Below are 144,179 nucleotides of genomic sequence, written 5' to 3'. Positions count from 1 at the left end.
TTTTTTTTTTACATATTTTACTTCACGTTAGTGGTAAAATTTCTTCGATATGACTTGCGTTTATTTATGAAAAAAATGGAAATATGGCGAACATTTTTAAAATTTTGCAACTTTCAAACTTTTAATTTTTATGCCCTTAAATCAGAGAGATATGTCACAAAAAAACTTAAAGATAATATTTTCCACATGTCTACTTTACATCAGCACAATTTTGGAACCAAAATTTTCTTTTTGTTAGGAAGTTATAAGGGTTAAAAGTTGATCAGCAATTTCTCATTTTTACAACAAAATTTAAAAAAAACATTTTTGTTTAGGGACCACATCACAGTTGAAGTCACTTTGAGAGGTCAATATGACAGAAAATACCCAAAATTGACACCATTCTAAAAACTGCACCCCTCAAGGTGCTCAAAACCACATTCAAGAAGTTTATTAACCCTTTACGTGCTTCACAGGAACTGAAGAAATAAGGAAGGAAAAAATTAATATTTAACTTTTTTTTGCAAAAAATGTACTTCAGAACCAATTTTTTTATTTTCACAAGTGTAAAAATTGAAAATGAACCACAAAATTTGTTGTGCAAATTTTTCTGAATACGCTGATACCCCGTATGTGGGGGTAAAACATTGTTTGGACGCAAGGAATTGAGATGGAACGGAAGAAGCACCATTTGACTTTTTCAGTGCAGAATTGTCTGGAATTGAGATCGGACGCCATGTTGCGTTTGGAGAGCCCTCATGTGCCTAGACAGTAGAAACCCCCAACAATTGACACCATTTTGGAAAATAGACCCCCAAGGATCTTATCTAGATGTGTGGTGAGCACTTTGAACCCTCAAGTGCTTCACAGAAGTTTATAACGCTGAGCCGTGAAAATAAAAAATATCATTTTTTTCCTCAAAAATGATTTTTAGCCCACTATTTTTTATTTTCACAAGGGTAACAGGAGAAATTAGACCCCCAAAGTTTGTCCTGAGTACGCTGATACCCTATATGTGGTGGGAACCACTTTTTGGGTGCATTGGAGAGCTCAGAAGGGAAGGAGCGCCGTTTTGGAATGCAGACTTTGATGAAATGGTCTGCGGGCATCATGTTACGTTTGCAGAGTCCCGATGTGCCTAAACAGTAGAAACTCTGCAAAAGTAACACCATTTTGGAAACTACAGTAGACCCCCCCAAGGAGCTTATCTAGATTTGTGGTGAGCACTTTGAACCCCCAAGTGCTTCACAGAAGTTTATAACGCAGAGCCGTGAAAATAAAAAATCATTTTTTCCAAAAAAATGATTTTTTAGCTCCCAATTTTTTTTTATTTTCCCAAGGGTTAACAGGAGAAATTAGACCCAAAAAGTTAGTGTTCTATTTGTTCTGAGTATGCTGTTTCCCCATATGTTGGCTTAAACCACTGATTGGGCACACGTCTGGGCTCGGAAGGGAAGGAGCACCATTTGACTTTTTGGTCGCAAAATTGGCTGGAATCAATGGTGGCGCCATGTCGCATTTGGAGACCCCCTGATGTTCCTTAATAGTGGAAACCCCTCAATTACAGCTCCTACCCTATCTCCAACACATCCCTAACCCTAATCCCAACCCTAACTCTAATCCTAATCCTAACCCTAATCCTAACCCTAACCCTAATTCCAACCCTAACCCTAAACCTAATTCCAACCCTAACCCTAATTCCAACCCTAACCCTAACGGAAAAATGAAAATAAATATATTTTCTCTATTTCATTATATTTCCCTAACTAAGGAGGTGATGAAGGGGGTAATTACTAATTATTTTATGTTGAACATTGTGATAGGGTTTATCACAGTGATCAAAATGAATGAATGAAATCTGCCGGCCGGCAGATCTCGGCGGGCGCACTCAGCATGCGCCCGCCATTTTCTTCCCACAAGAAGATGGTGGCGCACATGGAGAGGAAGAACGCAGGCTGAGGACCACCGGGAGGTACTGGGGGGATCGGGGACCCTATTTCACTCTCCTCTGATGTGCGATCACATCAGAAGAGAGCGAAATTAAATGGCACATCAGACTTTTTTTTGCGGTCGCCGTTATACGGTTAATAACAGCGATCGCAAAAGCGGGGTCAGTAAAAAACGACCCGAATAATGTTCTCTGGGGTGTTGGCTATCCCCAGCAGCTGAGACCCTGGAGAAAATCTGCCACTTTTTCCACAGCGCTGTTAATTAACAACACTGTGGTTTGAGTACCTCTAACTACCGCAGTTAAAAGGCATATCGGCGGTCATTAAGGGAGTAAATCAGAGAGTTATGTCAATAAATAAATAACATTTCCCACATGTTTACTTTATATCAGTTCTCATTTTTTCAACAAAATTTACAAAGCCATTTTTTAGGGACCATGTTAGATTTGAAGGGACTTTGAGGGGTTTATATCAGGGAAAATACCCAAAAGTGACATCATTCTAAAAACGGCACCCCTCAAGGTGCTCAAAACCACATTCAAGAAGTTTATTAGCCTTTCCCACTGGAATTTTTAGAATGTGAAAGGAAAAAATGAACATTTAACTTTTTTCACAATTTTACTTTAGACCCTTTTTTTATTTTCACAAGGGTAGGAGGAAAAAATGGACAACAAAAATGGTTGAGCAATTTCCCCTGAGCATGCCGATACCCCATATATGGAGAAAGCCACTGTTTGGGCTCATAGCAGGGCTTGGAAGGAAAGGAGCGCCATTTGCAAAATTTGGTGGAATAATTAGTGAATGCAATGTTGCGTTTTGTGAACCCCTGATATGCCTGAACAGTGGGAACCCACCAAAAGTGAAATCATTTTGGAAATTAGACCCCTCAGGTAACTATATACACAAACCAAGGAGGCAGTATTTAGACTGACTCCAGAAGAAGAGAACCATGGATAAATGACAAATAAATTTATTTAATCGATTAAAATACATAAAATGCTACCTATATTCATTACAAACAAACATACCCCAGAGGAGCAGCACAGTAGGGACACAAAAAACCTTGAAAGATGTTCATACAATTAACTTAAGCACACCATATAAAGAATGGAATAATAAATAAGTCAATTTGCTAGTGAAAAGAGGATCCAAAAATACAATTAGCCAAAGGCATTAAATAGTTATAGTGCCCTCTTTCCTTATATAGCCCACTGTTAATGTAACTATACCACCAATATATATTATAAATGACTGCAGTACCAATGGTCTAGAGAGGTGTACTTACTAATCAGAAAGGAAGGTGATAGAGGCCCGTAGTGCTGTCCCCGCGCCCCAACGTGCGTTTCGCCCGCTTGCTTCTTCCGGGGGCGTCAGGTAACTAATCTAGATGTGTTGTGAACACCTTGAACCTCCAAGTGCTTCACAGAAGTTTATAACACTGAGCCATGAAAATGGAAAAAAAACATTTTTCCTAGATAAATGTTTTTTAGGCCCAATTTTTGCATTTTCATAAGGGTAACAGGAGAAATTGCACCCTACAATTTGTTGTGCAATTTCTCCTTAGTACACCAATACCCCTTATATGGGGAAAAATTACTGTTTGGTTGCATGGCATAGCTTGGAAGGGAAGGAGCGCCATTTGTCTCTTTTAAAAAAAAATTTGATTGAATACTTAGTAGACTCCATGTTGCATATGGAGTGCTCCTGATGTGATAAAGCAGTGGAAACCCCTCACAGGTTACACCATTTTGGAAACTAGACCACCCAGGGACTTATATATTTGTGTGGTTAACACCTTGAAATGAAAGGTGCTTCACAGACGTTTTAAACATTGAGCCGTTAAAATAAGAAAATCAAATTTTTTCCACAACAATGTTTTTTTAGCTCCAAATTTTGAATTTTCATAAGGGAAACAGGAGAAATTGTACCTTAAAATTTGTTGTACAATTTTGCCTGAGTATGCCGATACCCAATATGTGGAGAAAAAACACTGTTTGGGAGCATAGCACAGCTTAGAAGTGTCATTTGACTTTTTGAAAGCAAAGCAAAATTTGCTGAAATAATTAGCGGATGCCCTGTCGTGTTTGGAGAGCCCCTGATGTTCCTAAACAATGAAAGTACACCACAGGTGACCCCATTTTGGAAACTAAATCCCTTAAGCAATGTGTCTAGATGTGTGGCGAGCATCTTTTCTTTTCAATGGCTTTTTTATTGAGTGTGGCGAGCATCTTAAACTCCCAGGTGCTTCACAAAAGCTTATAACGCAGAGCCATAAAAAAAAAAATCATTATTTAATCATTATTATTTTGGCCCCATTTTTTATTTTCACAAGGGTAACAGGAGAAAATGGATCCAAAAATTTGTTGTGCTATTTCTCCTGAGTACTCCCATACCCCATATGTGGTCGAAAACTACTTTTGAGGCACAGTACAAAGCTTAGAAGAGAAGAAGCACCATATTGGAGTTCAGATTTTTCTGGACTGCTTTGAGGATGTCATGTCAAATTGGCAGAGGCAATGAGGTACCAGAACTGCAGAACTCCCCATTAGAGACACTATTTTACAAACTATACCTCTCAATGAATTCATCTAGGAGTGTACTGATCATATTGACACCACAGGTGGGTTTCAGAATTTTATACCATTGGGCAGTGAAGAAAGAAATAATTACATTTTTACCACCAAAATTTTGTTTTAGCCCCATATTTTACATTTTCACAATGGGAAATGGGTAAAAATGGCACAAAAGTTTGTCTCACTTTTGGCTAAATGTACAAATATACTATACTGTATATGGCTGTACAGTACTGCTTTGCCACACAGCAAGACCCATGAGAGATGGAATACTTTTTTCCAAGAATACTGTAGTTAGCGAACTCCATAAAGAAGGCCCCTAAATGCTAGAAGAGCAGAATTCGCCCCTCAAGTGACTCCATTTTGGAAATGATGCCCCTTTGGGAATTTTTCTACAGGTGTAGTGATGATTTTGAATCCATGGATGTTTTCCAGAAACAAGCAGCATTGAATTTTGCGGAGTGAAAATTGCAAACTGACGATGTAGTGACTAATGCACAGTAGGAACCAGTACGTTGTAGTGACCAGTAAGTTTTATCCAGCTCATGCTTTTGGAGACATGCACCCAGAAATTAGGCTCTACTGTGAGCACTTACTATGGGGTTTCCAGGCAAATCTGCGAGTGATGTGATTCAGATGAAACCCCCAAGGGATCCATTCACTATAATGAAGCAGCATAGTTACCTCTGTTTTTTTTTTCAGAAGAGCACAAAACTGTAGCGGATCTCGTTTTTATGCACACCTAAAAAGATGGACACCGCTGGATCATAGGCCAGTCGTTTTCCACATTGTCTCCATCTGTTTCATATAGGGAATATTCCACTGGGGGTTCCATCTGAATCACATATTTCAGAGATTTACACAGAAACCCTGGTGTAAGCGTTCAGAGTAGAGTGCAGGATAAATATGTGCCGAGCCTTGCTGTAATCTTTGAGAGGTAGAATGAACAAATCAACAGCAGGTGAAGAGTTGGTTTTATTATTTTTTTTACACCGTTCCTTGTGCGGTTTAACTGATTAGCTGACTTTATTTTCAGGTTGATGTGATTACAGCAACACCTGATTTATACAGGATTTTCTAGTTTGGCTCCTGTGACACATTTAAAGACGCTTTTCTTGCATTGACATATTTTGAGAGCTATAATCTTTACACATTTTGGCCGACATAGTCATGTGAGGGCTTGATTTGTGTGGAATGAGTTGAAGTTTTTACTGGTACCATTTTCGGACAAGTGACATTTTTTGATCGCTTTCTTTTCTGATTTTTCAAAGGCAGAATGAACAAAAACCAGCAATTCAGAAATTGTTTCTTTTGGATATTTTTATGCCGTTTTGCGTGAGATAAAATTGAAAATGCAGCTTTATTCTTTGGGTCAGTACGATTACAGCGATACCACATTTATTTTTTTATGCTTTGGCGCTTTTACACAATAAAAACTACAGTTGTGGTCAAAAGTATTGACACCCCTGCAATTCTGTCAGATAATACTCAGTTTCTTCCTGAAAATGATTGCAAACACAAATTCTTTGGTATTATTATCTTCATTTAATTTGTCTTAAATGAAAAAACACAAAAGAGAGTGAAGCAAAAAGCAAAACATTGATCATTTCACACAAAATTCCAAAAATGGGCCTAACAAAAGTATTGGCACCCTCAGCCTAATACTTGGTTGCACAACCTTTAGCCAAAATAACTGCGACCAACTGCTTCCGGTAACCATCAATGAGTTTCTTACAATGCTCTGCTGGAATTTTAGACCATTCTTCTTTGGCAAACTGCTCCAGGTCCCTGATATTTGAAGGGTGCCTTCTCCAAACTGCCATTTTTAGATCTCTCCACAGGTGTTCTATGGGATTCAGGTCTGGACTCATTGCTGGCCACCTTAGAAGTCTCCAGTGCTTTCTCTCAAACCATTTTCTAGTGCTTTTTGAAGTGTGTTTTGGGTCATTGTCTTGCTGGAAGACCCATGACCTCTGAGGGAGACCCAGCTTTCTCACACTGGGCCCTACATTATGCTTCAAAATTTGTTGGTAGTCTTCGGACTTCATAATGTCATGCACACAGTCAAGCAGTCCAGTGCCAGAGGCAGCAAAGCAACCCCAAAACATCAGGGAACCTCCACCATGTTTGACTGTAGGGACCGTGTTCTTTTTTTTAATGCCTCTTTTTTTCTCCTGTAAACTCTATGTTGATGCCTTTGCCCAAAAAGCTCTACTTTTGTCTCATCTGACCAGAGAAGATTCTTCCAAAACGTTTTAGGCTTTTTCAGGTAAGTTTTGGCAAACTCCAGCCTGGCTTTTTTTATGTCTCGGGGTAAGAAGTGGGGTCTTCCTGGGTCTCCTACCATACAGTCCCTTTTCATTCAGACGCTGACGGATAGTACGGGTTGACACTGTTGTACCCTCGGACTGCAGGCCAGCTTGAACTTGTTTGGATGTTAGTCGAGGTTCTTTATCCAACATCCGCACAATCTTGCGTTGAAATCTCTTGCCAATTTTTCTTTTCCGTCCACATCTAGGGAGGTTCTTGGGCTTTAAAGTGCCATGGGCTTTAAACTTCTTGATGACACTGCACACGGTAGACACAGGAACATTCAGGTCTTTGGAGATGGACTTGTAGCCTTGAGATTGCTCCTGCTTCCTCACAATTTGGTTTCTCAAGTCCTTAGACAGCTCTTTGGTCTTCTTTCTTTTCTCCATGCTCAATGTGGTACGCACAAGGAAACAGGACAGAGGTTGAGTCAACTTTAATCCATGTCAACTGGCTGCAAGTGTGATTTAGTTATTGCCAACACCTGTAAGTGCCACAGAAAAGTTACAGGTGCTGATAATTACACAAATTAGAGAAGCATCACATGATTTTTCAAACAGTGCCAATACTTTTGTCCACCCTCTTTTTATGTTTGGTGTGGAATTATATCCAATTTGGCTTTAGGACAATTCTTTTTGTGTTTTTTCATTTAAGACAAATTAAATGAAGATAATAATACCAAAGAATTTGTGTTTGCAATCATTTTCAGGAAGAAACTGAGTATTATCTGACAGAATTGCAGGGGTGTCAATACTTTTGGCCACAACTGTATATATTTCTGAGAGTTATAACTTTTTTATTTTTCTGCTGATGGTGGCTTGTTTTTTGTGGGACAAGATGACGTTATCAGCTATACTATTATTATTTAACCTTCAGCTTTTTTATTGCATTTTATTGCGATGATACCAAATATGTGTACTTTTGTTTTTTATTTATTTTTTAATGCGTACAATATAAATATTTTTTTATTATTTTGTGCTTTTTGTTTTAAATATATTTTTACAATTTTTTTTCACGTTTTTTAAGCTTTCTTACTTTGTCCCACTATGTGACTTTCACTTTTTCCCAGTCTGATCGCTTGTAAAGCATAGAAAAGAAAAAGCTTCGCTAAGCTCTGCAAACTGTATGCACTGCACTGACATACAAACTTACTACACCATGCTCTTACCATGGTGTAAGCAAGTTTGCAAGTTCTGGTGACTCGAATGTCACCATGAAGACATTGGGTCAACATGGCAACAATCGGCCCCTCGTGATAGAATCACAGGGGTGCCGATAGGAGAGCAGAGGGGGCTCCTTCTGCTTGTCTGCTAAATACTGCAATTGATATCGATCATAGTATTTAGGGGTTAAAGTGTGGAGAGCGGTGCAGGCATCGCTCTTGCACTGAGTGCTAGGTGTCAGCTGTCAGAATCAGATGACACTCAGCAGCGATCGAGAACACACAGCCCCTGTGCACGCAAGATTGCCATGACTTATACATACATCAAAGGTCGGTAAGTACCAGGTGACCTGGATGTATGAATAAGTCAAAGCATACAGAACTCTTTAGGCCACATGGCATTCTGCAATGTCTATATAATTAGTTAGTATTTAGACCATACTTGTGGTAGATAGACCAGATATACACATAAAATAGATATCATTTCTGCCAGTGTGACCTATTTGCTGTATGTGCATATTTATAATAATAATAATAATCTTTATTTATATAGCACCAACATATTCCGCAGCGCTTTACAGTTTAACAGTTTCAAAACACAAGCCATAAGTAACAACGTTAACAATACAATAATTAAAGCAAAATAAGATGAAATAAGATGACCCTGCTCGTGAGAGCTTACAATCTACAATGAGGTGAGGGAGATACAAAGTACAGGTGTGTATTTACAATGGTGTATTTACAATGATGGTCCAGCCATCTTGAGGGAGTGAAGGATGGATGGATATAGTGAATGGGCTACACACGCACACTTACACATAGAATGACTTTGATTAGTGAACGTGATAAGCCACTCTGAACAAATGTGTTTTGAGGGAGCGCCTAAAACTATGCAAATTGTGGTTAGTCCTAATTTCTTGGGGTAGAGCATTCCAGAGGATAGGAGCAGCACTGGAGAAGTCTTGGAGTCGGGAGTGGGAGGTACGGATTAGTGCAGAGGTTAGTCGAAAGTCGTTTGCAGAGCGCAACGATCGGCTAGGCCGATAGACAGAAATGAGGGAGGAGATGTGGGGGGGTGCCGCACCATGGAGAGCTTTGTGGGTGAGAACAAGTACTTTGAATTGGATCCTATAATGAATGGCCAGTGTAATGACTGACGATGAGAGGACACGTCCGAGTACCGATTAGCCAGATAGACAACCCTGGCTGCTGCATTAAGTATGGACTGGAGAGGGGATAGTCGAGTGACGGGGAGGCCAATTAATAGAGCGTTGCAGTAATCCAAGCAGGAGTGGATCAATGCTACAGTGAGGGTTTCTGTTGTTTCCATGGTGAGAAAAGGGCAGATTCTAGAGATGTTCTTTAGGTGTAAGCGGCAAGAGTGGGCAAGAGATTGTATATGGGATGTGAAGGAGAGATTGGTGTCCGAATTAGGGAGGTGTTACGGTTAGAGGAAAATAAAGATGTACCTGGAAGTGGACCCTCTGGGTCACGACCCCAGAGCCCCCGGGGGTGAGTGCCCAGGTGAGGACCACCCCCTATACAGGGAGTGTTAGGGACAGGCCACCAGGGGATAGAGCCGCAACAGCCGGAACCAAAGGGACGACTGAGGAAAATAGAAGGAAGGCACTAACGTGGATTGTAAGCGAGGCACCGGGTAATGCAGGGACCCAGTGGGGTACAGGACTGGAGAGCCAGGGGAGCACAGGACCGGAGGCTGAAAGGAAAGGAGCACAGATGAATAAGGAGAAGAACGGCAGGTAACCAAAACGGGAAGGAGAAACGCAGGGAGCCGGACAGAGGGAGGAAAGCCTCAGGGAGACTGGGAGGGCAGAGCACTGGAAAGAAAGACCGGGGAAGGCAGGCAGCGAACAGCACTAACAAACACAGACGGAGAACGAGGGGGGACCTGAGACAGTGAGCACCGCAGCAGACAGCATCACCGTATATGATAATCAGGCGTCTTACCTGAGCCGGCGCCGGGCATATGTAGCGGTGGGCGCCGCCATCTTGGGGGCGGAGCTGGCGCGTCACATGATTCAGGAGGCCGCGCGCTGTGTGCTGGTACCCGTCGCCGAGGGAGCCGGAGGCCAGGCGCGGGGATGCGCTGAAGAGCAGGAGCGCGCTGGACCGAGCGCACAGCAAGGTAAGCAGGAGCAGGGACTAGCGCCGTGACAGTACCCCCCTCTTTACACCCCCTCCTCCTAATGTTGGAGAGGAACCGTTTCATGATGCGGGGAGCATCAATATTCTCTTGAGGTTCCCATGATCTCTCCTCGGGACCGAAGCCCTTCCAATCAACCAAAAACAGAGTCTTTCCTCTCACAGTCTTACTAGCCAGAATATCTCGCACCTCAAAGGTGTTATCCGAACTACAAGGTTGGGAAGTTTGAGAAGGTGCAGAATGAAAGTGGTTAAATACGGCTGGTTTAAGGAGAGACACATGGAAGGTGTTGGGAATCTTTAACGAGGCGGGTAACCTCAACTTGTAAGCTACGTTGTTGACCCGACTTAAGACCTCAAAGGGACCAATGAAACGTGGACCCAGCTTGTAGGAAGGGATCTTCAACCTAATATGTCGGGAAGCTAACCAAACCTTATCACCAGGGCGATATGGGGAAACGTCTAGCCGTCTCTTGTCGGCATACCGTTTCATTCTGAGGCTGGCACTTTCAAGAGCCGCTTTGGTCTCCCTCCAAATCTGAGAGAAGTCTAAGGACAAGGAATCTGCTGCCGGCACACCCGAGGTGGGGGACACAGGAAGAGGAATGCCGGGATGTTGACCAAAAACCACAAAAAAGGGAGATTTGGAGGAGGCTTCGCTAGGGTGATTGTTGTAGGCGAATTCCGCCCAAGGAAGGAGAGAGACCCAGTCGTCCTGATGAGCATTGGAAAAATGTCGAAGGTAAGATGTTAAGGCTTGATTGACTCGCTCCACTTGACCATTCGACTGAGGGTGGTAGGCTGAGGAGAAATCCAATGTTATCTTCATCAATCCACAGAGAGCTCGCCAAAAACGGGAGGTAAACTGGACTCCTTGATCCGAGACAATATGTTGAGGAAAACCATGAAGGCGAAAAATGTGAAGCAAAAAGATCTTTGCCAACTCGGGAGCAGTAGGTAGACCAGGCAGGGCGATGAAGTGGGCCATTTTGGAAAAACGATCTATGACCACCAATATCACCGTACATCTAGACGAAGGAGGCAAGTCAGTGACGAAATCCATGGCAATATGAGTCCATGGGTTTGCAGGTACTGGTAATGGATGCAGGAGGCCCGCAGGAGCATGCCGGGGAACTTTGTTTCAGGCGCAAGAAGGACAGGAAGCAATGAAGTCTTGAACATCCTTGCGAAGCGAAGGCCACCAGTAATGGCGGGAGACAAGCGAGAGAGTCTTGTTAATTCCGGCATGTCCAGAGAATCTTGAAGAGTGACTCCAACGCAGAACCTTTAATCTATCCTCACTCCGAACGAAGGTCTTACCATCTGGTGGGGAAGCCAGGCCTACTGGAGCCACGGTAAGGATCTTGGCAGGGTCAATGAGATGATTTGGACCCTCCTCCTTGTCCACAGACATGAAGGACCGTGAAAGGGCGTCCGCCTTGACGTTCTTCTCCCCTGGTTGGAAGTGGAGTTCAAAGTCAAATCTTTCAAAAAAAAGTGACCATCTGGCTTGTCGAGGATTGAGCCTCTGGGCGGACTGAAGATAGGCCAAATTTTTGTGATCCGTAAAAATGATGAACGGATGGAGAGCTCCCTCGAGGAGATGGCGCCATTCTTCAAGTGCCATCTTTATGGCCAAGAGTTCCCAATCTCCCACAGCATAGTTACGTTCGGGAGCGGAGAACGCCTTAGAAAAGAATCCGCAGGTAAGAGTGCGGCCCGAGGAGGATTTTTGCAGGAGAACTGCTCCAGCTCCCACCGAGGATGCGTCCACCTCGAGGATAAACGGCCTGCTGGCATCCGGGCGATGAAGTATAGGAGACTTAGCGAATTCTTGTTTCAGGGCAGTGAAAGCAACCTCTGCTTCAGAGGGCCAATGATGGGGGTCGGCCCCTTTGCGGACCAGAGCTGAGATGGGTTTCGACAAGGATGAGAAATGAGGGATAAATTGTCTATAATAATTGGCAAAGCCCAAAAACCGCTGGATTGCCTTGACTCCGGAGGGACGTGGCCAATTGAGGACTGCCGAGACTTTCTCTGGATCCATCTCTAGTCCCGAGTTCGAAACGATGAAACCGAGAAAAGGCAATGACGTTTGTTCAAAGAGACATTTCTCCAATTTGGCAAAGAGATGGTTCTCTCTGAGCCGTAGAAGGACTTGGCGAACATCTCGGCGATGTGTGGCCAGATCAGGAGAGAACACCAGGATGTCGTCTAGGTAGACTACGACACAGGAGTAGAGGAGATCCCGAAAGACATCATTGATGAGTTCTTGGAATACGGCTGGTGCGTTGCAAAGCCCAAAGGGCATAACCAAATACTCGTAGTGTCCATCACGCGTGTTAAATGCAGTCTTCCACTCGTCCCCGGAACGTATGCGAACCAAGTTATAGGCCCCTCGAAGATCAAGCTTGGTGAATACCTTTGCCCTCTTCAAGCGATCAAAAAGTTCAGTGATAAGTGGCAATGGATACTTATTCTTCACCGTGATCCGATTCAAGCCACGATAATTGATGCACAGGCGCAGGGACCCATCTTTCTTCTTTGCAAAAAAGAAGCCTGCTCCTGCAGAGGACGAAGACTTCCGAATAAAGCCTCTAGCCAAGTTGTCCTGGATGTATTCAGACATGGCTTGGGTCTCTGCCAGAGAGAGGGGGTTAATCCTACCACGAGGTGGAATGGTACCGGGAACGAGCTCGATGGGGCAGTCGTAGGGACGGTGTGGAGGAAGAGTCTCAGCCTCTTTCTTGTCAAAAACATCCAAAAAATCATGGTACACCGGCGGCAATCCATGGGGAACAAGGGAAGGACGGGGATCACCAATGGGACGCACCGACAGCAGACACCAAGCCCGACAAGACTCCCCCCAGCGCAGAACGTTGCCATGATGCCAATCTAAGGTGGGCTCATGGAGCCGCAGCCAAGAAAGACCAAGCAGAATAGGGTGAGAAATACTTGCAAGAACGTGAAACGTAATCCTCTCTTTGTGCAGCGCCCCTACCTGCAAATCTACTTCATGAGTAACTAGAGTAACCGTCTCTAGCAGGGGCCGACCGTCTACGGAGGCGAGAACTTGTGGTATTTCCAAGGCCCTCACGGGGACAGAAAGCTTATTAACCTCCTCTAGCCTAATAAAATTCCCGGCGGCACCCAAGTCCACATAGGCCACCAGAGAAGCCCGCTTCCCACCAACATGCAAGAGGACAGACAGAGTGAGGGGAAGAGAGGTATCATCTACACCTAGGGAGGCCTCTCTTACCTGGCCTAGGCGGAGAAGTTTTCCGGACGTTCTGGACAAGTTCGGATGAGATGGGAACCGCTACCACAGTAGAAACACTGACCGTGGAGGCTCCTCTCCCTACGACGCTGGTCAGAGAGCTTCAGGCGATCCACCTGCATCGGTTCGGGTGTCGGTGGTGAAAGGAGACTCCTGGGTCGAGGACTGGGTGGCCTGCGGGCAGAAGAAAAAGGACGAGAAACCCTTCTCTCCCTAGCGCATTCTTGAAAGCGGAGGTCAATTCGCGTAGCTAAGGAAATTAAATCCTCCAGAGCTGTTGGGGTGTCACGACCTGCGAGCTCGTCCTTTATACGACCAGAGAGACCTCGCCAGAAAGCACCCACCAGGGCCTCATTATTCCAACCTAAGTCGGAAGAAAGAGTCCTAAACTGGATCGCATACTGGCCTACAGTTAAAGAACCTTGACATAGGTTAAATAGAGCCTCAGTGGTGGAGGCTAAACGGCCCAGTTCGTCAAAAACTCGACGAAACGTATCCAGAAAAACGGAAAGCTGCGTAACTACTGGATCGTCACGTTCCCAGAGCGGATTGACCCAAGCCAAAGCGTCCCCCTCCAGATGAGAAATGATGAAGGCCACTTTGGCTCGGTCGGTGGGATACTGCTGGGGCAGTAATTCAAAATGGAGGCGGCACTGATTTAAAAACCCCCGGCATAACTTGGCGTCTCCGCTATAACGAGGTGGCTTGGCCAACCGGGGACCAGGATGGGAACCCGCAGCTGGGGAAGCGAGCAACCGACCGTCCACCGATGCCATGTAGGTGAGGATATGTGACTGGGTGTCTCGCTGCTGCGCCAATTCCTGTTGCAAGCCAGCCAACTGGGCGGCGTTGCCGGGGTCAGAGGACTGGAGGGCGGACAGACGTGAGTCCATAGTTTTCATGAAGGACATCATGCGCGTCTGATTCTCCCGAAGGAAGACTAACTCCTTCTGAGCGGCCGAGGCTCCAGCGGGGTCCATGGCCTGATTATGCTGTTACGGTTAGAGGAAAATAAAGATGTACCTGGAAGTGGACCCTCTGGGTCACGACCCCAGAGCCCCAGGGGGCGAGTGCCCAGGTGAGGACCACCCCCTATACAGGGAGTGTTAGGGACAGGCCACCAGGGGATAGAGCCGCAACAGCTGGAACCAAAGGGACGACTGAGGAAAATAGAAGGAAGGCACTAACGTGGACTATAAGCGAGGCACCGGGTAATGCAGGGACCCAGTGTGGTACAGGACTGGAGAGCCAGGGGAGTACAGGACCGGAGGCTGAAAGGAAAGGAGCACAGATGAATAAGGAGAAGAACGGCAGGTAACCAAAACGGGAAGGAGAAACGCAGGGAGCCGGACAGAGGGAGGAAGGCCTCAGGGAGACTGGGAGGCGAGAGCACTGGAAAGAAAGACCGGGGAAGGCAGGCAGCGAACAGCACTAACAAACACAGACGGAGAACGAGGGGGGACCTGAGACAGTGAGCACCGCAGCAGACAGCGTCACCGTATATGATAATCAGGCATCTTACCTGAGCCGGCGCCGGGCATATGTAGCGGTGGGCGCCGCCATCTTGGGGGCGGAGCTGGCACGTCACATGATTCAGGAGGCCGCGCGCTGTGTGCTGGTACCCGTCGCCGAGGGAGCCGGAGGCCAGGCGCGGGGACGTGCTGAAGAGCAGGAGTGCGCCGGACCAAGGTTAGTAGATGGCGGGAGCAGAAGAAGTTCAGTTTTGGAGAGGTTGTATTTCAGATAGAGAGTGGACATGATATTGGAGACTGCGGACAGACAGTCACTGGTGTTCTGTAGAACAGAGGGGGTAAGGTTGGGAATGACGTGTGTAGTTGTGTGTCATCAGCATAAAGATGGTACTGAAAGCCCAATCTGCTGATGGTCTGTCCAATTGGGGCAGTGTAGACAGAGAAAAGAAGGGGGCCAAGGACTGAGCCATGAGGTACCCCGATAGCAAGAGGAAGAGGAGATGAAGTGGAGCCAGAGAACAAAACACTGAAGGAGCGGTCAGAGAGATAGGAAGAGAACCAGGAGAGAGCAGTGTCCTTAATGCCTAGTGACTGGAGCCTAGAGAGTAGGATATGGTGGTCAACAGTATCGAAAGCTGCAGATAGGTCAAGAAGAATGAGCAGAGAGTGGTCACCATTACGTTTTGCTGTCAGAAGGTCATTGGTCACTTTGCTGAGTGCAGTTTCAGTCGAATGTAGGGGGCGGAAGCCGGACTGTGAAGGGTCTAGAAGGGAGTGAGTGGAGAGGTAACGGGTAAAGCGGGAGTAAACTAGGCGCTCCAAAAGTTTAGAGATGAAGGGGAGATTGGAGACTGGTCTGTAGTTGTTTGTGCAGGATGGGTTGAGAGCGGGTTTCTTTAGTAATGGAGTAATGATGGTGTGTTTGAAGGAGGATGGGAAAATGCCCGAGGAGAGTGAGAGATTAAAGATTATAGTTAGGTGAGTTGTGACGACAGGAGAGAGAGACTGGAGGAGATGTGAGGGAATGGGGTCGGTAGTGCATGTATTCGGACGAGAAAAAGAGAGGAGTCTGGAGACTTCTTCTTCTGTGATGGGATCAAATGTGGAAAGTGAGCCAGGGGAGATGCAGGGATGGGAGTCACAGCACTTGGTGGTTGGGAGCAGATTTCCTGACGGATATTATCTATTTTTTCTGTAAAGTGGGAGGCCAGGTCATCAGCACAAATGTCTGTGATAGGGGCTTGTGCTTTTGGCATGAGGAGGGAGTGAAAAGTGTCAAAAAGTTTCTTGGGGTTGTTGGCTAGTGAGGAGAACAGGGTGGTGAAGTAGATCGGTTTGGCGAGGTGAAGGGCAGCGTTATAGGTTCTTAACATAAATTTGAGTGGATGAAGCATTCTGGTGTGCGAGTTTTTCGCCATAGGCATTCAGCACTCCTAGAGCATCGCTGGAGAAGTTGAGTTTGTGATGTGAGCTCGGGCTGTTTAACTCTGTGCTTGGAGGTTCTGAGGGTGAGGGGAGCTACTTGGTCAAGGGTGCTTCTAAGAGTGTCATTGTAGTGATGAACAGCCAGATTAGGACAGGAAAAAGAGGAGATTGGGGACAGTGATGAGTGTAGGGAGTCTGAAAGTGTCTGAGGGATAATGGCTTGTAGATTTCTGCCTGTGGTAGGTAGGAGTGAGCTGGGGTGGGCGAGGATTTGTGAGTGTGAAGGAGAGAATGTTGTGGTCAGAGAGTGGAAGCGGTGAGTTATTTAGGTGGGAGATTGAGCAGAGCCGGACAAAGACCAGATCAAGGGTGCTACCGTCCTTGTATGACTCAGAGGTTGAAGGCTGAGAGAGGCCTAGAGAGGTGGTTAGCGATAGAAGCTGGGATACAGATGTGGAAATAGGGCTGCTAATGGGGATGTTGAAGTCTCCCAGGATAAGGGTTGGAAGCTCTGAGGACATGAAGTGCGGCAGCCAGGCTGAAAAGTGGTCAAGGAAGTGGGTGGGTGAGCCTGTGGGCCGGTATATGACCGCTACTCTGAGGGAAAGGGGACGAAAGAGCCTGATGGTGTGGACCTCAAAAGAAGGGAATAAGAGTGATGGAACTGGGGGGATGACCTGGAAAGTGCATTGTGAGGACAGGAGTATGCCGACTCCACCACCATGTCTGTTTGTGGGTCTCGGGGAGTGGGAGAATTGTAAGCCATCATAGGAAATGGCAGCAGGAGAGGCAGTGTCAGAATCCTGAATCCAGGTTTCAGTGAGGACCAACAGATTAAGAGAGTTGTTCAGAAAGTAGTTGTGTAGGAAAGGAAGCTTGTTACAAGCAGACCGTGGATTCCAGAGGGCACAATTATTTTATCTTTCACCTTTCCTTGTACTTGATTATGTATAAACTTTTGCACTTTTCATAATATTGGGATATTTGTGTTAGGGTTCTTTCTTGTTGGTAAAATTAATTAGCGATTTATACCTGTATTTTACATTAGTCCTAGGATATGCCCTGTTTAAATTAGTACTTTGACAATTAGGTATGAAGGCGGGCATACATTGTGGCTCTCAGGAGATTTTCATGGTACTTGTTTGCTATGTTTTGCACAGGAATTTTTCCTCTTTTGGAGATGGACTTTAGGGCCAAAAAGAAAATTTGGCATGGACAAATTGATCAGGTATTTGGAGTTGGTGGGATGGATCTACAGCCATTGGTGAACCAAGCATGAGACAATCAGGTTCTAGAAATTAAAGAGATGCTCAGTAAATGAACAAAATTGTGGTGGAATCGCGCCTTCCTGGAAAAGTACAATTCCCGCAAATTAATCCCCAGAGGTCTGCGTGTATGTGTAATCCTTACATTTGTGGTGGAGGACACGGAGTTCATAACTCGGTGGGAGGAGGCATGTAGCAGATGCTTTACCTTGTTCATTCAGCTCATCGATCATAACACGAAGACGATTACCAGTTTCTACAGTTTCTATAAATCAATCGATGAAGCTCAAAAGATTTTGAGAACAACATGTCCTACTGACAAGATTACAATGTTTGAATCACAGATAGAAAAAAATCTAGATTTGTGTGTCAAGGAGATTCATTAAACCCATCCCACTAAAGTGTTAGGAGATCATAAAGACTTTGCATTAAAATCCGTATATCACTGATGGAAATCAAAGGTGCAGCCACATCACACCCAGCGGTTGCCCTCTTAGAGTTCAATATCATCAATGAGTGATTCTTCTGAGAAGTCCTCCTCTTCAGTTATGACATGTTCTGGATCTAGTCTTAAAAGCAATGAGGGACGCCAATTTCCACCCATACAAACGGCAGCAATTTAAATCAACGGATTCTAAGAGAAAGAATAATAAGGTAATAAATCTGAGTAATCATAAATTAACCAACTCCGACCTTGCATCATTATGCAAGGGATTATCTTTAGCCCCTAAATCTAGTTTTAATACATTAACGGCCATCAAAGACTTGCACCTGTTTGCTAGATGTTAACTATTTAAAACATATTTCTTTGACACTCATTTACATAGTTTTTTCCCTACAGAGGAGGAACAATAGCGCTACAAGAGCTGGAGGAGCTATCCATTGCACACAATAACAGTGAAGGAGTTAAGATCCCCTCCTCAATTAGGATGCAGTCGAAGAAGTTCCCTCACTTTTCATCTTGTCCAACCATAGACTTGTGTGTACAGGTTGTAACAAATTACTTCTTAAGCATACCATGATGCATCAAATGGGAAGGATAACCTGACCAGAGAAAAACGTGCACGATTTGACGTCCTGCAGAAATTTCCTAATGTAGTGCTGAAGCCAGCAAAATAAGCGGGGTAATACTGTCATTTGGCCCAAAACACTTTATGAAAAGGAGGCCTTTAAACAACGTAACAATAAGATCTGCTACAAATGTTTGACATATCCCTGTCATGCTTCATATCACAGCTGTTGAAGATCCATAACACCACTGTAGCCAACGGTGTGATTACTAGGGAACTGGCTTTGGCACTACAGATACAGGAACCAATGATCTCCACACTATATCTACTACCTAAAATGCACAAAAATCTGGAGACTCCTCCTGGACGTTCAATCAAATCAGGTGCAAGGAACGATCTTGAAAATGTCAACCACTGGATCAACTCCAAATTGCAGCCACTAGTGGAGAGCCTTCCCTCGTTTCTATTGGACATGGGAGAGCTCCTTAGGAGGTTTGATGGTCTCCAAATTGGTAAGGACATGCTGCTAGTTACAGGGGACATTGAATCCCTATTCACGAATATAAGGCATGCAGATGGGTTAACTGCAACAAAATACTACCTTTGCATGACTAGCCAGCCAAGTGAGATCATCTCGTTCATTATGGACCTGTTGGAATTTTTGTTGACATACAACTTCTTCACTTTCAACGTGACCTTCTAATAAGAGCGCCAAGGAATAGCCATGGGGGCCTCCTTTGACCTGGCCTATGCCAACCTGCACCTGAGGCTGTGGAAAAGGGACATCTGCCTGCCAGATCAGCAGCTGTCCATGGACCAGGTCCCCCTCTGGACGCGGTACATGGACGACATATTGCTGCTCTGGCAGGGATCGATTGAGCTGCTGCATGAGTTCATGGGGACACTCAATAGAATTGATAGGAACATCCACATGACGTACCAATGAAGGGTGGATGTTGTAGATTTTCTGGATGTCACCTTGAGGAATGATGAGAATGGTACCTTGCAAGCGAACATCTTTAGGAAGGATACATCTACCAACATGCTGCTACACTCCTCCTCTGCTCACCCCAAATCAATGATAAGATCAGTACCCATAGGACAATTTCTTTGTCTGCATAGAATCTACTCTAGTGATATTGATTTTGAACACCAGGAGAGTGACCAAATTCCTTGAAATGGGGAACAGCAGACAAATTATTATAAAAGGACCTACCATATGGCTAAGCACTTTAGGCGTCAGTCTCTATTATACACACGTGGTCAAAATTGTGGTACCACATTCGTGACAGAAATAACTTGAATCTGACCAATGTAATTAAAAATTAAAAATCTGTGAAAATGAACAAATGAAAGTCAGACATTGCTTTTCAACCATGCTTCCACAGAATTTTAAAAAAATATAACTCATGTAATAAGCCTGGACAGAAATGTTGGTACCCCTGAAAATAATGTGATAAAAGGGACATGTTAAATCAAGGTGTGTCTAATAATTAGCATCACAGGTGTCTACAATCTTGGAAACAGTGAATGGGCCTGTATAGAGGGCTACAGATACTCACTGTGCTGTTGGGTGACATGGTGTATATCACACTCAACATGGACCAGAGGAAGCGAAGGAAAGAGTTGTCTCTGGAGATTAGAAAGAAATCTATAGACAAAAATATTAAAGGTAACAGTTATAAGACCATCTCCAAGCAGCTTGATGTTGATTTGACTACAGTTGCACATATTATTCAGAAATTTAAGTTCCATGGGGCTGTAGCCAACCTCCCTGAACATGGCCACAGGAGGAAAATTAATGACAAATCAAAGAGACAGACAATATGTATGGTAACAAAAGAGTCCATAAAAACTTCTAAACAGAATAAAGCTTCAAACTTAAGGAACATCAGTGTCAGATCGCACCATCCGTCGTTATATGAGCCAAAATGGACTTCATGGGAGATGACCAAGAAAGGACACCATTGTTGAAAAAAAATCATAAAAAAGCCAGACTGGAATTTGTCAAACTACATGTTGACAAGCCACAAAGCTTCTGGAAGAATGCCCTGTGGACAGATGAGACAAAAATGGAACTTTTTGACAAGGCACATCAACTTTATGTTCATAGACGGAAAAATGAAGCATATCAAGAAAAGAACACTGACCCTTCTGTGAAACATGGAGGAGGCTCTGTTATGCTCTGAGGCTGCTTTGCTGCATTTGGCACAGGGTATCTAGAATCTGTGCAGGGTACAATAAAATCTCAAGACTGTCAAGGGATTCTAGAGAGATATGTGCTGCCTAGTGTCAGAAAGCTTGGTCTCAGTTGCAGGTCACAGATCTTGCAATAGGATAATGACCCAAAACACACAGCTAAAAACATCAATGAATGGCTAAGAGGAAAACATTGGACTATTCTGAAGTGGTCTTCTATGAGCCCTGAGCTAAATCCTACTGAGCATCTTTAGAAAGAGCTGAAACATGCTGTCTGGAAAAGGCAACCTTCAAACTTGAGACAACTAGAGCAGTTTGCTCTTGAGGAGTAGACCAAAATACCTGTTGAGAGGTGCAAAAGTCTCATTGACAGTTACAGGAATCGTTTGATTGTAATGATTGCCTCAAAAGGTTGTGCAACAAAATATTAAGTTAAGGGTACCATCATTTCTGTCCAGGTTAATTTCTTGATTTTTATTTTAACTCCTTGGAAGCATGTGCTAGGCGTCGGGATCCTCCCTCTGCACAGGATGGATCCCAGACATTGTCTTATCCTGCGATCTCCCATTCAGTTTTGACCGCAGTGGATGCTGCTCAGCAAAGAAATTGGTCTCAGTGTCTTGCTCAGACTCAGGCTGTGCGTGTGGTTACTGCTGCCTCTCCAGGTTCAGCTTTGGTAACTAACATTAGACAGCGGCGAGCAGTCATTCCTGAGACTAATTCCAGGATTTGCTCTACTGAGCATGCTCGTGAAGTGGCGACCTCTCATTGGTGGTCGGTTGTCACCTGCTCATGTCCCGCTCTGACTCTGGATTGGCCAACGAGCAAGGTCCTGTCAGACTGGACTTAATCGAGGAACGTATAAAAGGTCCTCTAGCGCCCGTGTCTGCGCGCTAAGATGACATATGTTTGGTGTGTTGGTGGAAACATTACCACCCTGTGTGTTCGTGTCCTGCTACTAGCTGTGAGAGCGTTTTTAGACAGGCAGTGTAGGGTGGGAACTCCCGCTTGAGCTTAGCACCTGCAACGGGCGAGTCATTCGAATGTGCATGCTATACAAACCATGTGACAGGGCAGGCTCAACCACCAGCTTTGTGGGGAGAAGTCAACTACCAACTACCGTCATTAATTCTATGCTCCTGTGACGTCTAACAGGGCATAACTTAGAGTGCTCTCCGTGTGCTGCTCTGTGGAGTAACAGAGTCTGGTACCTAGCACTCTATTCACACCGAGTGACGTTTAGCTCAATGTGATTATGGAGCTTGCTTACAGCTATGCTCCACCATTGTTTCCTAGCTGAGATTTCTCCATCACCGCAGGTTGGACTCCAGGTTGCAATCGCACCTTATCATAATTTAGATTTGGTGCGATCCACAAACCCTAACAGTATCTTAGCGCCAGAGTCTGGCTAGCAATGACGGACGAGCAGCATCTACTGTGGAATGTGAAGCAGCTGGAGAGCAGGTTCTCCGCGTTAGAGAGCGCAACTTCAGCTGTGGATTGATCTGCAGTAGCGTTACAGGCAGCCAGTGAAGCCGCTATCAAGGTTTCAGCTGCGACTCCTGTTCCACTTGTTCCACACCCCACTCACCAATAAGTTTTCTGGGGATAGTAAGACTTGCAGGGGATTCGTGACCCAATGCTCGATCCAGTTGGAGCTACTGGGATTCACGTTTCATGACTGAAAAGGCCAAGGTGGGTTTTGTGGTCTTTCTTTTGATGGACAGGGCGTTTGAGTGAGCTACGCCGTTATGGGAACGTAGGGAGCGCCTCTCATTTTTTGAGAGCTTTGAAATGGGTCTTTCTAGGGCCCCAGGTTACCCATGACACTGCACTCTAACTCCTGGCCTTGACGCAGGGCTCTTTCCCGACCAGCCACTTTGCTATCTGGTTTCGGATTTTAGCTTCCAAGCTGGAGTGGCCAGATAAGGTCTTGATCCCGCTGTTTTGGAGAGGTCTTGCAGACCACATTAAGGATGATCTGGCCACTAGGGAGATACCCACTACACTGGAGGAGTTAATATCTATAACCACTCATATAGACCTTCGGTATGCCGAACGAAGGTTGGAACGAGCCCAGTGTAGGCAAAGGATTCAGTTGGCACCAAATTTTACAAATCTTTTGAGGTCTCCGACTCTGACTAGTGTACTGAGGGAACCTCTGGAGGGTCATTGGGCAGAGAATAAATCCCGTTCCGTATGTCCTTCTCCAGTTAGTGTGGGTTCTGGGCAGGCTGGTCATGTCTCCACCAGGTGCCACAAGAGTCAGGGAGAATGTCCGCCTCTAGTAGTTATTGGAGAGGGCGCTCCAGATTCATCGGAGGTGTCCTCTAAATTAACATTTAAGGTGACATTGTCCTATGGGTCGTTCTCATGTCCTCCATCTTCGCCCAATGGCACGCAATACCTCTAGTGTTGCTCCGTAAGCCAGTTACAATCCGAGTGATGACTAGTTCAGCGCTACCCTATCAGATCACCCATCAAACCATTCCTCTTTCCCTTGAGTTTTCTCCTAGTCATCATGAGTCAATATCCCTGTTAGTCATCCCTGAGGGTATTGATGAGGTGTTGCTGGGTATGCTCTGGTTGCATCACCATTCACCCCATATTGATTGGGCTACTGGAAGAATACTGGGGTGGAGTATGGCATGCCAGGGACAGTGTCTCAAAACCCACGTTCAGGATGGGTCGTTTGAGGTTGCCGCAGATCTTACCTCTCTACCTAAACAGTATTGGCAGTATGCAGACGTGTTCTCTAAGAAAGCCGCGGAGACACTTCCTCCTGGGTTCTTCTTCATCCTAAAGAAGAAAGGGGAACTCCATCCATGCATAGATTATAGGGGTCTGAACACCATCACAATTAAGAACAAACATCCTCTGCCACTCATCTCCAAGCTGCAGACTGCCTGGTGCGAGGATATTTACGAAGCTAGATCTGCAAGGCGCCTATAATCTAATACACATTTGTGAGGGTGACGAATGGAAGATGGCGTTTAACACCCTGGATGGGCATTACGAATACCTGGTAATGCTATTTGGTCTCTGTAATGCTCCGACCGTCTTCCAGGATTTCATAAATGAAATATTGAGATGTTATATACATCCGTTGTCGTCTACTTGGATGAGTTTCTTATTTTTTCTCCCAACCTGGATGTACATCGTAGGGATGTTGCCAGAGTTTTTGAACTCTTGCGTGCCAACTCTCTCTATGCCAAACTGGAGAAATGTCTCTTTGAGCTGGAGTCCTTACCATTCTTTGGCTATATCATCTCAGCCAAGGGATTGGCCATGGATCCTGCCAATGTGAAATCTGTGTTCAACTGGCAGGAGCCACATTCCCTTAAAGTGGTGCAGCGCTTTATGGGATTTATTAATTACTACCGCCAGTTCATTCCCCATTTCTCTACCCTCACGGCTCCCTTGGTAGCTCTCACCAAGAAGGGAGCTAATGCTAAACTATGGTCAGAGGTCTCCATGGCTTTCACCTTCTTGAAGTCCCATTTTGCCAAGGTGCCCATTCTGCATCAGCCTGATGTGGAAAAGCCTTTCATTTTGGAGGTGGATGCCTCCTCCATTGGTGCTGGAGCAGTCCTGTATCAAAGGGATGCCCGGGTCGGAAACATCCTTGTTTCTTTTTCTCTAAGACCTTCTCACCAGCAGAGAGGAATTATTCCATTGGAGACAGGGCATTGCTGGCTATGAAGTTGGCCTTTTCTGAGAGGAGGCATTTTCTGGTGGGAGCTCGGCACCCCTTTAAGGTCTTCATGGATCAAAAGAACCTCCTCTACTTACGCTTTTATTTAATTCCATTGTGTCTACCGAGCATGGGGATGAGCCACGGCTTATCGTCCCTATGGAGAGTCTGCGGACATTGGCTCCCATTTCGCTTGAGTCGGTGCCTCCGGTCAAGACTCTTGTTCCACCAAACCTGCTGCCGGAGGTCCTCTCGTGGGCTCACATGTCCAAGGTGGGTGGGCACTTCGGGATCAAGAGGACTGATGAGCTTCTGGTGAGGTCTTATTGGCGGCCACAGATGGTGCGGGATGTTAGGAACTATATTCTGGCGTGTGTCTCCTGCGCCAAGAATCAGCCTTCTCAGCAGAGGCCCGCAGGCCTGTTACACCCTCTGCCGGTGGCAGATAGGCCCTGGGGGATGGTCGAGATGGACTTTATGGTGGGCTTGCCCAAGTCCCATAATAATACCGTTATTTAGGTAGTCACCGACCATTTCTCAAAAATGGTGCATCTGGTCCCTCTTCCACTTGTACCATCAGCACGGACCTTGGCTACGCTTTTTGTGAAGCACGTCTTTCGTCTTCATGGGATGCCTGATAAGATAGTCAGTGACCGGGGTCCCCATTTCGCTTCACGTTTCTGGAGAGAGCTTATCAGGATCCGGTCAGCACCAGCGGACTGCCGCGGCTGAGCCGGTAACTCACCCAAACTATGGGAGGGCCCGGGGTCCAATACTGCAGGGAAAGTTCAGACAACAGGACCTGCGACACTGAAAGTAGTTAACAGTACAAGGACCTACGATCATGTGACCACAGGGGGTGTGGCTTAGCGTCCTGCTGCAGGAGAGGACTATAGGGTTCTTTTACAGGAATCCTGGAGTAAAGGCTAGGGAAACTCAGGTCAGACAAACGGGGGTCAAATACGGAGAGGGCGGCGCGGTACCAGAGGGACAAGCAGAGAATAGTCCAAACGTAAGCAATGAATCATACACAGAGATAGCAACGCAGTACAAGGGAGGCAGTCAGAGAGTAGTCAGGTCCAAGGCAAAAAGAGTCATACACAGAGATAGCAAAGCAGTACAAAAGGAACAGGCAGAACTCGTAACAGGGACAGAGCCGGATCAAAACCAAGCAAGCATAAAGTATCACAGTCACAAAGCACACCAGGGTCACACACTTGGCCAAGGGTCTGAGTATAAGCGACGAGGAATGAGCCAACAATGAGGCTATAAAAAGCCTCCCAGAATCTGAGAGTGAGGCCGTCCACATTAACCTCTGAACTACCTAATCCCACAAGCTGAGCAAACCATGACAGAGCTCTGTCGGCTGCTCAGTATTGAGCTTAATCTCTCTTCTGCATACCATCCCGAGATGAACGGATTGGTCAAGAGGGCCAATTACACTCTGGTCACGTATCTACAGCATTTCGTCTCTGCCAGGCATTACGACTGGGTGTTCTTACTGCCATGGGCAGAGTTTGCTCTTAATAATGCGGTCGCCGACTCTACAGGGCAGACCCTGCTCCTCCTCAATTATGGCCAGCACCGCGTGTTCCCGTCCCCATGCTCATCTCGTCTTCCGATTCTATGGTGGTAGACTGTGCTGTGGAGGCTCGTGATATCTGGGACCACACACAGGATGCCATCAAGGCCTCTAAGGAGAGAAAGAGGGTCTATGCTGACATGCATCGCCTCCCCGCTCCTGTCTTTGCGTCCGGCGACTTAGTGTGGCTCTCAGCTCGTAATATCAAGCTGCGCATTGAGTCCACTAAGTTTGCTCCCCGCTATCTAGGTCTTTCAAAGTCCTTGAGCCAGTAAATCCTGTAGTAAATCGCCTGTGAAAAAAGAAGGTATCCAGCTCCGGAGATAAAATCCAAAATCTTTATTGAAACAAATTAAAAGGTAATAAGCTGCTTGATAACCAGTGTATACTGGAGGAAGGAATGTCCTAGATAACCTAGTTTACCACCTGTTTGGGAGTATTTTAACTTTTGCAAGACTGCTCATTGTGAAACTGAGGACTAAGAGCACTACACGTGTTCGAAACGCGTCCAGTTATCTAGGACATTCCTTCCTCCAGTATACACTGGTTATCAAGCAGCTTATTACCTTTTAACTTGTTTCAATAAAGATTTTGGATTTTATCTCCGGAGCTGGATACATTCTTTTTTCACAAGTACCTGACGTCAAGCAGAGACGCTTCCTTGCTCGGATAGAACTACTCATGTGCAGTGTGGACATCACTATAAGGGTGAGCTGAATCAACTTTTTTCTATTCAGTTTTCTGCTTTTTTTCGTGCTCCCCTTATCATAAATGACTTTAATAAACACAGTCGCTCAATAAATAAGCTGCTTTGTGACGTACATCAAGGACATTTAGTCATTTTGAATTGGGAAGGATGTCATTGATTTGGTTTTAACATCATTATTTTCATTTTAATGTTTTGTTTGCTCCAAGTATATTGTCTTTCCCAACCCCATCTGTTTTCCACATGGAGACAATGATTGATCCTTCTAGAAGAGAACGTGCTGCACAAGTATTCAGTTCAGTGAGCAAAAATGTAGACACTTCACCATATGTAGACATATTGAATACTATGCTTGCAATAGAGAAACTTTCTCTTAATGAGACACGCATCTGGTGGGACCAAGCCACGCTTGAAAATTATATCTCACGGAATATTATACCAAGAGGATTAAGAATACAGAAAATTCCAACCACGGTGTATAATGATGCCTTTGTGTCTGACTGGAACATTATATTATCTGAGTGCTCCAGAAAATTGATGGAGCTAATAGTTAAATATGAAAATGAAGAACTGTCTATTATTAAAACCAGTTTAAATAAGGATCTGTTGTCTCTAAAAACTGCTGTTACTGTGGAGGAATATGAAAATTTTCAAAAAGATCTGAAATCTAAGATACATTCCCTGGAAGAATCTATTATTTCTATAAAGAAAAAGAAATTTGGCAGGGATATATTTGATTACACGAACAATCAAGTTTATGAATGGGGCAGATGGGAAAGGCAACCTACTCCACCCAGATCGATATTAAAGAAACGCACTCGCACTTTTTTTTCTTCTGCACACCGGAATCAAGTGACTTTTTCTTCTTCAGACTTGGAATCGGATGTTTCTGTGGAGTCTTCCAACATCCCTGAAGTTAACACACATCATGTCAATTATGGTAATAAATCTCAAATGAGTTATTACCACAAACAGAAAAGGTCTAACAATGTGCCAGGAGAGGAGGTAGGAAACACCGCAAACATCCCATCTATATTCAAGAACAGACTGAGAAGTCAGTGCAAGACATCTCGTTAGACGTAATTAATTTATCATCTGATGTTCTATCTGAAACCAGAGTGTTATCTTTGGGGTTGAATTTTGCTCCAACAAACACAGATTTAAATATTTTTTCTATTTTAAAAGACATTAATAAATTTGTCAGGGACCTGACGGTGAAAAAACATTTTTTCACAGAAGAGAAAACACATGTCCCAACTCCGATTAGTGTCACTAATGAGTTTGCTGGAAAACGTTTTCTGGAACAAAATGGATTGTTAACCCTTATGGATCTGGACACTACCGACATGACTGCTAAAAATGACAATGTGATTTCCACCTTTAAGACAAGAAATCCTTTCTTTTATCCGGTACACACCAGAACTGATTCTATGGATCGTTTCCAGGACAATATTGAACGGGATTTGCGTAATCTCGCATCAGAGATTCTTTCTCGTTCTTATAAACATAATTTGTCAAAAGATGAACGAAATGCTTTAATCAAATTGAAAACAAATACCAATATCATTATTAAGATGTCGGATAAGGGCGGATCTGTAGTGGTTCTCAACAAATCTGATTATGCAAATGCTATCCATAACATGTTAGTAGATAGTGATATTTATTATTTTCTTGAATCAGACCCCTCAGCAGAATTTTCAAAAATGTGTAAATGTGTGATTGATGAGGGATTCAGTCAGGGTTTTTTCACTAAAAAACAAGTTGAGTATTTGCATGTATTAAATCTAGTCATTCCGATCTTGCATGCGTTACCAAAAAAGCACAAAAATATTTTTCCACCCCCCATGCATCCCATTGTATCGGGAATAGGATCCTTCAGTGAACATTTAGGAGAATGGCTTGACACAATTTTGCAGCCACTAGTTCAGAGAACTCCTGGTTACCTGAAGGATTCCAAGGATGTATTAAGTATGTTCAATGGGGTAATGTGGGACCCTGAATGGTCATGGTTAACTTGTGATGTGGTTGCCCTATATACGTCCATTCGTCCATTACGTCCATAGAATTGCTTTGCATGCCGTTCAGTTTCATTTGTATAAATATAGTTCATACAATGATGAGTTGCAGGTGTATATCATCTCAGTGCTTGCTTTTCTTTTATCTCACAATTTTTTCTTGTTTGACAAAAAAATTTTTCTCCAGAAAAGTGGAGTTTCAATGGGAGCTAAATTCTCCCCGTCGGTAGCGAATCTAGTTATGGCGTGGTGGGAAGAACAGTACATCTTTTGCACAGATAATCCATTTTTTACTAACATCAAATGGTATTCTAGGTACATTGATGACCTGATACTAGTGTGGCAAGGTGATTTAGTTTCTTTAGAGTTATTCCAATTTTACATCAATAATAATCCTTTCAATCTCAAATTTACCCATACATTTGATAAAAAAAGTATTAATTTTTTGGATTTGTGTTTGACTGTTATCCCTTTTAACACTATCAGCAGTTGCATGTATCGCAAAAAAACCGCAGGAAACACCATACTTCACGCACGCAGTTTCCACCCACCACATACGATTCAATCAATTCCAGTGGGTGAGGTTATCAGAGCAAAAAGAAATTGCAGTGACAATACAATTTTTGATAGTGAAAAAAGGAACATTGAAAAACGTCTCAAAAATAGAAAATATACTGATTGGACTGTAAATCGTGCTTTCAGTATAGTAGATAAAAAATCCAGAGCGGAACTCATTTCACCGACTGTTGAACCAAATTCCAAATGTCAGATTGAATCTAAAAGTAATAATACTAATTTTTGTTCAGAACAGCCGGTCCTGGTTCTTACATATAGTACTCATTTCAAATCAATTTCTGACATAGTGCATCGAAATCTAAATATTCTGAGAGATGACGATATTATGGATACTATATTGAAGGATGGTATTAGAACCATCCTGCACAACCTGCACAATAGACAAGTTGCACAATTTAGTGTTTATGCAATAGAACAGGTGCATGGTAATATACGTGGTGGAGATAGGGTAAAAAAATTGCGTGATAGGGAAGCATTTTGGATTTATTTATTAAACACCCGAGTACCTTTGGGCTTGAACTTAAAGAAGGAATTTATGTTGCACTATTGACTATTGTCTGTACCATCTATATATGACATGTACCGTCGTAACTTAAATGTTATGTGTTTTTTTTTTTTCTTCTCTGCCATGTTATCTGGGTGTTAACCTTTTCTTAGTGGAGCAATTATTTTCATTTGTTTACCACCTGTTTGGGGAGTATTTTAACTTTTGCAAGACTGCTCATTGTGAAACTGAGGACTAAGAGCACTACACGTGTTCAAAACGTGTCCAGTTTTCTAGGACATTCCTTCCTCCAGTACACACTGGTTATCAAGCAGCTTATTACCTTTTAATTTGTTTCAATAAAGATTTTGGATTTTATCTCCGGAGCTGGATACCTTCTTTTTTCACAAGTACCTGACGTCAAGCAGAGACGCTTCCTTGCTCGGATAGAACTACTCATGTGCGGTGTGGACATCACCATAAGGGTGAGCTGAATCAACTTTTTTCTATTCAGTATATCGCCTGTCCCTCCTGCCATGCCTGAATATTGCCAACACCTTTCTCATCTCCCTCTTGAAACCGATTCATATGTCTCAGTTTTCTTAGCCATCTGCCGAGGTGTCGGGTACATCCTCAGACAATTTTGAGGTGAATGTGATTGTCGGTTCCAAGGGGGTACGGGGGGCAAAAAAGTTTATTTGGTGCACTCGAAGGGTCATGGGATAGGACCTGGGAGCCGGTTGAGCACATTCGTGCTCCTCAGCTTAGTGTGGCCTTCGAGCGTGGCGAGGCTCATAGTGGGGGGAGCATTAAGCACCGGGATCCTCCCTCTGCACAGGATGGATCCCAATCCTTGTCTTCTCCTACGGTCTCCCATTCAGTTTTGACTGCAGTGGATGCTACTCAGCAACGACATTGGTCTCAGCATCTTGCTCAGACTCGGGCTGTGTGTGTTGTTACTGCTGTCTCTCCAGGTTCAGCTATGGTAACTAACATTTTACAGTGACGAGCAGTCATTCCTGAGACTAATTCCAGGATTTGCTCTACTGAGCATGCTCATGAGGTCGCTACATCTCATTGGTGGACGGTTGTCACCTGCTCAGGTCCTGCGCCGACTCTGGATTGGCTCATGAGCAAGGTCCTGTCAGACTGGACTTAATCGAGGAATGTATAAAAGGTCCTCTGGTGCGCGCATCGGCGCTCTAAGATAACGTGTGTTGGTGGAAGCATTACCACCCTGTGTGCACGTGTCCTGCTACTAGCTGTGAGAGAATTTTTAGACAGGCAGTGTAGGGTGGGAACTCCCACTTGAGCTTAGCACCTGCACTTGGTGATTCAGTTGCATGTGCAAGTTACACAAACCGTGAGACAGGGCAGGCTCAACCACCAGCTTTGTGGGGGGAAGTCATAGGGGCCCCAACTAGCGTCATTCCTTCTATGCTCCTGTGACATCTAACAGGGCATAACTTAAAGTGCTCTCTGTGTGTGTGCTGCTCTGTGGAGTAACAGAGTCTGGTACATAGCACTCTGTTCACACCGAGTGACAATTAACTCGGTGTGAACATATTGATGCCATTTTTCCCTGAGGAAGCCACCTCTTGTGTGGCGATACGTGTGGGATCTCATCCCACACACTGGCTCCCCTTATCCCTGGTGGCACTGCTAGCCTTTTTTTCATGTTTCTGGGACATACCATTGCCCTGATTCTTAGCTTCTCTGCACCTTAGTGTGTTTTTACACACTTATTCAGTCTTACCATCTCTTGGACATTTCTCTTCATTATAGAGTTGTGGCCAAAGGTATTGACACCCCTGCAATTCTGTCAGATAATACTCAGTTTCTTCCTGAAAATGATTGCAAACACAAATTCTTTGGTATTATTATCTTCATTTAATTTGTCTTAAATGAAAAAACACAAAAAGAATTGTCCTAAAGCCAAATTGGATATAATTCCACACCAAACATAAAAAAGAGGGTGGACAAAAGTATTGGCACTGTTCGAAAAATCATGTGATGCTTCTCTAATTTGTGTAATTAACAGCACCTGTAACCTACCTGTGGCACCTAACAGGTGTTGGCAATAACTAAATCACACTTGCAGCCAGTTGACATGGATTAAAGTTGACTCAACCTCTGTCCTGTGTCCTTGTGTGTACCACATTGAGCATGGAGAAAAGAAAGAAGACCAAAGAACTGTCTGAGGACTTGAGAAACCAACTTGTGAGGAAACTTGAGCAATCTCAAGGCTACAAGTCCATCTCCAAAGACCTGAATGTTCCTGTGTCTACCGTGCGCAGTGTCATTAAGAAGTTTAAAGCCCATGGCACTGTGGCTTAGCTCCCTAGATGTGGACGGAAAAGAAAAATTGACAAGAGATTTTAACGCAAGATTGTGCGGATGTTGGATAAAGAACCTCGACTAACATCGAAACAAGTTCAAGCTGCCCTGCAGTCCGAGGGTACAACAGTGTCAACCCGTACTATCCGTCGGTGTCTGAATGAAAAGGGACTGTATGGTAGGAGACCCAGGAAGACCCCACTTTTTACCCTGAGACATAAAAAAGCCGGGCTGGAGTTTGCCAAAACTTACCTGAAAAAGTCTAAAACGTTTTGGAAGAATGTTCTCTGGTCAGATGAGACAAAAGTAGAGCTTTTTGGGCAAAGGCATCAACATAGAGTTTACAGGAGAAAAAAAAGAGGAATTCAAAGAAAAGAACATGGTCCCTACAGTCAAACATGGCGGAGGTTCCCTGATGTTTTGGGGTTGCTTTGCTGCCTCTGGCACTGGACTGCTTGACCGTGTGCATGGCATTATGAAGTCTGAAGACTACCAACAAATTTTGCAGCATAATGTAGGGCCCAGTGTGAGAAAGCTGGGTCTCCCTCAGAGGTCATGGGTCTTTCAGCAGGACAATGACCCAAAACACACTTCAAAAAGCACTAGAAAATGGTTTGAGAGAAAGCACTGGAGACTTCTAAGGTGGCCAGCAATGAGTCCAGACCTGAATCCCATAGAACACCTGTGGAGAGATCTAAAAATGGCAGTTTGGAGAAGGCACCCTTCAAATATCAGGGACCTGGAGCAGTTTGCCAAAGAAGAATGGTCTAAAATTCCAGCAGAGGATTGTAAGAAACTCATTGATGGTTACCGGAAGCGGTTAGTCGCAGTTATTTTGGCTAAAGGTTGTGCAACCAAGTATTAGGCTGAGGGTGCCAATACTTTTGTCTGGCCCATTTTTGGAGTTTTGTGTGAAATGATCAATGTTTTGCTTTTTGCTTCATTCTCTTTTGTGTTTTTTTCATTTAAGACAAATTAAATGAAGATAATAATACCAAAGAACTTGTGTTTGCAATCATTTTCAGGAAGAAACTGAGTATTATCTGACAGAATTGCAGGGGTGTCAATACTTTTGGCCACAACTGTATGTCCTTCACATTCACATTTGACTCAGTGATAAAATTCCCCCCTTTGAGGGGTTACCATTGCTTCATATTAGCAACTGGATATTTTTTCTAAACAAATTTTTGATCACAAATGCTGTTGGACCCTCTTTTGGTATTGTATACTCATTGTTAAATTTTGTCATTAGTCACTTTCTATATATGCAAAAAAATTTTTTGCACATATTATATTTATATAAGTTTTTAGTGATACATGCTTATACATTTGTAGACATACATTTCTAAAGCCAATTATATTTATTCATTCAGCACCCTTTATGGGAGCCTGCTGTGGTTTGCCATTGCCTTTATACTGAGGTGTGGCATTTGGTCTTGAGTCTCTTTTGCACACAGATGCAATTTTAATTGTTTTTATACTATATGTGTTTTGTTCTGTCTTTGTATGTATTTTTTTGGTGAATAATAGAAATTCAAATTTTGTATTACACATATATTTGGTATATATATATTTCTTATGCAATTGAGGTGCTCCCTTTTATGGGTTTGACTTTTACTTGCTCTATTACATGTCTACTTGCATACCCTGGTGAGACCTCTTGCTCTTACATATAAATATACATTTATCTGGAGGTGCCCTCCATTTACAGTGTACACATTACCACGTGCTTCAACACATATACCACCCTCAGCACACATTTCACAACACATACACCAACCATGCCACATAAAAGTGGAAACACAAAAGTCGCCACTCAAAACTCGCCATGCTGTCCCAGAGCTGTTTAAAAGATGAAAAATGAGCTGTGATTGGTTGCCATCAGCAACAGTTTTCTTTGTAGACAGTTGTGGTAACTGAGGCCTATTATTCTTATCATTTCTATGGTGTTATCGTCCTTCTGTAAAGCTGGAAATAACACAATTTATTACCATGCCAACTGAGACCACCCTCTGACACAGACTGCAGGGGGAGCCCAGTATCACACAGGATAGGATTAGATACACGGCTCAGCAGTCAGTTGTTAGGCATCAGGTTCCTGCAGCTGCACAGCGGGAATCCAGAGCCTTGCATCCTGCGGTCTCCCATTCTTCTCAGACCACTCAGAAGCCGGCACAGCAATCTCGGCGTCGCAGGCGCTCTGCTCAGACCAGCTCTGTAGGACTGGTTGTTGTAGCCACCTCTGGGTCAGCAATAGCAGCGCAGGCTGCCCTGCAGCAAGCCACTCCAGTGGCTAAGTCCTCTCGTCACGCTACTGGGCATGCTCACGAGACGATCTCCCATTGGAGATTGGGAGTCACGTGCTCAGGTCCTTCTCCTGATCTGATTGGTCCATCCCAGAGATCTGGAAGGTCCCGCACGGCTATAAAAGGTCCGCATGGCCGCTCGGCCATGTGCTAGTATAGTCTCTAATTGCTACTGTGTGAATGATGATGGATGCATTTACCTGCAAATGACTAATTAAGATCCCCTGCCTCTGATATTACGTGTGTGGATAGGGACTTAGCCTTAGAGTCAGCACCATTCAGTGGCATGCTACAAGCCACAGTGCTAATCTCCACAGAGCTAGCGTCTGACAGTGCACGCTGTTACCAATGTCGATAGTTTGATCATCCGGCTAACAGGTGCCCGCAGCGCTCGAAAAAAAGAGCACATACCATGGTAGCAGGTGGGGGTCTACCTGATATGAAACCCTTTTCCCCCAAACCAGTATTCGGAGGGAAGTTAGATAGCTGTGCTTCCACCTGGGAGGTAGAGGTCATGGTGGACTCCGGGGCAGAAGGAAACTTCATGTCCTTGTTCTTCGCCCAAAAGCACGCTATTCCGCTGGTACTACTGCCCCATCCCATGACCATCAGGGTGGTTGACGGTGCACCTTTACCATCTCAGGTTACACACCAGACGGCACCTCTTGGTCTCTCAATCTCGCCCTCTCATCACGAGACGTTGTCCCTGTTCATTTTGCCAGATGGCATCGACCAGGTGCTTCTCCGTGTTCCGTGGCTCCGCTACCATTCCCCTCATATAGATTAGTCTTTGGGGAGCATACTGGGTTGGAGCAAGAGCTGTGAGGGAAGGTGCATGAGGGGCAGTGTCCAAGTAGCCTCCACAGAGGTGCCCGCGGACCTTTCCGCGCTTCCTACACACTACCGGCAGTACGCGGATGTTTTCTCCAAAAAGTCTACGTAGACGCTGCCGCCGGACCGTCCATACGATTGCCCGATAGACCTATTGAGATGCGCGGAACCTCCTAGAGGCCACGTATATCCTCTATCTCTCCCTGAGATGGAGGCTATGTCACAGTATATCCAGGAGAACCTGGCAAGAGGTTTTATCAGAACGTGCAGAAGAAGAGTGAAGAGTTGCGCCCCTGCATTGACTACAGAGGTCTCAATGCCATTACTGTAAAAAACAAATACCCTCTTCCTTTGATCTCTGAGTTGTTTGACAGGTTGAGAGGGGCCCGATTCTTTATGAAATTGGATCTACGGGGGGCGTACAACCTGATCCGCATACGCGAAGGAGACGATTGGAAGACAGCCTTTAATACCAGGGATGGCCACTATGAGTACCTGGTCATGCCCTTCGGCCTCTGTAGTGCGCCTGCTGTCTTCCAGGACTTCATAAATGACATCTTTCGCAATATGCTCTCTACCTCGGTGGTGGTCTATCTGGATGACATTCTCATCTTTTCTCCAGATTTGACCTCCCACCGGAGAGATGTCTCCAAGGTCTTCGACCGTTTGTGGTCGAATTCTCTCGTCGCCAAGCTGGAGAAGTGCCAGTTTGAGCAGGAGTCCTTGCCATTCCTGGGCTATATCATCTCGGCCCAGGGGTTGGCTATGGATCCTGCCAAATTGCAAGCGGTAATGGACTGGCAGGAGCCGCATTCTCTAAAAGCGGTGCAGCGCTTTTTGGGATTCGTTAACTATTACCGCCAGTTCATCCCCCACTTCTCCACAATGGTAGCTCCTTTGGTCGCTCTCACCAAGAAAGGAGCCAATCCTAAGGTTTGGTCAGAGCAAGTGTCCATGGCCTTTTCGTCTCTGAAAACCCATTTAGCTGTTGCTCCCATCCGCCACCATCTCAAAGAGGATAAACCCTTTATCCTAGAGGTAGAAGCCTCGTCCGTCAGTGCAGGAGCAGTCCTTTTCCAGAAGGATGCTCAAGGTCGGAAGCATCCCTGCTTCTTCTTCTCTAAGACCTTCTCACCGGCAGAGATAAACTACTCCATCGGGGACAGGGAGTTGCTGGCCATGAAATTGGCCTTTTCCGAGTGGAGACATCTCCTGGAGGGAGCCCAGTTTCCCTTCCAGGTGTACACTGACCATAAAAACCTGGTCTATTTGCAAACGCCCTGCGCTTGAACTCTCGTCAAGCTAGGTGGTCGCTCTTCTTCTCCCGCTTCCGCTTCACCTTGCACTACCTGCCTGGAGAGAAGAACGTCCGTGCGGATGCTCTCTCTCGCTCGGTGGTCTCAGCGGAGGAAGAGGAGGCTGAGCCTCGGCTAATTGTCCCCACGGAGAGCCTGAGGACCGTGGCTCCGGTCGCTCTTGAGGCAGTTCCGCCGGGCAAGACCTTTGTCCCTCCTCGCCTGCGGCCGGAGGTTCTCGCATGGGCACACGCATCCAGGGTGGGTGGTCACTTTGGCATTAAGCATACCACAGAACTCCTGCCAAGGTCTTCTTGGTGGCCGCACATGGCTCAGGACATTAAAGAGTACATTCAAGCATGAGTCTCTTGTGCTCGGAACATGTCCTCTTGGCAGAGGCCGGCTGAGTTACTGTATCCTTTGCCGGTGGCAGACAGACCCTGGGAGATGGTCAGCATGGACTTTGTGGTCAGCCTGCCCAAATCTGGTGGAAGCACGGTCATCTGGGTGGTCACCGATCATTTCTCTAAAATGGTGCATCTGGTGCCACTCACGCGGCTGCCTTCCGCTCGTGGTCTCGCCGCACTGTTCATAAAGCACGTATTTCGTTTGCATGGTATGCCAGACAAAATAGTCAGTGACCGAGGTCCCCAGTTTGCATCTCAATTTTGGAGGGAGCTCTGCAGTCTACTCAGTATCGAGCGCAATTTGTCCTCCGTATATCATCCCGAGACGAACGGGTTGGTTGAGAGAGCCAATCAAACTCTGGTCACATAAATGCGATATTTTGTCTCTGCCAGGCAGGATGACTGGGCATCCTTACTACCGTGGGCTGAATTTGCCCTGAATAACGCAGTGGCTGATTCCACTGGTCAGACGCAGTTGCTTCTCAATTACGGCCAGTATCCGCGCGTCCCTGTCCCGATGACAGTGTCTTCCACGGATTCCAGGGTGACAGACTAGGCAGTGGAGGCTCGCGACATTTGGGATCGCACCCAGGATGCTATTCGAGCCTCTAAAGAGAGAATGAGAGTGTCAGCCGACACACATCGGCGTCCCGCTCCAACTTTTGCCCCTGGCGACTTGGTGTGGCTCTCTGCATGTAATATCAAGCTGTGGGCCGAGTCCTCCAAGTTCGCTCTACGATACATGGGCCCCTTCAAGGTCCTCGAGCGCATCAGCTCAGTGGTCTACCATCTGGCTCTTCTACCACACTTGGCCATCTCTGACATCTTCCACGTGTCCCTTTTCAAGCCTATTCACAGGGCTCGGTTTTCCGAGTCATCTGCCGGGACATCAGACCTGTTCTCAGATGAGTTTGAGGTCAACGCCATTGTGGGATGCAGGATTGTGCGTGGCAAAAAATTTTATTTGGTGGACTGGAAGGGTCATGGTCTGGAGGCCCGGACCTGGGAACCAGTGGAGAACATCCACGCCCCGCTCCTGATCGCATCGTTTGAGCATGCCAAGGCTCAGAGGGGAGGGGGCCCTAGGAGGGGGGTAATGTTAGGTGTCGGGTTCCTGCAGCTGCACAGCGGGAATCCAGAGCCTTGCATCCTGCAGTCTCCCATTCTTCTCTGACCGCTCAGGAGCCTGCACAGCAATCTCAGCTTCGCAGGCACTCTGCTCAGACCAGCTCTGTAGGACTGGTTGTTGCTGCCACCTCTGGGTCAGCAATAGCAGCGCAGGCTGCCCTGCAGCAAGTCACAACAGTGGCTAAGTCCTCTCGTCACACTGCTGGACATGCTCACGAGACGATCTCCCATTGGAGATCGGGAGTCACGTGCTCAGGTCCCTCTCCTGATCTGATTGGTCCATCCCAGAGCTCTGGAAGGTCCCGCACGGCTATAAAACGTCCGCATGGCCGCTTAGTCATGCGCTAGTATAGTCTCTAATTGCTACTGTGTGAATGATGATGGATGCATGTACCTGCGAATGACTCATTAAGATCCCCTCCCTCTGATATTACGTGTGTGAATAGGGACTTAGCCTTAGAGTCTGCGCCAGTCAGTGGCGTGCTACAAGCCACAGTGCTCATCTCCACAGAGCTAGCGTCCGACAGTGCGCCCCACCTGGGCATTGTCGTATAGCGGCTGAGTCAGTTGCCGCGCTGCAGTCTGCAGCACTTGTGGGTGTCCGCGGTAGTGACGCCGCACGCACGGTAGGTCTAGATGGACACCGACCCTTTGCCTTGGGCCCGAGTCCTGTGACCATATACCGTGCGTGCACACCGCTGAGACCTGTGAGGTAAACAGGCTCGGCATTTATGTTTATGCCTTAAGGCGCCTCTGTGAATATAACAGAGTACGCCCAGTGCACACCGGGTGACGTTCAACCCGTGTGCAATATACCGCCATATTGTGCATCTGCCATTATATATCAGCGGTTTAACACCTCTGCATGGTGGACCCCGGGCGGCGAACGCACTTTCTATTATTTTATATTTAGTGAGTTCCGCCGTCCCTAGCATCAGTATCACACAGGAGAAGATTAGATACGCAGCTCAGCACACAGTATCACACAGAATAGTATTAGATACACTGCTCAGCAGACAGTATCACACAGAATAGGATTAGATACATGGCTCAGCAGTCAGTATCACACAGGATAGGATTAGATGCACGTTTTTTATGTGCAATATAATCATTATAATTTGTTATAACTAACCACAGTTGGTTACTATGCCCAGGCAACGCCGGGCTCTTCAACTAGTCTCTTATATATTCTGCAGGACTGGTATTTACCACTGACCATATGGTGGTAATATCAATGTTAGTCTTTATATAGAGATTATTTTCAGTAACAGTGCAGTCATCTGCTGATGTTCTCCTCCACTATTAGTGTGCGTCACCCAGTTGTAATCAAGGTTACCTGGTTGGGGGCCCACTGAGAAGTTTTGTCCCCCTTGAACCAAAACCCTAGCTACTCCTCTGGGTCATAACCATGGATACCTAAGGTCTTGCAATGCCTGCACATGAGGGAAGAGACATAGCGAATCAGGAGAACTATACTGCATTTCTAATATTATTATTATTACACCTACTACATATTGGGATGGGATGTTTAAGATGGGAATTCCCCCTTAAGCAAGTTAAAGATTAAATGATCTCTAAAATGGCTAAAGGTAAAGATTACATATTTCTTTGTACCATATATTAGGCAAAAAAAATATTGTGATTTTTTACATTTTAAAAATAGCAAAAAGGAAAATGGGCCGATGCAAAAGTTTGATCACCCTTGGAGATTTATGTACTCAGATAGCTTTGACCAAAGTTTCGTACCTTAATTAGCCTGTTAAGAGTTATTATGGCTTGTTCAATATCATCATTAGGAAAGGCAAGGAGATGAAAATTTCACAGCTTTATAAAAACCCATCATCCTCCGACCTTGTGCCAAAAAACAACAGCCATGGGTTCTTCTAAGCAGCGGCCTGGCCCTCTGCAAATGAAAATGATGGAGACCCACAAAGCAGGAGAAGCACTTGGCCCATGGACCACACAGGTATAACTCCCTATTGCTTCTTCATTACCTGCTTTATTTGCACATTGTCTGCGCATTGCCCGCTTTACTTATACACATCTGCCACATATTTCTCTGTTTATCATTACTATTTTCTTCTTTTGTGTGCACCATTTGCCATTATATACAGTATATATATACCATATGCACATATATACTCACTATATTCTCTTATATATATTCCCTTGGTGCATTTTTATCTGTCATATCTCCTTCCAGTTTTGTTCCACATATTGCCACAACTACACATATTCCCTAGGCAAAGATTTAATCATCTGTGCAATATATGGAAAATCCCTCTGAAGGATAATTTTCCTCCCTTCCCTCGGGCAGTGGGCATACATTTTTAATGAGTCTGTACCTAGCGGCTTAAATAGCTCATTGTGACATTTATAATTAGACCTATATGGTCAGACTCATTTTATTAACGTTTGGGCAGTTGTTATTTCTTTAATGTATGTTTATGCTTCTGTATTAATTATTGCCCCTTTTTTAAGTACGGACACATTTCTTGCTTGTAGTGCTACCATTTACCAGTGTAAAGGTATTTTTATCTTTACACCAATTGTTGCACATTTTTCCTTTTAGATCATAAGTTCGGCGTTCTATTTTTGGTTTCCATTAATCTTCCGAATAGTCTACCATTCATCCACTAAACAAATATATGTCATTTATTTCCACTTAGTGGTTAATCTGTATTCCTTTAAAAAATGATGGATAGTATTTGCTACGTTCATTATGTGTTTATTTGTTGTTTAATGTTATTTAATGTTATTTACACTACCGTTCAAAAGTTTGGGGTCACCCAGACAATTTTGTGTTTTCCATGAAAACTCATTAATCAAATGAGTTGCCAAATGAATTTAAAATCTAGTCCACACTTTGACAAGGTTCAAAAAATAGATTTTTATTTGAAATAATAATTTTCTCCTTCAAAATTTGGGTTCGTCAAAGAAAGCTCCCTTTGCAGCAATTACAGCATTGCAGACCTTTGGCATTCTTGCAGTTAATTTGCTGAGATAATCTGGAGAAATTTCACCCTATGCTTCCAGAAGCCCCTCCCACAAGCTGGTTTGGCTTGATGGGCACTTTTTGCGTACCTTATGGTCAAGCTGCTCCCACAACAGGTGAATGAGGTTGAGATCTGGTGACTGCGCTGGCCACGCCATTACAGATAGAATACCAGCTGCCTGCTTCTTCCCTAAATAGTTCTTGCATAATTTGGAGGTGTGCTTTGGGTCATTGTCCTGTTGTAGGATGAAATTGGCTCCAATCAAGCGCTATCCACAGGGTATGGCATGGCATTGCAAAATGGAGTGATAGCCTTCCTTATTCAAAATCCCTTTTACCCTGTACAAATCTCCCACTTTACCAGCACCAAAGCAACCCCAGGCCATCACATTACCGCCACCATGTTTGACAGATGGCGTCAGGCACTCTTCCAGCATCTTTTCAGTTGTTCTGCATCTCACAAATGTTCTTCTGTAGGATCCAAACACCTCAAACTTGGATTCATCTGTCCATTACACTTTTTTCAATCTTTATCTGTCCAATGTCTGTGTTCTTTTTCCCATATTAATCTTTTCCTTTTATTAGCCAGTCTCAGATATGGCTTTTTCTTTGCCATTCTGCCCTGAAAGCCAGCATCCCGGAATCGCCTCTTCACTACAGACGTTGACACTGGCATTTTGCGTGTACCATTTAATGAAGCTGCCAGTTGAGGACCTGTGAGGCATCGATTTCTCAAACTACAGACTCTAATGTACTTGTCTTGTTGCTCAGTTGTGCAGCGGAGCCTCCCAGTTTGTGCTCTCCTCTGAAGGGAGTAGTACACACCTGTTGTGAATTTGCTTTCTGGCCTCCCTCTGGTTATTACTGAAGGTAGTGGAGCTGGTCAGATTGACAGAGGGGTTGCGAGTACTCTTTCTGGGCTCCCCCTGGTGGTTACTGGAGGTAATGGAGCTGATCTGATTAACAGAGGCTTACCACCTGATAATGAGGACGACAATTGGAGATCTAGGGTTTCAGATTGGGATTTAAGACAGCCGACTCCCTCTATCCCTGCTGGTGATTTTCTTCTTGCCTCCTGAGGTCTGATGTTTCCAGCTTTGTCCCTGCATATTCAGCTAAGTGTTCATTTTCTATTCTGTTGCATTTGATCTGGTTTTGTCTATATCAGTTTTGTGCTGGTCAGCCAGCTCTGGCTGGGGCTGTGCTGAATCACCATCCATATGTTACTGCTTGTGCCAGTTTGTTTTTGTCCCTTATTAGATTGGCCTCTTTTTACTCTGCTTTCAGAATATACCAGACTGCTGATATAGTGGGTGAAGTCATGCGACTTCAGTATTTTTTGCATCAGACGTGTTGGACTTTTTGCAGGATTTTTTGCATGATTGCAGACAGCGTCTTTCCTTTCCTGTCCTGTCCCGTCAGTGTGGGCCCCATCATTTGCTCAATCTATTTTCCTGCCTTCATTTGTGTTTTCATCTTGCCTAACCAACAATATATGTTTGGGGGCTATCTATTCCTTTGGGGTCTGCTTCGGGGCAGTTTAGAATTCCCCTTTCTTGCTTTAGGCTTTTAGCTCTCCGGCTGTGCCGAAGAGTCTAGGATCATCGTAGGTGCGCTCCACGGCTACTGCTAGTTGTGTGGATAGATAGGATCAGGGGTCTGCAATCCGCTTAGTTACCAACCTCTCTGGTTTTCTGTGACTTAGCTTGGGCTTGCTCTTCTCCTCGGTGACCCAATCATAACACACACCGTTGTAGGAAATCTTCAGTTTCTTGGCAATTTCTTGCATGGAATAGCCTTTATTTCTAAGAACAAGAATAGACTGTCGAGTTTCACATGAAATTTTTTTTTTTCTGGCCATTTTGAGAGTTTAATGGAACCAACAAATGTAATGCTCCAGATTCTCAACTAACTCAAAGGAAGGTCAGGTTTATAGCTTCTCTAATCAGCCAAACTGTTTTCAGCTGTGCTAACATACTTGCTCAAGGGTTTTCAAGAGTATTCTAAACATCCATTAGCCTTCTTACACAGTTAGCAAACACAAAGTACCATAAGAACACTGGAGTGATAGTTATTGGAAATAGGCCTCTATACACCTATGAAGATATTGCATTCCAAACCAGACGTTTGCAGCTAGAATAGTCATTTACCACCTTAACAATGTATAGAGTGTATTTCTAAATCATTTAATGTTAGCTTCATTGGAAAAAACTATGCTTTTCTTTCAAAAATAAGGAAATTTCTAAGTGACCCCAAACTTTTGAACTGTAGTGTATGTTTATATGTTATTTAATAAATGAGGCTGCTGTTGCCATTATATCCAATGTCACGCAGTGTTTTTTATTTATAGTAAAGTGGGGGGTTTCAGTGGGCTATGTATAGAAGGCCATATAGCCATACATTCTGAAGTCAAGTAATGGCCCGGACTGTATCCCCCATAGGGGGATTAAGGGGAGGGCCGCATGGCTCAGGAGGTCTGCTATGCTGTATTTTGTGGTGGTAAGTGGTTAAGGTGAGGAATAGAATTTGGCATGAATTTATGGAGAGGACTGTAGGGTCAGGGGGATAATGTGTGATAATTTGATTGGCTAGTGGGAGGTATCACTGTGGGGCATACATAAGGTGAGGGTTAGTGGGGGTAGTTAAGTTGGGATAGTGTTAGCATACCTTGAAAATATGCTGTGCTACACATTTAGTCCTCTTAGTCGACCCCACCAGTTAATATTAAATATTATGAACCCAAAATAGGGATTTCAATTCACCCACACTGGCTGACCCGACCTTATATATCAGAAAATAAAGTGCTTTCAAATGCGTGATTAGTGCATAAATGACCGTGCATAGACTGTGACCAAAATTTGTTTTTATCCCTAATACTCTTGGATCCTTTTTGCTTGTATTAGCGTTGAAAGGTTTTGTGGCTTTAATTGTATCATAGAGTTATGGGATTTGATTATTAACTCCATAATTTATGGGAATTTCTTGGAAAGTTTAATATTACTACAGTACAAAAGTATTTCCAATTATAATGATGCCTCTAGCCAATACAGATCAGGCTACATTCCTAACTAGTTACAAACATATCACAGAAGCTAAACAATATTTGGATCTAAAAGCAAACTTTATATAGACTTCCTTTCATTTACAAAATATAATAAGGTGTCACATAACTCTTGACACACCACAGGCAATGTGCAATTATCGCTAATGCAAAGTGCCAAAGTGCCAGTAAAAATTACCATAGATGTCACTTTATGAGGTTATAACTCTGGAATGCTTTAACGGATCCCGTTGATTCTGAGTATGTTTTTTCATGACATATTTTACTTCATGTTAGGGGTAAAATTTCTTCTATATGACTTGTGTTTAGTTATGAAAAAAACGGAAATATGGCAAAAATTTTGAAAATTGAGCAATTTTCAAACTTTAAATTTTTATGTCCTTAAATCAGAGAGATATAGCATACAAATTTCTTAATAAATAACATTCCCACATATCTACTTTACATCAGGACAATTTTGGAAACAACTTTTTTTGTGTTAGGAAGTTATAAGTGTTAAAAGTTGAGCAGCAATTTCTCATTTTTACATAAAAATTTACAAAACCATTTTTTAGGGACCACATCATATTTAAAGTCATTTGTCATTTTGAGGGGTGTACATGACAGAAAATACCCAAAAGTGACACCATTCTAAAAACTAGATCCCTCAAGGTGCTCAAAACCACATTCAAGAAGTTTATTAACTTTTTATGTGCTTCTCAGGAACTGAAGCAATGTGGAAGGAAAAAATTAACATTTAAGGTTTTTTTTTTTGCAAAAAACTTACTTCAGAACCAATTTTTTTTATTTTCACAGGTATTAAAAGAGAAAATGAGCCAGAAAATTTGTTGTGCAAGTTCTACTGAATGCGCCGATACCCCATATGTGGGGTTGAATGTCATCCGCTCAATGCCGACTTTTATTCCCCATTGACTTGCATTGGGGTCGGGTTTCTGACGAAACTCCGACTTTTTTTGCCCTAGTCGGACCAGTTTCATCTGAAACAAATTTTGCTTCATGAAACCCGATTCGACCAAAGTCGCTCAACTCTAATTGTAAGTCATTGATTGAAGCTGTGGAGAAGTGTTGGTGTCACTCACCCTACATCTATCACTGCCATCTGATAATGATTCACTTCAAGAAAGGAGGTTGCTTTTTTAAAAACAGGCAATATGGCAGTGGCGACAGAAGTGTGGTGGCGGCGACTAAAATGTGGGATGCCATCATGGGAAGGCAATGACGGAAGCTGATGACGTCCTGTTTCAATAAGAATGATAAAAGCTGCTAGAAAGTGACGGAGGTGCCATACTTTTGTGACGTCCCATTTTGAGACCCCCCTGAAGCAAAATGTCACTGAAAATAAAAAAAGAGAGCACATATAGGAATTTTATAATAAATCAAATTTCAAAAGTGGTTAAGGCTTAAAGATAGATATTCATAAAGGGCATTATAGGTATCGGACAACCTATATAAGTCAGTGTGATAAAAAGTATTACTTGTAGATATTGATTTGCATGCATAATGTGTGGGTTACATAGCTGCTGCAGGTTTGGCATCAACTACTATATAAACACTGATATTGCGGAAGTAATTTTACTGAACTTATCAGTAATTACAGCTGTAGAAATAATAAGGAGGTGTGCTTAAACACAATAATGGGTGTTTATGCTAAACTATTGATATGTCATAGTATATATAAGAATCCTGGTCACTACATGAGAACATTCTTTGAGCTGCAAAGCAAAAGAAGTGAGATTAAACTTAAAACATGAAGTGTAAGGAGCCTCAAGATCACCGTGCAATAATTAATGAAGGAGAGGAGAATGAAATGGTGAGCTGTGAATTTTATGTAATATTTATTCTACACTTTACAGTATTAAATTATTATATAAATGTATTTATAATAATATCATAGTAATATATCAGTATTATATTAACAACAGTTTACATGACCCATCTCCCCTTGTAGTTGAAAGTTACTCATGTTACCTTAACTGTTATTGCTTATTTAATCGTCACACAAAGTGATAAAATTGAATTTAGAAAATGTAATTAAATATCATTCTATATTTATATATGAGGTATGCTAACATGTTTGTAGACTTTAGCTGCAGACATTATATCCACTATGTTAAATAAACCTTAAAGTGACTTTAAGCAAAACAACTCAATCACTTTGTGATTTACATCGAATGAACATGTCAGGGTGCCAATTATCGCAGGAATTAAATTATCAGTAATTATCTTTGCAACCAATTTTTAAGAGAGCTTTAATCAATGTGATACAGAATCTGTACAATAACATAAGTAATATATATAAGTATTAGCAGTGATGAGAAAAATGGAGGTTATCCATTTACCAGAGACTCAAATTAGTACAGTCCCCACACACATAGCAAAGTCTGCAAAATTCTTGTCTAAAGATGAACGGAGTATTCCGTAGAGGATTGCCTTTGAATCAAATTTCCTCAAATTTGCAGGTCTCCATGATATTGAACACTTTACGCTTTGATTTGCAAGCATTGCAAAAGAAATAATGAAATACAGTACCTCCACCATTTCATAAACTGCTGAAGACTAAAGCCCCCGTTACACACTGCGATATCGCTAGCAATATCGCTGTAAAGTCACCGATTTTGTGACGTTGCAGCGATATTGCTAGCGATATCGCTGCATGTGATACTTACCTCCGACCGGCTCCCCCGCTGGTAATCGCTGATCGCGCGAGAAGCTGCTGGACCATTCCTCGTCGGTCACTTCCTGCTGGGCTTCCTGTGGCGCCGATGAGCGACACGTGGAGCCGGGCGGGAGGACGCAGGATTGCCGCGTCTGACAGGTAAGTAGCGATCCCCGTCCCCAGCGATGTCGCTGGTGAGATCTGCCTGTTTGGCAGCTCACTAGCGACCACCTAGCGATGCACCAGCGATCCTGACCGCGTCATATCGCTGGTCGGGATCGCTGGTGCATCGCTAGGTGTAACGGTACCCTAAGAGAGCAGGCTAATAAAGTCAGGCACAAACATGCGGTCCCATAATGCCTCTCAGCCCAAGGTGTAGTGCAGCTAATCAGGGGAATTATCACAGCCAGTATAAAAGATGAGGTCTGACCAAGGCATACATTTTAGGATTTTACAGTGCAGGTATAAGAGTCCAAAGCACATATCTCATTCAAGATAGACATAGAATAATGCCTAATCTTATTCTTGTGTAGTACTGCACTGCTAAAGCACATTGAATAGTAGTTGTAGTCTAAGGATCACACATGCGAGAAACACAGCTGAGTCTCGCATGTTAAAGGGAATCTGTCACCCCATTTTTCGACTATCAGCTTCCAGCACAACCATCAGGGGCTTAACTACAGCATTTTGTAATGCTGTAGATAAGCCCCCGATGTAACCTGAAAGATAAGAAAAAAATCAGTTATATTATACTCACCCAGGGGCGGTCCGGGTCCGGTTTTGGTCTGATGGGTGTAGCGTTCCGATCCGGCACCTCCCATCTTCTAGCGATGATGTCCTCTTTGCTTCCCATCGTGGCTTTGGCGCAGGTGTACTTTACCTGCCCTGTTGAGGGCAGAGTAAAGTACTGCAGTGCACAGGCGCCGGACCTCTCTGACCTGGTTCGGAGCCTGCACACTGCAGTACTCTGCTCTGCCTTCAACAGGGCAGAGCAGAGTGCACCTGCACAGGAGCTACGATGGGAAGCAAAGAGGGGGACATCACCATAAGAAGATGGGAGGCGCCGGACCGGACTGCTACACCCATTGGACCAAAACCTGACCCGGACCGCTCCCTGCATCAGTGCGCTGGTAACTAAGGTGCACATCAGGTTTCTAGGTGCCAGATGCTGCTTAGAAACCCGGTGTTTACATTGGTTACCAGGCTCCTGCTCGCTGGTCACTGGTCTCCCGCCTGTCACACGCAGCGATGCGTGCTGGCCAGCGAGAGACCAGCGACAAAAAAAATGTCCTGGCCATTCCACAGCGATCAGAGATACCCGGCAGGGGGGCCAGTCGCTGATCACTGTCACACACAGTGATCTCGCTGGTGATATCGCTGTTGCGTCACAAAACTTGTGACTCAGCAGCGATCTCGGTAGCGAGATCGCTGTGTGTGACGGGGGCTTAAAACTTTACAATTAATTCCATCAATTTGGATGAGCAACCAGATAAAATCATATTCCATTCAGTTACAAAAGAATCATTGTAAATCGTTGTAGGAATCTTCTTAATTCTAAGACCCCTGGGAATTATTTTACGTGCCAAGTAATTATCCAGGGTAGTTTTGTCCCACCAAATACGGGTTTCATCAAGACTCAGTTTTTCAATGTCGTGTATCAATTTCCAAACATCAGAAGATGTACCTAATTTTCTTTCCCCTAGTTATTATTGCCAGCAAAATAAACAAAGTAAAAGCCACTGGTTGTCCACTAAGGGCTATTTTAAATGTGGACAATTTCCATGTAAAACATGCCTGCATTTAGTTAAGACTTTTTCTTTTTCCAATTCTATAACTAACAAAGTGTTTAGAATAAACAAATTTTTGAACTGTAATTCGGAATATGTGGTCTACATTATTGAATGTCGCCATTGCAAATTGAAATATGTAGGGTCTACAATTAGAAAATTAAAAGATCGCATACGCAACACATATATGATATTGTCCATCCTACTACCCGCAATGTTTCAAATGCTTCTAAACACTTTATTATGTGTCATAATAGAAATGTTTCTTTTTTTAATACCTTTGCAATAGAGCATGTTGTTAATCATCCACAAGGGGGAAATCGGGAGAGACACCTGCGGGATAGAGAAACTCTTTGGATTCTCTTATTGGACTCCCGGGCACCTACAGGATTCAATTTAAAGAAGGAGTTCATGCTATATTATTAATTGTTTTTACTCATCTTTGTTCTTTTCCACTTTCATAAATTTATATATGTATTGTTTTGGCTTCATTTATGTTGTGATGTATTTGATCAATTTGCTCTTCTTGAGTTTTTTTTTTCCTTGCCTCATTCTGTTAATCATATTCAGTTTATAGACTTCTTATACTCATTATCCACACATGGAGATATACTGAGTTTAGAAGTGCGTCCAGTGCTCCTTTGGCAAACCTTTCCTCCGGTTTTTCCAGTCGGGTTTTTTTGTATTTTATGGAATTTATAGCAAAAATATTTGAATTTTATCCTTCATAGCTGGATTTTTTCTTCAAGGATTCATATAATAATCAACACATAAAAGGGGAAGTGAATAACCATAAAAAAGTTATAAAAATATGTAGTTTTATTGGTACATAAAGATTAAAATGTATAAATCGTGGGTGGCAATACACAAAATAAAGTTCATGACAATTGTATCAGATAATGCTAATAGTGTATTCTCTAAACATATTAAGTCTGTGTATGCAAAATATAACTATAAAAGAAATATAATCATACAAAATAGATATTTAAATAAATATGTCATCAATGTCATCTAAATGAATTTCATATACAAAGATCAGACTGCATAAAAGAGCAGAACACATATGTTAGGACCCCTGGATTATGACCCATATTTCAATATTGACTTTCTCAAGAAGTTTTTATGATATTATTAATTTTGTTTTGTAGTTATTTACCTCCCCTTTATGTGTAGATCATTTATTTCCAGGTAAACTTATGGATTGGTGTTTATGCCCCCCATAAATATTAAGGGCTCATGCACATTGTCACCTAGTAGTGATGAGTAAGCGTGCCCAGATAATGAGATACTCTGATAACACACGAGCATGCTCGAATAGGAAGTTTTCCGAGCACTTTCGCTTATCACTCCCGCTCAGGGATATATGACTGTATCTCCACAATTTTATAAAGAAACTTACTGTTTGTTTTCTGTTGGATTCCATACAAATATGTACAAAAAAGTAATATGCATGACTTTTGGGGTAATAAATGACTTGGTGACTTTATCTTTGTTTTAAGAAAAGTGTTGGTATTACAAGTTCTTCTTTACCTGTTAGTGAAACCTTCTTCGCAAACTTTATCAACACTTCTGTTCTCAAAATGGCAACTGAGTGAGGAGCATGTTAGTAGACCTGACCATAAAGGGCCTGTCACACTAAGCGATATCGCTAGCAATATAGCTATAACGTCACTGGTTTTTGTGACGTTATAGCGATATTGCTAGCGATATCGCTATGTCTGATACTTACCTCTCATCAGTGTGGAGTAGGAAACTCCACCAGTTTCCTACTCCACACTGATGAGGGGCAATACCCCGAAACAGCTGTCTGTGGATGGATACCATGTTTTGGCATAGGTGGTTTCCTTCATTGGAGACTGCCCTTCCCGTGGTTGTTCCTTCCCGGGGAAAGACCTGGCTAGTCATTGCTTGCATTGAGAAACATGTGATGGTGTCTCCGCGGCTGTTGATTTACATGCTTTTGCATATTTCCCATAAGGGATGGGGGCATTGCTCTAGATCACTGCGTTGAGAAACATGTGATGGTGTCTCCGCAGTGTTGGATGTTGATCTCCATGAGGTCACTCATCCTTATGTTCATAGCCTTTCACTAGGCATTGCTCCTACTAGCCAGTTTCCTACTCCACACTGATGAGGGGCAATACCCCGAAACAGCTGTCTGTGGATGGATACCATGTTTTGGCATAGGTGGTTTCCTTCATTGGAGACTGCCCTTCCCGTGGTTGTTCCTTCCCAGGGAAAGACCTGGCTAGTCATTGCTTCCGTTGAGAAACATGTGATGGTGTCTCCGCGGCTGTTGATTTACATGCTTTTGCATATTTCCCATAAGGGATGGGGGCATTGCTCTAGATCACTGCGTTGAGAAACATGTGATGGTGTCTCCGCAGTGTTGGATGTTGATCTCCATGAGGTCACTCATCCTTATGTTCATAGCCTTTCACTAGGCATTGCTCCTACTAGCCAGTTTCCTACTCCACACTGATGAGGGGCAATACCCCGAAACAGCTGTCTGTGGATGGATACCATGTTTTGGCATAGGTGGTTTCCTTCATTGGAGACCGCCCTTCCCGTGGTTGTTCCTTCCCCGGGAAAGACCTGGCTAGTCATTGCTTGCGTTGAGAAACATGTGATGGTGTCTCCGCGGCTGTTGATTTACATGCTTTTGCATATTTCCCATAAGGGATGGGGGCATTGCTCTAGATCACTGCGTTGAGAAACATGTGATGGTGTCTCCGCAGTGTTGGATGTTGATCTCCATGAGGTCACTCATCCTTATGTTCATATGATACTTACCTCTGACCGGCTCCCCCGCTGGTTATCGCTGATCATGCGAGAATGTCCTGAGCCGTTTCTCGTCATCAGCTTCCTGCTGGGGCTTCCTGCTGTGACGACGAGCTATGCGTGGACGCGGGCGGGAGGACGTCAGGATCGCCTTGCCTGACAGGTAAGTAGCGACCCCCGACCCCTGCGATGTCGCTGGTGAGATCTGCCTGTGTGGCAGCTCACTAGCGACCACTTAGCGATGTACCAGCGATCCTGACAGCGTCATATCGCTGGTCGGGATCGCTGGTGCATCGCTAAGTGTGACAGTACCTTTAGTCTTCTACAGCTGGAAAAAGCTGAATGTAAGAAAGCTGTTTGCAATTGGAGAAGGCTGATAGAAAAGTTTAAACACATGGTCCCTTGTGAAATGCCATTTTGAGGACCTGAGAAATGTGCAATCTGTGAGGAAGGTTGTACTGAAAAGCAGGCCTCAAGGAGGAGAAACTATAGTACGTGCCACAAAAACATGTCCACAACACATTTGTAAAATTAAGATAAAATTCCTAACCTCTTAAAACATCTTACACCCCGCAAAATAAACAACAACCCAATAGATTAGATAACACAAATAACTTGCATCTCACAGATCTGTTTTCAATGCCTGATTTACAATACTTAATGAGCTATATGTTGATTTTGTCCATAGGAAATCTTTGGCTATAGAATAAGCGCACCATGGATTATTCTATGTGTGATTGGCTATTGTATATCTGGTGGGATTCTTCTGCTCCTCTTTTATTGGAAGCCTGAATGGAGTGTCTGGGCCAACTGTGTCCCTTCCAGCTTGGAAAAAGCCAATGTGGTTTTACTAAGATCAACTGTAAGTATCTGCTTTTCCTTTGTGTGTCACATTTAAGAATAAAAGGCCAATGTTATTACCTCATTTATGAAACTAGGAGGGCATTGCGGAATTTAATTCAATCTCAGATCTGGTCACTCTAGTCTTGGTTTGAAACTCTTAACCCCTTCCTTTTGGTAGCTCCAGTAACATAAACCAGCTTATCTTTCTGTTAATTATTTATCTATTTTTTTTAAATGAAAAAATTTAAATAAGTGTTCTATTATTTTCACAACTTAAGACTAAGTTCAAATGTAGCTTTTTAATGCTTTTTTATAGCTGAAAAATGTAGACCCTGGGTGTAAGAATCAAAATCTTTTTAAGGAAGCGCTACTCCCATCAAAATGTTTATCCTCTTAATATATTGCAATCATCATATTGCATAGCTTGATCAGTAGTTAAAGAGTGGAATGATAAATACAGGGAGAAGACTCTAAGGCTATGTGCCCATGTATGCAGAAAATTTCTGCTTCAGAAACGGACTCCTTCCCAGAAAACGCGCATTTTTTGCGCGTTTTCCGCTTGTTTTTTTGCTAAAAAACACGCGCTTTTGATGCATTTTTTCCACGCATCTTCTGGACTCATAGGAAATAGCTAAAAATGCGGACTTTTCCACAAAATTACCGTAATGAACATGCTGCGTTTTTAACCGCTAAGGCTGGTTTCACATTTGCGTTTTTTAGCGCTGGAAAAAAATGCACACCTGCGCATGCGTTTTTTCCCCTATATTTAACATGGGTGCGCATACCTGCGCACTGGTCAGCGCATGTATGCGATTTTCATGCGCTGCGTTTTTTTGGGGTGTGCGATTGGATTTTCCAGACGCAGCATGTTGCATTTTTTGGCCCTGCAAAAAAGCGCATGCGCACATATGCGCACGTTTTGCGCTAAAAATGGCCATTATAGCCTATGGATGCGCATATGTGCGCACTGGCATGCTCATGTATGCGTTTTTTTGCATATGCGTTTTTTTTTTTAAACCATGGAATTTAGGGGTTTGGGTTAGAGTTAGGGTTAGTTAAGGGGGTTTAGGGTTAGGGTTATGGTCAGGGTCAGGGTTAGGGTTAGGGTTAGGGTCAGGGTTAGGGTTAAGTATGGTTTTGTTAAGGATTAGGGTCATGGTTAGGGTCAGGATTAGGGTTAAGTATGGTTTTGTTAAAGGTTAGGGTCAGGGTTAGGGTTAGGGTTAGGGTTAGGGTCAGGGTTAGGGTTAGGGTTAGGGTTAGGGTCAGGGTTAGGGTCAGGATTAGGGTTAAGTATGGTTTTGTTAAGGATTAGGGTCAGGGTTAGGGTCAGGATTAGGGTTAAGTATGGTTTTGTTAAGGGTTAGGGTCAGGGTTAGGGCTAGGGTTAGGGTTAGGGTCAGGGTTAGGGCTAGGGTTAGGGTTAGGGTCAGGGTTAGGGTCAGGATTAGGGTTAAGTATGGTTTTGTTAAGGATTAGGGTCAGGGTTAGGGTCAGGATTAGGGTTAAGTATGGTTTTGTTAAGGGTTAGGGTCAGGGTTAGGGTTAGGGTTAGGGTCAGGGTTAGGGTCAGGATTAGGGTTAGGGTTAGGGTTAGGGTTAGGGTCAGGGTTAGGGTTAAGTATGGTTTTGTTAAGGGTTAGGGTCAGGGTTAGGGTTAGGGTTAGGGTCAGGGTTAGGGTTAGGGTTAGGGTTAGGGTCAGGGTTAGGGTTAGGGTTAGGGTTAGTTAGGGTTTAGGGTTTGGGTTAGGGTTAAGTATGATTTGGTTAAGGGTTAGGGTCAGGGTTAGGGTTAGGGTTAGGGTCAGGGTTAGGGTTAGTAAAGTCATGGTTTGGGTAGTGTGAGGGGCCACCTAAAAATGTTGGAAAAAAACGCAAACGCGGTAAAAACGCGCTAAAAACGCATACAAACGCATAAAAACGCTGCGTTTTTTTCATGCATGCTCATAAAAATGCTTGAAAAAAACGCAGCAGTTGTATGCTTATGTATGCGTTTTTTCAATGCGTTTTTTTGCGGGAAAAACGCGCTGCAAAAAAAAGCAAGTGTGAAACTAGCCTAAGTGTTCCCTATGCCGAAAAAAACGCATCACTTGGCACAAAAAGGGAAAAATGCATTAAAATGAATGGGATGCTTATTTTAAGCATTTGTGAAGCAGTTTGACCCCGAAAAACGCTTAAAAAATGCTTACATGGGCCCACAGCCTTAGGCACTTACACCTGTTCAAAGCAGTTAAAACTGGTTTGAATCACTGACTGGTAACCAACTTACGATTTTATTTAAAAAAATGCTTTGTCCCAATTAATTTGCACAGCACTGTAGATTGGTGTCATCATCAAAGACTGACACTTTGCGCTCAATCCCATCAGCAAGGTCATTAATAAAGAGGTTAAAAAGAATTGGTCCTAGCACAGATCCCTACGGTCCCCACTACTGACTATATCCCATTTAGAGAACGTATTATTTGTGACAACTCTTTGTTTCCTGTCATTTAGCCAATTCCTTACCCATCAGTTTCCTCAATCCTTGCCTCTGTAGCTTCGGTATAAGGCTGTTATGTGGAACAGTATTAAATGCCTTTGCAAAGTCCAGATAAATCACAGCAGTGGCATTACTAACATTCAGATTTGCACTTACCTCCTCATAGGAACTCAACATGTTGGTTAGATACAAAGTATCTTTCATGAATCCTTGCTGGTTGTCATTTATTATATTATTCTCTGCAATATGTCTTTGGATTTCTTTCACCATTTAAATATCAAAAGAACCTATACATGTTTGGCACAGGCAAATTTGCAATGACCTGGAGAATCATAATGGCAGGTTAGTTTTAGCATTTAGCACTCCTGGCTCCCCAACAAGACACTGACAAAACAGAAGAGCTCCTTAAAACAAATGAACTGTTATTTATTTCCAAGACGGAGGTGCAATATTTGTAAAGTTTCAATGGATCGCACGACTTTCTCATATTCTCTTTAATGCATATGAACTCGTTCTTTCCTTATGAAGTTCAGTGTGTCAATTTGCACCACAGCGTTTATTTTTATTTGTCATGGCTCACAACACACAACGTACCCAGGGAGGTCCACTCCACCAACTTTGTAATTCTTCTGATGGACACAATACAACACAAACCCATTTGACTTCTCCCTTACTCTAAACAATCTCATGAGGTCTTTGCCCTCCTTCTCTGGTTGCTGGAACCTTATTGTGAAACCTTTATGAACTTGTTACAACATGTCAAACTGATTTTAATGTTTCATCTATTTGATTGATTTGGTCAGTATTTTACCTCAGTATTTGAAAGCCAAATCCAGGAGTGGGTGATAAATACAGAAGTGGTGACGTGTTTCTATTATACTTTTCCTCTGATTGTTCCTCTCCCAGTTTTGGCTTAAATATACTGAGGTAAAAAACTCACCAAATACTGGACATGTGCACATAATTTTGTGCTGTAGTATTTGCTTAATTAATCTATACATACATATAGATACACACACATATACAATTAAATAAAATAAAATAAAACTTGTAAAGGTGAGGTCCAAATCTCCAAAATAGAAAATCAGAAAACAACAGGCAGCACCCCAAAAATCCAAAAATTAAAGTGAAAAGCCGTGGCTTTACTGATCCATTAGCGGATCAGTAAAGCCACGGTTTTTCACTTTAATTTTTGGAGTGCAGCCTATTTTTTTCTGATTTTCTATTTTGGAGATTTGGACCTCACCTTTACAAGTTTTATTGCACCCGGTTTCTTTTGGTAATGCTGCCAAATTTTAATTAATTTTACATATATATTATTTATATATATGTATAGCTCTGGCACAAATTAAGAGAACACTGTAAAATTTTCGGTTTGTCTGATTTCTGTCTTTATAGGTATATTTTTGAGTAAAATGTAAATTCTTCTTTTATTTTATAAACTACTGACAACATGTCTCTGAATTTCCAAGCAATAAATTTTTTAATTATTTTCTGAAAATGAGAAATGGCTCAAAATAACAAAAAAGGCAGTGCTTTCAGATCTCAAATAATGCAAAGAAAACAAGTTCATAATCATTCAGAAGCAACAATACTAATGTTTTAGCTCAGGAAGAATTCAGAAATCAATATTTTGTGGAATAACCATGATTTTTAATCACCGCTTTCACGCGTCTTGGAATGCTTGACACCAGTCTTTCACACTACTTCTGGAGAAAAATTTAAGCAGTTCCTTTTTTTTTGATGGCTTGAGACTATCCATCTTCTTCTTAATTACATTCCAGAGGTTTTCAATGGGGTTCAGGTCTGGAGATTGAGCTGGCCTTGACAGGGTTTTGATGTGGTGGTTCTTCATCCACACGTTGATTGACCTAGTTGTGTGGAATGACACTTTGCCCTGCTGGAAAAAACAGTCCTCAGAGTTGGGGAACATTGCCTGGGCAGAAGGAATCAAATTTTTCCAGGATAACCATGTATGTGGCTTGATTCATTGTCCTTCCCAAAGATTATCCTGTCCAATTCCAACCTTGCTAAAGCATCCCTAGATCATCACCGATCCTCCACCAAATTTCACAGTGGGTGCAAGACACTGTGGCTTGTATGCCTCTCCAGGTCTCTGTCTAACCATTAGATGACCAGGTGTTGGGCAAAACTGAAAATTAAACTCGTCAGAGAAGATTACCTTACTCCAGTCCTCTATGGACCAATCCTTATGGTCTTTGGCAAACTTCAGTCTGTCTCTCCTTTGCTTCTCATTGATGAAAGGCTTTTTTCTAGCTTTACATGACTTGAGCCCTGCCTCTAGGAGCCTGTTACAAACTGTTCTTGCTGTGCACTTCACCCCAGCTGCCATTTGCCATTCCTTTTGTAGGTCACTCGATGTCATCCTGCGGTTGCTGAGTGACATTCGAATAAGATGACGGTCATCCAGGTCAGTGGAGAGTCACTTTCGCCCTCTGCCAGTCTGCAGCTTTGTTGTCCCCAATGTCTGCTGCTTGACGTTGTTGTATTGGACTGAAAATTTTAAGGAAGGATGCAACATGACGCTCACTGTATCTCTCTTCTAGTAAAACCAGAATTGAGCCCTTTTCCTCACTCAAGACTTTTCTTTTCAACTCCTTTGGCATGGTTAAAAGTTATTTTTTTTATTCCTATTACTTTTGGGAAATTACTACCACTAGCACTTGTTTTGCCATCCAGCTTGTCCTATTGCAAGAGGATTGTGAAGACCACAGCAGTGTTTTTTAAATTTTCTTTCGTTAAATAAGATTTGGTTCAGGTGATCACCTAATCAGAAGCACATTAAGTAGAATGAGGTGTACTCTGATTTGAATTCAACGGACACTGGAATGGAATAGCTGTCAGACATGTAGAGAAGCTGATTTTGTATAAAACTGTGTAGTGGTCTCTTAATTTTTGCCAGAGCTGTAAATACTGTATATACTGTATGTATATATATATATACAGTATATACATATATATTCATATATATATACCGGTACATGTACTATGCATACTTATTATTAGAGTGTTGCTTTATTTTGTTCATGAAATTTGTAATGAGAATACTGTATCACAACTTCTTTTATTTAATGTAGGATGAAAGAAAAAAATACACTAGAAAGAAAGTGCGTTGGATTATCCTGGACACTTTTAAAGATGCACTTTTACGTGACTCCCAATGCTCTGTCATGTCTGATGAAAACTCCATAGTGAATAGAGCAATTAGGAAGCCAGATGTCAAAGTAAGCAATTTATCTATAGGACATAAAAGCTGACATTTTCAGATATAAACTAAGAAAAAATGTATATGTTAGTATGCTAGCAAGCAAGAGCGCTGGCGACCTCCATAACTCAGATTTGGTTAATTTATAGTCAGCAATGACTACACTTTTACCTCTGTGCCTTGACTATGAAACCCCAAACCACTGAGACTAAAGACCTTCTTACACATTAGACTACTGTTGGCAGAACCACTGATATTGACAGTGTTACACGTATGAGGCCATCAGCCGTCTTATCGTTTGGGGACGTTCATCCGGCATGTCTGATTTTGGACTGATCAAATTGTTCTCCCAGAGATGTCTATCAGCAGATTTCTCAGACAACACAAGGACGCTTGGTCAAACGAGCGCTCCTATGTATTGGAGAGTCAGCTGAGATGGCATAATTCAGCTGACAGTCATCTAATATCTAGAATTTTCTTAAAAGGTTGTCTGGCCTAAAATGAAAAGTCTGCAGTCACTCCGTATTACTGCATGTAACAACCCTGCTGGCATCACTTCATGGCCTCCCATCCCCGCACACCAACTTACTCACTGCTCCAGGTCATGCGGTGATTTCTGTCTGCTGCCAGCTCCATGCGCTATGCCTCTTGTTTTCCTGCTTGCTCTTCATGTTTCCTGACTGTGTGTATAGGGGGCGGCGCCTAAACTCTCTACTTCTTATGCAGTCAGGGTGCACCGGTCTAATCTGTCCCCGACCAATCACCTGGAGCCCTTTACTATATAGGGCCGCCACACCCACTACCCCTTGCCTGTGCAATGTCTAAACTCAGTTAGCATCTTGCTACTGAGCCTGCCAGGTCCTCTCCTGTGTTTCTCCTCCTTCTCTGGAGGAATACTCCTTGTCTTGCCTAGTACCTTGCCCGCCTGCCAGAAGGCTGAATATCCTGGTCCTTGAGTCTTTGTCCCTGTACCTTGTCTGAACTCTGTCCTACCCCTGCCTCCTTGTCTTTGGCTTCCTTCCCTGCTGTGTCTTTCCTTGTGTCCTTCCTGTCTGTGCATCTGCACCCTTGCAGCTCTGTCTGTGCATCTGCACCCTTGCAGCTCTGTCTGTGCCTCTGCAGGCTTGCAGCTGTCTGTGCTTCTGCAGCCTTGCAGCTCTGTCTTCTCTGCTGCTGCAGAACTTCTTGCTGCAGCTTCTCTCCACAGACCTTGTGGTTCAGCTTTGCTCAGCTACTGCTGCCACTGCAGAACCTCTTTCTGCAGCTTCTCTCCACACTCCTGTGGCTCTGCCTACTCCACACTCCTGCGGCTCCGCCTACTCCGCACTCCTGCGGCTCCTACCTATATCCGTACCTGTACCCGCTGTGTGATCAGGTCCAAACCTGTTCCTTCATATTCCACTCCTTCCTGCCTGTATCAGTACCCGTTCCTGCTGTGTGAACAGGTCCCTACCTGCTCCTTCATACACACCTGCCTGCCCTGTGTCTCAAGCCGTGCCCGCCTGCCCTGTGTCTCAAGCCGTGCCCGCCTGCCCTGCCCTCTGTCTCAAGTCGTGCCAGCCTGCTCTGTGTCTCGTCTGTACCAGCCTACCCTGTGTCTCAGCCGTGCCTGCTTGCCCTGTGTCTCAGCTGTGCCTGCTTGCCCTGTGTCTCAGCTGTGCCTGCTTGCCCTGTGTCTCAGCCATACCTGCTTGCCCTGTGTCTCAGCCTGCCTGTCAGTCACACCTGTCCAAGTGACTTGTCCCCAAGTGGGATCAGCAGCCACAGCCAAGACACCACCCTGGAGTGGCACCCGGCAGCTACCTGCTGCACAAGCCTGACCTTACCATCAGAGGCTCCAGCAAAGACCAAGGTAGCTGTCGTAGTCACGCCCCTTCCAGGGTAGTCTGGTTTGTGGCACAGTAGGGCCACAACCCCCTGGCTCGTGCCAATCAGCCAAGGCGCGAGCGTGACACTGCCAACTTTTGAATCCTCTCAGTTCACGTACTTCTCTGCTCTGTTGAGGGCAGAGCAAAGTTCTGCAGTGTGCAGGCACCGGGAAAGGTCAGAGAGAACAAGTGCCTGCGCACTGCAGGAATCTGCTCTGCCCTCAACAGGGCAGAGAAGTACGCCTGTGCAGAATGCTGTAGATAAGCCCTGAAAGGCGGTGGCTATACACAGTAGACAGGTTCCCTTTAATTCCTTGAGTTTCTGCAAGTGAGCACCGCCATCTGCAGATCAAAGATGATATGGAAAGAGAAAGTAGAGAGAATTACATTAATATGAACTGAAGAGTGAAGTGCATATTCCCTAAGGGAAGAGATTGGAGGAAACACCAGGTCAGGTGAAAGCTGTGGAGCAGTTAGTAATTATAAAAAGCTCAGGAGGGCAGTGAACTGGAGGAGTTGGCATTTGGACCTGTGGCAGGTCAGATGTGCAATACAGCAAACATTACAAGTGAGGACCTGAGTAACCAGACCCGAGTGAGGAACTGCGTAATCAGATCCAGAGCTGGGAGATCTGAGCTGAGTGAGCAGGGCCAGGGCTGACAGAGACAATCAAACAGCAGAAGAGTAACTTTTGTGTGAGCTATAGCTCCCAGTTTAGATGTACAGTACAAAAGGGATTGGGGCCGAGCTCCAAAGTGGTCAGTGTGATACGTGTGCAAAGTGACTCATCAATACGGGACTTGCGGCCCAAAGGTAGAGTATCATAGACTCCCTTCAGGGTTTGTATGATGATCTGTGTAGTGCTGGTGTCCCTGCATGTTTCTCCCCACCCCTAGCAGGAACGCTGACTAGCTCACTGCCGAGGCCCCCTTGCCACACTTCCTCCTCCTCCTTCTTCAGCTCCTGCCAGGGTATGCGCATGGTATGCAGATCCTTGGGCACTTTACTTTGGGTGCTTCTTCTTAAAGGACCGAATATTTTAACTGGACTGTAGTTTTTAACTGGATATGCATCCTGTGGACATACAGTAGATGCAGTCAAGAGTATTTATGGTCACCTCTTTTGGGAATGGTCAGAGTTGCACTTACTGTGACTGCAATAGGTACACCAGTGATATCACTGTTTCTGGAAAAAAAAGACAGATAATTTTTTATCATTAGAGGCAGCCCTTTAAATCTCTGATTTGAAAACACTATTATTTTGTAAATGTCTATGCTTAAGTGAAAAAACAGTGAATGATGTTCCCTTTTAGCAAGTTTTAGCTATCCCTTATACATGAAGATTTTCAATCTGTCAGACAGGTGAATTCTTTGCATTCCTTCATAATTAAGGACTGTGTACTAAGTGATATGTAAATCATTTATGAATCTATCTTCATATAGGCATATATAATACCCAGCCATGTTAATTTTTTTGCCATAATTACTCTCTGATAATAGTAGGGCTGACAAATAGTATAACACATCAGAAATAAATATATGCCAGGAAAATATATTAAGATGTGAAATCTTGGCTTGAAAAGAGAACAGGAAGCTGCACAAATGCCAGATTCATTGACCTCATCAACTTGGCACATGCAATAGTCTTACAAGACGAATTCAAGTCTATATTATTGTTTACCAGGTTAGCCAATTATAAATGAACTAGCTATGAACCCGTTCTACGCCCAGGTGGTGGGCATTTTTATTGGTATATGGTATCCCATCCTGATATGTGCTGCCCCCCTCATATCCTGGTATGCATGGCACCCCTTCATCCCTATAATGGTATGCATGGCCCCCCATCTCTGTTCTGTTATGTATGGTCCCCTCACCTCCCCCCAGTCCTGGTATACATGGCACCCCATTCCTCATCCTGGTATGCATGGTCCCCTCACCCCCCTATTCTGGTATGCATGGTCCCCTCACCCCCCAATCCTGGTATGCATGGTCCCCCCTCATCCCTATCCTGGTATGCATGGTACCCCCTCATCCCTATCCTGGTATGTATGGTCCCCTCACCCCACAATCCTGGTATGCATAGTTCCCTCACCCCCGATCCTGGAATGCATGGTCCCTCACCCCCCAATCCTGGTATGCATGGTCCCCTGAGCCCCCAATCCTGGTATGGATGGTCCCCTCACCCCCAATCCTGGTATGCATGGTCCCCTCACACCCTAATCCTGTTATGCATGGTCCCCTCATCCTCCAATCCTGGTATGCACGGTCCCCCCTCATCCCTATCGTAGGATGTATGGAACCCCCTCACCCCCCAATCCTGGTATGCATGTTCCCCTCACCCCCTATCCTGGTATGCATGGTCCTCTCACCCCCAATCCTGATATCCATGGTCCCCTCACCCCCCATCCTGGTATGCATGGTCCTCCCACCCCCTATCCTGGTATGCATGGCCCTCTCAACCCCCTATCCTGGTATGCATGGTCCTCTCACCCCCTATCCTGGTATGCAAGCTACCACTCACCCCCCCAATCCTTGTATGCATGGTCCTCCCTCATCCCTTTCATAGGATGTATGGTACCCCCTCACCCCCCAATCCTGGTATGTATGGTCCCCTCATCCCCAATCCTGGTACACATGGTACTCCTCACCCCCCTATCCTGGTATGCATGGTCCCATCACCCCACAATCCTGATATGCATGGTCCTCTCACCCCCCCATCCTGGTATGCATGGTCCTCTCACCCCCCTATCGTGGTATGCATGGTCCTCTCACCCTCCTATCCACTCTCACCCTCCTATCCTGATATGCATGGTCCTCTCACCCCCATTTCCTGGTATTCATGGTCCTCTCACCCCCCTTTCCTGGTATGCATGGTCCTCTCACCCCCCTTTCCTGGTATGCATGGTCCTCTCACCCCCAATCCTGGTATGCATGCTACCCCTCATTCCCCTATCCTGATATGTATGATCCCCCTCACCTCTATTAAACTGCACGCATACAAAAAAAACATTTATACTTACCTTTCTTCCCTTTGCTCCAGCGCTGTCCAGTTCTGCCGGAGGCCGGGGGAGGAGTGTGTCACCGGAGTATGCGCATGCCCATATCGTGCTGTCCGGTGCCATGTTGCTGAAGACACACTGCAAATGTGTCTTCAGTAAAATGGCGCTGGATAGCGCTATGCGCATGCACGATTCCAACAACGAACTCCTGCCCCGGTCTCTGGCGAGAAGAGAAGCGCCGCGGCAACGCTCCTCGCGGTCAGGTAAGTATGTATGTATGGGGTCGTCTATAAAGGTTTGGGACAGAGTGACGCTCCCAGCACTATATTATAGATAAGGACATTATATTGTAAACTCGGAGAAATACGCTCCTAGGAGAATTATACTATGCCACAAAGGTGTAAGCTTGACAAATTTTAACTTTGTCATTTACATCTATTCATCAGACATATATTACTAAAATCAGTACCCCGGCCCTAACTAAGGTATAAATAAGATTCAGTAGTACTGGAAATGGCCATAATACAGTTTTATGAATTCCAAGTTCATAGAACTTCATAATCTCCATGAACACTGAGCAAAAAAAACGAATATCAAGACAATTAAAATACTTACCTGTCTTCTGGTGTTTCCTGGACACTCATGTCCTCTCCTGCACCATATAACCGACATTGTGACCTGCCAGCTCACAAAGCACCTTCTTTGTGGCCAGCCAGATAGAACGAGACGTTACATGATAAAAGAGAGGACTGGTGCAACGCTGGAAATGGCAGCAGACACAGTGACTGGTAAGTATTTTAATGCACAAACTAAATATAGATTACTGATAGCTAACAAAGGGGCAATAAAAAGAATGCCATAGCGTTTCTTTAATTTTTTTGGATCGATCCATTGATAAACCAAAAATATTAGTGAGCTTTAAACCATTGTCCATAAGGAAAAAATTTAGATTACTGCCAGAAGTTGTAGTCTGGCTATGTATCAGTAGGTCATATCAGCCAAAGGGTGCTCTACTAAGTACTAAAGAATATCATCCTATCAAAAAACACTGGAGAACTTTTAATAAAATGCATAAATCATTATTAAACAAATTGATAATTAATAAAACATGTACCGGTAAATTATGAGGTAGTACATGATTGGACAAAACATGGCACATTCAAATAAAGAGAGGTATATAAAAAAATTTTTCTTAAAAAATAATAGATTTTCTCATAAAGCTGTCCTCATTTTCTAGGGATAAGGAACTATATATAGTATATATTTTATTTCACCCACGCAGAAAATGTTTTCTTATAGATAGAAGGAAAAAAACGGCAGTCATACATTTTCACAATTGGTTTTATAAGAAAATCAAAAGAAAAAATTTACATAGGCTGGTCATATATAGTTTTATTGTTATACTGCCATATAGTGGAATAGGAAAAAATGACATCCTATTAATGATTACACTATACAGTATATCTTACTGCAGCCTTCCTTATAGCTCCTCATATATGTTTTGCAGAGTATGTGAAGCACCATATACCTATATCATAGTGGCAGAAAAGTGCATACAAAAAGAAAAACATTTTTTCAAAGTGCAGAGTGCAAAGTTGCAATATTACATTGGTGCAAGACAATCCTCATGACAAAAACATACCTCAAGCCCTTAGGACAACATACCACAAAATCAGACTGAAGGACCACGTAAGGGAACCCCCATAATATTGCATCACACATCCATGTGCAGCTCCCCTCTGTGCGTTGCCTGATAATAGCAGGGGCCATGCACTGTGGCAGGCTGTTCTTAAGGGCCTGTCACACTAAGCGATATCACTAGCAATATTGCTATAACGTCACTGGTTTTTGTGACGTTATAGCGATATTGCTAGCGATATCGCTACATGTGATACTTACCTCCGACCGCTTCCCCGCTGGTTATCGCTGATCGCGCGAGAACGTCCTGGATCATTTCTCGTCGTCAGCTTCCTGCTGGGCTTCCTGCTGTGACGACGAGCGACGCGTGGACGCGGGCGGGAGGACGTCTTCATCTCCTCGTTTGACAGGTAAGTAATGATCCCCGACCCCTGCGATGTCGCTGGTGAGATCTGCCTGTGTGGCAGCTCACTAGCGTCCACTTAGCGATGCACCAGCGATCCTGACCGCGTCATATCGCTGGTCGGGATCGCTGGTACATCGCTAAAGGCCCTTTTACATTTAGCGATGCACCAGCGATCCGACCCGGTCAGGATCGCTGGTGCATCGCTAAATGATCGCTAGTGAGCTGTGACACAGGCAGACCTCACAGCGATGCAGCAGCGGCGCAGCGCACGATACTCACCTTTCACACACAGCGATCCTGACGTCCTCCCGCCCGCCTCCACGCGTCGCTCGTCATCACAGCAGAAAGCCTCAGCAGGAAGCCGACGACGAGAAATGGAGCCGGACATTCTCGCGCGATCAGCGATGGACAGCGGGGTAGCCGGTCGGAGGTAAGTATCACACATAGCGATATCGCTAGCGACGTGTAAAACCCCCTTAAGTGTGACAGTACCTTTAGTTGCCAGCCCCCTGATATCTGTCTCTATTTAGTCCAAGAACGGAGCACATGATCCCTTCTAGTAGCAGCCATGTAAACAAGAAGATGCAAATACACGCTGTGATCCTCTGCTGTACAACCCATGACAGTGCATAATTTATCCTGCCATGTGTCATACAATGAGGAAAGGCAGAGCACTGAATTGGTTTGAACAGTTTCATACTGTATTTGGTTTATGCTAGCTTTTCAGCATTTTAATTCTTATTGCAGGTAAAGTTCATTCGGGTACAGAAAATTCGATATGTCTGGGATCACTGCAAAAAGAAATTTGAGAAAATTGGGTATGTGTGACTATGTGCCGAAGACATACAACTGTACATTATGGTTTAATAGACAATTTCTAAATCTATTGGTTTTTTAAAATGTTTATCATAGAATACTTTATCACTTTGCAATTATGTTTTTATTTTCTGTCATTTAACTCTCCATACATGTCAGCCAATTTTGAGATATTAAAATAAAAGAATCTCTACACATTATAGATTTGGACATATCTTACATTCTCTAAATTTAGGCAGTCCTTGGATAAATATATCTTTTAACTTTTCTTATTTTTGTATGTGAAAAGAGCAAATGCATAACACAGTAATTATCATAAGAACATAATGAATTTTATACTTAACTAACAAAATGCACGGTCTATGTATAATCCACTTGTGTGTCCATTGCATACAATTGTTCTTGTAATTTCAGAACCTTAGAAGATGAGCACTCTTGTCATAGCATACATTCAAAGTATGGATTGGGTCTGAAAACAGAAGAGCAAGTTATCAGGTAAAAAGAATTTTAATGCTTAACCCCTTCACGCCATGGCCATTTTCCGTTGTTTTTTTCCATTTTTGTTTTGTCCTCTCCTTCTACCAAAAGCCATAATTTTTTATTTTCTGTCAATATAGCCATGAGGGCTTGTTTTTTGTGGGACAAGTTGTACTTTTGAATGGCACCATAGATTTTACCATATCATGTGCTGGAAAACATGAAACATTCCAAGTGCGGTGAAATTGCAAAAAAAGTAGAATTCCACAATTGTTTTTTCAGAATCTAGGGTGGGGCAAGAGCTTATTTTTAGTGACCCGAGATTATGTTTTTATTGATACCATATTGGGGTAGATGCAATGTTTTGATCACCTGTCATTGTATTTTATTGCAATGTTGCGGCGACCCAAAAAAATTCTGGTGTTTTTTTCTCCTTACACCGTTTTCTGATCTGAGTACCGTAATTTACATTATATTTTGATAGATCAGACATTCCTTAAAGCAGTGATACCTAATATTTGTATTTTTTTTCATAACACTTTTTTTTTTCAATGGGGCAAATGGAGGGGGTTACTTTTGTGCTTTTTTTTCATATTTTTTAAACCTTTTTTTTACTATCATAGATTCATAGAATGTTAGAGTTGGAAGGGACCTCCAGGGTCATCATGTCCAACCCCCTGCTCCATACAGGATGCACTAAACAATCTCAAATAGATGTCTGTCCAGCCTGTTTGAAGATGTCCAGTGAAGAACTCCTCACCTCTCGTTGCAATCTGTTCCACTCATTGATCACCCTCTCTGTCAAAAAGTTTTTTCTAATTTCTAATCTGTATCTTCTCCCTTTCAGTTTCATTGCCTCTCGTGTTTCCAGGTGCAAATGAGAATAAGGATGATCCCTCTACACTGTGAATCCTCCCTTCATATATTTGTAGACCGCTATTAAGTCTCCTCTTAGCTTTCTATTTTGCAAGATAAACATTCCCAGATCTAGTGCCTGTAAATTTTATTAGTTTACCTTCAGTTCCAATATCTATATCATTTATAAAAATGTTGAACAAAACTGGGCCCAGGAAAGCGCCTCGTGGTACTCCACTTGAAATCCTCTTCCCATACTTGGTCATTTTTTCAATAAAGGCCCTGTCACACTAAGCGATATCGCTAGCAATATCGCTGTAACGTTACTGGTCTTGCGACGCAGCAGCGATATTGCTAGCGATATCACTATGTGTGATACTTACCTCTGACCGGCTCCCTGCTGATTATCGCTGATCGTCGTCAGCTTTTTGTGGTGCCGACAAGCGACGCGTGGACGCGGGCGGGAGGACGTCAGGATCACCTCACAGGTAAGTAGAGACCCCCGACCGCTGCTATGTCGCTGGTGAGATCTGCCTGTGTGGCAGCTCACTAGTGACCACTTAGCGATGCACCAGCGATCCATATCGTTGTCGGGATCGCTGGTGCATCGCTAAGTGTGACAGTACCTTTAGGCTAGTAAGAGATACTTTATCAAATGATTTGCTGAAGTCAAGATATACTATATCTACCACATTTCCCTGATCCACCCAGTCAGTGATTCCATCATAGAAGGAAATTAGATTAGTTTGGCATGATTTGTTTGCTTAAAACCCATGCTGGCTCTGGTTAATTACAGTATTCTTATCCAAATACATGCTGTTTAATAATTTGTTCAAATATATTTCCTGGTATAGAAGTAAGGCTCACTGGCCTGTAATTTCCTGGCTCCATCTTCTTTCCATTTTTGAAGATAGGGACAACATTTGCCCTTCTCCAAGCTTCTAGGACTTCCCCTGTTCTCCAGGATTTTTAAAAGATTCTGGCTAGTGGTTCTACAATTTCCTCTGCTAACTCACTCTTTCAGTACCATAGGATGTACTTCATCTGGACCAGAAGATTTAATTTAATTTAAATTAGCTAAGTGATCCCTCACGGTCTCTCTGTGATAGATGTGTGGAATCTTTTATTCCTTAGATAGCACCATGAAGATCTATTGATGCTACAACTGCTTTCTTAGAGAACACAGATGCAAAATAGGAATTTAAAAGTTTGGCCTTCTCAACGTAACTTTTTACCGCTACACCCTTTTCTTCTTGTAAAAATCCTATAGCATCTTTGACTTCTCTTTGACATACCCCGAATATCTTTTTTTATTGCTTTTGGTATCCCTTGCAAGCCTCACTTCATTACTGGCTTTAGAACTTCTAGTGCTTGCCCTGCGTTCCCTGCAGACAGCATTATATTCTTATTTAGATATACCCCCTTTCCATTTAATATACATTCAATTTTTCCTTTTTAACAAGTGATTAAGTTCTGCTTTCATCCACCTTAGACTGGTTTCACACTTGCTTTTTTGTGCGCTGCATTTTTGCGCAAACATGCGCATGCATTTTTTCCCCTATATTTAACATGGGTGCGCATTTTTTGTAGTATGCGCCCAGGCGCACAAAATGTAACCTGTTGCATTTTTTGTGTGCTCGACCTTTTTAAAAAAAACGCATGCGCACGCAATGCGCACGGAATTCACCCAAAAACACATTAAAGTCTATGGGAGTGCTGATGTGCGAATGGTCATGCGCACGTCAGCGTTTAAAAACGCATGCATTTTTAGGTAAAAACATGCGCAAAAAACAAGAAAACTCATTAAAAACGCATGATGCGTTTTTTATGCGGGTTTGCACTGCGCACGCAGCACAGCGCAAAAAACGCAAGTGTGAAAGTAGCCTGAGTCTCTTTAAATGCTTCCAATTTTTCCATCTTTTTGGGATTGTTACTGATTGTGCTGTGAAAATTTCAACTAGCAAAATCTGTCATATGACAGGAGCACCGATGGACGGGATTTGTGACTCATTTCCAGCTTGCGCATGATAAATCCTGCTGTCAGAGATTGACAGCTGGATTTAACTGGTTGACAGCTAGATCGGGCCTAAACCGGCTGCTATTAAAGGCACATGACAGCTGAATAAATCACTTTATCAGCTGTCATGTGTGGGGGAAATCAGCTGTCATGTGAGTGAGCCAAGTATCATTTTACTGTGATCCTATTCTCTTGCATGGGAGAATTGTAGCACGGGTGTGGAGAAGATGGATAACTTAATTTCTGTGAGTCATCGCATATCGGACTGCATTCAGATGACATCTGAGTGCAGTCTGATGTTTTGCACGTACCCATAGACTTGTATTACTACGCTTTGTTCGATATACACTGCTATTCATAGCATGCAGCAATTTTTTTTGTCATGTCGACTCGGCATGAGAAAACAAACTCTAGTCGGCAATGCTCCATGGTACAGCATAGGAGAGAAAGATATCTGTTGAAACATCACAGTCATGCGAGTTATACGCTGGCTACTTGCCAGTGTGAGCAAGCCCTTACAGGGACCAAAATCAAATCTTTGCTGCACATTGGATTGGACATTTAACGAGTCAATCACCCAACACCCAGCAGGCATCATGTACATTTGTTGTTCTAATGAAAAGAAGTTTGTAATCACAAAATGACCTATTGTTTAAATTAATTTTTCTCTTAAATGTATTTTTTTTAGTTGGTTCTTTTTCTATGTTACAATCATTATTAAAAATAAAAATGTGAAATCTTGCAATTTTGACACTGGCCACTTGTGCTTTTTCAGACTCTAATTCTGCTTAGCATGTATCAAATCCTCTCCACATTAGACAAGAAAAAGAATAAGTTAATTCGATTTAAAAATTAGATATAAGAAAAAAATCACCTTGTTTCTTATAGGAGACTTGTATGCGGACATAACACTATTGAAGTTGAAGTGGCTCCTCTTTGGAAATTATTAATTAATAAAGTAGGTATACATCCTTTGTATTCTATGATGGACTGAAGTTTTGGAGAAGTTAATGAGGGAACTAATGTTATTATTTCTGTTATACGCAGGTGTTAAATCTCTTCTATGTGTACCAGTTCTTTACTGTGGTCTTGTGGCTGGCTGAAGGGTACTTGGGCTATGCTATTGCTATCCTCCTTTTGTGTATTTGCACAATCACCTTATCTCTCATGGAACTACGACAGGTATAAAGTACAAGTTATTTCTTATTGGATTAGCAGCAACATTTTTCTTTTTAATGAAAGAGGCCATAGAAACAATACAAACTGCAGATATAGCTTACTGTACATGTTCAGTGATAGCTTTGCAGTTAACTAATTGGACAGAGCAGCAGAGATAAATTTTATGTTCTCCTTCAAGGTTTTTTTTAGGAATTTAATAAAATGCCCCCCATCACATAATTCAAATGGCAGCCCATCTTAGTAACATGTTAGGGCATGTTTCCATTTACATCCGGATTAGCTGCAGGTTGAACGCTGCGTACAGCCGCAGCGTTCAATCCGCAGCGTCCAGATGTTACAGCATAGTAGAGGGGATTTTATGAAATCCCGTCTCCACTATGCATGCACACATGCATCAAGTGGCCCTGAATTTCCTGACATGTGGTATTTTAGACCGCAGCATATCTGTTTAGGTCTCCGCAAGGTAAATAGCCTACTCTATGTATACAATGCAGCGATTCTGGATGTGTTCAATGAGCACATCCGGAATCACCGCGCGTACAGAAGGGGGCGGCGCTTTTGGCGGAGCGGGGTTTCCGCTGTGTCCAAAGCGCTGCAAGGAGGCCAAGTGGAAACATACCCTTAGGATGTGCTGCAATCAGAAGAAACACGTCTCTTGAAGACTGTATCTCAACTAACCGGAGGTTTATCATAAACACACATACCAGAGCTGCCCCAGAAATGTATGACAGGAGATGAAATATACAGCTCTGGCAAAAATTAAGAGACCACTGCACAGTTTTATAAAAATCAGCCTCTCTACAGGTCTGACAGCCATTAAATTCCAGTGTCATTTGAATTCCAACCAGAGTACACCTCATTCTACTTAACCCCTTAATGACCGGAGCTTTTTTCGGTTTTGCTTTTTCGTTTTTTGCTCCCCTTCTTCCCAGAGCCATAACGTTTTTATTCTTCCGTCAATATGGCCATGTGAGGGCTTATTTTTGGTGGGACGAGTTGTGCTTTTGAACGACACCATTGATTTTAGCATGGCATGTACTCGAAAACAAGAAAAAAAATTCCAAGTGCGATGAAATTGCAGAAAAAGTGCAATCCCACACTTGTTTTTTGTTTGGCTTTTTTGCTAGGTTCACTAAATGCTAAAACTGACTTGCCATTAAGATTATAGACACCAAACATGTCTAGGTTCTTTTTTATCTAAATGGTGAAAAAAAATTCCAAAGTTTGCAAAAAAAAAAATTGCGCCATTTTCCAAAACCCATAGCGTCTCCATTTTTCGTGATCTCGGGTTGGGTGAGGGCTTATTTTTTGTGTGCCGAGCTGACGCTTTTAATGATACCACCTTTGTGCAGATACGTTTTTTTGATCGCCTGTTATTGCATTTTAATGCAATGTTGCGGTGACCAAAAAAACTTAATTCTGTCGTTTTCTATTTTTTTCTATCGCTACGCCATTTAGTGATCAGGTTAGTCCTTTTTGTTATTGATAGATCGGGCGATTCTGAACGTGGTGATGCCTAATATGTGTATGTGTGATTTTTTTTTATTGTGTTATTTTGAATGGGGCGAAAGAGGGGTGATTTATACTTTTATATTTTTTATTTTTTTTATATTTTTAAAACTATTTTTTTTTTACTTTTGGCATGCTTCAATAGCCTCCATGGGAGAAGAGAAGCTGCCATAGCTTGATCGCCTCTGCTACATACAGGCGATGCTCAGATCGCCTGCATGCAGTAGAATTACTGCATTGCTATGAACGCCGGCCACAGGGTGGCGTGCATAGCAATCCGGCATCAACAACCATAGAGGTTTCTGTTTGTTATGCCGACGCACCGATGAGCGGTGAGCACATTTCCGGCCAGATGGCCAGAGCGCTTGTTAAATGCCGCTGTCAGAGTTTGACAGTGGCATTTAACTAGTTAATAGGCATGGGTGGATCGCAATTCCACCTGCGCCTATTGCGGGCACATGTCAGCTGTTCAAAACAGCTGACATGTCCTTGCTTTGATGTGGGCTCACCGCCGGAGCCCACATCAAAGTGGGGGTGCTGCCATCAGACGTACTATTCTGTCCGATGGCAGAAAGTGGTTAATGTGCTTCTGATTAGGTGATCACCTGAACCAAATCTTATTTAACGAAGGAAAGTATAAAAAACAATGCTGTGGTCTTCATAATCCTCTTGCAATAGGACAAGCTGGATGGCAAAACAAGTGCTAGTAATATCCCAAAAATAATAGGAATGAAAAAATAACTTTTAACTATGCCAAAGGAGTTGAAAAGAAAAGTCTAAGATAAATTTCTAAGATAGCAGTCCATTACAACAAGGTCAAGCAGCAGACATTGGGGAAAACAAAGCTACAGACCGGCAGAGGTCGAAAACGACTCTCCACTGACCGGGATGACCATCATCTTATTCGGATGTCACTCAGCAACCGCAGGATGACATCCAGTGACCTGCAAAAGGAATGGCAAATGGCAGCTGGGGTAAAGTGCATGGCAAGAACAGTTCGTAACAGGCCCCTAGAGGCAGTGCTCAGGTTATGTAAAGCTAGAAAAAAGCCCTTTATCAATGAGAAACAAAGGATAGCCAGGCTGAAGTTTGCCAAAGACCATAAGGATTGGACCATAGAGGACTTGAGTAAGGTAATCTTCTCTGATGAGTGTAATTTTCAGCTTTGCCCAACACCTGGTCATCTAATGGTTAGACGGAGACCTGGACAGGCGTACAAGCCACAGTGACTTGCACCCACTGTGAAATTTGGTGGAGGATCAGTAACGATCTGGGGATGCTTCAGCAAGACTGAAATTGGGCAGGTTAATCTTTATGAAGGACGAATGAATCAAGCCGCATACAAGGTTATCCTGGAAAAAGAGTTGCTTCCTTCTGCTCAGGCAATGTTCCCAAACTCTGAGGATTGGTTTTTCCAGCAAGATAATGCACCATGCCACACAGCTAGGTCAATCAATGTGTGGATGAAGGACCACCACATCAAATCCATGTCATGGCCAGACCTGAACCCGATTGAAAACCTCTGGAATGTAATAAAGAGGAAGATGGATAGTCACAAGCCATCAAACAAAGAAGAACTGCTTAATTTTTTGTACCAGGAGTGGCATAAGGTCACCATAAGGTCACCCAAAAGCAGTGTGAAAGACTGGTGCAAAGCATGCCAAGACGCATGAAAGCTGTGATTAAAAATCAAATCATAGTTATTCCACAAAATATTGATTTATAAACTCTTTCAGAGCTAAAACATTAGTATTGTTGTTTCTAAGTGATTATGAACTTGTTTTTTCAGCATTATTTGAGGTCTGCAAGCACTTCATTTTTTTGTTATTTTGACCATTTCTCATTCTCGGAAAATAAATGCAAAATTTAGTGCTTGGAAATTCGGAGACATGTTGTCAGTAGTTTAGAGAATAAAAGAGTAATTTACATTTTACTCAAAAATATACCTATAAAGAGAAAAATCAGACAAATCAAAAATTTTGCAGTGATCTCTTAATTTTTGCCAAAGCTGTGTTTTCTTCTCAGCTGACTGAGCAGGGAATACTGTAGTTGATGAAGAAAATGATTTGTGCTTAATCAGTCAGCCAAGGAGAAGGTATATTTCTTCTCCTGTCACACACTTATCCAGCAGCTCCGGTGTGTGTTTGCAATTAAAAATTCTCAGATCCTGTTTTGGGAGCGGTGCAACCTCATAGAGCAGCATGTCCTCACACATGACTAGGAGTGACTGCCATTTGAATTATGTGATGGGGCCATATTATTACAGTTTTAGGGAACCCCTTTAAACTTGCAAAGGGTCTTCCGCTACCCAAATACTAGATAATAGTTTAACTGCTGCTCTGAAATTTGGCCACCGTATTTGAGATTGAAAAAAATTACCGTATATAAGCCGACCTGATTATAAGCTGACCCCCTTAGTTTTGCCACAAAAAGCAGGGAAAACTTATTGACTTGAGTATAAGCCTAGGGTGGAAAATGCAGCAGCTACTGGAAAATTTCAAAAATAAAAATAGATACAAATAAAAGTAAAATTAATTGAGACATCAGTAGGATAAATGTTTTTGAATAGCCATATTGAATCAGGAGCACCATATAATGCTCCATACAGTTCATGATGGGCCCCATAAGATGCTCCATACAAAATACACCCCATGCTGCACAAAGGTTAATAATGGTCCCATAAGAGGCTCCATAGAATAATATGCCCCATATGCTGCTCCATAAAGGTTATGGCCCCATAAAATGCTCCATAGATTATGCCCCATAAGATGCTCCATAGATTATGCCCCCATATGCTGCCCCCATAAGATGCTCCATAGATTATGCCCCCATATGCTGCCCCCATAAGATGATCCATAGATTATGCCCCCATATGCTGCTCCCATATGCTGCTCCATGGATTATGCCCCCATATGCTGCTCCATTTATTATGCCCCATATGCTGCCCCCATAAGATGCTCCATGCATTATACCCCCATATGCTGCTCCATAGATTATGCCTTCATATGCTGCTCCATATATTATGCCCCCATATGCTGCCCCCATAAGATGCTCCATACATTATACCCCATATGCTGCTCCATAGATTATGCCCCCATATGCTGCTCCATAGATTATGCCCCCATATGCTTCCCCCATAAGATGATCCATAGATTATGCCCCCATATGCTGCTCCATATGCTGCTCCATAGATTATGCCCCCTTATGCTGCTCCATATATTATGCCCCCATATGCTGCCCCCATAAGATGCTCCATACATTATACCCCCATATGCTGCTCCATAGATTATGCCCCCATATGCTGCTCCATAGATTATGCCCCCATATGCTGCCCCATAGATTATGCCCCCTTATGCTGCTCCATAGATTATGCCCCCATATGCTGCTCCATAGATTATCCCCCATATGCTGCTCCATACATTATGCCCCCATATGCTGCCACTGCAAATAAAATAGAAAAAATGAGATACTCACCTCTCCGTCGCTGGGTGTCAAGTGCCAGTGTCGCTGCTGGCTCAGGACTCACTGAATGATGACAGTCTCTGTGCAGTGCGATGGAATATGATGGCACTACATAAATAAATATTAACAAATAAATAATTTCAGTAAAGAATGCTTATGGTTGAACATGACACGTATTTGTATGTTCTATTCAATAGCAATCTAGTAAGCTTCACAATTTGGTCAAAGCTCATAATAACATGAAGGTGGATGTTTGCCGGAGAAATGAAGGTATGATTATTTGGTAAATTTTACATGTGTAAGATGCCCAAATGAGATAGTTGTGGTTGAGCTTCGGTCCCCACTCACTCTGGCATCTTACAGACAAATTGTGTCTCAATCACGGTGTACAGCTAAATAACAGTTATTGTTAGGTTCTTTAGAAGGACGTAGATCTGGGGATTTATTCTGACAGAATTTTATAGCCTGAACTGGATGGACTAATGTCTTTTTTCGGCCTTACTAACTATGTTGCTATGTTATGTTACTATGTGGTGCTTTCCGCTTACTTCTGGACCAATCTTTTACTTTGTGAATTGCAGTCTGTACAGTATTTACAAGCAGATACAAAGGATGAGGCCCAATGGGTTGTCATCTTTCCCACAGGTACCGGATACAACTTCAGCCCTGGTTCTCAGTATAGGTGGCATATCCCTCTTGTTTTCTTTCCTAGCCCTAGCGAATCTTCCTCACCTCTAGCAATACCAGCCATCCCATGTACTCTGAGTCAATTTTTCCCTGTAGTTTCACAAGCTGAGTGTGCCTCTGGCCCCTGACGTCCATCTTGAGGTTGCCCCAGGCCATTAGAAGGAATCACACGGAAGGGTATTTGTGGCAATCCACTGCCTCGAGTATTAGGCTCACGCTGTCCTTAGCAGTCTCAGTACTTCTACGTTACTCACTGCTGCCCTCACCCAGACTGACTGTCACTTCCCACACTTGCCACTAACACTCAGTTCCCTCTCCCAAACTGGGCTGGCTGTGAACCCTCAACTAACTCTATGCCTGTTGTGTTACTGGCCAAAGATCACCTACATTCTAGACAGTGACATCTTGTGGCCATTAGTTGTTACTGCAGTCCACAGGGGAATTACAATTGCTATAACAAGGAAACATATCAGGGACAACAGTAGGTAGCATTGATGTCTTCAGGGGGGAACACAGCAGCTGGCCCATCTCCTTACACATGTTATATGTTTTTTAAGCAATCCTTACTTTTTGCATACTTTTTTTTTACATTAAAGCATGTTAATGAATTACAAGGATCAGATGATTTCATTGTCATAATTAATGCAAAAAGCTCCTTTAAAATGAATCTGTCACTAGGCTTTTCCTAGTTTTTTCTACCTCATCTGAGAGCAGCATGATGGAAGGGCAAAGACCCTGATTTCACCAAGGTATCACTTATTAGGCTTCTTGCTGCAGTTTGGATAAAAATGCAGGTTTATATGTTGCAGATCTTCCAGATCTCATAATGCTTATCTCTGTACGACCTCACTCACACCAGCATTCTGTGTATACTGTGCATAGGCAGAAAGCTGCCAATAAACTCTGGGGGTGTGGATGTACAGAACTCATGAATGCGCAGAACTACATAGTTTTACAAGTTCTTTAGGGATTATTCCCTACTGATTAAACATTGATTTTATCGAAATTACATCAAACAGCCCAGTAAGTGACATATCGTTGGAATCAAGTTCTCTGTCTCTACATTATGTTACCCTAAGGATAGGCAGGAATACCCGGTGACATATTCTCTTTAACCCCTTTACGAACTTAGACATATCCATATGTCCAGGTTGCCTCGTACTTACAGACCTTGGACGCCTGGATACGTCAGGGTGATTTTGCGTGCAAATGGGCAGTGGGTACAATATCGCCGCCAAGTGTCAACTGATTCTGACAGCTGACACCCGGCACTCAGTGCAGGAGCGATGCCCGCACCACTCCCGGAACTTTAACCCCCTAAGAACTATGATTGGTGTTGATCGCAGTTTTTATCAGGAAAGCAGAGGGAGGGAGCCACCTCTGCTCTCTGATCTGCCACTGCTTTGCTATGCTTTACAAGCGATCAGATTGCAAAAAGTGAAAGTCCCATAGAGGGACAAAGTAAAAAAGTGAAAAAAAAATAACATATATTTGGTATTGGAAACGACCTGACCTATAAAACTGTCCCACTAGTTAACGCCTTTAGTGAAGACCGCAAAGGAATAAATAAATTAAAAACAAGGCAAAAAACAATACTTTATCATTATTCTGACAAACAAAAAGTGGAATAAAATGCGATCAAAAAGACGAATATAAATAAAAACAAAAATGTGATCTTATGCCGCAAAAAAAAAGCTGCCACACAGACAATTTAGGAGTGTCGATCCTACTGACAGTTTCCTTTTAAACCTTTTAATATTATTTTTTTTCTTAGGGTAAGCTCACACTGTCTCTTGTGCGCGATAATTGGGACAATTATGCTAATAACACTTGGCTCAAACTCTGTCAGAGATTTATCCGAGTGTAATCTGATTCTCTCGCATGAGAGAATCGTATCACAGGTGCGAAGAAGATAGAAAACGTAATTTTTCCATCTTCTCTATTGTCTCTGTGAGCGTAAAACGGACTGCCCTACAATGACATCCGAGTGCAGTCCGATGTTTCACTAGCACCCATAGACTTGCATGAGTGCATGTGATCCGTAAATCAAAGGCACACACAGCATGCTGCAAATGTTTTCTCATGCCAAACAGGCATCTGCACTGCCCCATAGTATAACATTGGGTTGAGTGCTATCTGACAAAACATTGGATGGAACTCGCCCGTCTTATATGCCAGTGTGTGTGTGTACTCTAAGTATAAGGCTCAAAATGTATGTAGTAAAATAAATACAGCAATAATTTGTAAAAAAATTCCTGAACTATGACTAAGGGACTAATGAGAATTCTCCAATTTCTTCCAGAGTGCAGTCAAATTGAGTCTCGACAGTTAGTTCCAGGGGACATTATTGTTTTAACTGGCAAGAACTTTTTCATGTCTTGTGATGCCATTTTAATCAATGGAACTTGTATTGTCAATGAGGGAATGTTAACAGGTAGGTGACAATCCAAAACCTGAGCACTGACTGCTAAAATACAGATATAAAACTATTTTATAAGCTACCTATATTTTGTCCATTTTCTGTATTCCTTCAGGTGAATGTATTCCCGTGACAAAAACACAACTGCCACATGGAGATGACACTATGCCATGGAAGCAGTACAGTGGAGAAGACTACAGGCGCCATGTCTTGTTTTGTGGTACTGAAGTAATAAGGACTGAATCCACTGCACAAGGTCCAGCCAGAGCTGTAGTCTTAAGGACTGGTGAGTCTTAACCCCTTTCCCATGTATGACCTACTGGTTCGTCTTATGCCGGCTCACTGGCTTTGATGTGTCTCGCACAAGTGATCAGACAATATCAGCTTCATGTCCCCTAAAGATACTATTATATACAGTAAAAATGTAAAAAAATGTTCTTAAAATAGGAAAAAAAACCTCACAAAGTTCAAATCCCCTCCTTTTTTCCATTAAAAAAATAAAATAACCACAAAATGAAACATATTAGGTACTGCTCTATTTGTAAAATCTATCTATCAAAATATAAAATAAATTAACCCAATCGGTAAACAGTGTAATGTGAACAAAAATAAAAACACCAGAGTTACTTTTTTTTGCAGCCGCAACATTGCAATAAAATGCAATAAAAAGCAATCAAAGGATCATATATACCCCAAAATGGCATCAGTAAATGCAAAAAAATAAGCCCTCACACAGTCCCGTATCTCGAAAACTGAAAGTGCCTAGGCAATAGAAAAAACTAGAAAAAAATGTTATTACAAATTTCCAAATTTTTTTCATCCCTTAATTAAAGAATAAAGTATGCTTGTTTGGTATCTACTAGCTCATACTGACCTGTAGAATCATATTGCCAGTTCAGTTTTATCGTATAAAAACTCATACTCACATGCAAGAAACTCGGACGAGTCTCGCACGTCAATAGCCGGCACTGCCGCCGGCACTCGGATCTGTGCATTCAGCTGCATAAAAACACTGTCATGATCCAGGATGGGGTTTCGCTTTGGCCCGTCCTGGTCTGACTGGGGGTTAATTGTTCCGCCTCTCCCTAGCAGAGGGCGGCTATTTAATGCTCACTGGACCTAGGTCCGGTGTCAGTTATACTCCTGCCCTCGGCTGAGTTAGTTGACCTTGTGCGTACGTGTGCCTTGTGCCTGATATCTTGCTTGCCTGTTTGGTTTTGATCCGGTTCTGTCCCTGTTACGAGTTCTGCCTTTCCCTCTTGTACTGCGCTACCTCTCGTGTATGACTCTCTGCTTGTGACCCGACTTCTCTCTGCTCGTCCCCTTGGTACCACGTCGTCCTCTTGTGTATGACCTTTGGCTTTGTCTGACCTCCCGTCTGTTTATCCCTCCTGTACCTCGCTGTCCATACTGTGCATGAACTCCGTTTTGCCTGACTCTGAGTTTTCTGTCTTCTCTGAAAGCAGGATGCTAAGCCCCGCCCCCTTGCAGTCACGTGACCGTAGGTCCTGTGCCGGCTTGCTAAGCTTCATCACTCAGGTCCTGTACACCTATACTTTCTGGCTGTCCTGATCCCCAGGGGTCTCTACAGTGCGGGTGAGTCCCTGCTCTGCGGAGGCTGTACGCCGGCGCTGTCGGGATCCTGATAAACACATGCAGCTAAACACTCCAATCTGAGTGCTGGCGGTAGTACCGGGTATTGACGAGCGAGACTTGTCCAAGTTTCTCGCATGTGAGTATGAGCCCTAATGAACATGGTATATAAAACACTCAAAAAACAATTGTAAAATTTCATTTTTTTTTTAAATTTCAACGCACTTACAATTTTTTCCTGGTTTTCAGTGCATCACATGATAATTAGATTGGAGTCACTCAAACATATAAATTGTTCTGCAAAAAATCAAGTCCTCATATGGCTATATTGATGGAAAAATAAAAAAGTTATGGCCCTTAGAGTAAGGGGAGTAAACACCAAAAATGAAAAAATGAAAAATGGCATGAAGGGATTAAGGACTGCTGCCACCTTTATGTGTTTACCTGGTCCTGAGTTATGTCAGTAGAGTCCTTTCTTCTTCACCGGTGATGCAGGATTTTTTGTCCATCAATTCACTAATTTTCTCTCTTGACTTTTTCTTAGGCTTTAATACCACTAAAGGGGATATGGTTCGGTCCATATTGTATCCAAAACCCTTAAATTTCAAGCTGCACAGAGACGTGAAATGGTTTTTCATATTTTTGGGTTTTCTTGCTGTTGTTGGAATTTTATACGCAGTCATCATATTTGCACAGAGAAAGGTATTGTGTTTTTTGCCATCATTGTCGATTTGAAGTCAGAGTTGACATTTCAAAACAGTTTTTGGAATTGACTGTTCAGTGGATAAAACCCTTTCATTCTGCCTGTTATACTTCATTATTAAATAATTCAAATGCTATAAAAAAATCTAAAAGAATTATACATTTATCTACAGTGGGGAAAAAAAGTATTTAGTCAGTCAGCAATAGTGCAAGTTCCACCACTTAAAAAGATGAGAGGCGTCTGTAATTTACATCATAGGTAGACCTCAACTATGGGAGACAAACTGAGAAAAAAAAATCCAGAAAATCACATTGTCTGTTTTTTTTTCATTTAATTTGCATATTATGGTGGAAAATAAGTATTTGGTCAGAAACAAGCAATCAAGATTTCTGGCTCTCACAGACCTGTAACTTCTTCTTTAAGAGTCTCCTCTTTCCTCCACTCATTACCTGTAGTAATGGCACCTGTTTAAACTTGTTATCAGTATAAAAAGACACCTGTGCACACCCTCAAACAGTCTGACTCCAAACTCCACTATGGTGAAGACCAAAGAGCTGTCAAAGGACACCAGAAACAAAATTGTAGCCCTGCACCAGGCTGGGAAGACTGAATCTGCAATAGCCAACCAGCTTGGAGTGAAGAAATCAACTGTGGGAGCAATAATTAGAATATGGAAGACATACAAGACCACTGATAATCTCCCTCGATCTGGTGCTCCACGCAAAATCCCACCCCGTGGGGTCAGAATGATCACAAGAACGGTGAGCAAAAATCCCAGAACCACGCGGGGGGACCTAGTGAATGAACTGCAGAGAGCTGGGACCAATGTAACAAGGCCTACCATAAGTAACACACTACGCCACCATGGACTCAGATCCTGCAGTGCCAGACGTGTCCCACTGCTTAAGCCTGTACATGTCCGGGCCCGTCTGAAGTTTGCTAGAGAGCATTTGGATGATCCAGAGGAGTTTTGGGAGAATGTCCTATGGTCTGATGAAACCAAACTGGAACTGTTTGGTAGAAACACAACTTGTCGTGTTTGGAGGAAAAAGAATACTGAGTTGCATCCATCAAACACCATACCTACTGTAAAGCATGGTGGTGGAAACATCATGCTTTGGGGCTGTTTCTCTGCAAAGGGGCCAGGACGACTGATCCGGGTACATGAAAGAATGAATGGGGCCATGTATCGTGAGATTTTGAGTGCAAACCTCCTTCCATCAGCAAGGGCATTGAAGATGAAACGTGGCTGGGTCTTTCAACATGACAATGATCCAAAGCACACCGCCAGGGCAACGAAGGAGTGGCTTCGTAAGAAGCATTTCAAGGTCCTGGAGTGGCCTAGCCAGTCTCCAGATCTCAACCCTATAGAAAACCTTTGGAGGGAGTTGAAAGTCGGTGTTGCCAAGCGAAAAGCCAAAAACATCACTGCTCTAGAGGAGATCTGCATGGAGGAATGGGCCAACATACCAACAACAGTGTGTGGCAACCTTGTGAAGACTTACAGAAAACGTTTGACCTCTGTCATTGCCAACAAAGGATATATCACAAAGTATTGAGATGAAATTTTGTTTCTGACCAAATACTTATTTTCCACCATAATATGCAAATAAAATGAAAAAAAAACAGACAATGTGATTTTCTGGATTTTTTTTTCTCAGTTTGTCTCCCATAGTTGAGGTCTACCTATGATGTAAATTACAGACGCCTCTCATCTTTTTAAGTGGTGGAACTTGCACTATTGCTGACTGACTAAATACTTTTTTTCCCCACTGTAATTACAAGAGTTATCATTAATTAATTAATTAAATAGAGGCTGGAGTGTTCATTTGATCCTATGGAATTATTTGTCTGCTTTTCTGGCATGCCGAAGCAATGTTTTATTTTAAGTTTTGTAGGTGTAGGTTTCTATACTATTGGATAAACATCTAGAACTAAGAAAGGTTAAAGTTTATGAGCAAAGTGGTCGCCAAATGCTGTAAAATACCGAAAATAACAAAGACAGTAGGTACTCAACCTTCAAGCGATAGCTGCCTACTGCTGCTCCAGTCTTGGTGTTTTGGTTGCATTGGTGATATCACATCGACAGCGCACTTCACCACAGTCGACAATTAATTGATATAATTGATAATTGAACTCAGTGGCTGTTCTGTGGTACCTGGAATGAGTTGCCGAGGTCAATGAATGGCTGCAGGGATGATGTGCACTATCGATCTGTCATCACCGTAGCAGCCAAAGCACTGAGTACAGAGCAGCGGCGGACAGTCGTTACTGGACCCAGGGAGAGTAAGAACCTGCTGTGTTTGTTATTTTATGTATTTTACGCTATTTTGGGTCTACTTTGCTGATCATCTTTCTTAGACCTAGAAAGGTTACACTAGTGATACCATTCCTATGACACTCCTGGGGATCTACACAGTGTGCAGAATTACCGGTATTAGGCAAGTTGTATTTGAGAGAATTCTTTTTATTATTGAACAACAACTATGTTCTCAATCAACCCAAAAGACTCATAAATATCAAAGCTTAATATTTTTGGAAGTTGGAGTGGGTTTTTTTTAGATTTGCCTATCTTAGGAGGATATCTGTTTGTGCAGGTCACTATTACTGTGCAGAATTATTAGGCAACTTAATAAAACTCAAATATATATCCATCTTACTTGTTTAGTTTCACCAGGTAAACCATTATAACAATACAAAATTTAGAAATAAACATTTCTGACATTCAAAAACAACCAAAAAAAAACAGTGACCAATGTAGCCACCTTTTTTACGATGACACTCAAAAGCCTTCTATCCATAGATTCTGTCAGTTGCTTGATCTGTTTACGATCAACATTGCGTGCAGCAGCCACCACAGCCTCCAAGACACTGTTTCGAGAGGTGTACTGTTTTCCTTCCCTGTAGATCTCACATTTTTTGAGGGACCACAGGTTCTCTATGGGGTTCAGGTCAGGTGAACAAGGGGGCCATGTCATTATTTTTTCTTCTTTTAGACGTTTACTGGCCAGCAACGCTGTGGAGTATTTGGTTGCATATGATAGAGCATTGTCCTGCATGAAAATCATGTTTTTCTTGAACGATACCGACTTCTTCCTGTACCACTGCTTGAAGGTGTCTTCCAGAAACTGGCAGTAGGTCTGGGCGTTGAGCTTCACTCCATCCTCAACCCGGAAAGGTCCCACAACTTCATATTTGATGATACCAGCCAATACCAGTACCCCACCTCCACCGTGCTGGCGTCTGAGTCGGAGTGGAGCTCTCTGGCTTTACTGATCCATCCTTGGGCCCATCCATCTGGCCCATCAAGAGTCACTCTCATTTCATCAGTCCATAAAACCTTAGAAAAATCAGTCTTTACATATTTCTTGGCCTAGTCTTGACGTTTTATCTTATGTTTCTTGTTCAAAGGTGGTCGTTTATCAGCCTTCCTTACCTTGGCCATGTCCCTGAGTATGGCACACCTTGTGCTTTTTGATACTCCAGTAACATTGCAGCTCTGAAATATGGCAAAACTAGTGGCAAATGGCATCTTGGCAGCTTCACACTTGATTTTCCTCAATTCATGGGCAGTTATTTTGCGCTTTTTTTATCAACACGCTTCTTGTGACCCTGTTGGCTATTTGCCATGAAACGCTTGATTGTTTGGTGATCACGCTTCAAAAGTTTGGCAATTTCAAGACTGCTGCATCCCTCTGCAAGACATCTCACAATTTTTGACTTTTCACAGTCCGTCAAATCTCTCTTCTGACCCATTTTGCCAAAGGAAAGGAAGTTGCCTAATAATTAAGCACACCTTATATAGGGTGTTGATGTCATTAGACCACACCCCTCATTGCAAAGATGCAAATCACCTGATTTACATAATTGGCAGTTGGCTTTCAAGCCTATACAGCTTGGAGTAGGACAACATGTATAAAAAGGATGATGTGATCAAAATACTCATTTGCATAGTAATTCTGCACACAGTGTAAAGTGATTTAGCAGTTTATATCAAATTCATCCAGAGGACTAAAGTGAAAAAGGAGTGTTGCTGTACATTATATATTGTGGATATGGGTTAATATCTAATATAACTGGAGGTCAATTTTATTATTTTATATAATTATTAATATATTGTCTAGGACTAGGATTCTGCATGAGTTAATGGTGGTCATTGGCAGGAAAGTGTAACTACTCCTTTTATTCTTATTTTACTTTTTACTGCCATTGCTCCCCTAAGTATTAATTGTTATGATTGAGTCACCGTAGGAGGCAGACACAAAAATAGAAGCTACGTCCAGAAAACCAGAGAAGTTGGCAACTATCAGATTGCAAACCCCTGAACCTATCAACACAACTAGCAGTAGCCGTGGGGGGTTCCTACGGTGCCCTAGACCCCTCGATCACAGCCGGAGAGCTATATAGCCTAAAGACAGAAAAGGAAATCTAAACTGCCCCAGAGCAGACCCCAAAGCAAAAGGCAGCCCCCAACATATAATGACGGTGAAGCAAGATGAAAAAACACTCACACAGGCAGAAAGATAGGCTGAGCAAACGATGGGGCCCAAAACTAACTAAATAGGACAGGAAAGGACGGTTGCTGTCTGCAATCTGCAAAAACCCTCTCAAAGACATAAGCCAACAAGCTGATATGGAAAAAGACCCTGAAGCAGCTACACTTCAAAAGCTATATCAGCACTCAGGTACTTTCTGAAGACAGAGCTAAAGGAATTCAGCTCACCCCAGCAGGGAATGGCAGAAATCCAGAAAAACAAAGCAAAACAAAGGCAAAGCAAAAATGCAAAAGGCAGAGCAGAAAACTTAGCTTTAGATGAGCAGGAATTCAGACTGGTCTCCAAGGATCCCACAGAGAAATCACCCGCAGGGCAAAAGGGCGTGGGCGGCCTTATATCCAGTCAGCAACTCCACTCAGCCAGTCATCATCATTAAGCTCAGATGTTTGATAATCAGGCTCACTACCTTTCTTCACCAGAAGAGGGAGTTCACCGGGCCTCAGTAGTGAAGGGGAAAATGAACTCACAACAATTAATTTTTTTAAAAAAAAGGGAACCTGAAAGGTCCTCCAACCCACCAGCATTTGTACATTGACTTAAAAATACCCTGCCTAACTTTATCCTGGATGATACATTAACATATGTTTAAAAAAGTATTTTTAAAGTCTGTTTTTAATGTGCAAATAGCCTTTTAATTAGTCCATGAAGCATTGTTTTCCCCAGACTAATATTCCCACATGTACATGGCTTTCTTTCCTATATGTCAATGCATCTTTGAAGGCTGGTGTACTCTTCCTGGCTCCAGAGGTGCCCTGTGCATGTCCGGAAGCAAAGATGAAGCCTGATCTTAGAAGAGCAGAGCTTACAGTGGCTCGGAGACTGATCTTTGACTCCTCTGTGAAGGTCAGCCATGTTTATCGCTTCAAGACATGCACAGTATGTGAGCACTTGGGTTAAGACCATAAAAATTAGCATTGAATAAAAAAGCCTAGATCTTTGGAATCATATGGTGGATTTGAGAAAAACCCAAAACAAAACTGAATATTCGGGGGAGCAGTGGGAATAAAATAAAATTGTACACTTTTGACCTGGTGACAAAGGTTCTCTTTAATAAATTGGTTCAGAATTCCAGAATCCACTTGTTTTCTACACATATATAGCATAATTCTATTTTCCTGTATCTGACATTAGTGGGAACACACCCACCTGTGATTTATACAGGTCTCATTGAAGTTGATAATAAATTCATATGCAGTTAGCTCGACCTAGTGCAGAGGACAAATATACAACAATTAACTGAATTGTTTTTCCTGAACATTTCAGAAACAGGGCTCGATGCTCTTCTAAATCCCCCCCTGATTAGAGGGGTTTTCCACTACTCAGACAATCCCTTCTGAATCTCTATGTTTCTTCCCAGTAAAATGATAACACCTATATACACCTCTGGTGCCAGCGCTTTTCCAGCAGCTTTGGCACTAGCTTTCCTAGGGTTCGCATGACATAACAGTCACTGCAGCCAAACAGTACTCTCTTCACTGTCCCTTTATTCAGACACAGCAAGACATCCGGAGGAAGTGAGAAAGCAGCTAAAACTCCCATTTCATCTGGATGTCAATTATGTCCATAGGAGAGGAGAATGATGCCAATGCTGATTGGCCACAGAGATCGCATTACATAACATTGTCATGGGAGAGCCAGCGCCAACTTCACCGCAACGGCGCCATCTGCTGAAGTGAGTATAGGTATTATTATTTTACTAGAGGGAAATATAGGGATTCAGAAGGGGGTGTCTGAGTAGTGGGCAACCCTTTTATGTTTGTTTCTAATATAGATCTCACATGTTGTTTTTATATTTTTAATAGGTTTCAGCTGGGAGAATTATTGTGGAGTCACTTGTGCTTTTAACTTCTGCAATTTGTCCTATTATACCTGCTGCTCTAACTGTGGGAATTCTATACGGTCAAAGCAGATTGAAGAAAAAGACTATATTTTGTATTAGCCCTGATAGAATCAACATGTGCGGCCAGCTTAACCTCTTCTGTTTTGACAAAGTAAATATATTCTTATTTTCTTTTACTCATTTTGTTTGTTCACCTTCAATATATTAACCTTTGGTGACTAACTGTATTGGATATGGTCAATGCATTTTTTTGTATATGTAGTCAAAATTGGTATCAGTAAAATCTTAAAGAAGCTCTCCCATTATTTTCCCCTATACCTATGTACGGTATATTGTGTAATTCTAGTACGATAATGTACTCATGTTTTGCTATCTTCTCTGGTTTCCAGCAGTGTTCTGCTCCTCTTGTGACTTTAGTGATGACAATTCAGACTATCCAAATTATCCTGTGCTCTATTTGTGAGCTGAAAGTCTCTTTTACAATGTTTGCCTATAGAGCCTTGTTCTTATGCTCCTTAGGTTTACACTATAAAAGCAACTTCTGGGTCACACAGAGTGAGTGTGACCCAAAGAGTCTGAAAGAGCAGTTACATTATGGAGAAGCGGAGCAGAACGAAGTTAGATACTGGATACCGGATACACTACATACACATATACGCGGGTGTAGGAGGGGAAGAAAAAGTTCATTAGAGTACTTCTTTAAAAAACCTTATTATGAAATTAACACATTAGTTACCCTGCATGGTGAACAACATAAAAGTGGTTGCCAAATTTTCTTAAAAAAATTCAATAAAAAGAGATCAAAAGGAATCTATCCAAAAAAGTTATTAATAAAAACATCAGATTGTTACATAAAAAACAAGCCCCCACACAGCTCTATCAACAAAAGAAAAGAAAGTTATGGGATATCAGAAAATATCAACATAAACTACATTTTTAAGGAAAGAAAAAAACATGCATGTTTGGAATCACCATAATTGTACTGACATAGAGAATCATATTATGAGGTTTTACCAGACTGTGAACACTGTAAAAACAAAACCCCACTTTTTTGCAATTTCATTGCACTTTACTTTTGTTTCCCCATTTTTCAATATGTTGTATGGAAAAATGATTGATGTAATTCAAATCTACAACTTGTTCACAAAAAAACCTTCATATGGCTGTGTTGGTGAAGAATAAAAAAACGTTATGTTTAAGTTTTATTTCATTTGAAGCTTTACCCAGTATTTTACTATTTAAGGCCTCCTTCACGTGTCCATATAAAATATGTACGTGGAAAAACGTTACCAAGGTAATCATTGTTTTCCATCAATGTGTCATGAGTGTTGTGCATCAGTGTGTCATCCATGTGTCCATTTTTACCATCAGTGGGTCATCGGTGTTTTCCATCAGTGTGTCATCCATGTGTCCATTTTTACCATCAGTGGGTCATCGGTGTTTTCCATCAGTGTGTCATCCATGTGCCCATTTTTACCATGAGTGTGTCATCAGTGTTTTCCATCAGTGTGTCATACATGTGTCCATTTTTACCATCAGTGGGTCATCGGTGTTTTCCATCAGTGTGTCATCCATTTGTCCATTTTTACCATCAGTGGGTCATTGGTGTTTTCCATCAGTGTGTCATCCATGTGCCCATTTTTACCATCAGTGTGTCATCAGTGTTTTCCATCAGAGTGTTATCCATGTGTCTATTTTTACCATCAGTGGGTCATCGATGTTTTCCATCAGTGTGTCATCCATGTGCCCTTTTTTACCATCAGTGTGTCATCAGTGTTTTCCATCAGTGTGTCATCCATGTGTCCATTTTTACCATCAGTGGGTCATCGGTGTTTTCCATCAGTGTGACATCCATGTGCCCATTTTTACCATCAGTGTGTCATCCATGTGCCCATTTTTACCATCAGTGTGTCATCCATGTGCCCATTTTTACCATCAGTGTGTCATCTGTATTTTTCCTGTATGGATAAAGAAAGAAACAGATTTTGAAGCTTCTCCTATACTTTACAATGTTAAACACGGACAGCACACATATAATTCGTGTGCTGTACATGTTTTTCATGGACCCATAGACTTGTATTGACCCTTATCATCTATGTTGCCATAAAAAAGTACATGTTTCTGTGTGTTTTGCATAGACATACGGTCCATGTAAAACTTGGCCATGTGTGTAGCACCATAGGCTATAATAAGTATGTGTGGTATCCTTGAAAAAAATGACACCACGCAAGGATGGTGGATACACGGACATATGAAGGAGGCCTGACACATAACTGGGCATTTTTTTATCCCAAGTTCTTATAGTTTTCCACATTAATATTAAATGCCTTTTCCCAGCCTAAACCATAGGCTTCAGCCCATCCTCATGTGTTATTAATTGAGCCTCCTTTGTGTTCGTTAACTTTGAGAGTTTAATATTATCAAATACTGAAATTCCACTTTGTGGGTCGTATTTAAAGGAAGAGGGCCCATTACTGAACCTGTGATATCCTACTGCTAACAATGACCCAATCAGTGTGTTCCATTAACAACCACTCTCTGTTTCCTATCAGTCTGCAAATTGTTAACCAGACATTTTTCATCTATACTTATTCTCAGTATTGATAACAAAAAGCAAAGCAATGCTTAAACTATATTAATTTCATATACTTGCTGTACAGTAGCTACTGTATATTCATAAATCATATATCATAATTTTTCAGTTGAAATTGCTTAAACATTTTCCTCTGTATTCAGACTGGCACTTTAACTGAAGATGGACTCGACTTAATGGGCATAATACCTTCAGGAGGAACACGGTACTTTTAATTTCATTAGTAGCTCACAAATTATATAGCTTTTTATAGATGACAATTATTCCACCTAAAATCCTGGGGTTCCTTGCAACCTCATTAAGGAATTTTCAGATAATATTTTTTTTTTGGCATCTTACTATGCTTGTACAAAGGTGTCTTTTTAAAATGAGAAAACCTCCATGAAAAGATACTAGAGATGAGTGCATTAACCTACTGTTGATTAACTACAAGTTGAATTTCCAGAAATTTCACAAATCCATGAATTTAATCAATTAGTAATTTGATTAATAATAATAATAATAATAATAATAAAAAAAATAAATGCCAGGTGCCATTTTACTCACAGCTGAAGATTCTTGTAACTGCACCTTAATAACAGCATTTTTTCCTGTCTACAAGCCCATCTCTCCCAATTAGCAGAACTGAGAACAGAATTAAGTAATCTATTGAGTCTGTAGTCATCAAAAAGCTATCTTTTCTCAAAATATAAATACTACACTCATGGAGACAAACCAACAAAATTTATGCTGGCACAAATAAAAAGAAAGCTAAATGCTTTATCTCTTGCCTCAAAGACAATAAGGCTTCCATGATTTACAAAACAGAAGATAGAGCCTTAGAATTTGAAAAATTTACGAAAACTTATACAACTTAGACAACCAATAGGCCAAATACCCTAAAAATAAACTAAAATACAGAAGCCTTTCTCAAAACCAGGGGCATAATTATAGCGGTCGCAGAGGTTGCAGCTGTGACTGGGCCCGACTGCTTAAGGGGCCCGTCTGTCCACCAATAGTGAAGGAGAAGGAGGACGCCACCGTACCATGTGACCTGCAGCAGGGAAGCATCATCGCAGGTCCTGGGGGAAGATGGATTGAATGAATGCAGTCACTTGGTCACGTGATCAAGAGAGAGGCGTGTCCATAGGTCCTTCAGCCTTGAGTGTGTGTGCTGCAAGCTGTTGCTGCGTCCTCCTTCTGCTGGCCAAGGGTGAGGTGAGGTCCCTCAAATTTGCAAGTGTCCTGTGTGACTGCTGTGTCCTCCTGCTGCTGGCGGTCCGACTCCCACAGATCTGCGCCTGTCCTGTGAGACCTGTTATTAGGAGCTGCTCAGTGCCGGGGTGAGTAGTGGCGGAAGCTTCTGCATCAGAGGTCTCTCTCTCTATCTGGCTGTATAGTGCACACTGCATAGGTCTCTCTCTGTATGGCTCTATAGTGAACACTGCACAGGTCTCTCTCTTTATGGCTCTATAGTGCACACTGCACAGGTCTCTCTCTATATGGCTCTATAGTGCACACTGCACAGGTCTCTCTCTATATGGTTCTATAGTGCACAGTGAAGTGCACAGGTCTCTCTCTATATGGCTCTATATTGCACAGTGAAATGCACAGGTCTCTGTCTACATGGCTTTATAGTGCACAGTGAAGTGCACAGGTTTCTCTCTATATGGCTTTATAGTGCACAGTGAAGTGCACAAGTCTCTCTCTATATGGCTTTATAGTACACAGTGAAGTGCACAGGTCTCTCTCTATATGGCTTTATACAAGTGTGTACGAGGTGTAAGGAGCAGAGCCGTGTGTGTATGGAGCGGAGCCTCGTGTGTACGAGGTGCACGGAGCCACGTGTGTACGAGGTGTACGGAGCGAAGCCGCGCATGTACGAGGTGTACGGAGCGGAGATGTGCGTGTATTTTGGCATAGGGGGCCCCATTTGAAAGTTCGCACCGGGGCCTGTAACTTTGTAGTTATGCCACTGCTCAAAACTATTGTGCTTCCTAATGGAAGAACAGATATCCCCCATGTGCGCCTTCATATCTGAGAAAGAGATCTTAGAGGTTAATAAATCTTCTCCAAAGAACAAATGCCCTTGCCCTCATGGATTCTCCTCCTTCTATTATAACACCTATAAAACAGAATTACTCCTTTATCTGACTAATCTATTTAATGAAGCATTAAATGGAAACCCCTTGCAGACACAAACCCTATTTGCCAGAATCACATTGATTCCGAAGGAAGGCAAGGATCCTTCTTTGTGTAGCAACTGCAGGCTAATATTATTACTTAACACAGACCTCAAAATGATCGCAAAAACTTTAGCTACTGGACTCCGTAGAGTTCTCGCCTCCATCATTCATCTTCAGTAGGGAAGGGAAAGACAACATACACAGAATTATAAAAATCATGTACTTCGCCCAAAGAAATGCTATACCACTAGCGCTCCTCGGAACCTACGCTGAAAAAGCATTTTACCACATTGATTGGTTATACATGCAGAAAACCTTGAAAGATTTTCATTTTCCGGATCAAATCATTTCTTTAGTTTTCTCTTTGCGTAGCAATCTATTGGCTTGTGTCCTGGTGAACCATTTTAATATCACCAATGAGGTTAGAGGTTATCAACTGTGGTGGAAGAGAGCATAAAGTTGCTGCTTACGCAGATGATTTACTGCTGATCATTTAAAACCCTTTTTTTCATTCTCAGTAATACTGGATGTATTAGATTAATTCACTATTTTATCTAACTTCAAGGTAAATATGAACAAATCCAAAGGGCTCAACATTACTCTCCCTAAAAGCAATAAAGTACAGCTAGCAGCCAACTCCCCATTTGACTGGGCTCTCCCTTTTATCCATTTCTTAGGATTAAATATTTCCCCTAACCTAAACATTAATATCCCTCCACTACTCACCAATATAATTAATCTGATCACAAAGTGGTTATTTCCATACATATCTTGGTTAGGCAATAAAAACTTGTTAAAATTTATTATATGGCCAAAAATAACGTACCTACTCCAGACACTTCCAATTCATCTTCCTAAACCTTTTTTTGCTAAAGTACACAAGCTTTTTCACAATTTCTAGAATTGCGCAGCACATTCTTACTCTACCACATTAGATTAGGGATTAAGGATGAGTGGACCCGTGGAAGTTCGTGTTCTGGTACCTGAACCGAACTTTATTTCAAAGTTTGGTTCGGGTATCAGAACTGTACCCAAACTTGAACCAGAACCCAAACTCCATTGAAAGCAATGGAGACGCAGACTTTTGAGCTGGAAAATCTCTCTCTTTCTCTCTTACCCCTGAACTCTGAACATCGCAACGGACTTCCTGGAGAAGTTTGTTTGGCGTTGTGCACCAGATACTAACTGTGCGATACAAATGCCTAACTTTTAAGTTTGGTTTTCACTCATCTGTAGTTGAGATCACTTGGACAATATTAACTCTTTGCTTGCTTTACGGAACTCAAAAGGGATCCAGTATAGTGCTAGGAAATCTCAGAATGTTATACAGATATTTTGCTTTTAATTAGAGTATTGAAATTCTCGTTAAATCAAATTTTGGGGGAAATTTCAGAGAAGCTGGTGAATTCGATCTTCTAAAGATCCACTCATCTCTAAAGATACCAAGTCTATATATGCTGAGTTTTTTTCAAAGAGTAATTGACCCCTAGAATGTCCCACCAGAAAAACTTTGTGTATGAAGACTTTGCAATAGTTTACTAAACATTTTAAAGGGAACCTCTCATGTAAAGTAACGCTATTAACCTGCAGCTCTGGGGTTAATTTGCAGGTTAAGGGCTCATACCCACTTGCGAGAGACTCGCACGATTCTAGTGACACTGGCACTCAGACAGGAGTGTGCGCCTACATGTATTTCTATGCAGCCGCACGCTCTGGTCTGAGTGCCGGCGGCAGAGCCAGGTTTTCATGCGAGAGACTCGCACGAGAATCGTGCGAGTCTCTCGCAAGTGAGTATGTGCCCTTATAATGTTCTGACACAGTGCAGTGCCCACACTGAGAGCCCCACTAGTGGGATGAAATGAGCTTTATTCAGTGCTGGGGCGCAGTTACAGAAACCACTCTCTATACACAGAGGATCGATTGAAAGCGTCACCCCTATGACTGAAAGAGCAAAGTGTCAAGGAGAATAAGGTTAATTTTCGCTCGGAAGCGGGGCTCTCGTATTTGCAGTTAATAGTGTTATTTTACATGACAGGTTCCCTTTAAAGTGATATCTGGCTGCAGCAACTTAACTCACCTATATGTAGTTTTCAGGAAATGTTAAAATATAACCAGATGGATGAAGTCACCTGGGGACCTCTGTTTGCTGCTATGACAAGCTGTCATTCTGTGATCATGGTTGATGGAAATTTACAAGGTGATCCTTTGGACCTCAAAATGTTTGCTGCAACAGGCTGGGTAATATACACATATATATGTAGATTATCTAGATTTCAGATATTGACAGCTGTATGTGTTTTCTTAAACTGATTTTTATTTCAGATGTTAAAAGAGACAAATGAAGATTCTAGTAAAGGATACACCTCACAGAACATGGTTGTCCAGCCTGGGCCAAGATCATGGATTGTAAGTTTCTTTCTTTACACATGCTGCTGATCCGCTATCTCTCTGATAACTCTCTTCTCGACCCTCTCCAATCCGGTTTCCGCTCTTTACACTCTACTGAAACTGCCCTCACTAAAGTCTCTAATGATCTACTAACAGCTTATTCATATGGTCATTACTCCATGCTAATTCTCTTGGCTCTCTCTGCAGCATTCAACACTGTGGATCATCAGCTCCTCCTCACTATGCTCCATTCTACTGGCCTCAAGGACACCGTTCTCCGTTCTCTCCTGGTTCTCCTCCTATCTCTGACCGCTCCTTTACTGTATCTTTTGCTGGCTCCTCCTCCTCTCACCTTCCCCTTACTGTTGGGGTTCCTCAAGGATCGGTTCTAGGCCCCCTCCTCTTCTCCTTGTACACTGCCCCTATTGGTCAAACAATCAGTAGATTTGGTTTCCAGTACCATCTCTATGCTGATGACACCCAATTATACGCTTCTTCTCCTGACATCACGCCAGCCTTTCTAGAAAACACTGGCGATTGTCTTAACGCTGTGTCCAACATCTTGTCCTCACTATATCTGAAACTGAACCTGTCAAAAACTGAACTCCTTGTGTTTCCTCCCTCTACTAATGTACCTATACCCGACATTGCCATTTCTGTGTGTGGTTCCACTATTACTCCCCAGGAACATGCCCGCTGTCTTGGGGTCATACTTGACTCCGAGCTTTCCTTTGCCCCCCCACATTCGATCACTGGCTTGCTCTTGTCATCTGCACCTCAAAAACTTTTCTAGAATTCAACCTTTTCTTACTTTTGAGTCTGCAAAAACTCTTACTGTTTCTCTTATTCATTCTCGTCTCGACTATTGTAACTCTCTTCTAATCGGTCTCCCTCTTACCAAACTCTCCCCTCTCCAATCTGTCTTGAATGCTGCAGCCAGGATCATATTCCACACCAATCGTTACACCGATGCCTCTACCTTGTGCCAGTCATTACACTGGCTACCCATCCACTCCAGAATTCAGTATAAACTTATTACCCTCACCCACAAAGCCCTCCATGGCTCAGCACCACCCTACATCTCCTCCCTTGTTTCAGTATACCACCCTACCCGCGCCCTCCGCTCTGCTGATGACCTGAGGTTAGCATCCTCAATAATCAGAACCTCCCACTCCCGTCTCCAAGACTTTGCACGTGCTGTGCCAATTCGTTGGAATGCACTTCCCAGATCAATACGATTAGTCCCCAATCCCCAAAATTTTAAGCGTGCCCTGAAAACGCATTTATTCAGACTGGCCTATCACCTCAACACATTAACCTAATATATCCCTGTGTGGCACAGCCAAAAGTTTTACCATAACCAGGTTCCCCGCATCATGTTCCCACATGCTTTATACATCCATTAGCCCTCTGTGTCTGTACTGTTACACACTTAACATTATGGCTGGTCCATACAATCAGGGCAACTGTTACCACCCACCTTTTGTGTCTACCTCTTTCCTCATAGACTGTAAGCTTGCGAGCAGGGCCCTCATTCCTCTTGGTATTTGTTATAATCTATGTGATTATTGTTATGCTGTAATGTCTATTGTCTGTACAAATCCCCTCTGAAATGTAAAGTGCTGCGGAATATGTCGGCGCTATAGAAATAAAATTTATTATTATTATTGCTGCTGAGCATTTTATATAATGTCCAGATAAAGCAACAGCTATTAACGTAGTTGTTTCCTTTTACCCTCACAGAATACAGTGGATGGTATAAATGTTTTATTACAGTATCCCTTCTCTTCTGGCTTGCAACGTATGTCCGTTATCACTGAGGTTATTGGAGGGAATGAGTTAATCGTGTACATGAAGGGGGCTCCGGAGATGGTGGCCAGTTTTTGCAGGTCAGAAACAGGTAAGGCGCTATGAGCTTGAGAAACATAAAGTATAGGTGCACAATTAGTAAGCCAGATCTGAATATACTGTATAATACAGGTGCTTCTCACTGAATTAGAATATCATCAAAAAGTTAATTAATTTAAGTTCTTCAATGCAAAAAATGAAACTCAGATATTATATAGAGTCATTACAAACAGAGTGATCTATTTCATGTGTTTATGTCTGTTAATGTTGATGCTTATGGCTTACAGGCAATGAAAACCCAAAAGTCGTTATCTCAGTAAATTAGAATACTTTATAACACCTGCTTGAAAAATGATTTTAAAATCCGAAATGTTGACCTACTGAAATGTATATTCAGTAAATGCTGAGGTGTTATGGAAGCCCAGGTTGCTTTGATAGCAGCCTTCAGCTCGTCTGCATTATTGTGTCTGGTGTCTCTCATCTTCCTCTTGACAATACCCCATAGATTCTCTATGGGGTTAAGGTCAGGCAAGTTTGCTGGCCAATCAAGCACAGTGATACTGTTGTTTTTAAACCAAGTATTGGTACTTTTGGCAGTGTGGACAGGTGTCAAGTCCTGCTGGAGAATGAAATTTCCAGCTCCAAAAAGCTTGTTGGCAGAAGGAAACATGAAATGCTCTAAAATTTAGACGGCTGTGCTGACTTTGGTCTTGATAAAATACAGTGCACCTACACCAGCAGATGACATGGCTCCCCAAACCACCACTGATTGTGGAAACTTCACACTAGACCTCAAGCAGCTTGGATTGTGTGCCTCTCCACTATTCTTCCAGACTCTGGGACTTTGAGTTCCAGATGAAATGCAAAATGTACTTTCATCTGAAAACAACACCTTGGACCACTGAGCAACAGTCCAGTTCTTTTCCTCCTTAGCCTGGTTAAGACACTTCTGGCGCTGCCTATTGGTCATTAGTGGCTTGACACAATGACTGCGACACTTGTAGCCCATGTCCTGGATACGTCTGTGTGTGGTGGCTCTTGAAGCAATGACTCCAGCAGCAGTAAACTTCTAGTAAATCTCTCCAAAATTTTTTAATGGCCATTTCTTAACAATCGTTTCAAGGCTGTGGTTATCCCAGTTGCTTGTGCACCTTTTTCTACCACACTTTTTCCTTCCACTTAACTTTCCATTAATATGCTTGGATTCAGCTGTGAACAGACAGCTTCTTTAGCAATGACCTTTTGTGGCTTGCCCTCCTTGTGGAGTATGTCAATGACTGCCTTCTGGACATCTGTCAAGTCAGCAATCTTCCCCATGATTGTGGAGCCTACTAAATCAGACTAAAGGACCTTTCTTAAATGCTTAGGAAGCCTTTGCAGGTGTTTTTTGTTAATTATTCTAATTTACTGAGGTAAAGACTTTTGGGATTTCATTGGCTGTAAGCCGTAATTATCAGCATTAGCAGAAATAAACACTTGAAATAGATCACTCTGTTTGTAACAACTCTATATAATATGAGTTTCACTTTTTTTACTGAAGAACTGAAATAAATTAACTTTTTGATGATATTCTAATTTAGTGAGAAGCACTTTTATTTAAAATAAATATGATTGTAATTGCCATTTCTATGGCAGACCAGTTATTTTTGGCTTCGTTTTAACGAATAACAAGATATGTTTTAAAAGCTGTTTGTTTTTTATTATTTTTTGTATTTTATTTTTCTATGATAAATGACTTCATTACTCTTATTTATTTTATTTATTAAGTCCCTAAAGAATTTTCAGAAGTACTGGAAATCTATACTTTTCAAGGCTTACGAGTAATTGGTGTGGCATATAAAATTCTACAGAATGGAAATCGAAATGATTTAGAGAGTATTGCAAGGTAAAGTGAACGCACATACAGTGATATTTACTTTTACTAAATTGTTTTTTTTACAATAAATCTTATATATTTGCGATGCATAATTTTGAACATACGGGTGATTATATATTCACAGATTCTCCACCAATGAGATAAAATGGAGTTTCTGATATAATTCAAACTGCCTCTCATCCTAGTCACGTTTCATTACGGGCTGCAGACTGAAGACAAACAGCTCCTGAGTCTTATATCTCAACTGACAAGAGTTATTTCACACATACCCCTGTGGCATCCAGAAGCACGGCTGCAATATGTAAAGAAAATATGTTTTCACCCACATTGTGCTCGACACGTAGATCTCCAGCTTCATCCTCCTCCTCCTCCGTCAGTCTGACAATTGTATGGCAGTGCACAGAGACTGCACCCAACTGAAAAACAAATAACCATTGAGGAGCATGAAGCTGAAGGTGATTCACTTTATGCCCAGTGAGGAATAGTAGTATTTCTTCACATATGACAGCCATGCTACCAACTGATGCTCTTGTAAGCTAAGACACAGTTCTCGGGAGCTGTACAGTGGCTTTAAAAAGTATTCATAGCCAGTGAACTTTTACACATTTTTTTCACATTACATATGCAAACTTAAATGTATTCTTTTAAGATTTTATGTAATATGCCAACACAAAGTAGCAAGTGTTTGAGAAGTGTAAAATTAATGATACATGGTTTTCTTAATACCTATTTGAAAAAATATAAATCTGAAAATTGTGATGTGCATTTGTTTTCAGTAACCTGTAGTCTGATACCCATAAATAAAATCCTGAGTGATCATTTGTCTCCAGACGTCAATATAACATCGACTGTATTTTAGCCAGTAGCTAGGCTGAGCGACTCTACCCGTGTGGATAGCATGAGCCTCTGAACTCACTGATTGGCTGCAGCACTGCTGATTTGATGTCAGCGCTGCAGACAACAGTTACCAGGGTAGATATGGATGCTCAGTGGACTTGGGAATGCTAAGTAAAGTGCAGGGTTTTTTTTTCAACACACTGTGCCTTGAGTCACGCCTTTCCTTAAAAATGGAAAACCCCTTTAACTTTGTTTCTTTGCTTCTTTAAAGGGATGAAGTTGAAAGCAACATGGAATTCCTTGGTTTGCTCATACTAGAAAATTGTCTCAAACCAGAGACTAAGCCTGTCCTAGAGGAACTGAGAGCTGCCAATATCAGGACTGTCATGATTACAGGTGTGGGTCAATTACACTTAAAAATAAAATGATTTTGCAACATATTTAAAAAAGTTTTCTGGGAACAACTTTCCCCTCCTCATCAGATTCCTTACGTTAAAATAATAAACTCAGTTGTTACTCTAACCACGTTTAGTGCTGCATATCCACTTCTGCCCAAGTCTTTGTTGACAGGCTGTAACAGTGAGGTTACGCCAGCGTCACATAGAGTGTTAGAGTTGGAAGAGACTCCCAGGGTCTTCAAGTTCAATCCCCTGCTTAATGCAGAATTCACTAAACCATCTCAGACAGAGGTCTGTTCATCCTTTGAAGACTTCTATTGAAGAGAACTCACCACCTCTCATGGCAGCCTGTCCCAATCATTCATCACCTTCACTGTCAAAAAGTTTTGTTTTAATATATATTCTGTATTTTCTCCCTTCAGTTTCGTTCCATTGCTTCTTATGTTTCCATATGCAAATGAGAATAAGGATGATCCCTCTACACTGTGACATCCATTCATATATTTATAGGCAACTATTAAGTCTCCTCTTAGGCTACTTTCACACATCAGGTTTTCGGCGTCAGGCGCGATCCGGCGTCGTGCCGGAACGCCGGATCCGGCAAATGTTTCGTAAAACCGGATGTGACGGATCCGGTTTTCTGCCGGATCCGTCTTTTTCTTGACAGACAAAACCGGATCCGTCTCATCCGGTTCATCCGTTTTTCTATCCGTTTTTCGACGGATTACGCCGGATCCGGTTTTTAAAATTGACCCTTGTGGCCTTCCGAACGGGATTGGCTACTGGAAAACTATATATAGCATGTTCCTACAGCCCTTCTTTGACAGGTTGTAGAGAAGAAAGTGCAGGTTGGAGAGAAGAGCAAGTTACTGGCGAAGATGGATGTTGTCATTGGAAATATTACCACTAGAAGTTCTGTGACGGTTTCAGTAATGAGGGACAATTTTGCACTATACTTTATGTCACCTCAAGGCAGAGTACACTGGCAGGATGACAGAGTGTGAAAGATTTGTGCCCTAACCAAACTTGTGTACCTTCTGGACCAACAGTATATACCTTTGCCAACCAAAGTTGGCTATCTTGTCATGGTCTTACTATTTTTAGCTTTAGGCCACAGGTGTGTACCTGGTTGTGTTTTATGCAAAGTATTTCACCTTTTAACAAAAGTTGTGTACATTGTTAGGAAATCACCAACAATAAACACAACTTTTTAGGTGAAATACTTTGCTTCAAACACAACCAGGAACACAACTGTGGCAAAAAGCTAAAATTTACCCACAGTTATATACCTGGTTTTGAATACCTTTTTACCTTTGAAATACCCTGTATTTAACCTTTTTTTTAAACATAGTTCGCCGCAGAAAGAAATGACAGACAACCATTGTGAAACGATAATTTAACTTTTATTTAAAATTATTTTTTTTTTGTAAAATGTTTTTAAAGTGCAAAAAACTTTTTTAATAAAGGTTTTAAACCCAATGGGCATTTTTATTAAAAAACACACATTACAAATCTGTGTAGTGTGGGGTGGAAATACTGCTGGAGGGGCTGCGGGACACTTCGACACTGGGTGTGTGGAGAGAGGACTGGGATCGTGGTGGGGAAGGAACAGTTAGAGGTGAAGGTGTGGAAAAAGCTACAGAATGGGTGGACATGTGGGAGGCATAAGAGGTGGTGGGCGGTGGAGTGGAGGGTTGGGCAGGGACTGTAGGAGCAGATGATGTTGATGGAAAGTTGTATGGGGAAGGAGTTTGGTACGGGGAAGGAGTTTGGTACGGGGAAGGAGTTTGGTACGGGGCAGGTTGCTGGAAGTGGGGAGATGTCTGGTACTGGGGAGGTTGCTGGTACTGGTGAGGTTGCTGGTATGTAATAGGAGGGGGAGGATGGAAAGTGGCTGGAGGGGGTGCAGATGTAATAGGAGGGGGAGGATGGAAAGTGGCTGGAGGGGGTGCAGATGTAATAGGAGGGGGAGGATGGAAAGTGGCTGGAGGGGGTGCAGGTGGAGGAACTACAGTGGTGGGAGGTGGAGGTAGGGAGGTAACCTGCTGTAGAGCACCGTGGCACGAATGCATTACATGCATCTGCTGGGTAGGAGATAGTGTTGCCATGCGCTCCACAACAGACCTGAAAAAGGTGTGGTTTGGCGAAGATCTTGCTTCTGAATGCATGGTTTGCAGAAGTGTCTTCACCTCCAGAATGCTGGAGTTGATCTGCTGAAAGCCTGCGGAGATTTGCTCTGACAAGACTTTTAGACAGTTCTGGAAAGATGCATTCAGATGCAAGAACTCTTGCGCATAACTCTTTTCCTGACCCCTCTGCCGCTGCCGCCCAGTACCCGCAGGTGTACTAGAGGTGGCAGGGGCAGAAGGGTGGGGTAAAGGGAAAGCGATCTCCTCACCAGCAGCTTCATGTAATGTAGGCGGCCACGATGCTCCTGTGCTGGTGGATGGGACAGATGGGTCGAATGTGTGGGAAGGCTGGGAAGGTGCAGATGTACCGGGGCGGTCGAAGTGTCCCTCGGTGCCGGTCTCCTCAGGGATCGCCTCAGAAGGGTCCAATCGTGCAGGCTCCCGAGTGCTGCTCACCGTGCTGTGGAATAAAGAGAAAAAAAAACAATTAAAATACTGACATGGTATGGCCCTGGCTGAAAAAAAAAAGTTACATCTAACATTTTTTTTCACATGTGGTGTGTAATATTTACCTTCTAGTGACCATTGTTTCCCGGAGGAACGACAGGGCTTGTGCGTACTTGTACTTGCTCCTGCGTCCTCCAGATCCACTCGGGGCCCGCATCTCTTTATTGAACTCCTTCTTGAAACGATCCCTCACAGACCGCCACCGATTCACAATTCTGTTCCCTGAAACGAGAAAGGAGTGGTTAGTATACAACATCAGTGTTTCACAAACTCCAGTCCTCATGGTCCCCAGGGGTCATGTTTTCAGGATTTCCATAGTAAATAGAAATCCTGAACACATGATCCGTGGGGACCACGAGGACTGGAGTTCGGGAAACACTGGTTTACATCAAGCAACCGGTACTGAATATACTTACGCTCTTTAATCTGGGCCCGAACATCGAGGTCCTCCCAGCGGCCCACAAGGAGCGAACAGATTTCCTCCCAGAGTCGTCGGGTAATGATAAGGTCAGCGTGGAGGCGATCAGCCATATTCCAGAGCGGCTCCCTTTCTCTGACGAGATCGATGAGGTGGTCCACATCGAGTCCTCCATCCTCACCGTCAGAGTCGGGAGCACGCTGTGAAGGCTGTTAAAGAAAAAGACAAAAATAACATAATTAGCCTCCACAAAAGAAATGAAATAAAAAGTGCAAAAAAACAAAGCAAAAATATTTATACTTACACGCTGGTGACCGCCGCGTTGCTGTCGCCGACGACCCTGGGAGGCACTGCGAGGACCTCTTGGCCGAGCACCAGATTGGGAAGACTAGAGAAGAAAACAAAAAATGTTATGTCTTTTGATGTAGGCATTTGTTTGCTGTGTGTGGTCTGCAGAACATTGTTTTCTATGTGTTGTGTGTAGTGTGATGTTGTGTTTCTGCGTTTGATGCAAAAAACTTACCAATTGTGAGCCCACTCCAGGTGTCTGTCCACCCCTTCCTTCTTCTTCTGGGAGCTCCTCTTCATCTTGTGATTCCTGTTTTGAAATAAAAGGCAATGAATAGACATATATTACAGAGATGATGGATTTTGGAAATAAAAACTTACCGTCAAATGCTGACGATGCAAGGGAGGGCTCCCAGAAGAAAATGTGCTGTCCTGTTGATGGCCAGACTCCATGGCTGTGGGTATTGCTGCTGCTGTTGCTGCTGCCAGTGATGCCATTTCTGCTGCTGCTGCTGCTGCATCTCTTGGGCAGCTGTTGAATAAAGATAAACAAAGGGCCAATGAATATCTTGATATTCCATGGCCCTAGTTTGGAGGAATGGGGGATTTGATAATTACCGTCTCTCATCTGCTGCTGGACTCCCCTCCTCAGCATGTTCCATTTGCTGCTCCATTTGGGGTGGTGGTGGTGCTGATGGTGCTGCAGTGGTCTCCTGCCTTCTCCTGCTGCGCTTGGTTGCTTTCTTGGGTGGCATGTTGGGTGTGGCTGTGGGTCCCACTGTCTTGCTTTTATATATGTCTTGTGGGCAGAGCTACTGAGCATGCTCAGACCAAAAAAACCGGATCCGGCCACCGGATCCGGCTTTCGCCGGATCAGGCGCATTGCGGCGCTCATAGGCTTTCATTGTGTGAAAAAGCCGGACGCGCCAGATCCGGCGGGTCCGGCTTTTTCGCCGGAGACAAAAAACGTTACAGTAGCCGTTTTTTCCAGATGCCGGATCGCGACACATTGCCGGATCCGGCGAAAACCGGATGAAACGCATGGCCATCCGGCGCGATCCGGCGCAAATGCAAGTCAATGGGGGGGAAACCGGATCCGGCATTGCATTTCGCCGGATCCGGTTTCTGTCAAAAGCGCCGGATCGCGCCTGACGGCGAAAACCTGATGTGTGAAAGAGGCCTTAGCCTTCTTTTTTGCAAGTTAAACATTCCCAGATCCTTTACCTGTTCCTCGTAGGGCATAGTTTGTAGTTTGCTCACTATCCTGGTAGCTCTTCTCTGCAGTTGCTCCAGTTTTTCATTTTTTTTAATTGTGGTGCCCAGAATTGGACCTAGTATTCCAGATGAGGTCTGACCACGTAGGAGTAGAGGGTGATAATTACTTCACTTGATCTAGACTGTAAGCTTCTCTTAATACATCCCAAAACTGTGTTTGCCTTTTTTGCTGCTGCATCACACTGTTGACTCATATGCAGTCTGTGATTTATTAGTATACCCTAGGCTTTTTCACTTGTGATGTTGCTTAGTTCTATTCCTCCCATTTTGTAGATGTAATAATTTTCATTTTTCTTGCTCAGATATAGAATATTAAATTTCTTCCAGCTAAATACCATTCTATTTGTCGCTGTCCATTGTTCAAGCTTATCTAGATCCTTCTGAATCCTTTCTCTGTCTTCTCTAGAGTTAGCTATCCATCCTAGTTTTGCATTGTCTGCAAATTTAAATAGTTTGTCTTTGGTTCCCTTATCTAGATCATTTATACAAATGGGGCCGAGACAAAACTTTATAGTATTCCACTTGAAACACTCTTCCAATTGGATGTGCAACCATTTATTACCACTCTATGAGTACAATCACTGATCTAGTAATCCATCAAATTGTAGCCTTGTCAGTCCTATACTTGGTCATTTTTTCAGTAAGGATAGTATGAGATACTTTATCAAATGCTTTGCTGAAGTTGAAATGAACTATATCTACTGCATTTCCCTGATCCACCACAGAAGCTGATAACAAATTTCACTGACAGAGCATGTTTCCATATTCCCATCACAACCACAGGAGCACTGACAAAGTATTTACTTCTGATGATCATGGTAATAGGTAGTGAAGATAGGTATAAATAAAAAGATTATTATTATTACTAGATGTGTGCCCAATGCTATTGTATCGGGAGGGCAGTAACATCACGATGGGGGCTGCTTTGTGGCACTGGGGGTGGCGGCCCACCCACTTCTGTGCAGTCACATCTGGCAGGAAAGATGGTGTTTTGCGGCCTGTGCAGGAGAGAGTGGACGCACCCAATCTCCAGCACAGGCCTCAAGCTGTAGTCTTTCCTGCCCGCTGTGACTGCACGGAGGTGGGTGGGCAGGCAGCGGCAAGATCCGGCATGTGTAGTCAGGCGGTGGGTCCTAGTGGGGGTCTGGCAGCGGCATCCCTCCCATTACTCCTCCCTCATTACACCCTCTCATTACACCCCTCTCACAGCCAGCAGGAAAGAAGGTGGCCGCACCCAATCTCCAGCACAGGCCTCAAGCCGCAGTCTTTCCTGCTAGCTGTGACTCTACGGAGGTGGGTGGGCAGGCAGTGGCAGGATCCGGCGCGTGTAGTCAGGCGGTGGGTCCTGGCAGGGATCCGACAGCGGCATCCCTTTCATTACACCCCCTCATTACACCCTCTCATTATACCCCCTTCATTACACCCCTCTCGTTATAACCCCTCTTGACACCCCTTTCACAGCCTCGTGATCGCAGCGGCGGCCGGGATCCGAGCGGCGGCTGGGATCCAAGCAGCGGCCAGGATCCAAGCGGTGGATGGGATAGCAGCAGCGTTTGGGATCACAGTGGCAGCCTGGATCTGAGCGGCAGCTGGGATCCCAGCGGTGGTTGGGATCGCAGCAGTGGCCTGGATCCGAGCGGCAGCTTGGATCCCAGCAGCGGTTGGGATCGCAGCGGCGGCCTGGATCCGAGCGGCCGCTGAAATCCCAGCGGCAGTCTGGATCACAGCGGCATTCGAGATCGCAGCGGCGGCCTGGATCTGAGCAGCGGTCGAGATCGCAGCGGCGTTAGGGATCGCAGCTGTGTCCTGGATCCGAGCGGCATCACTTGGGTTTTCCAAAATGGCAGTCGGCGTACTTCCGGTGCGGCCCATTGGATTGCAGGATTCAGAGACATCCAGACGTAAGTTGATGACAGACAATTTAAGGCAATTATGTATATAGATAAGTGGTAATGAAAACTTTTTTCATGAAATTAAGAGATGCTCCTTGTAGCAATGCATATAGTCTCACTCCCCTCTGCAGTCCCTCCTCAATAAACAGTGAGATCTCATGAAAAGTTGTGAGATTTTGCTGTTTAGTAAAGAGAGACTATAATTAATATTTTAGATTTAATTTTTTTTATTCATAGCCGCAGTGAACATATACAACATATAATACCTTTAAGGTTGTGTATCTATGTTCAATATTTGTAATGTCTGTAAAACTAGAACATGTTATAACTTTATGACCTCCCTCTAATCTTGAGAATAATGGGGGCACAGTGCTATTTTTCCCTGCAATGTTATACCTTGGCCACCCGCTGGGCAGGTTAGCTGTCTGAAGGCTCATTTTAAAGGTGTTATTTAGATTTCTCTTTAATTATGGTGCTAAGAGCTAGCAGGCAGACAGGCAGGTGGTTCCTAACCTGACGTTGGCATAGAGTGGTCTGTTCTTTCAGCAATTCAGGCCCTTCCGCAAACATCACGTCTACAAAGTAATGGCTTTTACTCTGCTCTGCTCTGTTGACGGGCGTAACTGTGAAATTCATGCTGATTGACAGCTGGCTCCCTGCTACCTACCTGCAGGGAGTCAGCTGTCAATCACCATGATGTCGGCAGTCACCCTCCTTTGACAGAAAAGCCAGTAAAAGTTGTTATGTTGATGTGGAGAAGCGGAATCACCAGTAAGAGAGGTGAGTGACCACTCCGAGCCAGCGCCTGAGAGAACAGGCAGGTAGTGGACTCTGTTAGCAACTACCTGCCTTTTAGTTTTTAGGCCCATAGTAAACATAAACATAAGTCCTGTACAGTACAACCCATTTAAATGAGTAGTACACCTTCTTCTCCTTGCTCAGCCAAGAGACTGGGAAGATGCAGGGAAACCTACCTTCTTTATTTTCAGAATTGGTGGCGCTTTCAGAGATTGGATGCTAGCAATATGCTGACTATATGGTAGGAATATCCCTTTAAATAATATATATTTTTTATTTAGGTGACAATATCCAAACAGCAACTACAGTTGCAAAGACCTGTGGAATGATTCCTGATGGCAGCAAAGTGATTCTAGTGGAAGCAAATGGTCCTGACCGTAACATGACAGCTTCTGTCACCTGGAAGCTTCTCGAATATCCACAGAGTGTAGGAAATGATAAATTGTTGCAGGTAAAGTCAATTTTCTATGTTTGTTTACCGTGTTTCAAAAATGATAACTTGCTTGTTCACATTTCTGTCAATATTAATACTTTTGCACTCTCCCCTTAATATTAATAGGCTATCAGGACTTCTATAAAATAAAAAAAACTAAGCAGGCAGCCAAAATGTAGCAATATTTGTTTGAAAGAACTTACTGTCAGATCCCATATAGGTCACAAGACACCTTCAGCGTTAAGTGCATGAATTTGGGGGAATTTTTGTTTTGTATTTAAAAAAAACCAAACAAATAATTATTAACCCCCACACCGACTCTGACTGACAGTGATTTCAGATTTTCTTTCTGTTAAACATTTTGTGCTGGATAACTGCTTGCTAGGGCATTAGCATTAGAAATGCCTCTCTTCCCCTTTCAACTGAATCTCTACATTATCCACAGACTTCTACCTTCATCGTTTTCAGTGTTGCAGTTATTAAACACATTACACTTCAGGACATTTGCCCAATGTTTTAAGGTTTTCTCTTTCTTTTTCTATTGCTGAGCTCTGACACCATCTGGCTATCATTAATCACCTTGAAATGGCTGCTGACTTCCCAGCCTCTACTTTTATACAGGCTATGTTAGATGCTCCTGATTGACATAGATATGCTATGTGACGTAATAACTACAAGACATTATGGAGCATCTGACACGGTTGTGTCTGAAGTCATATGAGCCTTTTGTCACTGATGCAATGTGTAAAATGGTGCTGGGCATTTGTGATTTGCGCAAATCAAATAGCAAATTATTTGAATTAGCGGAGTTTTCTAAAATTCAACATAAATTCAGTTCTCATGAAATTGATTGGATCATCTCAAGTATCAGGTAAAATAAAAACAGCAACAAAAATAATATATAGCCTCATGTATTATCTGATTATATCTCTCTAACTTGTCTAACTTTTTAGCTATCCAGGACATGCTCTTTTGGCTCAATAATTTTATTTTGTTTAGTGTGATGCATTAACTTTTTAAGTGATGTATCTAATTATATATAAAATATTTTATAGGACATATCCATCAGTTTTGAAGATGTTTTGGATGGCAAAACACAAAGCAGTGATTATCATTTTTCAATGAGTGGGAAGACTTATGAAAATTTGGAGAAATACTTTGCTGATTTGTTACCAAAAGTAAGTGGCAAATGCAAGCGGTTGTCCTTTCTATGCAAATACAGCACTGTGCAAAATTTTAGGCAGGTGTGTAAAAATGCTGCAAAGTAAGAATTCTTTTGAAAATAGAAACGTTAGTAGTTTATTAACAAAACAGAAACTGAGTGGTGATCATGCTTTGTCTTCAAACCATTATCAAAGAGTTAATTCTTCTAGGTACACTTATACTGTTTTTTTAAAGGAACTCAGCAAGTAGGATGTTCCAAGCATCTTGGAAAACTAATCATAGATCTCTGGATATAGACTTGTGCAAATCCTTATGTGAGGGCTTTGTCAGGACCATCATCAATTTCAAGACTAAGGTTATCGTCACACTAGCGAGAAATACGGATGAGTGCTATGCGTAAAAAAAACGCATTGCACTCGTCCCAATGTTAATCTATGGGGCAGCTCCCATCAGCCGATTTTTTTTCTCGGCCGTATTACATGGGCTGAGAAAATCACAGCATGCTGCGATTGTCAGCGTATTACGCCCGTAATACTCCAATACAAGTCTATGGGGGCGAGAAAAATATGGATTATACACGGACCAGACATGTGACTTGCGAAAAATATGCACTGGTGTCCTTTAGCAAAAGCCGGCCATTCAGTGAGTGATACAGTAAAATCACACTCACATGTTTAATATAGAATAGAAAAAATAGATACAGTGGGGAAAAAAAGTATTTAGTCAGTCAGCAATAGTGCAAGTTCCACCACTTAAAAAGATGAGAGGCGTCTGTAATTTACATCATAGGTAGACCTCAACTATGGGAGACAAACTGAGAAAAAAAAATCCAGAAAATCACATTGTCTGTTTTTTTTTCATTTTATTTGCATATTATGGTGGAAAATAAGTATTTGGTCAGAAACAAGCAATCAAGATTTCTGGCTCTCACAGACCTGTAACTTCTTCTTTAAGAGTCTCCTCTTTCCTCCACTCATTACCTGTAGTAATGGCACCTGTTTAAACTTGTTATCAGTATAAAAAGACACCTGTGCACACCCTCAAACAGTCTGACTCCAAACTCCACTATGGTGAAGACCAAAGAGCTGTCAAAGGACACCAGAAACAAAATTGTAGCTCTGCACCAGGCTGGGAAGACTGAATCTGCAATAGCCAACCAGCTTGGAGTGAAGAAATCAACTGTGGGAGCAATAATTAGAAAATGGAAGACATACAAGACCACTGATAATCTCCCTCGATCTGGTGCTCCACGCAAAATCCCACCCCGTGGGGTCAGAATGATCACAAGAACGGTGAACAAAAATCCCAGAACCACGCGGGGGGACCTAGTGAATGAACTGCAGAGAGCTGGGACCAATGTAACAAGGCCTACCATAAGTAACACACTATGCCACCATGGACTCAGATCCTGCAGTGCCAGACGTGTCCCACTGCTTAAGCCTGTACATGTCCGGGCCCGTCTGAAGTTTGCTAGAGAGCATTTGGATGATCCAGAGGAGTTTTGGGAGAATGTCCTATGGTCTGATGAAACCAAACTGGAACTGTTTGGTAGAAACACAACTTGTCGTGTTTGGAGGAAAAAGAATACTGAGTTGCATCCATCAAACACCATACCTACTGTAAAGCATGGTGGTGGAAACATCATGCTTTGGGGCTGTTTCTCTGCAAAGGGGCCAGGACGACTGATCGGGTACATGCAAGAATGAATGGGGCCATGTATCGTGAGATTTTGAGTGCAAACCTCCTTCCATCAGCAAGGGCATTGAAGATGAAACGTGGCTGGGTCTTTCAACATGACAATGATCCAAAGCACACCGCCAGGGCAACGAAGGAGTGGCTTCGTAAGAAGCATTTCAAGGTCCTGGAGTGGCCTAGCCAGTCTCCAGATCTCAACCCTATAGAAAACCTTTGGAGGGAGTTGAAAGTCCGTGTTGCCAAGCGAAAAGCCAAAAACATCACGGCTCTAGAGGAGATCTGCATGGAGGAATGGGCCAACATACCAACAACAGTGTGTGGCAACCTTGTGAAGACTTATAGAAAACGTTTGACCTCTGTCATTGCCAACAAAGGATATATCACAAAGTATTGAGATGAAATTTTGTTTCTGACCAAATACTTATTTTCCACCATAATATGCAAATAAAATGAAAAAAAAACAGACAATGTGATTTTCTGGATTTTTTTTTCTCAGTTTGTCTCCCATAGTTGAGGTCTACCTATGATGTAAATTACAGACGCCTCTCATCTTTTTAAGTGATGGAACTTGCACTATTGCTGACTGACTAAATACTTTTTTTCCCCACTGTATATACACATAGAATACACATATATACTGTGCATATATATAGATATATATTTATATGTATGTCTTTGAGACACACATATATATATTTTTATATTTCATAGAGTTCTACATAGCATAATAGCCACTAAATCAATTACCGGCTTCTGTAAAATCATTACAAAACTCGACATGAAATGACATATGGTTTACAAATTCAGTAAAGCATTTCACTTCATTTAGTTTTATATATGTCTTTGGCTAATAATTAGATTAGCGTATGTGTGTGTGTATAAAATTTTTGACATGTAGGTGTTAATTTAATGGGTAAATTCGATATAAAAAATTGTGTGGGCTCCTGCGGTATTTTCTCTACCAGAGAGGGAAAGCCAGTGATTGAGGGCAGATATTAATAGCCGAGAGAGGGACCATTGTTTTTGGCTCCCCCTGGCTAAAACAATCTGCCTCCAGCCACTCCAGAAAAGGCGCATCTACTCAATTCATCTCCTATCAGCCGGGGCACCTGCACAGACACAGATTTCATTCATTCTGCAGTGGTTTACAGCGGGGCTGGTAGCAATAGCACCTGTCCCAGTTGTAAACTAGTTAACCCCTTGTGATGGATTGCAGCGGAGGACCTGACTGAATGGCTGAGAGGTATGGGTATTGTTGTTTTTTTATTTTATTATTTTTTAATTATTATGCTCCTGAATAAAAATATCTGCTCTATGCTCATCCTCTAAATAGTTGACCCTCACTGTGCTCCTTGCACAAAATATAACCCCCACACTGTCCCTACTATGGTACAAGCCATCCACACTGTCTTATTCTTTTCATACTGGGTCCCCTCTTCACTCTATGTCCCCCAGAGTGAACTGCCCAGTCCACACACTCCCCCATCACTCCCCATACTTTCTCATAAATTCCTCCCCATACCACTCCCCATATTATTTCCTCCCCATGCTATTATCTCCTCAAACGCCCCCTCCACATAGTCCTCATACATTCCCCCATCCCACTCCTCATATTGTTTCCTCCCCATGCTATTATTTCTTCAAACTCCCTCTCCACATACTGTCACAATAAATTACTTATTTTACATTACAATAAAGCTTCAGTTTCTTCAACTCTGTTGGAGCTCTTCCCATAATGTCCTACATGGCACAGAAGAGTGATATCAGCAGCGTAATCAAGTGACCTGATTTTAGCGGGAGCCATCGATGATTTAAAAAATGACTTTTTATTATTATTATTATTATTATTATTATTATTATTATTTATATAGCACCATTGATTCCATGGTGCTGTACATGAGAAGGGGTTACATACAACTTACAGATATCACTTACAGCAAACAAGCTAACAATAACAGACTGATACAGAGGGAGAGAGGACCCTGCCCTTTCGGGCTTACATTCTACAGGATGGTGGGGAAGGAGACAGTAGGTTTGGGGGGTTGCAACAGTTCCGTTGTTGGTTGAGAGGATATCTCCGGTAGTGGTGAGGAGGTAGCGGGGTCATTGCAGGCTGTAAACTTTCTTGAAGAGGTGGGTTTTCAGGTTTCGTCTGAAGTATCCGAATGTGGTTGATAGTCGGACATGTTGTGGCAAAGAATTCCAGAGGATGGGGGATAATCGGGAGAAGTCTTGGAGGCGGTTGGATGAGGAGCGAATAAGTGTGGAGGAGAGAAGGAGGTCTTGGGAGGACAGGAGATTACGTGAGGGAAGGAAATGGGAGATTAGCTCAGAGACATATGGGGGAGACAGGTTGTAGATGGCCTTGTAGGTCAGTATTAGTAATTTGAACTGGATATGCTGAGGGAATGGAAGCCAGTGAAGAGATTTGCAGAGGGGAGAAGAGGAGGAGTACAGTGGAGAGAGATGAATGAGTCAGGCAGCAGAGTTAAGGATGAACTGGAGAGGTGCGAGGGTGTTAGCAGGGAAGCCAAAGAAAAGGATGTTGCAGTAATCGAGTCACTTTTGTGACTTTTCATTAGAAAATAACATAAATAAATATTTATCTACACATATAAAATTCTTGTTTTGAATGTTGATTCTGTGGATCAACACCTGAAAAGACTAAAGAGCATACTGGGTCATGAATTAAGGATGTACCTATACCACTTCTCATCCTTTGGTTAAAATTGGTGGACTTGTGCCTTTTTTTCAACCATACTATTTTTTTTTATACGAAACAACATTTTTCCTTTTTTTCAACAGATATTGATGAATGGAACTGTTTTTGCAAGAATGTCCCCTGGGCAGAAATCAGGAATTATAGATGAATTTCGAAAGCTTGAGTAAGTGTTATTGAATATCCAAAAAAGGATAAAATAAGCACAGTATGTCTTTTGGGAGATAACAGTGAGGGGATGGAAAAGTGGAAATAAAATTTTCAAAACATTTCCATTTGTTCGGTAGAGGTTATGAGCACCATGTTCAGAAATACATGCACTTACATGACTTTGCATGTTATCAATACAAAGGGAGTTGCTAGCTGTGGATCTTGATGATTTGAGTGCCCAAGTTCATTCAGCTTGCCAAGGTGCGTGAGTGCATGAATTTCTGCATGTTGTACTCAAACTGAATGTTGATAAATCATAATGTTTGGAAAATTTAGTTTTCAATTTTTTTACTTGCATATCATTAAGGCTACTTTCACACATCAGGATCCGGCTATTTTTAGAAAAAACAGATCCGGTGAAATCAGGCGCCGGATACGTATTTTCTCTCATTGAATTGTATTAGTGCCGGATCGCACCGCAAGGCCTTCCATTTCTTCCGGTTTTCCCCAGATCCGGCAAAAATTTTGATTCCGGCATCTGGAAAAAATGTCTCTAGTAACGTTTTTTGTCTGCGACAAAAAAACGGACAGCGTCGGTTCCGGCGCTTCCAGCTTTTTGCCACAATGGAAGTCTATGGGCGACGGATCCGGAAAAAGACGGATCCAACCACCGGATCCGTTTTTTAATTCTATGCATGCTCAGATCCAATTGGCCAGCCACCAGGAAACTGATATAAACCTGCTAGACGGATCCGGCAGAAAAATGGATCCGTTTCTTCAGTTCTCCAAAATTTATGCTGGATTAGTTTTTTCTAAAAATAGCTGGATCCTGTCTGTCGGAAAAAACCTGATCTATGAAAGTAGCCTAACATACCCTGCTTGGCATATGTGAGTACAATGAACACAAGAACAATTTCCAAAATTTTGACAAGACCTAAATTCATAGAACATTTTTAGAACCCATAATTTGAAAGCTAAGTTATTAATATACTGTATTTTGCAAACGCTAAGTAGCATTTTTTCCCCAATTTGGGAGGAAAATGAGGGTGGGGGTCACAAGGAGGCAGAGTCACTGCTGCAGGAAGCCAGCGGTCCTGGGCTGGGAGGAGGGAGTGTCCTGGCGGTGCAAGGCTGCAGGACCTGGGCTTCAAGAAAATGTAAATGGTGAGGCAGGAGCAGAGTCCCCGCTCTGCCCAATTGGTTTTCTGGTGGTGGACTTCAGGAAAAAGACTGCCGGAGGCAGCATATGTGCAGGTTTAGGTCTCGGCACAACAATTAGCCCAGAGCTCCCAGCCTCGCACCGCCTGGACACCGCCTCCTACTAGCCCAGGGCCCACAGCAGTGACCCTGCCTCCTGTGACACTGCTACACCACCGGCTCACTTTGGACTATAAGATATATAGCTATTTTAATGTTTTTTTCCTATTTTCCTCCCCAAAACGTGTGGTGCATCTTATTGTTTAGTGCATCTTAAAGTTCACAAAATATAGTAACTTTCATATATAATCTTTAGTTTTACTCAAATTAGTTGATGCAAAAATTAAAATACCCAACATAAAACAACTACATCTAGTATTTTGTATGACCGCCTCGATTTTTAAAGACAGCGCTAAGTCTTCTAGGCATGGAATGAACAAGTTGACGACATTTTACCACATCTTTTTCCAGTTTTTGAGGCTGACCTCTTTAGATCCTGGATGCTTGATGGAGAGTGATGCTCAACTTGTTTCCTCAGAATTCTCCATAGGTGTTCGATTGGGTTCAGATCAGGATCATATTTCAATGTAGGCATCATGTACACTCACTGGCCACTTTATTAGGTACACCATGCTAGTAAGGGGTTGGACCCCCTTTTGCCTTCAGAACTGCCTCAATTCTTCGTGGCAGAGATTCAACAAGGTGCTGGAAGCATTCCTCAGAGATTTTGGACCATATTGACATGATGGCATCACACAGTTGGCGCAGATTTGTCGGCTGCACATCCCTGATGCGAATCTCCCGTTCCACCACATCCCAAAGATGCTCTATTGGATTGAGATCTGGTGACTGAGGAGGCCATTTGAGTACAGTAAACTCATTGTCATGTTCAAGAAACCAATCTGAGATGATTCGAGCTTTATGACATGGCGCATTATCCTGCTGAAAGTAGCCATCAGATGTTGGGTACATTGTGGTCATAAAGGGATGGACATGGTCAGCAACAATACTCAGGTAGGCTGTGGCGTTGCAACGATGCTCAATTGGTACCAAGGGGCCCAAAGAGTGCCCAGAAAAAATTCCCCACACCATGACACCACCACCACCAGCCTGAACCGTTGATACAAGGCAGGATGGATCCATGCTTTCATGTTGTTTACGCCAAATTCTGACCCTACCATCCGAATGTCGCAGCAGAAATCGAGACTCATCAGACCAGGCAACGTTTTTCCAATCTTCTACTGTCCAATTTCGATGAGCTTGTGAAAATTGTAGCCTCAGTTTCCTGTTCTTAGCTGAGAGGAGTGGTACCCAGTGTGGTCTTCTGCTGCTGTAGCCCATCTGCCTCAAAGTTCGACGCACTGTGCGTTCAGAGATGCTCTTCTGCCTACCTTGGTTGTAACGGGTGGCAATTTGAGTCACTGTTGCCTTTCTATCAGCTCGAACCAGTCTGCCCATTCTCCTCTGACCTCTGGCATCAACATGGCATTTCCGGCCACAGAACTGCCGCTCACTGGATTTTTTTTCTTTTTCGGACCATTCTCTGTAAACCCTAGAGATGGTTGTGCGTGAAAATCCCAGTAGATCAGCAGTTTCTGAAATTCTCAGACCAGCCCTTCTGGCACCAACAATCATGCCACGTTCAAAGGCACTCAAATCACCTTTCTTCCCCATACTGATGCTCGGTTTGAACTGCAGGAGATTGTCTTGACCATGTCTACATGCCTAAATGCACTGAGTTGCCGCCATGTGATTGGCTGATTAGAAATTAAGTCTTAACACACAGTTGGACAGATGTACCTAATAAAGTGGCCAGTGAGTGTATATTTGTTTTAACTCCTCACCTTTGCGACACCATAATGTTTGAAGTCCTTAGTTTCAAAAACATTTATCTTGTTCTCATCATTCCAGAATATAGATCCCTAGTACTCTTCATATGTTTCACTATGGGCCTTGGAAAATTATAGTTAGGCTTTTTTGTGCATAGGCTTTAGAAGATGCTAACTTTGTGCATGACGCCCATGCATGCCATTTACAGTGTACGCCATATTGTGTCGCAAGAAACACTCACCCCAGTTTGGCTTTCCACTACTTTATCCAACTAAAGTGAACTTGCATGTTGACTTTTCTCAATCCTCATCAGAACACATTTCTGTTTAGGTGTTGACTTCCATGGTCGGCCAGGATGATTGTGTGAGATGGCTGCAGTTCCATCTTTGTTAAATTTTTGCATGACTTTTGCTACAGCATTCTGACTGATAAGTAAAGATTTGCTGATCTGCTTATAGCCTTCACCTTTCTTATGAAAATAAATTATTTTCTTTCTCTGGTCTCACATTATAGATGCCTCTTATACATGCCTCTCCATTACTAACCCCTGGGCTTGATGTCAGCTTGTCAGGAAAATATGTATTATTTCCTATCATCCTATGTACACATACAGAGCTGACTGTTACTCCTCCCCTCATTGGTTTGTGAAAAACCCAGTACCCACTGCAATCCCCCTCATGCTGCTGCTGCCCCCTCTGTCTGCCTCTGTGAAATTCTATCCACTCCCCACTCCCTTCAGCAAATGGTCACTTTTATTGCTCTGGCAGAGTTAAGTGTGTTTTTTTCCCTCCAAAAGATTCCTTTGTCTATCAGGCATGATATTCCTGGTTGAATTTAATAACATGCAATAATCCTAGAAATGTGAACATTGATTTCCAGGACCGAGACATGTAGAGCTATGCATGGCAACGTTTTGCGGCCTTTAGGGCCTTCATAAACCTCGGAAACATGTTTATGCCCCCAGTAACACACAGACATTAAGTGTTTAGTCTCAGAAGAAAGGTACTGTAAATTCACAAGGGAAAATATAATGCCCTTATCGTCACGCTGTGAGCTTTCCAGCCAAAGATATCGAAGATAGGAGGTTTTAAAAATTTTCCAAAAGGGGTGTATGTACTTGAACACAGCCCACCGGTGAGGTTAGCAAGGGAGGAATCCCTAGGTTTGTGGTCAAAGCATAAAAATGAAACTCACATTTAAGGAGGTGTCAGATGCCTGAGAGTCAGCTAGACAACATACTGTGCAGCTGTTCCATTTTCTTTGGGAGGTCTCTCCTTCCCTTTTTCGACACATCATACCTGTGACAGAGAAAGAGTAAGTTTCATATTTTAATCCCTTTTATTTCTGTTTGTACAAATTGAATTTTCTCTCCTTTTTGTAATATCTTTCGTATTTTTGTAAACACTGCCGATATTTTCTGGAGTAAACTTATAAATTTACTAGTTTCGTTCTTTTTGCTCTATGATCGAACTGACACGTACTCCGTGCAAAATCCTGCTACCGATATAGGCTTTGGTATCAAACAAGGAACTTGTGGCAGCATAGCGTTCCGGTGTTATTGGGGAACCCTGGCAGTGACGGATTGGAGGATTGTGTATGTATTCACAGCCTGGGGCTGGTGATATACACACCACCCTCACTGCAGAGTGCCCAATAGCCAGTACGTGACTAGGCAGCCTTCCCGGTGACAACTTATCCTAAGTGCATTTCCTTGACTGCAAGTTCCTAATTGGAACTGGAAGTGGAAGCAAAAGTTGAGTTATCCTGACACAGCTGACAATACAAGACTGACGTCAACCCCACAAATATTTCCCCACTTGCCACCACTACAGGGCAAGTGGGAAGAGCGAGACTAAGCACCAGATTTGGTGCATCTTATGGATGCATCAATTATGGGGTGGCTGAGGGATGATGTTGGTAGCTGGGGAAGGGGGAAATAACTCTGACACCTTCCGTAGATATTAATATCAACCCACAGCTGTCTGTTTAGCTTTTGCTGGTTTGAATTTATAAGGTGACCCTATATCATTTTTTTCTGGGGTCCCTAGTAAATTCACCAGTAAAGGCTAATCAAACAGCTGTGACTTGTTATTAGTAGCCTGAGAACCTTATGGCATAACGTCCCTTGTCTCAGATTATTAATGTTAGCCCCCAGTCACGGGGTTTCCCTCTTTAATTTAATTCTTTATTTTACACAGGAGTTCCACAGCTGCTGCAGAATACAGCTCCCATCATTGTCTCTTTGTCGCGATGATCTCAGGGAGATCAAGAGACAATGATGAGAGCTGCCTTCAGCACCCGGCGACTGGGATAACCGCAAACTGTACTGATTTTCCCAGATGCTGGTACGTGTCACACAGGCATCCGGATGGCACATGGACAGCACCCAGATGTGACGCACGGACAGCAAACGGATACACACATGTCTCATATGTTCATATGGATCGCATATGTACACAGACTATGGATCTCAACAGTACTGGTTTTTTCCTGTACAGGAATCACCGGGACGTGTGAAAGAGGTCTTGCGTTGCATGTACAGATGCTCGAACACATGCAGCAATGAACTGTATTTTATTTTGTTGCAACTTCGCAAATCAGAGAGACTACTTCACCACCTAAAAACAATTGTAATACCCAGGCAGTCTCCAGGCCTTGACCAACACATTATACAAGCAGGCACTGTTTGATTTTTTCATGGACCCATAGACTGGCATTGTTGATTTTGACCCAGCACTCTGATCAATATCGGACATGTGTCTGCGATTTTGCGCTTATCACTGTCTGCAAAAAAAATCAGACATGTGAACGGCCCCATAGACTACTCTAGGAACTCCTATAAGAAAAATGGACTTCTGAATGAGCCCAAATACCTAAGTTTATCCTTGCTTGTGATTTGTGTTTGATTAATCCAATAATAACAATAATTTTCTCTTTGCCAGTTACTATGTGGGGATGTGTGGAGACGGAGCTAATGACTGTGCGGTAAGTGCATTCTATTCATATTGATAATTTATTGGCAGTGCGTTAAATAGAGCTCATATTACAGTCTGTCAGTTTGCCCATGAAACTCACGCTGAAAAAGGGGAGATGAAGCATCTAGAAGGTGACATCGGAGTGGTCAGAGCATACAGCACAGCAAGAAGAACAGTCCATTCACTCGGAATATTTATTTTAATGACAAATGAATTTATATTAATGGTGCAAGCTACCGTATGTTTGGGTCTGGTTTGCCTTGGTGACTAAGGAGGATTTTTCAATAGTTTTTTTGTGTACATGGTCCGATATTGTAATAGTAGTCCTTTTTGCGAATGATAATGATTATGTTGCTTTTTTAGGCTTTGAAAATGGCCAATGCTGGAATTTCATTGTCTGTAGAAGAGGCCTCAGTAGCTGCTCCTTTTAACTCTCATGTCACTAACATTAAGTGTGTGCCAGACTTGCTCAAGTAAGCAAACCCTTTTATAAGCAATTTTCTTATGATTTGTGCTGCTATATTAATTACAACATTTCCCTTGTGTCTTCTACAGTACACAATGTAAAAAAAAAAATAGAACTCAAGTTTGTTTATTGTGGTCACTTTTTTGACACTATGATTATTGTGTCTATTTTGTGGGTTTATATGAATGTGATGATACCAAATTGTATTTTTTGTGTTTTACTACTTAAAAAAATAAAACTATTTTTTTTAATAAAAATTGGTTTGTGTCATCATATTCTGAGACCCAGTACTTTTTATACTTTTCTGTTCATGGAGCTAAAAGAGAAATTATTATTTTCAGGTTGACGTTTAGTTTTGATTACTACCTTTGTGTGGTTCATAACTTTGTGATCGATCTGTTCGATTTTTTTGGAAACATGGTAAACTACAAATAGCAATTCTGAGTATTGTATGCTTAGGGACAAATCAGCGTTAGATCCTTCTTTTGGAGCTACCACCCCGAAACAGGGCTTCCATAAGAATATTGCAATTTGATAAATTTCAGGATGTACCTACCTGATTAAGGATTTTTTTTACCTAAAACATTGCATATGTAAAATACACTTCAACCTCAGGTTGTGAATATGAGAATTAAATCATTTCAGGGAAAATCTTTGTAGTGTTATTTAATCTACTTTTGCTTTTATTAATGTTATTTTCTGTTGCATATGATTACACCATTTAAAAATGATAAGCAATTTTTGGATTAACAGTTAACACTGATTCATAAAGATATTGATGATGATGATGATATTAATTAAGTATTATTTGTGTATTATAAGAAATTATTTAACATTTTAGGTTACTATTTGAATAAGATGTATCCAACCCTAGATTACAAAGTATATAGCAGTATAATAAATTATATAAAAAAACTGTATGTATAATTTAAAGGGGTTCTCTGAGACTTTTCCATTGATAGACTCCTTACGATAGGTCATTAATATCAGATTAGTGGGGGTGCGAGACCTGGCACCCCTGCAGATCAGATGTTCCCTTTGCCAGTCATAGACAAATGTTCTTAGGCTAGTTTCACACTAGCATTTCACTGACCTGCGTCGGTCTGCGCACGGCCACCGCTAAGCTCTGCCCCCTGCCGCGCCTCCTCCAGAGCGCTCCGCCTATGGGCGCATGATGCTGCATGCAACCTGCGTACCATATCTTTAACATTGGGTACGCAGGCCGTGTGCAGGTATGCGTTTGCCGGCGCATGTGTCCTTTCAACAGTGTGCCGAGCGCACCAAAATGCAACACGGTGCGTTTGGTGCAGAGCGGCGCACCGTCAAAAGGACACATGCGCCAGCAAACGCATACCTGCACAAGACCTGCGTACCCAATGCTAACGATAGGGTACGCAGGTCACATGCAGTGTCATGCGCCCATAGGGGGAGCGGCCGGGAACGGAGTTTAGCCGCGCACAGACCAACGCAGGTCAGTGAAACGCTAGTGTGAAACTAGCCTTAGTTGTGTAGCTGAACATCACAGCTCCATGAAATGCATTGTGGCCATGGCCAGGTACTGTACATCTACCCCCTATATGAATCAATATGGGATGGATTTGCTGTACCAAACCATTGACGGATCTGCACTGTGCAGCAACTTGGTCTATCCGTCATCCACCAGCACGGGAATCTCCTGATTGGTGAAAGTACAAAGTGTTGCATCTCTACCGATCAGATATTGATGACCTATCCTATGGATAGGCAATCAATGGAAAAGTCCCAGACAACCCCTTTAAAAAAAACTTGGGAAAGACAGCCAAAAATGAAACATTACAAGATATGTCACTATCACCTATGAGCTAGAAATGTCTTTTGACAGTCCACACCATCTTGCAGTTCTATGCTGGATACAAGAGTGATAATTGAAAGTATCGCTAATGTGATACAGCATCTCCTTTTATACATCGGATTTATGGGATGATTATTAACAGTCTGGACAGCCGGGTAGGAGGGACTGACAGCTATCCATGTATTCTATTCACATTAAACTGTGTCAGTTCCAACTGGAACACTCAAATTTTGGTTGTGGGGTGCTATACAATGGGTCTTTTACTACACACCTTCGCATGAGGAGACCAAAACGAGGTATCTCTTTCCTATGTTCTTCTTAAGACCATGATCCTGGCTGATTCTGTGTTTTGTACAACAGAAATCAAATGCAAGAGGTTAGAACACAAAGAGACATCTTGTTGAATGCTGTTTTATATGTTTTTCTAATCTTAAAAAAAGAAGCAGCTTTCCATAGGATGCAAAAATGTGATGTAACTCTAGCCATATTGTTTTTGTTTTCCAGGGAAGGACGAGCAGCCCTTGTCACCTCTTTCTGCATGTTTAAATACATGTCTATGTTTGGATTGATTGAGTATATCAACACTTTAATCCTCTATTGGGTAACTGCTATATGAAATATCTCTACATAACGCTTTTTACTTCCGTAATAGTAAGGGAGCAGTAGACAATAATTTGCTTATTTGTGTCTTCCAGCAACAAAATATATTTGGAAATAACCAGTTTCTTGTACATGACTTTGCAATCATGTTTGTAATCTTTTTAACAAGTAAGTGAAATCTAGATGTGGGGAACAGAGCGCACAATGGGATGATGCCCTATGGATGGAGAGTGGGTACTCTGGTTATGCTCATCTGGTGGAGTTGTTACAGGCACAGCTCCTATGTAGGCACAAAGAAAAACAGTTGCTGCTGCCCTGTGGCTGGTGGATAAATCCTCCAGGAAATATTGAATCCAGTTGGGTGAAACACGTAAGGTGGGCTTCGCCTCTTGAGTAAACTGATTCTTCAGCAATGATGATGAGAATAAGGTTGCTTTTATTCACAAAGTCTTTGAATGGCGTACCAGTGTTTTTATCAAGTGAAAAAAAACAAAAATTTGGTTCTTTCATTTGATAAAAATGGCAGTATGGCATTCAACAACCTTGTGAATAGAAAAAACCTTATTATAATCATTGTTGAAGAATCGGTTTACTCCAGCAGCGCAGCCCACATAATGTGTTCTATTCAACTGGATCCAATGTTTTTCTTTGTACATATACCAAATAACACAATGCTATTAAAATAAACTTTTTGGGACAAAAAGTTCATATTGGAGTCAATACAAATTAAAGCATTATAAAGTGCTTCATTATAGATTCAATTTTATAATTGCTTCACAAAATTTGAAGATCAACTAAAATTTAGAATTAATGAATGTGACTCGAGTCCAATCTAATATACAGGTTACCATTCAGGCCTATATTGCTTGAGCCTTATGTACATTTTCATATCACAGCTTTATACAAACTAAGGGCTCATACTCACATGCGAGAAACTTGGAAACTTGGTCAGCACTCAGATTGGAGCATTCAGCTACATAGAAATACATGCAGCTGAACTCTCCGAAGTGGGTGGCGGCGGCAGTGCTGGGTATTGACATGCGAGACTCATCCGAGTTTCTCACATGCGAGCATGAGCCCTAAGAAGTGTACTAAGTATATGTGCCTCTACTCTACTTTAATAAATATAATACTATATGCCTAATTTAATTTCTTTCAAAGGCATATGGTATTATTAACCGTGACCTGCCATACTACTCTATCATGGGTCAGTAAAGACCCCCATGTTTAGATGGTAGATGAATTCTAGGTAATATTTTTAGATACATTATATGTGTTTCCGTTATTTATTACACTCAAAGTAACGGGTGATATAGGTTCTCCTTAAACATGTCAGTGGCAATGATCTACGAGAACAAAACAGTAGGGTCCATTAAATTAACTTGTCCCATGTGTCATCATTGACATAAAGGGGTTGTCCAATACAGAAACATTTTTTTTCAAACACATCTGATCGTAAAATAAAGATTAGTGGAATATTCACATCACAGCGTCCCCACGGATCCAGCACACACCATTCAGAAATCAAGGACTGCTGCAGACTGATTTGCTCCAGTGATCAGGTGACTAGTAGAGCACATCCTTAGATCTTTTATTGATGACGTGCTCTTCTAGTCATAGGTCACCTGACTTTAGAAACTAACCAGGCATCACTATCGGAGCTGTCTCAGACCTCCGGAGCAGCCTACTCTGGATCGGGTGGAGCATCTCAAAGGTGAATATGACACTTTTTATTTTTAGGACATTTATGCCTAAAAATATATTTTCTATATCAGACAACCCCTTTAATTGAAAATTTTAAACCTATAGGATATAAATATATTTTGCTACTGGTAAATGTTGTTATTTGTTATAATATGCTCAATTGACATCTACATTAAAAAATATAGTACAAAAAGAGATATATAACTTATAACTGTCATTTATCATTTTCTGCAGTGAGTTCGACACCTGCGTATGATAAACTGGCACCTTATCGACCACCAGGACAGTTGATTTCTCCATCTATGCTGCTTTCAGTGGTGTACAATGTGTGTTTCACAATAGCTATGCAGACGTATGCATTTCTCATAGTCCAGCAGCAGCCATGGTACAGCAGAATTGATGTTTTCAGGTAAGTACTTGGAATTAGACATGCAATACAACAATACATTATTTAGAGAAAGCAGAAAGCTTGACACTGAAAGATTTTGCATAATGCAAAAGAAAATTAAAAATACAATTTTCGATAAAGAGAAACTGATCATTTATATTTATTACTGTCTGCATACAGGACCTGTCATCAGTCCAGACTAGTCTGTTTTAGTAATTACTTGTACTCAAAATTAAATAGTCCATTCACCAAATTTCTGAGATTTTTTTTCCCCTCAAACTCTGTACTGTGTTGTTTCTCCTGGAAATACAAGAATCAGGAACGGACATATGAATCATGCAACCTGTGCAGCCACACAGGGGCCCAAGACGTAAGGGGGTCCATTTCCACCTCTAAATCAGGTGGAACTGTAAATACAATGCCCTGAAAAAGTATTCCTACCCTGTGACCTTTTCCATATTTGTTCACATCACACCCACAAACCTAAATGTATTTTATTGGGGTTTTATATGATCTACCAACACAAAGTTGCAAGTATTTGTCAGGTGTAAAGGAAATGATACATGGTTTTCTAAATATTTTAAAAGTATAAATTTGAAAATTGTGATGTGCATAGGTATTTAGCCCCCTTTCGTTGAAGATCTTTTGGGGTAAGTCTTAACCAGCTTTTGCCCGTTTTTCTTTGCACTCTCACTTTAGCTTAGTGAGATTGGATGCAGAGCATCTGTGAATTGCAAATTTCACATCTTGCCACAGGTTCTCAAAGGAATTTAGGTGTAGACTTTGACTGGGCCATTCACACACATGAACATACTTTAATCTAATCTCTTCCATTGTAGCTCTGGAAGTATTTTTACACCATAATCTAAAGACTTTTGCAGTTTCTAACAGGTTTTCTTCCAGAAAATGTATTTTGCTACACTCATCTACCCATTAACTTTAACGAGCTTCCCTGTCTCTGCTAAAGAAAAACATCTCCACAGCATGATGCTGCCACCATCATGTTTGACAGTGGGGGCTGTTTTCCCAGTGATGTTTAGTGTTAGTTTTTTGCATTTAGCCCCAAAATTCTACTTTGTTCTTATTTCACCAGAGAACTTTCTTTCACATTCTATGTGTCCCCTATATGGCATGTGCATGAAAATGGAATATAACCTCAAGAAGTGACAAAGATGTCATGCTCTCCCTTCCCCAATGAACATGTCTTTTAAATCCATTCCCGACATATGACTTACTATAACATCATATAAGGGGTGTCCTTCTTTTGATACAATCATATTGCAGAGAGAGAATAGTTGTGATACACAGCTAGTATCTGCTCTAACATGGATGCCGATGCAGTTGAAAACAATGATGCATGGAGGACTATATGGAACCTATAATGCTGTACGGAGGACTATATGAGGCCCATAATACATTATGGAGGACTATATGAGGCCCATAATACTTGTATGGAGGACTATATTAGATCCATAATAATATATGGACGACTACATGGCACCACCCATAATAATGTATGGAGAACTATATGGAACTCATAATACTTATATGGATGACTGAATGAAACCCTTAATACTATATGATGGACTATATAGGGCCCATAATACTGTATGGAAAACTGTAATCAGTGTGCCTAAGAGAGGTAGGCCAGGAAGCCTTAGTATCCCGTACATTGGCAGTAGTCCATATTGGATGAATACTCATCAAAGCTGCAAACATGGGACACAGACAAGTCGACTTGTGTTTACCTACATTGGATTGAAGTGCTGAATCGGAAAGAATTGACCCTAGCACCTCTAGGTGATGCAGTCTGGACCCTGGTATTCACTGCTGAAATGGAAGGAGCCCAAATCCCAGAATTGAATGGGCGAACCATCTTGGCCCAAATGGGGGTGGATATGTGACTTTTGATCCGGATTGTATGCAAGAAGTGTAAGCAATGCTGTGAGAGAATCAAGCCGTGTTTTCCCGCCACACCAATGACTTCAGCTTTACAGATGCCATCACCCATGAGATACCGATGGGGGGTAAATTTTCTGATCCGAGATATATTTCAATAGAAACCTCCCAAGCTGTATCATGTGGTGAAGATGTTGTTGATACAGATGTTGGACTTGGGAGTGGTGCAGCATAGCCAGACTCCATGGGCAGCCCCAATGGTGCTTGTCAAGAAGGATGGAAATATTCTATTTTGCATGGATTACAGTTGGTTGAATGTGTGCACTGTGCAAGACTCATAACCCCAGCCTTGTATCGAGGAGTCCCCGACAACCCAAGGGAAGGCTAAATGCTTCTCCACTCTGGATCTAGCAAGAGGTTACTGGCTGGTACCAGTGGCAGAAAAACACAAGGCACATACTCCCCTTGGAACTGTTTGAATTTAACAGAATGCCATTCGGACCATCCAATGCACCAGATACGTTTCAGCAGCAGATTGAGAAGCACCTGGGAGACCTGAACTTTGAAGTCACTCTGATATACCTGAATAATATTATTGTTTACTTTGCTATCTTTCAAGAAAACCTGAACAGACTCGGGCAAGTACCCGGGCGATTGCGGACCCATGGCCTGAAGGTAAAGCCAAAAAAGGTCAGCTTTTCATGAAAGAGATCAAGTGCCTGGGCCATAACATGTCTCAGTATAGAGTACTGCCCTCTCAAGGTAAAAGTAGCTATGATACAGCAATGGCCAACATCCAGAAACCTGCAGAAGTTGAAAGCCTTCCTTGGATTGGCCAGGTACTATCATCAATTACTATGCAAAAGTAGCTGGCCCTTTCAGCGAACTGTTAAGGGGGATGGCTGGGGTACCCAAGAATTGAACCATACACTGGGAAGAGAAGCAGGAGGAGGCCTTACAGGCCCTGAAAGAAGCCCTAACTTTGGACCCTATCCTGGCTTATGCAGACTTCGGTAAGCCATTCTTCTTATATACTGATGGCAGTCTCTATGAAGTTGGGGCAATCCTTTCACAGGTGCAAGACAGGCATGAAAGGGTTATTGCCTGTGATAGAGAGTGAAACCCTCACAACTTCAGCTCCTTTCAGTTGGAACTCCTTGCACTGGTGTGGGCCATGATGGAGCAATTTTCAGAATACCTGACAGGGACTAAGACCCTTGTGCGGACTGACAACCAATCCGCTGGCCCATCTGGACATTGCCAAGCTGGGAGCCCTGGAATAATGTTGAGTAGTTCGCATTTCAGAATATAACTTCTCAATCCATTACCGTTCTGCCATGGAGAACGCCAATGCTGATGACCTGTAAAGGTAACCTTTGAAAGTATGGAAATGGACCTCGATGAACATCTGAAAGAAGAGGAAACCCCGGACTTCTGAAAATTCACACCCCCGGCAGTAGCAATACAGTCAAGTGAGGAGGCCAACTTTCTACCCATGACACTAGGGAGAACTAATGAAGAGTGGGGGTGAGTACAAGATGAAAATGCAGTAACCCAGTGAAAGTTAACCAACACAGAAGAAAGGGCTTACTTACTGTAGATATCGAGATGAAGTCCATTCTGCGCCAGTGGGACAGGTTGGAAGTCCAAAGAGCTGTTGCATACCGCAAGTGGCAAACAGCCTGCTGACTTAGAGGCAAGGTGGCAAGTAGTAAAACCTGGAAGCGTGGAAAGAAAAATAGCAAAAGAAGCTCATGAGTTTGGAAAACACTTCAGGATATGCAAGACTTACCAGTGGCTGCAGCGTTACATATATTGCCAGTGCCTAGATTCCACAGGTGAGGACGTTTGCCAACAGTGCCAAGTGTATGACCTCACTAAAGCCACAGAACAGAGGGCACCTGTACAGACCATACAGACTAAGGAACTGCTTGAAGTGTTAATGATAGACTTCCTCCTCATGGGACAATCAACTTGGGTCCACAGTACTGGCTTGTCATGACTGACTACTTCTCCAAGTTTGCAGTGGTCAACCCAACTTGGGACCAGACAGCTGAGTCTGCTGCATGAGCTGTATTTAAAGATTTCATCCGCATCTACAGGTGTCCGAAGCAAATCCACTCAGATCAGGAAGCATGTTTTCAAGGTAATGTGATGAAGGAATTGCACTGAGTGTACTGCATCGAAATGTTCAGGACAACTCCATACCATCCCAAAGGGAATGGGTCTTGCAAGCACTTTAACCGGTCTCTGCTTCAAATATTGAGAACACTAGAGAAAGATAAGAAAGCACATTGGCCTGACTACTTAGCCAAATTGGTCTGGACCTATAACAATTGGGTCCACACAACCACAGGTAATACCCCATACATGCTACACTTCGGTACAGCCAGCCAAGAATTCATCAAACTGAATCTGGAACAGCCAGGGGATCTAATCAAACAATCTACCACCTCATAGGTGAAAGAACACCATCAGCAGCTCCAGACCCTCTGCTGGCTAGCAGGCCAGCAGTTACAAAACAAAACTTATAAGAGCCAACCTCCAATGCAGGGAGTTATGCCACAGCCTGGGGACAGAGTTCTGGGGAAAAAATTCCCTGAGGTAAGCAGAGTGAACATTGGGAAGTATAACCATGCAAAGTGATCAGGGGTACCCCAATGGCCCGGTCTGCGAAGTACAGGTTAAAAATGAGTAGTCTGCCCAAAGAAATGTACACAGGAATATGTTACAGCCATGACAGTCTAAAGATCCTACATCTGCCCCGAGAGTTGCTCTGCCTATTCCTTTGTCAGGACTGACTTCCCTCAAGATTAAATATAATGAAGACTGGTGTACCGCTCCTGAGATTGCAGAAGAACCATTGCCAGTTCGCAGATGGGAGAAACCCCAGGCTCTTCCCGAATCTTCTGCTGTAGAGGACAATCCTGCAGTAGTTGCTTCCATTTAAAATAGTCAAGACCTCCAGAGATTCAGTACGTCTAAGGCAGTGGTTCAGTCACACTCAAGGAACATCAGTGTCAGATTGCACCATCCGTCATTGTATGAGCCAAAGTGGACTTCATCGGAGATTTCACCCATTGTTAAAAGAAAATCATAAAAAAGCCAGACTGGAATTTGCCAAACTACATGATGACAACCACAAAGCTTCTGGGAGAATGTCCTATGGACAGATGAGACAAAAAATGAACTTTTTGGCTTGGCACATCAGTTCTATGTTCACAGACAGAAAAATGAAGCATATAAAAAAAAGAACACTGTCCCTACTGTGAAACATGGAGGAGGCCCTGCTATGTTCTGGGGCTGCATTGCTGCATCTGGCACAGGGTGTCAAGAATCTGTGCAGGGTACAATGAAATCTCAAGACTATCAAGGGATTCTAGAGAGAAATGTGCTGCCCAGTGCCAGAAAGCTTGGTCTCAGTCACAGGTCATGGGTCTTGCAACAGGATAATGACCCAAAACACACAGCTAAAAACACCCAAGAATGGCTAAGAGGAAAACATTGGACTCTTCTGAAGTGGCCTTCTATGAGCCCTGACCTAAATCCTATTGAGCATATTTAGAAAGAGCTGAAACATGCCGTCTGGAATAAGCAACCTTCAAACACGAGACAAGTGGAGCAGTTTGCTCATGAGGAGAGGGCCAAAGCACCTGTCAAGAGGTGCAGAAGTCTCATTGACAGTTACAGGAATTGTTTTATTGCAGTGATGGCCTCAAAAGGTTGTACAACAAAATATTAAGTTAAGGGTACCATCATTTCTGACCAGGACTATTTCATGAGCTATATAATGTTTAAAAAATTCTGTGGAAGCATGGTTGAAAAGCAATGTCTGACTTTCATTTGTTTATATTCATAGATTTTTGATTTATTATTACTTTTGTCAGATTCAAGTTATTTCTGTCACCATTGTGGGTTTTTTTGTCATTAAACGAGGGGTACCAATAATTTTGACCACGTGTGTATACTGGTGTGAGTCACATGCTATTATGTTTGAGTGTGTTACATACTAAAGTGTATTTGTCTGTTATATACTGTTGTGTTGCATACTGATGTGCATGTTATATACTGATGTGTATAATATATACTGTTGTGTGTATGTGTCTGTGTGTTGTATACTGATGTGTGGGCTATATATTGGTGTGTGTGTGTTATATATGATGTTTGGTATATTATATACTGGTGTGTTGCATACTCGTGTGTGTGTCTGTGAGTTATATACTGAAGTGTCTATGTGTGTGTTATATACTGTTGTGTAGTATACTGAAGAATGCATTATATACCGGTGTGTGTTATACACTATTGTGTTGTATACTGATGAGTGCATTATATACCAGTGTGTGTTGTACACTGATGTGTGTTACATGCTGAAATGTGTTATATTGTGTGAGTTATATACTGATGTGCGTTATGTAATGATGGTAAAACATCCATATTTATAACTACCTGCAGTATAGGCTAGAGTTTGTAGGTGCAAACATGTTGGCAATCATGCGACAAAAGAGCAAAATGCTACTCATTTATCAGGTGATTGGATTGTTTCTGCCTGTACAGAAATCATTGCTGTCATGCAGGGCTGCCACTAGGAATTTCGGGGCACCATACTGGCAAAATTTCCGGGGCCCCCTTGAGACTCCGCCCAGGCTCCACTCAGCCCCGCCTCCACCCCTAAAACTGTCCACAGTCGCACTGCTCTCTCTTGAAAAAACTCCACTTCTCACCTATCACACATTAACAGTTCCCATCACCAGATCACATATATAGCAAGCAACTTTTGCTTTGGACAAAAGATTTTTTTAAGCCGCCACCATAACAGGGTAGACACTTTTGGCCAGGCCCTACTCTACTGTAACCTATTAAATATTTGTTAAAATATGCAATACACTTTAGGTATATTTTTATTTATTTTTCAATTTTGCGGTGGTATTTTTGTTCCTTGTATCACATACAAGGAACAAATACTGCTACACCATGTCCAGACCACATATTACCACCACATAGTGACCTATAATACCACATACAAGGAACAAATACCACCGCACCATGACCAGACCACATATTACTACCATAGTGACCGAATAATATCACATACAAGGAACAAATACCACCGCACCATGACCAGACCACATATTACCACCACAAAGTGTCTGAATACTACAATACTGATCATTAATAAACAAACATAATACTATCACCATAAGTGGCATTATACACAGGAGATTTGTATTTAGTATGCAGTGTATGTGTACAGGTAATATAGTGATCAATGACATTATACACAGGAGCTCTGTATATAATGTACAGGTAACACAGTGATCACTGGTGACATTATACACAGGCCCTCTGTATATATAGTATACAATGTATAGTGTCAATGTACAGGTAACACACTAACTCACCAGTGACCTCTCTAGGTGAAGTCCTTCATCCTTGCTTTTCATTCATCCAGCACAGATCGCCATCACGTCTTCCAGCCAGGACTCGTCTCTGCAGGAAGAGCTCCGGTTGCTGAACACATTACTTATTTTTCCCAACTTCTACATTACACCACATGAAGAAAAAAAGGTGACATAGTGTCGCTCTGCACAGTAACAGGACCACCCCCCATTTAAAACAGTATCCTCAAAGATTTAAATACATCACTGCAGTAATAATATCCCTTAATTAGCCCCTATGGTAATAATATCCCCCATCCTGACCCCCGTGTGTCTCATTCCTGGCTTTAGCCATATGTTCTCCCATGCCCCCCTCATGAGTATCCATTCTGCCCCCATATGATCTCCATCGTATCCATACTGCCCCTTGATCCAGTGCGATCTGTCTCCAATCATGCCCCGTATCTCCATTCTGCCCCAGTCTCCAGCATTCTGCCCCCATGTCCAGCATTCTGCCCCCATGTCCAGCATTCTGCCCCAGTCCAACATTTTGCCCCATATTCAGCATTCTGCCCCATGTCCAGCACTGTGCCCCATGTCCAGCATTCTGCCCCATGTCCAGCATTCTGCCCCAGTCCAGCATTCTGCCCCAGTCCAGCATTCTGCCCCATGTTCAGCATTCTGCCAAGGCCAGCATTCTGCCTCATGTTCATCATTCTGCCCCAGTCCAGCATTCTGCCCCCATATTCAGCATTCTGCCCCAGTCCAGCACTCTGCCCCATGTCCAGCACTCTGCCCCATGTCCAGCACTCTGCCCCCATGTCCAGCATTCTGTCCAATGTTCAGCATTTTGTCCAATGTTCAGCATTCTGCCCCATGTCCAGCATTCTGCCCCATGTCCAGCATTCTGTCCCAGTCCAGCATTCTGCCCCCGGGCCCCCTGGATCGCCGCAGTCAAAAAAAAGAGTTCTCCTTACCTGGCCGCGCTCCAGCGACGGGCGAGGCTCAGTCCCTCCACGCTGCAGCGCGCTCTAGCCGGCGACTGACACTGACGTCAGACGCCGGCGAGGTGCGCACTGCGGCTGACGTCAGCTGCCAGCCTCCGATTGGCTGGCAGCTGTTAACTATTGACATGCAGGTCGCCAGGCCCGCATGTCAATAGCGTTTAGCTGCCACCCGCAGCGCCGCTAGCCAGGGCCCGGTTTACCTGCTGGTAGGGGCCCAGTGAGCAGTGGAGACCGGGCCCGATGCGGGCCCCCTCTGCCCACCGGGCCCCATACGCCAGTCAGGGCAGTAATTCCCTGATGGCGGCCCTGCTCTCATGAGGACATTGGTCATGTTAAATAGATGTGCTGCAGATAACATGATATTTGATAAAACAGATCTTTCTACCCCCATCATTCTTCATCAGCCTGTATAAGAGGCTGCTGAAAATGTACTAAACAGCTTGAACATATTCAATTGGTGATTATTTGCCTGAATTCAGCTTGTGTTAACACTCCCAGAATGTTTCTGTGTTATAGTACAATATGCTAACATTTAAAGCTGCACTTTTAATTGTTGCTCATGGCCACAGTTGTTCTAAAACCAGCTCTGACCATAATAAAGATTCATTTAGATTGGGAGCCCCATCAGGGACAGTGCCAGTAATGTATGTAAAGCGCTATGGAATTAATGATCCAAGGTACAATACAGCTCAAACAAGTCCGTTAAAAAATTCAAAAATTTTTTATTGAAAAAGTATTTTACGTAAAACTATGGTCACACAGTGTAAAAAATCACAACCCCCATGTGGGAATAGTAGCGTGGGCAGACGCATTTCAAACAAGAGTTCTTAGTCTTTGCATACCATACAATACTAAGTTACCCCTTTAAATAACACATCTTATCTCAACCATGTGTCTTATTGCACACAATCATATATAACATTCCTCATCTGTTAAGCGGTATCACACTTGTTTAAAATTCTAAAGATAGACATAGACAAAGAATTGAAAAATGCATAAGTAAGCAAAAAAACACAAGAAAAAAGTTGAAGGAAAAAAACACACTCATATGTAATGGTACGTTAGATCATGTTTGATATTCATTCCCATAGGGGCTCTAGTTTGCAAAGTATAAATCCACCAAGATTCCCTATTTAGCAACTTTCTGTCGTGGTCTCCCCCTCTAAAAGGTTTAAACACTCTTTCAATGCCAGAGATCCTACACATTGTAGTGTTCCCATTGTGCTCCTGGGAGAAATGCTTTGATGCAGCTGAACATTTAACTATTTTATTGTTGGTTGCATCAGAGAGATGCCGCATAGCAATACATGGAGCCACACGCTCCGCTCCCGAGTGCTGACGGCAGTGTCGGGTATTATGATGCGAGACTCGGCCATATTCCTCACATGTGTGATCCCGGCCTTAATTGATTAGTTGTACATCCCAAGTATTGAACTCTGCATATCAAACAAGATATTAGATATACTACAAAAGTACTATTACAGTTAATAAATGATTTAATCTTGTAAGATCTATTAGTTGTCATTGAATTAAATTCCCTTGTATTCTCAATATGGTCACAACATAGACATGTACGATGTCCACATTTAAGATCTATTAGTTGTCATTGAATTAAATTCCCTTGTATTCTCAATATGGTCACAACATAGACATGTACGATGTCCACATTTAAAAAATCCAACAGTTGTAGGAGGATGGACCAAGCTAGAGATACTCCTTGCTTCTCCGGAACTGTCGGGCCTGTCTTCAGTGTTGCTGGGGGAAGGAGCTTCTGTACAGAGCAAACCCGAGCACCTGACCGAAGGGGGCGGTGTTATGAATGGGAAACTGAGGAGGAAAAAAGACAATAAGCTAAGTCTCAGAAAACCAGAGAAGTTGGTAACTATGCAGATTGCAGATCCCTGGTCTTACCCGCACAACCTACAGCAGTTGTGGAGCGTTCCTACGTTGGTCCTAGACTCCTCACCACAACCGGAGAACTACATAAGCCTAAAGCAGGAAAAGAGGAAAACTAACTGCCCCAGCGCAGACCCCAAAGGAAAGACAGCCCCCCACATGTATTGACGGTGAAACAAGATGAAAATACAAACAAAGGCAGGAAAATAGGCTGAGCAAATGATGGTGCCCGGCTAACTAACAAGGACAGAAAAGGAAAGACACTGTCTGCAATCTGCCAAAAAAACCTACAAAAATATTGTCCAACACTTCTGATAGCAAAATTAACCCTGAAGTCACTAGACTTCTAAACCTATATCAGCACTCTGAAATATTCTGAGACAGAGCAAAAAAGAAGCCAATCTAATAAGGGGCAAAAAGCATATTAGCAAATACTGATTTATAGGAGTGGAATTTCAGCATATCCCCAGCAGGGGCAGGCTGATTGCACAAAAAACTGAATTGACCAACAAGAGCAAGTGTGAACATTAGCAAAAAACAAACTTAACTTGAGAAGACTGGAAGAGAGCTGAAGTCCAGGACCTGAGAAGCAGACTGAATCACCAGCACCCGGATAGGGCATCGGCTGTCTTATATCCAGTCTGACACTCCAGAGATCCAATCGTTATCTTCCTCATCAGGTGGCAGATCACTACCACTTAAACCAACCGCACTACCTCCTGTCACCACCAGAGGGAGAACGGAAGGGGAACTCTCAACTGGTGGAGCAGAAAATGAGTTCATGACAGGGCGGGTTGGATATAAAAACAGGGAAGCACGCGAAGTTGGGGCTTTTGGCGGGAATGCAGCTTACCCAGAAGGAGAAGGTTAACTCCGTCTCCGCTGACCTAGGCCAAATATCAAGTCCACTCTGTCTCCTGATTCCCCCTGTGTGCGCTGACTGTGCGGCTTCTGATTTCAAAATATTTTGTAGTATGTCATTCTGATATAGTACAGAAATATATTTATTAATTATACTTTTTATTTCTGTAAACTGGGGACTATACTGCGTTACAAATGCAATCTGATTAGAAGCCTGTCCTGTATTATCTAATATTTTTTCTTTTAACATAACCTGTCTATTTCTAGCAGCAATCAAACTGTTCGCTCTGTCCAACATCCACTGAGAATATCCATACTTTTTTAATCTTTGATTAACCTGAAATTGTTCCTTTTTAAATGTAATATCTGAAGAAGTTTTCCTTCTGACTCGTATAAGTTCACCTAGTGGAATATTTCATATGGCTTTAATGGTGGCAGGATGTTGCATTGAGCGTAGAATTCGTTGCCGTATCCTTTCTAAAAGGGGTAATAATCAATCCCCCAGGTGAAAACTCCAGTGATACGTCCAAACAATCAATTATATTCCTTCGTAACTTGTACGTAAATTTCAAATTCACATCATTCAGATTCATCAGAGAAACAAACTCCCCGGCCTCTTCCTCTGTCCCATCCTATATCAGAAGGAGGTCGTCAAAATAGCGACCATACCATCTTATATGGGACAGGAGATCGGAAGTGGCCGAGAAAATATACTGCTCCTCCCATGCAGCCATAAAAATATTTGCTATGGAGGGTGAAAAGCCCGCCCCCATTGGGGCTCCCTGCTTTTGCAGATAGAAACGTCCATTAAAAGAAAATTAGTTATGGACAAGCAAGAACTCAGTTGCTAAAATAATAAACTCCTGTTCTCAAGCTCTTGCTCAAAACGCGTCTGCCCACGCTACAATTCCAACATGGAGGTTGTTATTTTTTACACTGTGTGACCATTGTTTTACGAAAAATATTTTTTCAATAAAATTTTTTTGCATTTTTTAACGGACTTGTTTGAGCTGGATTATACCTTGGATCATTGCTTTTCCTGTTGCACTACAGTTTCCGTGCTCGGAGTCCAATAACAACTGATGAGTGAGCTGACTTTTTGTTTTTCTATTTCTGTAGAATTAATGGCGCTATATAAATGAGTAAAATAAATTAATAAATATAGCTTCTGTCAATGCTTTTTGAAGTTTACTTCACCATGTGCATGATTCTGAAAGTTTTAGCTACCTAAGTTTCGGAAAACTGAATTAAACACAAATACAGTCATTTTTTTTATTTAACTTTTTAGTCAGCTGAGCTATAAAAAGAATTTATGAGAGTGATGATTGCAATCTTAACTAAATTATAGTATTTTTTAGTATCCAAAGAAACCCCTATACTTCTTTTCTTAATTATTCATATCTAGAATAAAAACAATTAGTGTTGGAAAAGAATAGCGTAATGGAAAACACTGTAATATTCTAACAATGTTTCCTAATATCATCATCCTTATTAGCGCCTGTAATCCAGTAAACTCAAGCTGGAACGTGAACCTTACCTATGAGCTAATCGAGAAAAGAACAACGAAGAACTATATAAGTTTTGAGAACTCCACACTATGGCTGCTCACCGCTGTACACTTTGTGATCTTGGCCTTTGTATTTTCAAAGGGGAAACCATTCCGAAAACCACTGTACACAAACTGTGAGTGAATATACATGTAATAATACAAAGGGAAACGTAGCTCTGTATAATATTTATTATTTTAATATATTCATCTGTGTAATTACATCATTCAGTATAATTGCTGTTGTAGGTATAATAAATAAAATTCTTCTTTTTTTTCTTTAGATATTTTTGTGGCAACACTAATAGTAGAATTTACGCTTACCCTGTTTTTTATATTTGCCAATTTCAAGAACATGTATGTTGTTTTAGAGGTAAGCACATTTCTAACAACACAGCCAATAATTGTTTGAATATAATATATTGTGATAGCAATATAACATATAATTGTTATAAGTGATTCATCATCCAAATATTAATAATGTTTGTGTGATTTTCCCTTACAGCTTGTCTGCACTCCCATGAGCTGGAGAATTCACATGTTAGTTATGCTCATTATATGTTTTGTGTCGTCATTTCTTGTAGAGGTCAGTAGCATTCTAAATATGCAATTTATTTATTTTCTTATTTAATCGTTGTACATGTACAATTGTAGCAATCAGTATGTAAAACACAACTAGTTCAACAGATTGTCACATTCTAATCAACAAGAACATCTGAGGGATTACTATGGCACTTGCCAGAATTGCAGGGGTTTGCTCAAGACTGAAAGTTATTTGTTTCCCATTGCTTTACTTGGCATTCATTGGCAGTTGCAAAGACCATGAATGGAGCAGAGATTTGCATGCTCATCCTTTGTTCCATTCAGATGTAACTCTGCAGAGATCTGACACTGGGATCACTGGGGATCCAAGCAGTTGGGCCCTGAGTAATGACTAAGGCTAGTTTCACACTAGTGTATGGAGGAGCTGCGGAGGGATGCGGACTTCCTCCGTTCAGCTCTGCCTCTGTCGGCATGCGGCCTGCGTACCCTATCTTTAGCATTGGGTACGCAGGCCATGCCGATGTATGTGGATGCCTCAGCATGCGTTGTTTTGACAGTGCGGCAACCTGCGCCGAATGCAACGTGTTGGATTTTGTTGCGGTCGCCGCACCATCAAAATGACGCATGCGGAGGCATCCGCATACATCGGCACGGCCTGTGTACCCAATACTAAAGATGGGGTACGCACGCCGCATGCCGACAGAGGCAGAGCTGAACGGAGGAGGCGTGGCAGTGGGCGGAGCTTCTCAGAGGAAGTCCGCATCCCTCCGCAGCTCCTCCATACGCTAGTGTGAAACCTGCCTAAGTTATAGTCTACCCTGCTGATAAAAGATAAATTTCAATGTGAAAACCACTTTAACACCGTCAGGACATATGACGTACAGTTACGTCATATGCCGTCTCCCTGTCTCTGATACGACCTTGCAAGCCAAGCCTGTATCTTTCCCAGCAGAAGATAGCGAAATTATTCAGCCATCATCTGCCTCTAACAGTCGTGTGTGGACCAGAGCTTCGCCCGTGGCTGTTTGCCTGTTAAAAGCTGTTGTTAATCTCTGACGGTAGCATTAACACGCGGCGGCACTGGGGAGCATCATTCTACACATCAAAACTTCATACCTGCCTCAAAATGGTATCAGTGAAAACATGAGCTGAACACGTAAAAAATTAGCCCTCCAAAAGCTCCAATTCCCAAATTGGCTACACAAGCAAAATTATTATTTTTTTTCACAAATTTTCACATTTTTATTCACCGCTAAGGCCTCTTTCACACTTCAGTTTTTTACATCAGTTCAAATCCGCCAAAAAGTCAGACAAGCGGATCCGTTCTCAACTGATGTGAACGGATGGCACAGGATCCGTTTTCAGACGGATCCTGAAAATGAGGAAATTTAAAGGAACCGCTGGCCGGGAAGGGGGAGAGAGAGGGAGAGGGAGAGAGAGAGAGAGAGAATTTTTTTTTTTGTCCGGCACCCAGAAAGAATTTCGGGATAAATTTGTGTCTGGAGGATCCGCCACAGAAAAAAACGTTGCAAGCTCCGTTTTGAAATCTTTGAGGATGGTGACGGACAGCAACTTTTGGCGGATCCTCAAAAAAAACGGATGCAACGGACGGCAATCCGTCAAAATCCGCCATTAATGGAAGTCGATGGGGGAAAAAACCTGGCGGATTGCGACTGATTGTAAAAAACTGAAGTGTGAAAGAGGCCTAAAAAAAAAAAATTAAACATGTTTGGCATCTGCATTATCGTACTGACCTGGACAATTATATTACCAGGTCAGTTTTGCCATAGAGTGAACATGGTAAATAAAAAAAACAAGCCCAATTGTGGAATTGCATTTTTTTTTGCAGTTTCAATGCACTTCAATTTTTCTTCCACTTCCCAGTGCATCACATGTTAAAATGAATGGTGCCATTCAAAAGTACAACTCGTCCAGCAAAAAACAAACCCTTATACGGCTATTTAGAAGGAAAATTAAAAAGTTATGGCTCTTAGAAAAAGGGGAGGAAAAAAAATCGAAAACGGAAAATAGCCCTGTCATTAAGTGGTTAAAGGGTTAAGAGAAACGACTTCATCTTCTATCTTTAAGGGGAAACTTGTTGATTGTTGGGGGGTATCAGTGGTCTCGAGACCATCGTGGGAATGAAGCTCGGGAAATCTGAGAACACTGTTTTGTAGCCACGTCTTCAAAGGTTCAGAGGTTCACATGCTCAATCTTAACTTCAATCATCCACTTAATTCAACCACTTGCAGAAAACAGAAAAAAAATAATATCACCATTGACAAGGAAACGAAAATTAGGATTTCTTTGGCATTAATGTATTTATGTTGCTATTTAATATATCATAATAGATAATGGAAATAAGCAACTCTATATGTAAATTATTTTTTCAAATGTTATTTAGGAATTTATTCTGGACAACAGAGCTCTCTGGTTGGCTTTGAAGAGATGTCTCAAGTTAAAACCTGGCAGCAAATATAAAAAACTAAGGGCAGTTTTAGAAGAAGACAAACAGTGGCCACCCATTGAAACTACAGTTTATGCAAAGAGTAAGATGGCCAATAGAGATTCCAGTCACTACTCCAACCCAGCTTTTGAAAATGATTATGTTTAGAATGAAATAAAGAGAAAGAGATAACTATTTGTTTTAAAAAATGTGGCTGAATTACTTTAGACAAAACCAATACTGTGTGAGCACTAAAAGAGCCAACATGGTACTACTTTTAAAGCTAAATTCATATGGCTGCTGAATTTATTGGACCATTCATGTCAATTGCTGGTGTTACTGTCTCCATGTTTAGCTTTGTTCGCCTGCTCACATAGTGGATGCAATTCGGGCCAGACTAGAAAAAGTTGGAATTTTTTTGAAACAGTACATAGGCTAGCATGGGTCTTTGTGCTTTCTGTTCTCCTCATGGGCAGCACAAAAAACAAAAATACATCCATATGAACAAACTGTGTGTATATAGAATGTGCATAGCATTTATTTACTGAATAATAAACGTTAAGTACTGTAGCTATAAAGTATACTTTATGCTTCACCCTTCTATAGTGTGAACTTGCTTAAATGCACAAAATGGACTTCTCATTCGGCACTTAACATAATTTTCTTTGTTGAGCTAAAGTATATTTTTTCAAGATTGTTTCCTAAAGCTTGCCATACGCAAGAGATACAGTAGCTGTATCTCTGTCAGTCAAGTATGGTGGTTGAACACATGCATGGCCGCCTCTACATTCAAACAGGGCATGTTAGATCCTTGCTCTCAGGTTCAGTGGTGGTTGGAGTGGTGGATTCTTCAGCAATCAGAAAAATCATCTAATCCATGGATGGGTGATAACTTGTTAAGACCAGAGAACTCCTTTAATTTCACAATCTCAGATGTAGACCAAATGTAAGTGGTAAAAATACACATATTTTATAACATAGCATACTGTATACAGAGAACAGGGATGTCATATTCTACTCAACAATATTAGGGATGAATGAACCTGAAATGTAAACGAATATTGTAAATATTAGGGATGTACCAAACCCTGAACATGGAGTTTTTATCGAAAGTCCAATTTACTGTTCGGGTTCAGATACCTAAAAAAGTTTACTGAAAGGTTGTAGCACAGGTCAATCAACAAGCTTTTAGACTGTGGGCACTTCCATAGCCAAAACAGCCATGTCAAGTATTGGCGCACCACGTGACCTAGACTGTATAAATGATGGATCATGTGTGCCGCCGCCATACTGCTCTGATTAGTGTAGTGACATGACGCAGCTGGAGTGAAGGACAGTATTAGGTTTTGTGTGTGCACAGTTTGCCGAAAAGCCTCTCAGTGTGTGCTCTGCACCTGTGCTTGTGGGAGTAGTGTGCCTAACCAATTTTTTCTACTCTGCACCTGTGTCTGTGGGAATGGTGTGTATAAACATGTTTTTTCTACTCCGCATGTGTGTCTGTGAGAGTAGTGTACCTAACTATTTTTTTCTACTCTGTACCTGTATCTGAGTGAGTAGTGTGCCTAACCAATTTTTCTACTCAGTATCTGTGTCTGTGGTAGTAGTGTGCCTAATCATTATTAATATTCTACATCCATGTCTGTGTGAGTAGAATGCCTAATCAATTTGTAATACTCTGCACCTGTTTCTGTGCAATTAATGTGCCTAACCAATTTTTAATACTCTTTTCCAGTGGACTGTGAGAGTAGTGTGCTTAACCAATTTTTAATACTCTGCACCCATATCTGAGCGAGTAGTGTACCTAACCAATTTTTTATACTCTTTTCCCATGTCTGTGAGAATAGTGTGCTTAAAAACCACTTAAAAAATGAAGAGAGCATCAAAAAGGGGATGTAGTCATGGTGATGCTGGTGTAGCTGCTGCTGGTGGTGGTGTAGGTGCTGCAGCGAGAGGATGAGGTCGTTCTGTGCCTGCTATGTGCCCAAATAAAACACCTTCCTCTGTTGAACGCAGGCAACGGGACATTCTGTGACATATTGTAGGGCCTAGTACAGCTACACTGGTGAGGCCAGAACATGTTGAAGCTGTGTTAGATTGGATGACTGAGAGTGTCTCTAGTTCCTTTGGATTATCTTCCACTCGGTCCACTGCAGAAAGAGCAGAGTTGGCACCTGAGGACAATGGTAATCAAGCTTCCATCTTAACCCCTTTCTAATCAGCCAAGCAGTCTAAGCCCCAAGTCATGCAGCAGTCTTTTCTGCTTTTTGATGAGCCGCTGATTGAGGTTCCATGGCCCATCCACCAGACCCTGCCCCAGAAGTGGAAGAGACTGATGCCAAACCACTTGTTAGGTTGGTGGATGAGGACATAGGAGTGCTAGTGCACATGGTCTGTGGATCATGATGAAACACAGTTGCCAACTTCAACGTCCTTCTGTACTCTGCAGACCAGCAAGGAGAGCAGAGATGAGGAGTGGGTGGAAGATGATGAAGGGGATAATGATGCCCTAAACTCCACGTGGAGCAAGAGCCATCATAGTGATCTGCACAGCTCGGAGGAAGAACAGGTGGTTACACAGCCCCAGTAGCACAGCAAAAGAGGGAGCAGGGTGCAAAAGCACAATGGGCGGCCCGTAGCCAGTACATTGGCTGCTACTGCCCACCGTGCCACTGAAATCAGCAAACCAAAGCCAGCTCAAAAGAGCTCCCTGGTGAAGCATTTCTTCAGGCAGTGTGCTGACATCAAATGACAGGTGGTTTGCATGTTGTGTCATCAGAGCCTGAAGTGAGGCATAAATGTTCTGAAGCTGAGCACGACCTGCACAATGAGTCATTTGATGAGGCATCTGAATTCCAAAATCGAGGTGCAGCAGAGTAAATATCTTAAAAAGCATGATAGATCTGTGTCTCCTCCTCATCCATCTTCTGCTGCAGTCTTGGTCTCTTTGTCCCGCTGAAGATCAACAGGGCCACCTGCCTCCTCGCAAATAAAAGATGTGACAGCACCACCGCCTGTGTCACCGAGCATCTCCATACCGTCCGTTGGAAGTGTTTAGCTCTCCATCCCCTAAATCCTGGAAAGAAAGATGAAATACCCACTTACCCACCCATGAGCCATTGTCATGAATTACAGCATTTCCAAATTCCTGGCCTTTGAAATACTGCCATTCCGGCAGGTGGAGATGGTCAATTTTAAAAAACTGGTGGCGGTATCAGTCCTGCATTTTTTTATTCCCATCCACCACTACATTTCCAGACATGCTATCCCTGCCCTGATCACACATGTTGCTGACCAAATCAAGTGTGCACTGTGCAACACCATCAGTGGCAAGGTACACGTAACCACCAATATGTGAACCAGTAAGCGTGGGCAGGAACATTACTTTTCTCTAATTGACCATTGGTTAAATGTAGTGGTGGCTGGGCCTGAGGTGGATGATGTTCGAGCACATGTCCTACCACTACTGAGGATTGCTGAACGATTTTCTATCCAGGTTTCCTCCAACTCCACTTCCTCTTCATCCGGTCACAGTAAGACCTGCACCACCAAATTCAGCCCAGCTAGGGAGAAACTACAGCAGGCTGTTCTGTAACTCATCTGTTTGAGGGACAAATCACACACTGCCCAGGAGCTGTGACTGGGGATCAAACAGCAGACAGATAAGTGGTTGGTGCCGGTGATCCTCAAGCCTGGCCAGGTGGTTTACGAAAACAGGCGAAATCTTGTAGCAGCTCTGGGACGTGTCAGTTTTATGCACATCCGTAGCCTGGCACATTCTCACCCTGCTGCTACTTGTCTCTCTACACTACAGTATTTCTTCTGCCTTCCCGCTGACTGCCTCATATGTGATATACCGACAGGGTGGAACTCTACCTTGCATATGCTGGAGAGACTGTGCGAGCAGCAGTATGCAATAGTAGAGTTTCAGCTGCAGCATTCATGGCTCAGTTGATCTGCAGAACAACACCACTTCAACACCAAGAAGTGGGCCTCCATGCGGGACATGTGTGTTATGTTGCACTGCATTAAATACTCCAGCAACATGGACACCATCATCATTGTTACTATCCTACTTATATGCCTGCTAGAAAAAAAACAATTCAGGCCATGATGGATGAGGTGGTGGCACCAGAGAAAAAAGGAGCAGAAGGAGTAGGGCCAATTTACACAATTATCAGACCTGTTATCCTAACATAGCTTGGAGGGTGGGTTACTGTCCCAAAAATGGCCAGGTACCCAACTGTACAGCCAAGGGACAGTTTGGGAGGATGATGATGAGGAAGAGGTGTTCACAGCAGGGTGGCTGTTATGAATGAGTCACCGTAGGAGGCAAAAGCAGAAATACAAGCTAAGTCCAGAAAACCAGAGAAGTTGGCAACTATCAGATTGCAGAACCCTGAACCTATCAACACAACTAGCAGTAGCCGTGGGGGGTTCCTACGATGCCCTAGACCCCTCGATCACAGCCGGAGAATTACATAGGCCTAAAGAAAGAAAGGGGAAATCTAAACTGCCCTAGAACAGACCCCAAAGCAATAGGCAGCCCCCAACATATAATGACGGTGAAGCAAGATGAAAATACTAACACAGACAGAAAGATAGACTGAGCAAAGACGGGGCCCAAAACTACCTAGATAGGAAAGGACAGGAAGGCTGCTGTCTGCAATCTGCCAAAACCCTATTAAAGACATAAGCCAACAAGCTGATATGAAAAAGGCCCTGAAGCAGCTAGGCTTCAAAAACTAAATCAGCACTCAGGTATTTTCAGAAGACAGAGCTAACTGAATTCAGCACACCCCAGGAGGGAATGGCAGAAATACAGAAAAACAAAGCAAAACAAAGTCAAAGCACCAAAGCAAAAGGCCAAGCAGCAAACTTAGCTTTAGAGGAGCAGGAATTCAGACTGGTCTCCAAGGATCCCACAGAGAAATCAGCCGCGGGGCAGAAGGGCGTCGGCAGCCTTATATCCAGTCAGTAACTCCACTCAGCCAGTCATCATCATCAGCCTCAGGTGTTTGATAATCAGGCTCACTACCTTTCTTTACC

The 144,179-nt window shown here is 42.7% G+C and overlaps 1 protein-coding gene across 1 annotated transcript; it reads left to right on the top strand.

Moving 5' to 3' along the window:
- The first annotated feature begins 45,925 nt into the window (after positions 1–45,925).
- LOC141092487 (probable cation-transporting ATPase 13A5) lies at positions 45,926–139,628 on the top strand. The gene is made up of 30 exons (XM_073578660.1): positions 45,926–46,011; positions 52,114–52,287; positions 57,846–57,992; positions 65,631–65,701; positions 66,114–66,194; positions 69,937–70,006; positions 70,096–70,230; positions 75,396–75,468; positions 78,188–78,319; positions 78,420–78,590; positions 80,442–80,599; positions 86,959–87,147; positions 89,733–89,794; positions 93,842–93,992; positions 94,077–94,160; positions 95,886–96,042; positions 97,758–97,875; positions 98,975–99,099; positions 106,690–106,859; positions 107,897–108,019; positions 112,506–112,585; positions 118,539–118,581; positions 118,935–119,044; positions 121,373–121,469; positions 121,564–121,636; positions 123,407–123,581; positions 136,094–136,281; positions 136,429–136,517; positions 136,650–136,730; positions 139,092–139,628. The coding sequence occupies exons 1-30, from the start codon at positions 45,949–45,951 to the stop codon at positions 139,299–139,301; spliced, it is 3,600 nt and encodes a 1,199-aa protein (XP_073434761.1). The 5' UTR covers positions 45,926–45,948; the 3' UTR covers positions 139,302–139,628.
- The last annotated feature ends 4,551 nt before the right edge of the window (positions 139,629–144,179 follow it).

The sequence above is a fragment of the Dendrobates tinctorius genome, unplaced genomic scaffold (genome assembly GCF_039654945.1).
Source record: "Dendrobates tinctorius isolate UK_male_01 unplaced genomic scaffold, ASM3965494v1 ptg000060l, whole genome shotgun sequence".
Taxonomy (NCBI): Eukaryota; Metazoa; Chordata; class Amphibia; order Anura; family Dendrobatidae; genus Dendrobates; species Dendrobates tinctorius.
Note: the sequence above shows the minus strand (reverse complement) of the source record. Positions and strands in the feature narration are given on the sequence as shown.

Coding starts and splice junctions, on each gene's coding strand:
- LOC141092487 (XM_073578660.1), top strand. CDS start 45,949: ATGAAGTGTAAGGAGCCTCAAGATCACCGTGCAATAATTAATGAAGGA. Junction 75,469..78,187: donor TGTTTGCCGGAGAAATGAAG/GTATGATTATTT, acceptor AATTTCTTCCAG/AGTGCAGTCAAATTGAGTCT. Junction 94,161..95,885: donor CTGGGCCAAGATCATGGATT/GTAAGTTTCTTT, acceptor TTACCCTCACAG/AATACAGTGGATGGTATAAA.